At 39.6% G+C, this 121,896-nt stretch overlaps 4 protein-coding genes across 8 annotated transcripts; 3 read left to right on the top strand and 1 right to left on the bottom strand.

The window, feature by feature from the left end:
• The first annotated feature begins 2,278 nt into the window (after nucleotides 1-2,278).
• med14 (mediator complex subunit 14) lies at nucleotides 2,279-16,904 on the top strand. 2 transcript variants are annotated; one of them, XM_026912678.3, is made up of 30 exons: nucleotides 2,279-2,670; nucleotides 3,285-3,311; nucleotides 3,492-3,597; nucleotides 3,998-4,171; nucleotides 4,308-4,437; nucleotides 4,565-4,693; nucleotides 4,782-4,889; nucleotides 5,616-5,748; nucleotides 5,827-5,977; nucleotides 6,086-6,197; nucleotides 6,319-6,444; nucleotides 7,452-7,530; nucleotides 7,649-7,808; nucleotides 7,934-8,128; nucleotides 9,109-9,243; nucleotides 9,357-9,433; nucleotides 9,604-9,764; nucleotides 9,948-10,094; nucleotides 10,378-10,469; nucleotides 10,604-10,756; nucleotides 11,119-11,388; nucleotides 11,756-11,990; nucleotides 12,374-12,499; nucleotides 13,421-13,597; nucleotides 13,750-13,988; nucleotides 14,326-14,505; nucleotides 14,924-15,031; nucleotides 15,114-15,239; nucleotides 15,430-15,619; nucleotides 16,146-16,904. In XM_026912678.3, exons 1-30 carry the CDS (start codon nucleotides 2,501-2,503, stop codon nucleotides 16,217-16,219), a joined length of 4,290 nt encoding a protein of 1,429 aa, XP_026768479.1. In that variant the 5' UTR covers nucleotides 2,279-2,500; the 3' UTR covers nucleotides 16,220-16,904. The 2 variants fall into 2 exon arrangements, with proteins under 2 accessions (XP_026768479.1, XP_026768480.1); XM_026912679.3 differs by lacking the exon at nucleotides 12,374-12,499.
• A 1,630-nt stretch (nucleotides 16,905-18,534) lies between these two features.
• Nucleotides 18,535-21,362, top strand: si:ch211-218d20.15 (uncharacterized). 2 transcript variants are annotated; one of them, XM_026912499.3, is made up of 8 exons: nucleotides 18,535-18,873; nucleotides 19,055-19,173; nucleotides 19,244-19,295; nucleotides 19,392-19,459; nucleotides 19,537-19,639; nucleotides 19,732-19,850; nucleotides 20,045-20,190; nucleotides 20,689-21,362. In XM_026912499.3, exons 1-8 carry the CDS (start codon nucleotides 18,810-18,812, stop codon nucleotides 20,792-20,794), a joined length of 777 nt encoding a protein of 258 aa, XP_026768300.1. In that variant the 5' UTR covers nucleotides 18,535-18,809; the 3' UTR covers nucleotides 20,795-21,362. The 2 variants fall into 2 exon arrangements, with proteins under 2 accessions (XP_026768300.1, XP_026768299.1); XM_026912498.3 differs by having other exon boundaries at nucleotides 18,536-18,873; nucleotides 19,241-19,295.
• A 131-nt stretch (nucleotides 21,363-21,493) lies between these two features.
• On the top strand, nucleotides 21,494-41,301 carry si:ch211-269e2.1 (cohesin subunit SA-2). The gene is made up of 32 exons (XM_026912496.3): nucleotides 21,494-21,680; nucleotides 23,045-23,140; nucleotides 24,360-24,444; nucleotides 24,653-24,817; nucleotides 24,994-25,090; nucleotides 25,828-25,904; nucleotides 26,015-26,086; nucleotides 26,209-26,413; nucleotides 26,583-26,734; nucleotides 26,930-27,003; nucleotides 27,098-27,221; nucleotides 27,508-27,606; nucleotides 27,977-28,056; nucleotides 28,169-28,276; nucleotides 28,804-28,921; nucleotides 29,436-29,553; nucleotides 29,651-29,754; nucleotides 30,177-30,269; nucleotides 30,375-30,461; nucleotides 30,858-31,058; nucleotides 31,238-31,314; nucleotides 31,959-32,046; nucleotides 32,132-32,212; nucleotides 33,543-33,635; nucleotides 34,150-34,327; nucleotides 35,749-35,888; nucleotides 37,373-37,474; nucleotides 38,281-38,435; nucleotides 39,358-39,486; nucleotides 39,658-39,863; nucleotides 40,020-40,077; nucleotides 40,238-41,301. Exons 2-32 carry the CDS (start codon nucleotides 23,100-23,102, stop codon nucleotides 40,365-40,367), a joined length of 3,537 nt encoding a protein of 1,178 aa, XP_026768297.2. The 5' UTR covers nucleotides 21,494-21,680; nucleotides 23,045-23,099; the 3' UTR covers nucleotides 40,368-41,301.
• Nucleotides 41,302-42,050: 749 nt separating this feature from the next.
• On the bottom strand, nucleotides 42,051-63,294 carry ppp2r3b (protein phosphatase 2, regulatory subunit B'', beta). Of its 3 annotated transcripts, XM_034304740.2 has the most exons (15): nucleotides 63,160-63,294; nucleotides 61,091-61,461; nucleotides 48,613-48,798; nucleotides 47,994-48,097; nucleotides 47,542-47,644; nucleotides 46,468-46,542; nucleotides 46,248-46,334; nucleotides 46,005-46,161; nucleotides 45,642-45,690; nucleotides 45,388-45,477; nucleotides 44,980-45,155; nucleotides 44,618-44,736; nucleotides 44,425-44,531; nucleotides 43,866-43,911; nucleotides 42,917-43,038 (listed from the first exon to the last, which is right to left on the bottom strand). In XM_034304740.2, the coding sequence occupies exons 2-14, from the start codon at nucleotides 61,418-61,420 to the stop codon at nucleotides 43,893-43,895; spliced, it is 1,602 nt and encodes a 533-aa protein (XP_034160631.2). In that variant the 5' UTR covers nucleotides 61,421-61,461; nucleotides 63,160-63,294; the 3' UTR covers nucleotides 42,917-43,038; nucleotides 43,866-43,892. The 3 variants fall into 3 exon arrangements, with proteins under 3 accessions (XP_026768701.2, XP_026768703.2, XP_034160631.2); XM_026912900.3 differs by lacking the exon at nucleotides 43,866-43,911 and having other exon boundaries at nucleotides 42,051-43,038; XM_026912902.3 differs by lacking the exons at nucleotides 43,866-43,911; nucleotides 61,091-61,461; nucleotides 63,160-63,294 and adding an exon at nucleotides 50,760-51,666 and having other exon boundaries at nucleotides 42,051-43,038.
• Between the last annotated feature and the right edge of the window lie 58,602 nt (nucleotides 63,295-121,896).

Here is a 121,896-nt window from a genome sequence, read left to right as displayed (position 1 = left end):
CGAGCACCGCTGAGAGAATTTCATTGTACTGTGTATGATGACAATAAAGGAATTCTATTCTATTCTGTTGTGTTGATTCTATTCTGTGTTGATTCTGTGCCCTCTGACCCCAACTTAATAACAAGCTGGAGTATGCGAACGAAATAATTTCACCGTGCTGTAATGTATATGTGACAAATAAAGGCTTCTTGTTGTTCTTCAGATTAGGAAGTATGTTTGGCTCATCATTTTGTTGAAGGATCTATCAATGGTCAAATCTGAATCTCCTGGCAGAGGCAACCAGATTTTACGCTGAAATATCCTGATACTTAATAAAATTCCTGATACCATCAATCTTCAGAAGAGACCCGGGACTACAAGCCACAGGATTCTCCTCATCACTGATTCACTACCATATTTACACTGGGGTTCTTCTTTGCAATGCTTCCCAATGGTTCACATAAAAGTACATGAAAGTGGTTTAAGATTTGATTTTGAACTTTGACAACAACAAGAATCAACTAAACTGTGTAATTCTAAAACTGTGTTTTTTTCTTCCCCCTCCTTTACAATCCTTTTCACTGTGTGGACAGTGTGCTCAAGGGTCTAATTCTTGGCAAATCTGAAACAGTTTCAGATGTGTGAACCTTTTTGTTATGATCCTAATTGTGCTTAAGTGTTTCTTTTAACTGCGTATTTCAGTCAGTTATATTATTACATGATTTCTGCAGATCAATAACCATCTGCCTTTTTTGTGTTTAAAGCTCTTTGGTTTATCCCATGGGTAAGTGTAACCATCTGAGTGATTTTGACAAGGGCCAAACAGCGATGGCTAGACGACTGGGTCAGAGATCTCCAAAACGGCAGGTCTTGTGGGGTGTTCCTGGTATGCAGTGGTTAGTACCTAGCAAACGTGGTCCAAGGAAGGACAACAGGTGAACCAGCGACAGGATCATGGGCATTCATGTGGATGTTACTTTGACATGTACCACCTACCTAAACATTGTTGCAGACCAAGTACACCCCTTCATGGCAACGGTATTCCCTAATGGCAGTGGCCTCTTTCAGCAGGATAATGTGCACTGCTACACTAAAAAAGTTGTTCAGGAATGGTTTGAGGAACATGACAAAGTATTCAAGGCGTTGACTTGGCCTCCAAATTCCCCAGATCTAAATCCGATTGAGCATCTGTGGGATGTGCTGGACAAACAAGGCTGATCCATGGAGGCCCTACCTCGCAACTTACAGGACTTAAAGGATCTGCTGCTAACGTCTTGGTGCCAGATACCACAGCACACCTTCAGAGGTCTTGTGGAGTCCATGCCTCGATGGGTCAGAGCTGTTTTGGTGGCACCTACACAATATTAGGCAGGTGGTTTTAATGTTATGGCTGATCTATAAATATAAATAAGCTATTTAAAATAATAATAATAATAATAATATATATATATATATATATATATATATATATATATATATATATATATATATACACACACACACACACACACACACACACATATAGTTCCACCTTTTCTGAATCATGCACTTTTATATGAGGATTATGTTATATTATCTATTTTATGTTCTGTATAATGTAGTTAATGATATAACAAACATTAACAACTGAATAAGTCATCACTTATTCCAGATTTGAACCTGGTTAGTGATGGGCTGCTGTTTAACATCTGGAAACATCTCTCGAAACTTTTCCTCAGCAGAGTAGAAACAGTGCGACGGGAAATGATTGTTCAGTGTCAAATTTAGGCTAAATCCGAAATGGCTCTATGCTCCCTATAAAGTGCGCTATATGCGGCTGGAAATAAATACTTTTGCAGCCTTTCTAGTGCTCTATATATTGATTCCGGATTAAGCCTTAGTTTTCCTTCTGTACATTGCGACGGTTCCTTGTGCGTTACTGGTGTAAGGATTAGAGGAAAACGGCCATGAGTTTGCATAGTGGACTCTGTGACCGGCAACGAGACGTTTTAGTGCTAATCAGAGAGAAAAAGATGTTTGGAACTGACGGAATCACTTACTAGAAGTGACTCTTGCTCAGGAGGAGCTGAGCAGGTTTTTTTTTTGTAAAATAAAAGTCTTACAATGACGGTATCAGGCGGCTGTTAATTTATCCCTTTCAATGTTAAACACTTTGTACAAATTAATTATTAGTACAACATCTCAGACTTTACATGGTGGGATATTATAAAGTGGCTGCATCATGAGACGCCCAAATACAATAAAACAATAAACTTTTCTTTTAAAAGACTTTTTTGGAAACTTGGCAGAGGGCCGTCCGCTGCAGTGGCTGGCTTCACTCACAGCTTAGCGGTGATGGCGGTCGGGAGCCATGGGGATTTTTCACGGCTAATTCAGCAGCAGGTTTAGAGTGATTTTCCATGGGGTGAAGGCGTGTTTTCCCGCCCAGGAACGTTAGAAACAGTAAAGCAGATCTTTAGTGGTTGCGCGGTGTGCGTTTGGAGGCTGAGCAGCGCGGATCTCCACACACTGGCCGTGTAAAATGGCTCCGGTGCAGATCGGCACAGAGGGCCAGCTGGTGCCCGTCGGGGGGCCGAGCACCGCGCCGCAGCCTGCCCCCGGAGCTCCGGCCACTCAGGGAGTCCGCCTCAGCGTTCTGATCGACTTCCTGCTTCAGCGGACATACCACGAAATAACGCTGCTGGCTGAACTGTGAGTCCTCCAGCGTTTAGCGGCTAACGAGCTAATAATATGTGTGGGTTCTGCAGTGAATAGACTTAGGGTTAGCTCCTGTTAGCGGTTAGCTAAGCTGCCTAGCCTGCGAGCTAGAACACAAACTAACAATTAAACACTCCACACTGGCCGTTTAGTAAATAAATTAACTCAGTTATGTAATGCGACTGACCATAAAATGTACATACAGGCGCTATATTGAACTATAAGTTAGCTAATTTCCAGGGAATGATTTAGCTTCACAGTTAGAAATGTAGCTGCTAGCTTAGCTGCATCAGTGACGTAAGCAGAGACTGACTCAGTGCTCATGTTTTTAACTGGAGTCTCAATAACACCAAGCAAACTGACAACAACTATCACTGTTCTCATGTTCCAGCTTATAACTTTGCTGGCTGGGATAGAAGACTGCTTATAAACCCTCCCTAAATGCATACAGATACAGTGTGTGTATACACACACACAGTGTTCATATATATGATATTCGTTGCTGCTTATTTAATCCTACAGTTTGTAATAGATTGGATTTGGATGTCTGATCTATGATGTGTTTGTGTCATGTATTTGAAACTCTTCATTTCCTATTCTTCTTCTAGACTCCCACGTAAAACTGACATGGAAAGGTGAGTCACTGCAGCTGACAAGAAAAATAAGTAACCGTTTTTTTTTTTTTTAGTGATCACGGTCATGCATTCCTTTAACACGATTTGATATTTTAATTGTGCTTTAATCAATCAGTGCTTTATGATTGATTATAGTTCGTCCTAGTTATGTTGATGTCCTCCTTGTATCCTCCTTTTCAGGAAAATTGAAATTGTCCATTTTGCGAGCCGGACGCGGCAGCTCTTTGTCCGGCTGCTTGCACTTGTAAAGTGGGCCAGTAATGCTGGGAAAGTGGAGAGGTGTGCGGTATGTGTTTCAGACAATACACTTCCCTTCTAGTGTAATGCATTAGTTCACATGCATTACTGAATAAAACTCTTCACCTGTATGATTGGTATATATTTATTGCCCTGAAATCTGTGCAGTGAAAATCTTCCCACTTGTAAGTTTAAGTTAGAATCAGATCTGCATTTACAGTTTGCCTCATATAAAAGTATAATACAATATCAGCATAATGTTTGTATATAAAATCTTGAAACTTAGAGTATTTAAGTGTTTACCAGATTGTATTGGAACTTTTAATAGCTTGTGCAACACTGCTTATTACAACCCTCAGCATTTCTGCTACAACATTATTTACGACCCTCTAAAGCATAGGGAGTCAGAGCTTACAGATGTGAATGCTCACTGATCTTTCTGTTTACAGATGATCTCTGCATTTTTGGACCAGCAAGCTTTCCTATTTGTTGACACAGCGGACAGACTGGCATCGTTAGCCCGGGATGCCTTGGTACATGCCCGCCTGCCCAGCTTTGCGATCCCTTTTGCCATTGATGTTCTGACTACAGGGTCATACCCACGTCTTCCCACATGCATCCGAGTAAGTGTTCAACCACAACCCGTGGATCAGATCTGCAGTCTTGTTTACAAAGCTTCAGTGCCATGCAACTTGTAAGAAAGGAGATGAATTGTTGCTGTAAATTGAGATGTTTGACATTGTGTACATTTCATTTCAGGACAAAATAATCCCTCCAGACCCTATCACCAAAGCAGAGAAGCAGTCAACACTGAACCAACTGAACCAAATCCTGCGCCATCGGCTCGTCACCACTGACTTGCCCCCTCAGCTGGCCAACCTGACTGTGGGTAAGTACCCAGCATCACATTTCCTTTCCACCAACATCGGCTCTTCCACTGAATTATGAAAAAATATCCCATGTGATGCAAAATCTTCAAAGAGCTTGTGCTCTCGTTTGCTGCTGTCTATAATAAGCTAATGGCCGGGTGAAGTTCCGGGTGGAAGGGGAGTTTGAAGCCACGGTAACGGTGATGGGGGACGACCCAGAGATTCCGTGGAGGTTGCTGAAACTGGAGATCCTGGTTGAGGACAAGGAAACAGGCGGTGTGTATATACACATTTTTATAGAAGATAGAGCTGTTGTATATTTTAGAGCTGCTAAGTATACTAATGTATTCCCTTTCTATCTCAGATGGCCGGGCTCTGGTGCACAGCATGCAGGTGAATTTCATCCATGAGCTGGTACAGTCTCGCCTATGTGCAGATGATAAGCCACTCCAGGATATGTATAACTGCCTACGTATCCTTTCAATGTCTTACTTTTTTTTCTTGTCAGTGTATCAGTGTACATTAACGTGAACTATCTTAAGCTCTTAAGCACACAGTCTCTTAAATCACTTAAAAATTGTAACTGTTGGCAAATTGCCCTGGTATAAGAGGAATAAAACCCTTTGGGGTGTGCTGGAAAGTATGGGACAACAATCAGCTTCATTATCATCACATTAACACTCTGTTGTTAATTTACCTATAACAGCATGTCTCGTATGTATTTATTCTCAAATTTCAAGTTCAAATACAGAAATGCATGTGACAATGTGTAATCTAATCACTATGACACTGCACAAACACATTATCATAGTGGGCACAAAGCCAGGTGAGGCTGAAGCTGCTGTGAAAGGTTTTATATTGATAATCTGTAGCTATGCACAAAGCACAGGCATTAACTGCATCCCAGTAAGCACTTTTGCTGTCTGCTTTTTCTCAACGCCCTTTTGACTTACTGCAGCTGTGAAGATGTTTAATAATGGTTTTAAGCTAAAATTAAACTTTGAAACTTGTCTTTGTAAATATAAAATATTAAACCTTGAAGTCTTGTGTGTATATAATCTTAAACTAGTTTCAAGCTCTTTTGCAGGGAATCTACAACGCACAGACATTTATTAAGGCTTTAGATTTATGTCTTCAATTTTGCACTGTATCGTTCGCCCGTGACAGTCATTGTGTAGTCCTTGACTGGGGCCACCAGATTCATTTTGCCTTTCCCTTCAGCTGGAGGTGCTGCACTCTCAGACTCTGATGCTGATCAGAGAGCGCTGGGGAGATTTAGTGCAGGTGGAGCGCTACCTTCCCGCAAAGTGCCTCACCCTGGCTGTCTGGAAGTAAGAAGTCTCATGCTACCACTTCTAAAGGCTCACTGATCTGTAACAGTGGCTCATGCTCATGCTCTGTTCCTCCAGTCAACAGGTGCTGGGTCGCAAGACAGGTACAGCATCGGTGCACAAAGTCAGCATCAAGATCGACGAAACAGATGGATCTAAGCCATTGCAGATTTCCCATGAGCCTCCGCTGCCAGCCTGTGATTCCAAACTAATGGAAAGAGCCATGAAGGTGTGGGGGTTGTCTGGATTTAATTCTCTTAAGATTGTGTGTGTGTTCGAGATTGTGAACTGCATTGGAACTGCGTTTGGGTCACGTATTGATCTTTTTTCACTGCAGATTGACCACCTCTCAGTGGAAAAGCTTTTGATTGATAGTGTTCATGCCCGCTCCCATCAGAAGCTGCAGGAACTCAAAGCCATATTAAAGAGCAGCAATCCCAGTGACAACTGTAAGACTTCCTTAGTTCGTTCAGCAGTGTTACATGTCTAACCAGTACGACCAGTTACATGTGTAACCAATAGCTGTACGAGTGTACGAATGTGTAACCAGTGTGTGTGTTTTCTCTGCAGCATTCATAGAGACTGCTCTTCCTACTCTCGTCATTCCTATTCTGGAGCCGTGTGGACGATCCGAGTGTCTTCACATATTCGTTGACTTGCACTCGGGCATGTTTCAGCCAATGCTATATGGAATTGGTAAGCAAATCTTTCTTAAAAAAACTCATCATAGCTCTGTATGCTTTAAAGGCTTACTTCTTCATTTCCCAAATTGATTTGCAAGCTTTTATTTATTATTATTATTTTCAAAAAAATTCTTCTTCTTTTTATCAATGTATTATGAAGTATCACTGTATCTTTTGATGCATGTCTGTCCTGTACTGATTTACATATCTGATAAAAAGCTTAATGACACTTTTCAGTAGTTTTATTTGAAACATTACTGAACTATACCTGAGTGACGTGAATTGAAAGCTATATCATTTTAGGCTTATATGCTAATAATTATTGTTCCATATACAGAGTACAGTATATTATTCTTTGTTAGATGGGATATGAAAGAATAAGACTGCAGAGATTAAATTTCTTCATTTCTATGGTGTTTTTTGTCATATGAATCTTATACAGGTTCTTTGATTTTGACTTATATTAACAAAAATATTTTTGTATAGTAGAGTGCATTACTAATAATTAACAAAATTATTGGTCCTGCTGCCATTTCAGGCAAGTTGTATTCAACTGGATGTGTGGTACAGATGTAAATTTTTGCAGAGTTTATTGAAAGACTCTAAACAAAGAATCAATTGTTTAGAGAAAAAGATCAATGCACATTCAAATTTTATTGCACAATTCTCTATAAACAAATCTCTGCATGGTGAACAGGAGGGGATGAGTCTGGTACATTATTATCAGGCTTTTTGTCAGTGCAGCAAAATGTCTAAAATAAAAAAAAAAAAGCTAAAAAATTAAAAATACAAATAGCAACAGATTTGAAGCAGTAGAAACAATGTCTAGGTAGACAACAAAGGTGTTTCAGGAATTACAGTCCAACCCTCTGAAATACAAAATAAAATCTTGATTATATATTTGTTGAGACGCCCTCACACTGACAATGAATGTAATACTTCTCTTACATCATAAATTTTTCTGGCTGTATGAGCAGCATACCACAGACTACCAGTCACTAATGTGGTTCTGTTTTGCAGATCAGTCAATGTTGGATGACATTGAGAAAACCATCAATGATGACATGAAGCGTATCACCACATGGTTACAGCAGCTGAAGTAAGCATTATGAGGCAATAATTCATTTCTTTCTCTTAAAGGCAAATTGTTATCCTGCCTCATACAGAAGCTGACTTAAAGCAAAGAGCGATGTTTAATTTATTTTTCTGTTGAATAGGTTCTGGTTGGGTGAGCAGCGGTGCAGACAGTCTGTGAAGCATCTACCCACAGTGTGCATAGATTCTCTCCACTTATCTAACTCCGCCTCTCATCCTGTGGGCAACCTTACAAAACACCGCCTCTTCATCAAACTCACCCGTCTCCCACAATACTACATCGTAAGCCTCCTCTGTGGATTGTTTGTTAGGAAAACAAATCAGTGGAAAGGTTGTTGAAATGTTTGGAAAGGCAATTCTTTCATTGTGTCTTATGGTCTAAACCTTTGCTGCTCTTCTCTTCTCAGGTGGTTGAAATGTTTGACATCCCCAGCAAACCCACAGAACTGCAGTATAAATATTACTTCCTATCAGTCAGTCAGCCAGAGGGGGAGGATGGGCTGCCGTGTGCCCTGCTGCTGCAGCAGTTCAAGCCCGAGCTTGAGAAGCTGGTGCAGGACTTCTCCTCCGGCCGCTTGACCCGGCCTGGTACTAAGAGGAAGGTGGGAAGCACTATTGGTTCTTGGTTACAGAATAAAGCTTTCTGTTATTTACACAGAACACTTATAATCTAACTGTTAACAAAAAGGAATAATTTGGCAAAACTCAGTTTTCCTTAAAGCCCGTTCTGAAGTGGAGTGGAACTTGGAGTAAAGTGGCGTAATTTTGCCTGGAGCAAGGAGCAGCTTTTTAGAAAGTCAGAGAGACAGTGTTATTTCTCATTCTGATATCACTTGAGCATAACATGCTAATGGCCCATATTTCAGTTGCACAATGTGTTGTTTGTTTAAAAGCATGGAGTTTGCCAAGTATTTTTTGCAAAGAGCATGAAAATGATCAAAAATACATGTTTAAATAAAACTACTAATGGTGAGGGTGAACCAGGGTATGTGAGAAGTGTGGAGTGATTAGTACACGCAATAAAAAGAGGAGAGCGGGAATTGCTGCTGCTCCATTTCACCCACATTCTTTGGTTAGAAGTGTGTAAAACTCGAGGCTACGAGTCATGCTGCTTTTTTTTTTTCCTCACTCGTGAACATAAGTGAAGCACAACCTCAATAGAAATAAACTGAAGTCCTACAATCATTCTTTCTATATGCTGTAAACTTTATTTGAAATCATAATAGACGTCATGATTGTGCACCCTGTAGTTTTACTAGCAAAGTGATGATGGTGGTTAACCAGAAAATACTGATTAATCCTTTATTTGAAAATCAAATTGCGTAGCTTAGCGTTCTTGTTTAAAGCTAGTTTATGAAGATTTTGGTATGTGTTTATGGAAGAATGTTTGTTTGTGAGTTTTTATTATGTGTTAGTTACATTACTCTTGTAGCTCCAGTTCAGAATTAAGATCTTGGCTGATTGACTTGGGGTATGGGTGAAAAATTGGATAGATTGTTTTTTTTTTTTTTTTTTTTTTTTTTCCTTCAGAATATATCTTTAATTGTAATCTGAAACATGTGAAATGGATATTATTCTGCAGTTGTCAGCGGAGCAGGGTGCTACAGAGCCTAAAAAGCCCAAGCGCTCAGGGGAGATGTGTGCGTTCAATAAGGAGCTGGCTCACCTGGTAGCCATGTGTGACACCAACATGCCTCTCATTGGCCTGCGCTGTGAGGTACAGTACGGATTTACCTACTAGATTTAGGCTTTTGTTGTTTTGTTTGTTTTTACATTCCAAAATATGTGGGCATGTTTTTATATTCATGATTTATTTGTCCTTTTCCTCAGCTGTCTAATATGGAGATTCCTCATCAAGGGGTCCAGGTTGAAGGAGACGGATGTAGCCATGCTATTCGTCTTCTCAGGTGAGCATCCATGTAAAAGGCTATATACCACTATATTGTGTGTATTTCATGTAGAAGCATTTACAGAATTCCTTTTCAGACTACAGTGTGCTAAGAGACAGGCCAATATTTGTTTATATTTTGTTGGCTTAGTTATTTCACAATGTAGCTTTCTGTTCATCACCTCTCAGGGTGCCGCCTGCTAAAGGTGTGGGTGAGGAGACGAGGAAGGCTCTGGATCGCTCTCTGCTGGACTGCACCTTCAGATTGCAGGGCCGAAATAACCGCACATGGGTGGCAGAGCTGGTCTTTGCCAACTGCCCCCTCAACAGCACCTCAAGTAAAGAACAGGGTGAGATTAAATTATTCCTTGCTGGCTTTTACAGCAGCACTGGACTTGGTCTAATGGGGCTTAATGCATATTAGAAATAAACTTTTATTGATCATTCAAGATGTTCCAAGAGGATATAAATGAACATAAATGGATTTGTTTGCGCTTCAGCAATTATGAGTCTGGCTGTGTGTGTTCATGCAGCTTCGACGCGACATGTCTACCTGACATATGAGAACCCGCTGTCAGAGCCGGTGGGAGGACGGAAGGTGGTGGAAATGTTTCTAAATGACTGGAACAGCATCAGCCAGCTGTATGAATGTGTGCTGGATTTCTCACGTGCTTTCCCTGGTGAGTACAGTCCATCACAGCACACCACACACATACACACGCAGGCACACAGACACTCATTTACACACTCATTTCACAGCTAGGAGTAATTTACCATAGCCAATCCATCTATTGGCATAGTTTTGGAAGGTGGGAGGAAACCAGAGAACCCAGTGGACCAGAGAACCCACGGGGAGAACATGCACATAGACCCCGCACAGCTGGGGACCTTGCTGTGCCACCGTGCCTTTCTCAGTACTCAGTAGAACTAAATTTATGTCTAATTTTTTTTTCCCCCTTGTAGAAATGCCCTCCTACTTGAGCCTCTTCTCTGAAATACGGTTGTATAACTATCGGAAATTAGTCCTGTGTTATGGCAACACAAAAGGCAGCTCTGTAAGTATATGTTTGTGAACTGGATACTCACTTTTTCAGTACATGGCTAATGGATTTAGTATTGTCATTGTTTGCTCTGCATGATAGAGTTGCTTGTATACGATGTAATGCTTGATATGATGTAACCTCTGAAGGTAACGATCCAGTGGAACTCTGTAACTCATCGCTTCCACCTTGCTCTGGGCACGGTCGGGCCAAACTCAGGCTGCAGCAACTGCCACAACATCATCCTCCACCAGCTCCAGGAGATGTTCAACAAGACCCCCAGTGTGGTGCAGCTACTACAGGTCTATTTAAATTTTTTCCGTGGACTTAAATGTTCTAAAACAGACATGCCTATTCTTGAAGCTGTAATGCCTTGCTGATTTTAATTTCAACAAACCTTTCAACAAAATGCCAATATAGACCTAGATTAACTAGAGTATGTGTTCAAAGAGGTTTGAAATTAAAATTTAAATCTCCGGGAGTAGGGTTGGACTGAACAGCTGTGCTTTAGAATATGTACTCTACAATACTTGCTGGCAGTGTTTTTGGGTAAATTGATTATAGCCATCCTGCTCTATCACTTGTAATATTCCAGCCAGTTTCCTGCACCTTAAAGGAAATGTCAAGTCATATTAACGCTAAATGTTTCTTTTTGCCCTCGTAGGTGCTGTCAGACACACAGGCCCCTTTGAATGCTATCAACAAACTGCCAACTGTGCCCATGCTGGGTCTGACCCAGAGGACCAACACAGCCTACCAGTGCTTTTCCATCCTACCACAGTCCCCCACCCACATCCGTCTGGCCTTCCGCAACATGTACTGCATCGACATCTACTGCCGCAGTCGAGGCGTGGTGGCCATTCGCGATGGTGCCTACAGCCTCTTTGATAACACCAAGATCGTAGAAGGCTTCTATCCAGCTCCTGGACTAAAAGTATAAAGGCCTTTGTTTTTTGCCATAATTATTTTCAACTTTCCAACATAACAATGTGGAATAGAAGTTAGCGCTTTCCAGTGCTTAATTCCCCTGTTTTGGTACTAGGCTTTACACCCTCACCAAAACTCAGTTTTTTACTTTGTGGAGTCAAATTTAGGGTGGTCTTAGACAAACAACCATAGAGCTCATGTCTATGGACTGATGAGCAAAGGCTAGACAATGCTATATTTGATGTTCAGTACAGAATTTGAATTCACACATTTTAGTAATGTTGTAAGATAACCACAGTGATGATGATCAAACTAAAAGCTTACCACTTGACGTTGCCTTCTGAATTATTCTTAACTTTCATTTTTCACTGCAGACCTTCTTGAACATGTTTGTGGACAGCAACCAGGATGCACGGCGGCGTTCAGTCAACGAGGACGACAATCCTCCCTCTCCAGTGGGTGTGGACGTCATGGACACACTCATGCCCCACATGCAACCTCAACAGACAATCAGAGGCCAAGGGGCCTACCCACCCCTCACTTCTCCAAACAACCCCTACCACAGCAGTGTGGCCCCATCACCCTCCATGATGCCAACGCATTCACCGGGTAAGTGCCTGGTGCAGTATGTGGTTCTGCCACTTCTCCATCCATGCCATACACGCTTGGTGTTTCATTGTGGTGATTAGGGCATAAAAAGAAAGTAGTCATATGGTTGTTTTGCCACATACTGCAAGTGCCATGCACCCAGCTAGCCTGTCACTATGCAGACATGCATGGTGTTTTTTTTGGGCTCTGTATATTCACATCATCATTGACCATGCACATGAAATTCTGGGTTAGAGCATGCCGACTGCCCTGTGCCTGTCCACTCATCTCAATCGTAAGGCTGTTGCTGCTGTCCTGCTTCAGCTTTAGTGTGTGTATGTGGATTTGTGTGTGAGAGAGCAACAGTGGGAGAGACAGACTTCTCATCAGTTGACTGTGTGCAGGGAACATCCATGCAGCCAATTCCCCTAGTGGAGCTCTGCGGGCGCCCTCGCCCTTCGGGCCCACTCCGTCTCCCTCTTCTTTGGGCATTTCTATGGGCCAGACCTCCAACTTTGCCAGCCCACATGGTAAGTGTCAGAGGGAGCAGCATTCAGAGCTTGGTAATGGCTTCAACTGGCCTTAGCTGTTCCTTCTACTGAGAAGCAGCCTTCAGCAGGCTCTGTGAGGTAGCTGTGTAGGCTCTGGCAGGGATTCTTACGGGGATGACTGTGTGAGCAAGGTTGGTGCAGGGACTAATTTCTTACTAACATTAACAAGTGGGGTTGAATGACACTAATTTGGTGGTGGTTTGGCTGTTGATACTAATTTTTTACTTGTTCCAGTAAAATGAAGGAGTCCTGTGTGCATGCATGTTGTTATGGGACTGGGGCATATTAAATGCTTATTAATAATACATCGTTCGATTGTTTAATTCACTTCCTTTTACTTTAATGAGTTTAAATTAAGCTTTTTTTAAAAAAAATTTTATTGTATGTATTTATGTGGATGAGTCAAATGAAAACCTTAAGAGTGCATTATTAAATTAGCAACCGGAAGTGTTTTTCTAGAGGAAACAGGACATTCAGTAAGGACTGGAACACTTGCATTGAACGAGATGGGGATTATGTAGAGAAATTATACATTTGTGACACCTATTTGCAATAAACAATGCAAAATAAAAAAAATTAAGGTTTTCATTTAATTCACCCTCACAAAACACTCTTTCTTTGAAAATCAATGTATTAAAATATTTCTCAAGACAATTTCCTCAGACTCAATAACAAATCTGACTGTGTCATATGATTTAATGTACGTTTGATGGTAAATAACTTGATTGCAAATCCTAAAGTACATCACCTGCTCAATAACTCTGAGTAGCTGGCCTTTTAACAAATTTCATGTTCTTTTATTTAATTAGTGATTTTGTTAGATTTTGTTGTTAAGTGACACTGAAAATAAAATAAATATTGGGAGGTGTGTGTTCAGGCTGTAATGTGATTGCTCTGCAGGAGCTTTGGACCCCAGTTCCCCATACCCCATGGTGTCGCCCAGTCAGAGGACCGGTACATGGCCTAGCTCTCCACAAGTCTCGGGCCCCTCCCCACGCGTACACGGCATGTCACCGGGTAACCCTTCTCTCCACTCGCCCATTCCAGATGCCTCGCACTCTCCTCGTGCTGGGACCAGTGAGTAAAAGCACAAAATCCAGATGATACATTCAGCTGATACATTCTCTTCAAATGGCTTTTCTTAAGCGTAATGGAAAACGTCACAATGACACTGGCACAAAATTGATCAGACAGCAGAACTGAATAGCATTGATTTCATGTTTGTGTAGGTTCCCAAGTGATGCCTACCAGCATGCCTCCACCTCGTAAGCTACCTCAGCGCTCGTGGGCGGCCTCCATCCCCACCATCCTCACCCACAATGCCTTGCATGTGCTACTGCTGCCCTCTCCCACCATGTGCCTGGTGCCAGGGCTGGCTGGTAGTTACCTGTGTTCGCCACTTGAGCGCTTCCTGGGCTCGGTTATCATGAGAAGGCATCTGCAGAGAATCATCCAGCTGGAACCTAATGTGAGTTTCTCTGCTTTACACTCTTGGTCTCCTGATAATGAAGGAGGGTGTAACCCTATGATTAAATACCCTGTCTAGTGATAGAGCAATTGACTGCAAGTATATTCAGTCCTCACTCCATGTACTGTGCCTTTTTTTTTTCTCCAGTACTTCTACAGGTTTAACTTTTTGGAACTCTTTTCCCACACAATAATAAGCTGATAATAATGATAATTATCATGATAATTCTTTTGAATACCTTACCAGTTTTAATCTGTGTCTGAGAAAAGTGTCTGTGCATGTTCCTATATCTGTACATAGCCGAACTCTAACCACCATCTCTCCCTCCTTTCTGTAGCTCACTATTGTGAACTCCAATGAGCCAGGAGTCATCATGTTTAAGACAGAGGTGCTGAAATGTCGAGTGGCTCTGAACCCAAAGAGCTACCAGACTCTGCAGCTGAAAGTCACACCGGAGAACACTGGTCCTTGGTTACAAGATGAACTGCAAGTTTTGGAGAAGTTCTTTGAGACCAGGGTAAGAGAAGAATCCTCCCCAGCCTTATTCCAGAGGATGTCCTCTGTATATTAAGCAATTAGCTTGACTATTTTAGTGCAGGTGACTGTAGAAATTTAATTAATCTAACGAGTCTGGAACTATTTCCTGTTCAGACCATTTCAGAGGACTAAATTAAAACTGTCTGTTCTGTGATTAACCTCATAAATTATCCAAAAACGTTCTTGGTGATGGGCTTTGGTCTTGGAGGGATAGAGTTCAGCACACTTTGCTAATTTCCCTGCACAACACCAAACCAACATAACCAGAGTTTTAGAAGATGCGTTTTCCAGGGACATTTGCACTGTGCCAAACTCTGGCCCTCCTTGGCCATAAGGAGTGGAAATAAGTAAAATCCAAGTGGAAATAAGTAATTTCTTGTCCCATGTTTATTTTGTAGGTTGCAGGTCCACCCTTTAAGTACAACACTCTAAACGCCTTTACAAAACTGCTGGGGGCTCCCACCAACATCCTCAGAGACTGTGTTCGAATTATGAAGCTTGAGCTGGTAAGACAGTGAGAATCTGAGTGCATCTGCCTGTATGTATTTTATCATTCTCATTAACCTTTAATTATTTTCACTCCTGCAGTTCCCCGACCAAGCGGGCCAACTAAAGTGGAATGTGCAGTTCTGTCTGACTATCCCACCCAGCGCTCCGCCCATCGCTCCTCCAGGAACTATCGCTGTAGTGCTCAAGACCAAAATGCTTTTCTTTGTAAGTATTGTCATGAGTCTACTCACTACTGAAGCTGTGAATATATTTCATCCTTCTGTTTTCCTGAAGCAAAGAGGTACTTAATCAGAATATAATAATGGAGAAAAACATGAATTGCAAGTATAAACAGGAGGAACAGACCTCCCATCAGTCACTAAATCTTCTGAATAACCAAGTTCTTGGTCCTCAGCTCCAGCTGACCCAGAGAGTGCAGGTGCCTCAGGAGCCCATCAGCATCATTGTGCCCATCGTGTACGACATGGCCACAGGGCTGACGCAGCAGGCTGACATCCCGCGACAGCACAGCTCCTCTGGAGCTGCTGCCCTCATGGTTAGCACCATCCTCAGGAGGTTTAATGAGCACCACCCAGCTCGACCAGGTATGCATTCAAGCTTTAGCAGTTTTATGTGACTTGTTTTGCTGTACTTGTTATGTTTTGTTTAACCCTTAGTTGCTGATGCAACTTATAATGATTATAAAGGTGTTAACATATGTGCATGGCTCAAGTTCTCTAATAAATTACTTGCATGTAAAATTTAAGTTAAATTAGATTTATGGAACTGGCATTATGTTAATGGTATTCATGGATAAAAAATTACAATGAATTTTGTGTTAAATGACTGCTTCCCTCCATTTCTTATTCTGTTCACATATCTCATGGAGCTGTGCAATGTGGCTTTGTGTCTGTCAGCATCGATATTGTTTTATTTCTAACCATTTGAATCAAGATGTATTGTTTTTTTTTTTTGTTTGGTTTTTGTTTTTTAATAGTTGTTTTGCTGAAGGTTATGAAGGATAACCTGTTTATTTTAATTCTTTTTAATTGCATAGCCTCCACAGACCAGGATGTGTGCAGTTAATTATATGTAAATCTTGTAATATAATGCATATGTGTTTTCTTTTAGGAGAATGTACAATATTTGCTTCTGTGCATGAACTCATGGCTAATCTGATGCTGAACCCTGGTGCACGCCCCTAAGAGTCCCCAGTCCAGCTTCTCCAGACCAAACTGAGAACACACTGAGTATTGGCATGCTGTATGGAGATCCAGGCTCTCACATACAGCCACAGAAATTTTCTCCAGGTGGACAAAATTCTGTCATAAAGGAAAGAAAAAGTTATGATGGAATGGAATATTCTTTGATTTTGCTTCATATCAAGAGTATATGTAAATGAATGAAGGACAGTGCATCTGTGAATGTGCCATGCATACTTCTATAAATTCAGGACATGATTAAGGAAAAAGGACAATTTATTTTTGTTTGATGCACTTCTTAAATAAAGGTTTGAAATTAGAAAAAAAAGGTTTGTTTACCCTCAAGTGTAAATGCTTTTTATATATTATTTTAATGTCTGCCTTTAAGAAAAATGTGTTTTGCAAAAAAGCTTAATTCATTTTGTTTTATAATGCAAGCTATCAATATTGTGTTGATACTGGGGCTGTATTTTTTTTTTGATGACACTATTTAATGTATGTCTTTTTTTTTTTTTTTTTTTTTTACTGGCAAATCTTTGACCACTCTCATTATAGCGGTCACTCTAAACACTGTATAGACTGTAACAAACTTTCAGAAGAAGCCCTATTTTTGATGACTGCATTTGAATCTTGATGGTAGCCCATACCTCTGTCTTTATTACTGTTTAATAAATATTTGAAAGTGTTATTTGTCATTATTCACCATCTTGCAGGCTGAACAAAATAGCTAAAAAAAAAAAAAAAACATTTAGATTGTGATATGATTATGATGAATGCCTGGTATTACTGTACATGTGTTAGTACTAGTCTACAGTAACTGAAGTAAATTTGAAAACTGTTTTTATGTTTTGGCTATACTAGCTTTTCCAGTCTAATTCCCAAAGGTTGTGTACAAGTCTGAGTAAGGTCTGTGGAGTGTGTAGATTATAGCATCCTGTCTGCCTGGTAGGCAAACTGTAGGGGGGCCATGTCTAAAGCTCAAAGCCAGAGTATTTCTAACAATACTCTAGGTATTACCCTGAAACTCATTTCAGTTTTACTGACTACTCATTCCCACAAATTAGTATTTACAGGCCACCTGAGCCCCTGTTATGAAGTTCTAAGGAGTTAGCAGACTTTGTCTGAAATCTGTTTTAGTAGAAAAGCAGTAATCATCTAAGGACTTAAGTTATCATGTTGATAATCCACGTCTTTCTGAGAGCAGCTACACGAGTAGCTGATAGTAGACGTCATTGAGAATCTATCAGGACCAACTAATTATGGCAGACACACCCTCATTTTAGCACTGATATTACCCTAGTTTGATAGAAAACATATCAGAAATGATCTCTAATCCTCCTCATACCTCATTTCATTTACTGTATATGACAGGTGATTTACACTATATGGCCAAAGGTTTGTGGACACCTGACCGTCACTCCCATATCTGGGTCTTCTCCAAACTGTTGCCACAAAGTTGGAAGCAAATTACATAGAATTACATAGAATGTCTCTGTATGCTGTAGCATGACAATGCCCCTGTGCACAAAGTGTGTTCCTTGAAGACACAGTGTACCAAGGCTGGTGTAGAAGAACTCGAGTGGCCTGCACAGAGCCCTGACCTCAACCCCACTGAACACCTTTGGGATGAACAGAAATGCAGACTGTGCCCCAGGCCTCCCCGCCTGACATCAGTGCCTGACCTCACTAATGCTCTTGTGGCTGAATAAGCACAAATCTCCACAGCCACATACCAAAATCTAGTGGAAAGCCTTCTTAGGAGACTGGAGGTTATTACAACAGCAAAGGGGACTAAATGTGAAATGGGTTTTTCAAAAAGCAAATATGAATGTGATGGTCAGGTGTCTGCAAACTTATAGTGTATCTGTAACATCAGGAACTACAACATTATTACTGTTATTGAACCGTACTCAGGATGATACCTCCGCTAATCAGACAAAAATGGATGATAATGTACACTTTTCCATAAAGCTGTCATCACTGCTAGTTGTTCCATTAGCTGCGATGCAGGGTTGCCAGATCTGATCATTACAAAAACTCGACAGTGAGTCAGTAAAACGAGCCAAGAAGCTGACAGGATGTAAAACACGCAGTTCTCTTCAAGAGCTATTTTAGCAAGGTCCTGAAAAGTTCTTGGATTATCACACACATACTGTCATATACAGTGAGTTATTAGATATGGTCACTGATGCGCAACATAGCCTAATACAATAATATTTGAACTAATGTGCATGAATGCGCATGAGAGAGGAGTTCTCATAGTTTAATATAGAGATATAATTCATTTAAAGTGTGCATAACTCAACACTCTACCGAGTTCAATATGCGCCCACTTCTGCGGGTAATTCATGCACCTGGCAACCCTGCCGCGCTGCCACATACAGGGATTACGTCATCGCTGGCTCTGTTGTTGAATATGATTTTCGTAGAGCCGGAATAAAAATGTGTTTTCCGCTCGGTGCGTTTGAGGTTTAAAAGCAGTAGTATTTAGAAGATGTGTGGAAGGGATGATGCTCACGGGGATGGCTGTGTCTGAGGGATGCAGGGATCATAAAGAGGTTTTAAACGGCAAAATCCTGACAGAGCTGAGAGGATGACAGCTGTCAGTTTATCAGCGCCACTTTGTCAACCATGCGCTTATGATAGCAGATTCAAAGGTGTGTGTGTGTGTGTGTGTGTGTGGCTCTCTCAGCTACTGATCTGTCAGTAGACCTCATAGGTCTGTTGATTTAATAATAGCTTGCAATAAACATGGGGGTTTTAACACTTTACTCACCTTTTCATATTAAAATGTAAGTATTCTTGTTGCCTGTCTCTTCACCATGCCTGTGTGTCCAGTGGAGGTTTATCTCAACAAGCCGCTGAGGCCCATCCACCTGAGCCCAGAGCAGGTAGCACTAGACATGCTGTGTCTTTGCAGCCAGCTGGACCTCCTTGTCAGAGCTCAGGTCCTTCAGGTAAGCCTTCTGATCCTGAAGATTTCTTCAATATTTGCATGTACTGACAAATCCGTGTTATTTTTAGCAGCAGTCCAAACTGGACATGAGTCCCGAGGAATTGGAAGCATTCCAGAATCAAGGTAAGCTTCATATGATTTGTGTTGTGTGGTTTTATAGGACCTGGAAATGCATTCTTTTTAGGACCTGGAAATGCATTCTTCATGTTTTACACACAGGTGCTGAGATTATCGATCAGATGAAGCAGTGCCTTGAACACTTGCCCAAACCTGCGCCGTTGCTGGAGGTAACTCACCAAATCATCTAAACACTGTCTTCTTCATTTATTCTGCTTTAGGATAATGACTTTGTCCTTTCAACTAGGACTACCTAGACATTGCTGGATTGTCTCTCATGTTCCCTCGAGTAGAAGTCTTCATTATCCATGGAAGTCCTGTGGATATGCTGGAGAGACCAGCATTGGATGGTGATTTGCTGCTTCACTTGTAGACAGACAGAGAAGGAAAAACACCTTATGCATTTTTGATACTGTGATATAATTTGATATTCTGGTTACAGGCTATTTCCCTCACCTTGGGAAGCTGAACCAACTGCTGGGGCTCAGTCAGCAGCTAGATAACGATGTGAAGCACCTCGGAAGACACAAATATATCGCCCATCAACTTGCTGTTCTATACGTGAGTTAAATTGTTGCCATATCAATGATTTTATTAGTTTTATCACAATATTAGTGCTTGATTCCACTCAGTCACACTGTAAATACATTAATATTCAGTTAATTGTTCATTTTGTCCAATAAGATCAGGTAGTTGCATTCAGCAGAATCACATGTACTATCATTCCTTATTTGCATATTTGTCTTGTGTTTCAGCAAGCACTTAACTCCTTCAAAGATGTATTTCCACTGTCGGATATAAAGAAAGACATTGAAGCCAATTTTAAGCAGATAAAGATGTCTTTAGTAGCAGAGGAAGGATCCAAGCAAGAACCACAGTTACCAGCCCAGTACATCAGATGGTAAACGTGTCATGTTCCTCATTGTTCTTATGTCGTTTTTAAGGGTCTTTTTGGGTCAAAGCAACACACTCAGCAACGTGGTGGGACAGCCATCTCACAGCTCCAGGGTCCCCAGTTTGATCCTGAGCTTAGCTTAATGTCTGTGTGAAGTTTCTGTGCATGTTCTGCCAGTGTCTGAGGTTCAACTCAGTTTCCCATCACCTCCCAGGAACATGCCAGTACATGGACTGGCTATGATAAATTGCCCATAGGTGTGAAAGTGTGCGTGTATGTGTGCATGTCGTTTGATGGACTAGAATCCTCTTGCCTCATGCCTAGTGGTCCCAGGATATGCTCTGAATCCACTGTGACCCTGAACAGGATAAAGTGCTTACTGAAGATGAATAAACAAATGAATCAAACACACACTCATGATTGACTCATGATTTGCTGATGATGAACTTATACTACTTACCCAAGCTGGAAACCAATATAACCAATGGCTCTTTATTTTTACAGGGTATCACAAGTCACACAGAGCATAATGTCAGCCATCTCTTCGCTTCCAGAAGAGCTCACTGAAGAACTCAGTCCAGTCATGGCATTTGTCTCTGAGTTGTCCTGACAAGAAGAAAAAAAAATTCCATGGTGCAGTAGATAGGGAGGCATAAATGTAGGCAGTCTGTTAGTAACACTTTAAGAATATTGCACTGTTCATTTTGTTTATAAAAGTGCAGCAGTCCATGATGACTGTTGTAGTATAGTCAGTAGTGTAGCATTACGGTGCCTAATTACAGGCAAGTGCAAAAGTTTGCACACCCTTAGCATAAAATGACTTGATTATTTTAAATGTTTTCTTGTGTTTACTCGTACATTTCTTTTAAAACTTCTTAGATTTTTGTAGGTAAATTGTAAAAATAAATGCAAATTCTTCCGCCATTTTAAAGCACACATTTGCACTAAAGTGTATCTTTTTTTTCTCGAGATATCCTCAGCAATTCACCAGTTATCCATCATTATCATGAAAAGAGCTGTTCGAAGAGTCGCACAGAGTCAGCTGAAAGAGAATGAACTGTTTAATATGATTAGTTACTACTGTTAAAAGGCTTGTTCTTTTACAGTACTGTTCTTACTGTCATTACTTATGGTGCTAACAGAATTCACAAGTACAATTAAAGCTCCATATTTCACAACCTGAGCTCTCGCCCTTTATTCCCTGATAACTGCTTTGCAACCTTTTTTAAAATCTAATCACATTATTTATTAACTATTTTTAAAATGATAGGCACAATGTTTCCCATGTAGCTTGAGCATAATAACAGTCTTTCACACAATAATGATAACAGATAATCACCATGGGAGGATGGGGGTTACTACGTGTGACGCACTTCCGCACAGCGCGCGCTGGCATTGTTCAGGCACGAGAGCACTAGGTGGCGCGCTCCGGAGCCGCTGTTCACCTTCTCATGTCTTCAGCACAGAGTGTCTCAGGCCAGTATCACTCAGCACTGGTAAGAACATTTCTATATAGCGCTTTGTGTGTGTATACGCAAGCAGTGTAAACGTGCTGAAATCCTTAAGGGTTGTAAACTGAAAGGTTTACCAGTCAGTCAGTCGCATATAGCAGCAGGATATGCCATGGACAGTCATCTTAATATTTACTGTATTCAATTCACAAAATGAAGGCATCCGAGAAACGGTGCACTCCGTAAACTCTTCTGTTCCTGATTCATGTGTGGCTGGGGAAGACGGAAGAGCTTCTTTATTGTCTGGGGTTTTGTAGTGAACGCTAAAGGAAAGGGAAACATCAGGAAGAAGCTCGGGCTGAGTGACACTTACAGTGACCAATCAGATGTTTACTTTCTTTTTACTGACGCGGCTCTGACCACTGAGGTGTATTCTTCTCTAACAGCCGGTTTTCTGTTTTCACTCGTCGTGTTTACTAATAACAGCGACTACAGCCGATTCACGAGTGTGCCAGTATTCTCGCATTTTATTTACTTCTCACGCCACGGTCCCAGAAAACGCTGAACTTTTCCCGAAAATTAGCAGGGAACGTTTGTTTCCCCTTTGTTTTTGTTTTTTTGTTTTTTGTTTTTTCCCCTGGCGAACCAATTCATAACGTTCTGGGAACATTGTGTTTTGGTTTACAGTGTCAGTGCTGTTCCCATAGCCACTACTTTATATCTGCCATCTTTATCTTTACTTTATTCATTGTTGGTTTTGCAGAATACACAATCCCATATGTATTCATTCAATTTTGATTGGCAAAATACTTATAACTGGCCATTTACATAATTTAAAAACATATTAATCTAAACGGTCCGTCTGTATAAAGAAAATAAAACCCAAAAACAGCCTTTGGCAAACTTTGAAAACTTCCCATAAGAGAATGTTTCTGGAATGTTCCTGGAATGTTAGTTTGTGGTTACAGAAAACAGTACTGAAAAGCAGCCTGCTGTGGTGAACATTCCTCGTCAGTTGTCACATAACCATAAGTGAATGTTGTGTTTAAAGTTCCCAGAATGTTGTTTAATAGTTCCCAAAAAAATAATCAAAGTTATATGAATGCTAGGGGAGCGTTCTCTGAACTATAAGAAGCAACAAAACGCACACTTTATATTTCCGTAAAGAAATTTCCACGAAAGTGTGAACCAAAAAAAGTTCTCAGAATGTTTCAGGAACCAAAAACAAAGTTTTGGTTAACTGGTTACTGCAGTGTAGTCCATTTACACAACATATAATTACCTAATACTACACAGTTACAAAATAGCCCATTACAAATGTTATTAGCACATAGACACCACACTTTCTAATGTTGAAATGGAAGCACTATTTTAGATAACCACTTTGTGGCTCTTGTATTGTTCTACAGTGAATCAAAAGATGTGAAAACAGGAAGTCAATACCGCAAAATGATCTGAGAAGAGATGATAGCAGAACCAACCTTACTCTCGAGAACAGTGCAAAAGTAAGTGAGAAAATCTTTTGATGTATTAGGAACTCTGTTTTTTTAAATATATGTATATATATATATATACACACACACACACACACAGTACTGTGCAAAAGTCTTAGGCACATGTAAAGAAATGCTGTAGAGCAAAGATGCCTTAAAAAATAATGAGATTAAATGTTTCTACATTTAAAACATACTATAAAGAGCAGTAAACAGTAATAAATGAAACAAAGTAAATTTTTGGTTTGACGATCCTTCGCTTTAAAAAAAAAAATAGTAGTCTCAGGTACAATTTGTGAGTTTTATAAGGAAATGAGCTGTAAGTGTTACTGAGCATCTTGCAGAAGCAGCCACAGTTCTTCTGGAGACTTTGACTGTCACACTTGCTTCTTATTTTTGCAGCAAAACCCAGCAGCCTTCATTATGTTTTTTTGTCTGAAAAGTGGTCTCTTATGTAATATACTGCTTTCTTTACTGACATACAAACATTGGTAACATTTAATTTTGTGCTGGAAAACTAATGTTTGGAAATCTAAAATGTTTTTGTACTGAATCGATAATATAGAAGTCATAAAATAAAAATCTATAACAAAGTTTTTACTAAAAATAGAAAGACTTATGCACAGTACTGTGTGCATATATATATATATATATATGTATATATATATATATATATATATATATATATATATATATATATATATATATATATATATATATATGCACACAGTACTGTGCATAAGTTTTATATATTTTAATAAGTGCATATATTTTACAGTTTATAATTCCAAGAAGTTAAAACAAGAAATGTGGCTATAGAAAGACAGCAATCTAAAACATAAACCAAAATCAACAGAAAAATATATATATGTTTTTTTAACCCTCTCTGTCTATAGCCCTTAATTCACATCTGTCATGTTATGACAGATGTCACAGGAAGAATTTACATTACATTCAAAATGGGACAGGCAAACTTTTGAATTGATTTTTTTTTTTTACTGGCATCTGTGAAGCCCAACACACTAAAAAACAAAACAAAACAAAACAAAACAAAAAAAAAACAAAAAAAACCAAACCAAAACAAAAGCAATATAACCCACATTTCTTTGTCTTCTTCATTAAGGGTATGCAAACATTTCACTCAACCGTACATAATAAACACATTGTATTTAACTACTAGCTATGGTGTATTTTGTGAGTAATTAACCATGTGATGAAAACATTTTTAAAGAGAGAACACTAGTGTTGATGTCTCTTCCTGCACATCTGTGAATCATGCCTCTGGTGTGAGAAATGAAAACAGAAAGAAGAATGTGGTAAGTGATACTGTATTTCTAATCTATCATCCAAGTTCTGCATATGTCCAGTTCATGGAAACACTACTTATATTACGATAAAACTTTAAGTAATAACTATGCGGTATTTCACAATCCTTTTCTACCAAAACACACTGATTAATATTTTAAAGCTCTTGCCTAAAAGATATGTGACTGTTGCATTTGTAATGTGGACTTTTTTGTGTAGAGAGGGAAGAGGAAAGCCCGAGATGGCTCAGAGAATGCTAAGCAGAAGCTCTCAAAGACCAGCCATGGTACCCTGGGCAGAGCAGAGAATGAGCAGCTCAAACATGGAGACATGGAAGCCTTCACCTTGTTCGAGGTGGTCACTATGGGCAGGAGCGCCATGCAGGTACATGCTGATGACCTTCATTCAGGAATAAATGCTTGATATTTGGCTATACCAGTTCAAATCCTAGGTTGACTACTTTGGGTTTTTTTTTTTGTATTGTTATTGTCTATTTTAGCTTGAGGTTGTTCGGAGGCATGTTTTGATTATAGTACTTATGTTCTGAATCTCATCCAAAGGCCGTGGTTGATGACTGGATTGAGGCTTATGGTATGGACAGAGAACCAGCCCTGCTTGACCTCATCAGCTTCTTCATTCAGTGTTCAGGATGCAAAGGTAAACATTCACTGAGTTTGTATGAACATTCCTGACATTTCCATAGTCTTCATTCATCAGTTTCCTAAATGTCCTCCACATTGTCTGATGGTCATAGGTGTCAGCTCTGATAAGTTTAAACACATACGCTAAACACTTGGGTAAGGGTGATGTAAATAATTATTTCAGTGATTTTAACTGCCGTAGTATCTATGCACAATTTTGGCCTTCTTTGCTCCAGTGACATTCATTTTTGAGGCGAGCTTAGCTAGGTCCCAAATCACATACTAGCAGACTAAATAGTATAGTAAACTAGTATGCCCTATATGGTATATATGGCCTTGATATAGGTGTAATTTTGCCATTCTATTTAGTGTGCTAATATGTGGTTTGGCACGCAGACTGAGACAGAAGGTGAATTTGAGTGACCAGACAGCTACATAGCTACACAGCCATTTCCCACTAGAAGCAGGAAAACAACTGATTTTTATTGTCAGATGGGTGCTTTTGTATACGTTCTGTAGCTAAATATGTGTGGCTACTGACAATATCACACTAGCCAGGCGATGCTAGGGAAACCATGGTGAGTAGTGCTGTGAGGAGAAATACATTTGCTCTGTCAAAGTAGAGGGTAAACCTCTAGCAATATTATTGTAATACCTGGGTTGTTATGAAATTGTATGACATCACAAATTTGTAAACTATACACACCCTCAAGTTGGTGCCTATGCTGATAGTTTGAATGCTAATTTCTCTAGGGGTAGTAACTGCTGAGATGTTTCAGAGCAAGGAAGATTCAGATGTCATGAGCAAAATGGTGGAGGACCTGGATGAGGTGTGATCTGATTTCCAAAGCCTTCTCCTTCTCTTGGGTTGTATTATGTTCAGTATGTATGTGCTTTTTTTAAAGACAAATGTTACAGCTCTTTGGATTACAAATTGCAGAGCTCAGGTTTGCAGTATAAAAGGTTTCTGGCGTTTCCATGGATACTGACTGTAACATGGCCCATGGACATTGTGAGTGTAAATTTTACTTTGGAGACTATAGCACTTTTTCACTTTTATTTAGCACTATATTATTAGCAAAATAATTATTCTATAGACTTGTCCTGTCTTATCTTTTCCTTTCTCCTTCTCAGGAGAATGGCGAGTATCCTCTTGTTATGTCTGGTCTGTACTGGAAAAAGTTCCGCTCTCACTTTTGTGAGTTTGTCTCAGTGCTGATATCACAGTGTCAATATAGCGTGATCTTTGACAACTACCTCCTGAATACACTCATCTCTCTGCTGACTGAGCTCTCAGCATCACATATGCGTGCCTTCAGACACACGTGCACACTGGCAGGTAAGTCTCCAAACACTGACTCTCATTGTCTGAGCCTGTTTGAGTCTCTCTGCGTCTTGTAGCATATCTACCACCTATCTGCAAGGATAAAGCAGGGGTGGAGTCGAATGTTCATGAGTGAAACGTCTGCTCTCTGATTTTGTCTCTCTATCCTCATGTGGTCCTGTAGCAGTAAAGTTGCTCAGCGCTCTAGTGAATGTGGCACTCAACCTCAGCATTAGTGTGGAGAACAACCAGAAACTCTGTGAGGTTGAGCTGGCCAAGATGTCCAGCAAGCGAGCCTCACCACGCCTGGACAAGATCCAGAAGAAGATTACTGAGGCGAGGCCATGACCCTCTGATTGCTCTATAGTTTGTGTATCATTTTCCTTTGTTTTCATCATTGGTTAATTCTTTTTAACCAATGGGTGGGTAAATGTCACAATATCCAATAGTATATTTTTTAAAAGCTGTGAAGTGAGATATGCTGAACTTGAAATGAAAGTTTCTGAAATTTGAACCTTTATACTGTTTCAGTTGAAGGATAGAAAGCTTGAAATAGAAGATATGATGGATGCTATTTTTAAAGGAGTTTTTCTTAAAAGATACAGGTAATCTAATTATTTATTATTGCCTTCAGATCTTCTTTTCCCGTGCATACACCTTCTGTTTAATGAAAGTGTTTTGCCTGTCCTATTTTGGCAGAGATGTGATACCTGAGATCAGGGCTATCTGTATAGAGGAACTGACTATGTGGATGAAGCTTTACAGTGCAGTGTTTCTTAATGATACCTGTCTGAAATATGTAGGATGGATGATGCATGACAAGGTGAGTCTCTGTTATAATTGAAATTGTTTCTATGTAAAGAATGCTGACTATGCTTTCTTGATTGAACGAAGTGTAACTGTATAGCTTTTAGGCTGATTTAGCAAATCTGCAGTGTCCTGTTTTCTGTGGATGAATACACAGTTGTACTGAATTAAATTCAGCTTAAACAAAGACAGAGGCCTTAACTGCTACATTTTAACAACTTGTAACTGGCTTACATGCATTTGTACAGTCTTTTTGGGGGACTGAGAGGTTTGTTACTTTACTTCATGTGTTATTTTCACAGCAACCTGATGTGCGCTTGAAGTGTGTGTTGGGTCTGCAGGGACTTTATCAGGATGTTAATCTTAGCTCCAAAATGGACCTTTTCACCAGTCGATTTAAGGTACTATCTGTTTCAGCTTCTAGTGTTGTAAAGAATAAAATACACAGGAGGGATGCTGTAGGAAAACATTAATTGGGTGATGGTGTGATGTAGCTCGACGCTAAGCTGAACCGGAAAAAAATCTTAGCAAGTAAAAATATTTCGCATATAGACAGATTTATCTAGGATTTCCTGTTACATATATGATTGCACTAAACTAAATATAAGATTGGCATAGTTCAGCTTTCCTGAGCTACTACATATTTATCTCATCACATCACATCGCTTGAGGTGGTTCTCAGAAAGGATAGATAGTGGATAGTGAAGGATAGTGTTTAGAGAAGGCTGGCTGCTGGTTGCGAGGTTAACTGAGTGTTGTGTTTTTCCACAGGAGAGAATGATCTCCATGACCTTGGATAAGGACCACGAGGTAGCAGTGCAGGCAGTGAGGCTGCTGATGGCCGTTGCCCAGTGAGTCTTTCTTTCTCTATCATTTTACCTTCCTCCAGAACCCTTATTAGCTCAAGCACATACTGGATGTTATAAAGCAGGCTGACCATCCAAACTGTTTTCACTGTGGCAGGTCATGTGATGATGTGCTGAGCCAGGCTGACTACAAGCACATATTTCAGTTTGTATACTCTACTCATCGACCAATTGCAACCATGGCAGGGGAATTTCTCTTCACCAAGTGAGTGCAACTGAATAATGTTTGTAGACAGGAAGAGTCGACTATAGAGATACTGGAAATATGGAAAGCCCATTATGTTAGAGTCATGTATAAATCTTATCTAACCTTAATTAACTTTATTTACAGGATTATTTACAACATTAACAAACTATGTACTTTAAAATTAATACGGCATAAATAATTAAAGCTTATATTATGTATTGATGTTTCAGCATTAACCAATGTCAGAAATTGTCAGTATAACAGTATTAAAAGTCTTAATTAATGTTTGCAGTAGTTAATAACTCATACTTGAGGCTATATGATGGGTGCCAATATGTATATCTGGTTACCAATGCGGACAAAATAATCATTAGTTAATGAAAGTATATTTAGTTAACACTTAAGCAAGCATTAATTGATACAGCCATTAACTTTGCTATTTCTTTGATAGTTCAGTGTTATTCTATAATTGATATATTAAAATGCATTAGCACTACAACTACTGGTGACTACTGGTTATGGAGCATTTTAAGATGTTCTCTCAGGTTACTCAGTAAACCGGCAGTGACAGTGATGAGGGCAGGAGCATCAGAGGAGGACAGACACAGAGAGCTCACCCTGGCCCGGCTCCGAGCCCTTATTCAGTTTCACACTGAGAACCAGGTAGTTATGGTCAATAGATCTTTACGGTACTTTTGCATATTGTTGCAAGTCTGAATCTCACCAAAGCACTGCCTTCTGTGGATGAAAGTCCATCAGAGCTTAATTGGCCCTGCTCTGTAAGTGGAAAGGATGGAGTTGACTTCCCTGCTCACGTAGATTAGAGTGATATTAGAGTAACACTACATGTCGAAACATGGACATATGTTAGCTGTTGTATACAGAACAGCGCAATTAGAGTCTCCTCCAAGTACATTTAGCTGCCATGTGATGCTACATAAGCAGCACCTCCAAAAGATGTGGTGGCTTAACATGTGTTTACAGGAAGCTTGGGTTAGCCCTCACCTTCCTTAACCTTCCCAGTCTGGTAGCTATCAGGTGATAAGGGTGACTATAGTAGGCAAGAATTGGCCATGATTTTTGGAGGAAAACTGGGGTGAAGCCATTAGCATGGTGCAAGAAAATCTGTTGTTTTATCAGTGTTTAATATTTTTATGGTTCCTATTGTGTGATGCAGTTGCACCAGCACGTGCTGTATCTGGTGGACAGTCTGTGGGATAGTGGTGGGTCTCTGCTGAAGGACTGGGCCTTTTTCACCTCTCTGCTCACAGCTCAACCTTCCTCATTGGAGCAAGGCTAGTACTTTCCCCTGTAGTGAGTCCAGCCTTGGTAACACTATTTTTCTCATATTTTAACCTATTGTGTGATTGTATATGTCTGTTTGTTACACAGCTTTGAGCAGCACTGAGGAAGCTCTGGTGATTGAGATTCTTTCGGCGTCAGTGAGGCAGGCTGCTGAGGGACCTCCACTAGCAGGGAGAAGCACTGGGAAGAAAGTTAGTTCTGCTTTCCTTCATCTTCACTTAGCTCACTTCACTCATTTAGCTGTAAGGACATTTAACTTGGATAGGGGAACACACCTGAGATTCCTTTTTAAAGTCTCGTCATTGCTGTGAGCTTATGATTATTACGTTTTTGCATGCTTAGTGACACTGATTATGATATTTTTATGGCAGTGACAACAGCTCCAGTTCAAGATTAGCATTAACACATAAAGGAATACTTTTATTCAATACTTTTAATTTTTCTTGGATTTTACTTAATTTTGCTGCAATCAGTTTCTTCCTCATGGATATCTGCTTTAGATGTTCACATTATCATTTTGCTAATAAGTTATTGAGATGTACCTCTATATGTGTAAGTGTGTATGTAGAGTGTGAAGTAGACTGATTATGAACATGCTGTTATTGTGCTTTAGGTGATCAGTACAAAAGAGAAGAGGTTACAGACAGATGACTGTGCAAAACTTACAGAACACTTCTTAAAGGTGCTACCTGATCTGTTATCCAAGGTGAGAAACGGGCCCAAGGATTTGTTATACTCTCTCTCTGTACGCAGTAAATTGTGTTCATTTAATTTCAGCTGTGATCATCTTCATCTGCCTATGTATTTCTAGTACTCAGAAGATGCTGAAAAACTTACATCTTTCCTCAAAATACCTCAGTACTTTCAAATGGACGCTTGTGGCGATGAATACACAGAGGTTAGTCATTTTTGTTAGTATATTTTTGTAAGTACTACTTACATGTTAAAGGATTCAGGAAGGTTAACATTATTGATCCAGTCTTAGCAGCAACATATAGGAAGATATTCTACATAATGAAATGTTTGATCAGTACATGTCTGCATGTTGTAGACTTCTATTTAATACCTTTCAGTGTGCATTTGGTCAAATTTTGGACAAGTCTATTAAAATATGTTAAAAACTGAAAATACTCAAAAAGGAAGCTTTCATTATACCTAGTTCTAATGATGTAAAAGTCAAAACACTAATCCCTGTTTCAGCACTCTTATAGAAATATGTTTAATAAATATGGTAGTGTGCCCTATAGAGTGTCCTCTGCTGGTCAGCATGTGTCACTGTTTTGTGTGGTTGTAGTCTGTGCAGGCACTACTCACTGGTTTGGAGGCTGCAGTGGATTCACACACAGAGGCAGCACTACTAGAAGCAGCTGTTCGCTCATACCATAACCTCTGTGCAAATGATTCACACTGGCAGCACCTGGCAGCTTCTGCCATAGGCCAACTCAACCAGCGCTGGACACACACACTGGAGTCATGCTTAGGAGAGGCAGTCATTGTGAGTATTGTACAGCACATGCACAGTAGATGGCATATGTCTATTTCATAAATCAGCCAAAGCCTGTGCACTCAAATCTGCACTGGTATCTCCATTACCTTGATGAATAAAGGCCATAGAGTTGTTCAGTAGGACTGGGAAAGTGATACCAACTACAATATCACTCTTTTGTTTTTTAGGATGGAACTTTCATTGGAGATGGAGACAAAAAGGAAGAAATTCTGTCCACTTTGAAAAAATTAACTGCTTTCAACAAGTAAGAATGAACTTTTTTCAGCCTAAGCTCTCTTCTGAGAAAATAACAGAAGAGCTGTTTATTCCAAACTCAATTGAAAATGAAATGAATGAATAAAAACCTAAGTGCTAACTTAGGTTTTTAACTTCAATCTAACCTAACTTGTTAAGTTCTTTTAACTTTCAGAAATTTGCGATATATAACACAAATTCAGCTTCATTCATCTTCAGTAACTGCTTTATCCTGGTCAGGGTTGCTGTATTTTCATAACATATAACCAGAAATGTGTCCCTCAAAAAGGTTAGTCCTGTTTCTGGAAGAATGAGTAATACAGATTTGGAGCTTAATTTGTAAATACACTGAACTGAAGAATTCATGAAAGCTTTCAACAAAAAAATATATTTTGCATAAATGTTAATTGACTTCCTCAACACCTGCACTATGAGTGAGTTTTAAGTAAACAGGTTTTCTATTCTGTTGCTGTACAATTAAATATGTCCATTATTGGCCACACTGATGCAGTAGATAGAGATTAGGTTGAAAAAACAATGAGGTGTTTTATTAAGGTTAGATATTATCTACTACATGTCCAACCTTAAAGAACCTCACAACATTTTTCTCTCATGTGGAGTCTGGCTCATACTCTTGGTATCATTGTTTCTCAGTGCTCAGGACCTGACTAAATGGGGCACATATGAGCTGGTCTCAAAGCTCCTTGTAGTTGAGTTAGAGCACGGAGGTGTGCCAGTAGAGGTAAGATCACTTATTACAACGGTCTCTTACTGTGAGCAGCCTGTTTCCAGTGAACACTCAACTTTCTTCTGTGTGCTGCTTTCAGATGATCACTGAGGCTCTGCGTTGTGTCTGCTGCTGCATCCTGTGGAACCTGAACAACTTTGGAGAAGGAGTGACCTCCAGGGTTAGTCATCAGCTGCTCTGACATTCTTCCTTAAGCTCAACCTCACCATGCTGTGACTCTCTCCTCTTTGTCATTGGCATCAGATCTAGAGACGTGAATGCTAATATTTACACTCGGGCAAAGTTTGGAGTGATAAATTAACCAAGCCTTTCAGGTGTGTATGACTTAGTGTCTACACAATTCCCATATGATCCATCACAAGCAACATGTCCTTTAATTCTGCTACATTCCATTTGAAATATCAGCCGTGATGCCCTCAAAGGCCCTGGGTTGTGTCCACCGGATTTTAATAACCAAGAGAAGCCTGCAATTGATCATGAGGCATTAGGAAAAAGAGTAGGTTCAGGTGATGGATTATAGGGGGTGTAATGGCTACCTTCTTGTGTGAAGGCTCCTCTGCTAATCTCTAATGTGACGTCGTTATTAAGCCCATGTTTCCATGCGGTGCACAAGGTAATCATATTTCCCGACCCCTAACCTTTCCACACAGAGATATTGATGGCCATTAAGAATGCTGTAGGTAAGAGAGCAACATTAAAATCCTTCACTTGGGGGACTCGCACCCGAACGAGTGCTTTCACTCTCCGACCCCCTCATCAATAACTGCCAGTGTGGGCTGTAATTTGAGACCCAGGCGGTGACTTTGGCCCAATCTGCAATTCTAATGTCAGTGGCATTTGACTTGGGAACGAGGGCGAATTTGAGTGAGAGGAGCTGCTGGGGGAAAACAAGATGAGTTCAGCAGAAAATTGGGATATTGTCCGATTAAAATGAGTCATTTGGCTGAAATGAGATTTGAACGGCAGTTCCTCCCTGGAGCCAGGCACATGTGTATAATTATGAAAGAATGGTTTACATGAGGGACCAGCAGTGCTGCTACTAACAATGCTTTTGTCAAGTCCACATTCAGTAAGGGCTCCTCCATCAGCTTCTATTATTTAGCTTAATTGTGCTCTCACCTTCCCTGTCTCCACCTCACTCCTATGATGCACACTGTTCTCTTATGCCACAAAAAAGCAAAAATATATACAAATACAAAAAATATATCACTTTTTTTATATCAGCTTGTCAAATGAGGCAGGAAGGGCAGAGAAGATGGAGGCAGGATGGATAAGGCCACCTGTGTTGCTGTGGTTGGGAAGCTCAGGGCAGATGAAAAACTGAAGCACCATTTGAAAACACATTCAACACAATTAAAATATTGTCAAACCTATTAGGAATGTGTAATAGGTAAAACCCAATTACTAAAGTTCTGTAAATGGAATGTATAATGAATAACCTGTGTTATGATTCCAAATATCTGCTTGTGTGCTTGTGTGTGTGTTTGTAGGAGTCAGCTCTCCGTCAGAGAAGTCAGCTACGAGCTTTTTGTGAAAAATGCCACCGATATCTTTCACACATGGAGCAGGTGGTGAGAGAGCAGGTACAGTCATCCTTCACACCAACGTATTCCTTTCTCCTCTTTTACCTGTGTGCTTACATTTAACCCTGTGGGTCTTACTTTGAGATGTGATATGTTAAATGCCTCATGTCCTTCAGAGCAGCATATACGAAATGTGGATACATAATTTATAATAACATGTTTAAAAAATTTCCTGTTGAATGAGCATTGCTCTTACTTTCAGTATATTATTTGTTATGCATGTCTGTAATAAGCCAAGGATCTGTCATAAGTGCCACAAAAGAGACTAAAGCAAATAACAGGCTGTGCTATAAATAAAGTTGTATATAAAGATTGAGGATCTTAATAGTGTACAGTTTTGTAAAATAAAACTAACATCTTGAATTTGAAACTAACCCAATCCTATCCCTTAACCACTATTATTAAATGAATCTTTACTGTTATATTTGACAACTGAATAGTTGGTATTCAGTGCTTCTTGCTGTACTCTATAGTAAGTCTAACATATGTTTCTGTGTCACTATTCCTCATATAGGCATTTATGTGTTTGAGTGATGTCCTCGTAGCCCACAGTTACCAGCTACAGATGTGGGATTCATCAGCAGGTGCTCCTCTGCTCTACACTCCTGAACCCAGACTGCAGAAAGCGCTGCTTAGCTTCATCCTAGAGCATGTCTTCACCAGCCCAGAGCCACACGGCCACAGCAGCACTGGTAGCCCTGTCCTCCCTCTGTCCTCCCTCTGTCCTCTCTATTTAACAATGCGTATTTGTGAGACACTGTTATGATTTACGCTCAGATAATAAATGCTAGAAACTCTTACTGCTTTGTTTCCAGTAGATGGCAGTCTGCCTCCAAGTTACATTACACAGAGTGACAGTAGAGTACGGACTGGTGCTTACACACATTCATAGTCATTCTCACCCGGTTAAAGACAACAGATTGTTTAGATATGGAAATAAATGGCTTATACACACCCAACACAAGCCAAATCAGTCAGCACAAATTCATGGACCTGAATTAAGGATGAAATATTTTATATCTCACTAGTGGGCCAAAGCTTGGAAGAACGCTTTTTTACATACAGTGATCTGTTTACTTACAAATGTTTTTTAACTGAGTGTCTGCAGAAGTAGCAGACATTCATCTGTATTTTGCAATGAAAATTAATTTACTGTTCACTGCAACCATATACACCTGATTTTCACATTCATATGCATTTGAACACCCAATAACCTGAATCGGGGTGTTAAATAAGGAGTTTGTAAATCATTAATTAGCAGGTCAATGTAAGAGACATTAGAGTCAGAGTACACTACTGCAAACCAGTTGAGCATTGAAAAACGTATTAAAATGTATTCACAAAATGACTAGATGTTTTGTGAAGTACATTTGAAAGCCTAAAAATCATTCATATAAATGTCTTAAAAGCTGTGCTTGACTTGATGGAGTAAGCCTTACTAATTTAATATGTGTATTAAGGTTTCCTGAAGCAGATGAATAGACTTCAGCGCACCGCTATGTGAAGACCACATCTTCATGAATGTGATCTAAACGAGTGAAAAAAACCCACAAATGATGACATGCCTTCTATCAGTCATCAGTTAATTTACTTTATAAATCATCATATCATCTTGCGTATACAGTATAAGCTATTCATCTATACTATGCATTATTCTGTAAATGTTATTCAGTGCTTATACTTAAGACTAGATGTATACAGAAATATTGGCTACAACACAGCATGATGAAAGGCATATTATTTTTGTTTTTTTTTTTAGGAAATAACATTCATTGGTTATTTGATTACCAACCACAAGAGACTTGAGCAAACTCGGTTGGTTCCTGACCTGACTGGAATTAATAACCCTTTGAAAATATGATATGGGTTTTGGATTGTGACATAATCAAAAGCAATTTAGCAATTTGATTTTCATACATATCTTTTCACTAGAGTGATGATTCAGGACTGACCAGGTTTAAGCCTGACACATGTTTTTCTGTAGGAAAATGTGTTTAACTGCCCCTCACCCCTCACTTATAAGGTTTTGGAGCTGAGTAGCTGAGTAGAATGGTTATACTCATCGTTATCCCACCAGCATTATTTGACCTCTTTGTGTGTGTCTGTGTTTCAGGCAGTGAGACTAAGGGTGGGGTGACCTGGCTGGAGGACTTGCACAAGCGGAGGAATCTGTTGGCTGCCTACTGTAAACTGATAGTGCACAGTGTGCTTGAGATGAGTATGGCTGCTGAGATCTTCAAGCACTACATGAGGGTATGGCCCATTCACTGCTGTGGCATAGCACCTGTCCAATTCTCCTTTAAAGCCATCAAGTATGATTATTGAATAGCTGCAAATAAAATGTGAATTAAATATTATCAAATGCTAAGATTAAGGAAATCTGTTGTATAGTTTTGGAAAATCTATTAAAAGTAATTCAATGACAAGATTAAAAATAGGTTTTCACATTTTTCTGCACTGGTTCCAGCAGCTGTTCCTGATTATTTAGGATCTATGTTTGGAAGGATATACAGCAAGTTTATAAATTACTGTCAAATGGCAGTGAGCACATTATTGTATTAGTTTAAAAAAATGACACTTTTTCTCATAAGTACACCAGTTTACAATTTAGAATTTATGAGTTGACCAGGATGAATGTACAGCACTCTGAGTGTGTGTGTGTGTGTGTGTGTGTGTGCATAAAAGTGTAAGAGTGTATGACATGCTGACATGTTTGGAATGCCCATCCGCCCTGGCTGTGGCAGAGCCAGCAGTCTATCATCAACATTCTTCTTGATCTTCTTGATTTACACACACGTGTATACACACACATACACACACACACACACAGCTGCCATAATGAACGATGCCTTTCAAAGTCAAGCAAATGACAGAAAGTTGGCACCCAGCTGCAACCCTGTATTTGCTCTACTTCCTGTTTTTGGAAGGCTCTCCAACAACTGTTCACTTCTTTGAGCTATAAAATGTTTGCCAGTTTCATGATCACTTCCTTCCGCTCAAATAGGTTTTTAAAGGCAAATGCTGCAGTGCTAAAAGGCGGCTGTTGTGTGGGATGGAATGTTGTGTGGGATAGTTATATGTCTGGGTGGGTTAAGGATAAGCCACTAGTCTAGACCTTCTCAAACTACATGCTGATACAGTGTTAATTCAGTGCACTAGTCTGCAGCAGCCACTGAGGTCATTTTATAGAGGATTTGTCAGGTCAGGAGCATCTTTTCATAACAGAGACACGGGCTCATAATTTCTCTGGCCGAGAGGGCAGGAGGGCCAGACTTCTTGATCTAATGCTGATAGGTCCTAGTCCATGTCAGACAGCAGGGCAGCACAGATCTACTCTAGCACTGCAGGTATTATTTATGTCAGTGAAGGCTTGTGATGTAGCTTGTAGAGGAGGGATGGACAGCTTAAGATCTTACTGATGGCTTCTTGACAGGTGTGGGGCAGGTGAGAGAATAAGGGTGATTTTGTGCTACCAGTTGACTAGTGAAAGGTTTCACAAACTTTTTGCCATCAGGAACCACTTCTAGTGCAATTCCAGTTATATTATCTCTGCAATTTTAGGTGCTTTTGTTGCAAAAGTTCCATCTCTATGCTCACACATTATAATACTGGTGATACACTTTGTACCTGTTGCAGATCTATTATCTGGGGATAATATTTTGTTGATTCACTGTACTGGCTTGAGATTTAGGAGCCTCGATGCAGCAACACTCACTACTATTCTCTTTTCTCCACAGTACTACAATGACTTTGGCGATATTATCAAAGAAACTCTGAACCGCACCCGACAAATGGACAAGATTGAAAGCGCACGCACCCTGGTTCTGTGCCTTCAGCAGGTATCATATGCAACTCTCTTTCCATCTTCTGTTCCAGTAATCTCAGGTCCTTAGAGTCCCTTGTGCATTGATGGGCCTCTGCAGCTGTCAGCATCTCACAGACACAAAGCCCCTCCACCAGTATGCCCTCTGTGGAATGCTCTAGCAGCTCCTTCATTCTCTGAATTGCTTCATGGTAGATCTGTGTACAAAGTGAAACTGATAAGGGGAAGTAGTAATCAGTCACATTATTTACACCAGCTCTTGCCCCTGAAGCCCAGTTCATCGCAAAACTGCCTGACATGTCTATCTCACACATGCTACTAAACAGAAATTATTCCATTTTACTCGTTTCAATTCATACCACCTCTGTGTGTCAAGAGACACCATAAAATGTTATACTTATGTAGCTTGTAGCAAAGAATACAGTAATGATGTTCATTATACCAGCACGGGATCACAAACAAACACAAATATGCTGTTTGTTCACTGTTCCACTGCCTCATATGATGTTCCCACACTCACAGTTCCACTGATGTTGGTCATTGTGTTTCTTGCTAAAAACAAAGCACTGTTGCTCTTTTCCTGTTGGTAGCACTTAAAAGTTACACTTACATTAAGCACACATTACATTACGTCATTTTTGTATGTTATATCTGATGTAAATTTTTGGTGAGACCCAAGACAGTATGAATTTCTACAATACAATCAGTTCATTACTGTCTGCATTAGGAATTCAGCACAGACACAAAATTAGGAGCAGTTATTGCATCTACATTAATGTGAATGGGGAGGGGTCATACTGACACACATCTCACTGTGTGCAGCTGTACCTGCGGTTGAAGCAGGAGCAGGACACAGGGAGCGTGTGCAGTTCAGAAGTGCAGACCTACAGCAGCATCAAAGAGCTGGCCAGACGCTTCTCGCTCACCTTCGGCTGGGATCAGATCAAATCCCGCGAGTCTCTGGCCATGATCCACAGGTACCACAGTTCAGTCTCTACAGCAGCACAGGCTGGCTTGCTGATCGGTTGGGTTAATGATGAATTAATTCATCATTATCGTACATACTTTTATTCTGGCAATATTTTGTATGTAGTTTTAAGTAGGCATGTAAGAGTTAACAGCCAGCCACATGTCCTGCTATGGTGGAATGATATTTCCTCCACCAAGTCTGCTATATTTTTAATAATGGGACATTGTAGCTGGCATTACCTTGCTTACATGACCAGAACAAAGATGTTTTATGAACTCATAACTGAATGACTGTTAATAACTTAGTCTTATCTTTTATTTCATTATTGCTTGCAGGGAGCTCAAGCTAAACAGATTGCTCATAAAAATTAAATTCATTGCTTTCCACTGAGATTGAAACTCAGTAGTGCTTTTAAATCGAAACTGATGTTAAAATCCATGTCATTCTTTTATTCAGTGCTGCTTAGCAGTGTGATAGAAAAGAGATTATGTATTCAGTTCGAATCAGTTCAGTCTTATTTGTATGCCACTTTAACAGCAGACATTGAACAAAGCAGCTTTACAGAAATCTGGATGTAGAGTTACAACCCTGAGCCAGAGGTCATAGCAATTAAAAATTCCCTGAGATGGCATGAGGAAGAAAACCTTCGAGGAACCAGATTCAAAATGGAACCCATCCTCTTCTGGATGATAGATAGTGGGATTATAAATCATTATAGTACACAAGTGTAGAAGAGTAAAGACAAACAGTACTATGTGATATACAGCATACAGGTCATGCTGTTATTTAGGGTCTTTCGTGGGCTACACTGATTTCACAACATGGAATTTTGAATGACAATAAACAAGTCAAGCTGGACACTAACATGGCTATGGCATCATGTACAATTTCTCTCCAAGCCATGGTGCTGTGTTTTTGTTTCTTTGCAGGGATGGCATTGAGTTTGTTTTCCAGGGTTTTGTTCAGCAGTCAGAGAAGCACTCGCCGCCGTACCTCTCTTACCTCACCATCCTCAGCGAGTTCTCCAGTAAGCTGCTCAAACCTGACAAGAAGACCATGTGAGTGAATCAACTCTGCAGAGAAAGAGCAAGCAGCGCTATGTACAGTGTGGGATTTGACTCAGGGAGCATAGCTGTATTTGTATAATTCATTTTTGGTAAAGATAGCCTATATTTAGCAAATATTTAAATTCTAACTAAACAGGCTGTTGTCTCCGTTTCCCTTGTCAGATATAGCTATCTGCAACGGTACACTGGTGAGCAGAGCATCAGTAACAGGGAGGAGTGCTGGATGCCTCTCATCTATTACAGAGCGTCTCTCCAGGGCACAGCTGAGGGAGAAGACGCCGTGTCCTTCATCAGCTCTGACACTAATAAACAGCTCTCACTCAGTAATCGTTCCAGATCGCCCTCCACCAAACCGGCTGCATCTGAAGGTACGACAAGTCACAAAGTCAATACTGAGTCAGCAGTTTTACTGCAGACACTGACATACTACTACATTATGTCCTGACTTTAAGGTACAGAAAGTGCGAAACGTCCTCAGTAAATCATCTTTGACCACAATTACAAACTCCTCTCTGTATTTACAGGAGAGCTGCGAATCTCACAAGCGTGTACAGAAAATAAAGGGAGCAAACAGCTGAAAAGGTGAGAGGTGATGCGTACTGAGAGCATGAAATCCAGTCATCACACAAGTGTATGATGTGATAATCAGTTAATGCGCTTAATGAATAAAAATATTAACATCTTTAACACACATGATTAATAAGAGACATTTCTGACGCCAGTTCTGTTTTCCTCTGAGCAGCCAGGAGCTGAGAGTTGCAGAACAGTTCGCTGTACTCAGAGAGCAGCCTGAAAGCAGGGGAACAGTTGATATCCAGCCAGGGGTCACTGCTGAGGAAGTGGACGTGGACACAATAGAAATAGACATTTGATGTCCTCATGAAAGTCTGTTCGAAGATGTTCATTGACGGTAATGCGAATGACAGAGTGTTCAATGTGCCTAAGATGTTTCCTCTTCATACTCCATATGACCTCATTCAATATATTAATAATTACTGTAAACAGTGATGTAATGCCTTGGTGCTAAAGACATTAATTATTGGTTTTACATTGCATAATTTCTTTTTGTTCTCATCTAAACCAGATCTAAGCTAAAGATGATAGAATGTGCATTTTGTCTTCTTTGCTGTTATAATACATTGGGCACGTTTTTTTTCCTCTGAAATACATGAAGCTAGCCACTGTATCTTTTCAAACTGCTGCTCATGCTACATCACAGTACATCGTAAAACACTCGGGGGGAAAGTGCTATCTGCCCTCTTTCACGCACGCACGCACACAAGCACGCAAGCACACAGAGCTGTTTAAATGACAATTTTTTATGTATGAGTGTACATTAGCTAGATGTGCTGTCTTAGCACTGACTTAATTACTTTAATGAGCTGAACTTTAAAACCTTTGACCCATCTTTGGCATATATGATTCCATATAAAACCCACTGTATATTTTTTATGATTCTAAAACAGTGAGAGAGAATTAGGAAATCAGGACGGTTACATTCCTACATTGCAGGTAAGCTATACCCAGTGTCCATATAATCCACTATACTGTTCTCCATCATTTTGTCTGTTCTTTGAAATGTTTGAAATGATATTAGGAAATGTTTAATATTTGGGTATGACCCAAACCAAACTTTATTTCTTTTCAGTTTCAGATTAATGTTCACATATTTGTTTGCATTGTATAGATATACAGCTTGTATTTAATATTCACTTTCCACTGTCATTTCTTTTATTAAAAAAAAAAAAACAGTTGTTTTTTCTGTCCAAATCTCTACAATAAGCACTTAACTAGAGAGAATAGTCATGCACAATCATTGTTCAGCTCAATCTCACCCAATATGTAATATTAGAATCTAATCTAAATACACACAACTGACCAGGTTCAACCTACAGTAGTATACTATGATTTTAAGCCAATAATGGCACCCCCTCCTCCACTGAATAGATATTTCAATACTGCAATTAAATGCACAATTCTGGACACTTACTGTATAGAAAAATACCTTAACATACCGGTCTTCTCACACAGGTTCAAATAATCTGCTAAAGTTATGTTTAGGTAAAGGTAAAGGTAAAGGTTTTCACAGCTGTCATTGCAAATTGTAACAGTAAAGACAGAGCATCTTTCCAATACGTTAAAAAATGTAAATTAAGATGAACTGTTTAAAAAATACAAATCACTAATTAATATACATGTATGTTTTTAAAACTAGTTATTATATTTTGGATAAATAGTACTAACAGTTAAAAATAAAATATCTATTTGTTTTCAGTCAGTTGCTGGGAGAAAAATATAAAATGTGGCTAACAGCTCTTACTTAATGAAGCTTAAATTTCTGCTGAACAGGTATGCAAAATAAGTTTGAAATGCCTTCATGAGTAAATTGTTTGCTTCACTCACTCACTCACTCACCCAACTCACCCACCCACTCACTCACTCACTCTCACTCACTCATCCACCCACTCACTCACTCACTCACTCACCCAACTCACTCACTCCACCCACCCACTCACTCACTCATCCACCCACCCACTCACTCACTCACGACAGGATGAATGAAGGTATAATACTTTATTAAACTCATAAAAAATGGCTTACTTTTTCATTCTGAAAGTACATTGTTCAAGGTACTTTTATAGAAAAAGAACAAGATTTATTTAAAATTCAGATATATCTTAACACTTTTTCAACAAAACACAGCAAACACCAAATAAATATGTACAAATATTTATAAATAAATCTATAATTTAAAACAATGTTCATATCTGTGAAACAGCAAAGTAGAGGCTGACAGCAGGCACAGTATTTGTAAAAACAGTTTTTCCCCTCAAGGAGCTCTGAGTGTGAGGCATTTCAGACACCTACACACAGCGTTATTAGAAATACACCATCCATAAAATCAAGCTCAAGTCTGAAGTCACTTTGGTTAATTTGTGGAATGTAACACTTGCCAATTGTGTGTTAAATATTCTACACTTGGAGCACATTGAGCATTTCAAATGTTCTTCGATAACCTGTCGTTTGGTTCCTGTGCAGTCAGACGAGCCTGACAGGCCTAGTGCTCATCCAGTGCTGATCAGGCACAGAGCTCAGTAGGAGCTGTCAGGCTCTGTACAGCTGATTCTACACTGCTGGTGTTCTGGGCGAGCACAAGCGTACCTCTTCATGTTTTTCACCAGGATATTGGTGTATCGTCTTAACTAGAACCTGGGACACACTCTTTGGCCAGTCAGAACACAGACATGAACTTGTAAGCTCATGCATATGGCTGTGTTGATGTGTTTTATACAGAATGGCTACGGGCATGGTGTTAGTCGCACGAGGCCTGTTTTGCTGTGCTCTGCTAGGTGTTGTGTGTCTGTGGATAGTTATGACGTTTATATCACTGCAAGTGGCTGTCATTCAAAATCGTCTGCGTATTTGTACTCATCCAGGTCCAGGTTACAGTGAGGATTAGCAAACTCAAACAAGTGCCTCTTCTCACTGCACAGGTCAAACTCACTGGAGATGCAGTCAATTGGCACCAGGGGGTTCTCATAGCTGGAAAAGGGAACAGCAAGTGATTACTCTCTCATTAATCCCGAACATGACTAGTGCTGACTGACAAGTGCAGCTTTCACAACACTAGATAATGCCATTACAGAGCATATATTTCACACTGTCCTTACACTTAATCGGTCACTTTTATCTGCTGCTGAGCAAAGAAACAGATAAAACATGGCTATATTTAAAAAGTTAAGCTGAAACTATTTAGGCCAGTATGTGGAAAGAAGATCACTGGAGGTTTGGGAACACAAGGAGCACCAGGGTGAAGAGAGCGGACAGATGAACTGTTAAAGTCCCAGGGAACGTGTAGCATATTAAAATGTTCGTAAGGTACCAAACATGAGTGTGATATTACACACAAAATCTCAGAAGTCCTAATATTCTGGTTAGCATACTTGATTGACACCAATCTATCTGAGTCTCACAGCCTGCTACTTCACTCATTCAGACACAGCAGGGAGAACTGTGATGTACCAACAGTAGGATTTGATTGCTGGATTAGCTTTCATGGGCTAGTTAGCTTTTGCTTACATGGTTGCTCAGACTTTAAGTGCAAATATAGTTTTGAAAAAAAAAATATATATATATGTGGGCAGCCTTGCCATGTGATTGGAGGAGCTAATGTCTATTCAAGCTTTACCCCACATTAGACTCATCCACTTTATATCGAAAAGGGAGACATTCTGCCAAAGTGAATGTGAATATTCAAAGTCAGCATGATTAAATCAATAAAAAACTAATTGAGGACTTGGGTTCCCTGGGACTTGAGTGAGTGGCCCCATGTGAACAAGGACCAACACCCTGCACTTAAACTATCTTACCTATAGACCTCAACACAGAAGCTGCCTTCAGAAATCAGTGGTGCTCCTAAAACCAGTACATAACACACAGCACATCAAAATAGTCCTAGACCCTCAAACCAGCTCCAGTCTAATGTAAAGTAGAACAGTATTTAAAAAAAGATGCCATTAGTTTACTGATGGAAAAATATCACCCTTTTAAGTTATAATCATTGGTCCTTATTTTAACCAAATGATGAATTTCAAATTCATTGTAGAACGTATGGCACTACAGTTAATACTGGCCATTTGTTGCCATGAACAATGCCAAATGTCTTCTAAATACTGTAAATCCAACTGTCCTGCATACAGCTGTTTTTGCATCTTCCAGTGTATAATTAATACAAGTTTCTAAATTAAAATAAGTCACTCAGTGCAGATGAAATCCTAAGTGGTTCTAAGTTTGTCTTTAGTGAAACCTTACCCAGGCTGGAATATGGACATGTTCTAAGGTGAATGGCAGCACTCTGATATATGATGCATGAGCTGAGATGTGACAAGGTAACGATATGAAATAGATGATGAAATTCTGATGCTTTACCCATCATTGTACTGCTCATTGGCGGCCTCCTCAGCCACCAAAATATCATACTCCTCTGCAGCATATCTTTCCCAGTCTGAAATGTCCTGTCCCAAACTCTCAGCATCCTGGAAGGAGTGTTTATAATAGTTATTGCACAAATAATTATAACAGTTTGTCCAAAGATAAGAAATTTGTAAACACTAGTCATTACCTTTGCCACCATGAATGGATCTCTTTGCTCATGATCCAGATATTTCTCAATATTGAAGAAAGTGTCGAAGAATATATGAGCTAGCTTGCATCTCTTCAAGTCCCGGAGGGTGATCTTTCCTAAATAGAATATAATCAAATATCAATATTAACTCATTTTTTCTACAAGCTACAGTCAACAATCAATATTCAGTGCATTCACCACCATCTGTACTTATTTTAGTAAGCAATACCAAGTCATTTTTTTTAGTTCAGGTTAATCTAAGGCTACATAGGTATCTAATAAAATATACTTTACAATACACAAATACTTGCATAACAACACACAAGCTTGCTCTCTTTATTCAAACAACCAAAGCCTACCTGGCGTCTCAGGCCTGACCAGATCCAGCATTTGGCAGAGACAGTCCTCAAATGGCAGTGGTTCAATGGCCATGGTCTCCAGCTTCTGACACTGCTCCTGATAGAAGTACTGCAGCTCGTACATGGACAGAACTCCGTCGCCATCCAGGTCCATACACCGGAACCAGTACTCTATGCTACAGAGCCAAGAGTCACACTTATCATTCAGACCATTTACAGTGAAGCTCTTATTTCAGTCCAGAATAACATTTACAAAGCACAAATGAACTACTCTATTTATTCGTTGTCTTGTTTAGTTTAGATGTAATATAATAGACATTTATTTAACAAGTCAGCAAAATGTCAGCAGTCAGTCCAAATGCAGTACTTTAGGAGCATAAAGATAAGAGGCAGTTAACTGGCTGGTACCTGGTTTCAGTCTTCTTGTCTTCCTCTGAGATAAGAAACCACACAAAGTCAGCATAACTCAACCGGCCTTCTTTATGAACCTTCCTGTCTCTGTTCATCACAAATAAACAGACATGAACAACCATACAAGACACTACTAGGGCCCTATGGATTCATTTTTACTTTGTATTTAAAAGTAAATGGAAAAGATTGCATTATGTACATTATTTTTTTAAGTTAATGAAACTGTAATTATCAAAGGCATATGGCTGTACCTTGTTACAGTTCCTGAGAATATTCTTTCAATCATTCTATGGGAGATGGCTAAGATGAAAAAATGGGAATTAAGAAAAAAACACATTACACACACATATGAAACAGTTAAACTTTCGTCAGTATAGTGCCATTTAGTTATGTTACATGACATCATGCTGCAGGAAATTCACAGTGCGAGGGAATTAATGTCCTATTGATCTTATTCCTCTTCACTAAACACAGACCTCTGTGATGTGGTGAGGGATGGAAAAGACATTTGACTTCATGAAGCAACATGAAGGCAGTTATGAAACACCAATAACTCTTTTTTTTTTTTTTTTTTTTTTTTTTTTTTTTTTTTTAAAAGAAGACTGGATTGCTACCTTGATCATTGTGCCGTGCCATGTCACTCTGGTCTATGTACAGATCGTGGTCAGTGTCCAGCTCCCAGAATTTACAGTAGATAACATAGAAATGCTCATAGGAAAAGTACTCAGTCAGCTGGTTAACATCCTCCTCCTCTTCCAGTAGTGCCACATTCTGTGAAAATACAGGGTGACTTGGAAAAGGTTTTATGTACCAGTTAATAATGCACTCATCACACTACGCTACAAAAGCGTCCCAACCTGAAGAAAACTGCTTCTCCGAAGCTCCGAACACGTTATTTTTCCTGTCCATGATCGGTTGACGTTATAAAATATCCTCTGAATTACCTGTTGGTAGGAAAATATGCTTGGCTCACTGAAAAATTTCATATAAAATGAATCTACAATCCAATAGTACATCAAAAAGTATTTAAAATTGAACATAACTGTTCAAAAAACAGCTATGCTGTATTTCCCTTACTGTGGTAATGTAGCGTGAGTGAAAGTCTGAGGCCTCCTTCAGAAAAGCAAGGCCTGCATGCGAATCCACCACATCCTTAAACAAAAGAGATGAGGGTTTCACAATACTTCTCGGATACCAATATCACATCAAAGTCACCAGTACAAATGGCAGTCATATGAGGAAAAACGCTGTGCTGAAGCAATTTGTGCTCTGCTAATGGTCTCTGATTTAGATTAGTGATGAAGAGAAAAAAAAAACTTTCGGTATGCATATTGGCAAAGAACGTCACGGTGACCAATGATGTGCAGACATTTTAAAGGGTTTTGATCTAGTGCAGTTTTGATCTAGTGCAGTGCAGGGCAAAACCAAATTCAAATGGCCGTGACTTATTTGCAGGGGGTTCTGCACTCCTTCCCCATATGAAATTAAATAATAGGAAAACACATAAATCACCTCTTTTTGGGTGCAGGCACGTACAGTCAAATGTACTCCACCACAATACTTTTTTCATTCATCAAAACAGTCAAAACAATTGCTGAAGCCACACAACACAAATTAAAGTGTGAATGCCAAAGTGTATTTCCTCTGCATGAGAAGGGCTGCTGACCCCCAGTGGCTGCTCCTGCCATCCTGAATATCAGTGAGGCGTCCATCATGGGCTAACAGTATAATGGCTAGAGAAATAGCCAGAATGGCAAATAATGCTCGTTACCACTCTGCCCTCGAGAGAGAGGATGCAGAGACCTTCTGCATTTCAATGTGACTGCAATTCCGGCTGCAATAATCACCCGATGCACAGCCTTAATATTCGACATAAACAAAACAACATTTACTAAATGTATTTTTTGGCTGAATGTCAAGAGTTATTAATGACCCTCTGTACACGAGTAAACGTCTCAGTCTACTACTCAGCTCTTTACACCTAAACCGAATCAAGACCTGCTGCATAATGGACCTCTTTCAGATAATCAATAGGCAGTGCGTAATGACTTTCTGTTTTTTTTTTTTTTTTTTTTTTGGCTACAGCAAGCAAGATAGACAGCACATGTGTTGGACGCTCTCTAGACTCCTCTCTAAGCTAAAACTCCATACCTGCAGGAATGGAATAAAGTCCTCTTGCTCCAAATAAGGGCAGCCAGGCTTGGCCAGAAGGTGAAGAAATTTGGATGCATCATCATGACAGGTCTGCAGCACTCTGAACAGGAAACAGATGCTTTCAGACACTTTTGCCTCTCAATGAACATGGATTTGAAAAGTGTTCACTTCAAAAGCATGACCCCAGACATGTGTATCCTGAAAACAAGACTCCAGTATTCATGCTTGGTCATTTCTGACCTACAGCAAGACAGGAATACTGATTTAATGAAGTGCATAAATGCTTCCATCAGTGCTGAGCTACTATGGGAATCCTAAATTACACGGCACATTCAAAATAATTCTGAACAAGTCTCTGGTACTTCACATTAACATGCAAGTCATTGTTAACTACAAGTGCTGCTCACATTACTGTGAGAGACTCAAATAAAAAAGCCCCATTGTCTTACTTTCTCCACATTGCCACAAATTTGTGAACGGACACATATCCCCTCCTGTCTCCCCCAGAAGCGAAGAATAATGGAGCCTTCCAGTAGAGTGGGCATTCACAGGCCTGAGGAAACATGAATTATACAAAGAGCCCTACTGTTGAAGAAAGACATGAAAATCAGCATTTAAATATTCTTTCAACAGAAAATAAAATTCCACATTAAGCATAATCAAATGTTAACTGCTTTCTTTAAAATACTCCTCTGAAAGCTTCTTTTGACGCCCTGCCAAAATTAGCCTGCCAACAGCAGCGATTCCTCATTGGGACATTAAATGTAAGCTTTGATATAAATAAACAAAGCAAAATGAGCAATAATTATGTTGATAAATTATTTTGTTTTAAGGACTGAAGGTTTTCCATAAATTGTTGGCCATTTTTAAGTAAATGACAATTGATATTAAGCGAATCCTCCATCAGGTTTTCCTTAGGATGTGCGTTACCTACTTTTGAAAATGCGAGAATATTGATTATGGAACAGAAAAATATTTAAACCTGCAAATATTTGTCGACGTCTGTTAATTATACAAACAAACAATTTGCTGGGTGGCTGGAGGCTGCACATTACAAATCACACTTACCTTGGCAACCTTCCCCATATCCTCAATAGTGACTCTTTCACTGGGAAACTGAGAAAATATTTTCTCTATCTTGGAAATGAGATTGTCAATGTTGATATTGGCTTTGGGCCGGCCTCGAGGGAAATAGAACTTCGGAATGCTTTCGCTTAAAGCTGGTGAAACGGCCTCCTCTTTCTTAAGCTGAGCCTGCCAAAACAGACAGAAATAAACAGTGAGCCACGAGGCTTGCTGAGTTCACACCCTGTCCCACTGGAGCGACAGCCATGCTGCTCGACATGGTACAGCCTAATGAACTTTTCTGGCTTTAAATTAGGATAGGTCAAGTGACGATGGCATAAAACATAGGATTCCAAGTTAGAATACTTGTAGAAGTCATGCTGAGGATCTGTTAGTGTTTCATCCTAGATGGTACATGCCTTGAGGGTAACATTAAAAACAATTAGTTAGAAAAATCAGTGTTTTAAAGTTAATAATCATAATCCCTAATTGGTCCAACAGAGCCGAGTACAAACAGGACTATAAACTCCACACATAACTTGTTGAAACTCCAAAGAATACTGGAGTAACATCAAAATTATATAAGTCTGCAACACAGTAATTGCCTAGGAAACATGTCTGAATTATTCTGCTGAAAGTACCTTCTAAACAGAGATGCAGTAGACCATAAATACTTGCTGTGACACTAATGTAAAATACTCAGAGTGATGCAAACTGACTAAAATATTCTGTAGTGGGAAAGGGCATGCACTGTACATATTGCAAATGTAAGCCAAAATCCCACTCACACCTGTATCACTAAAAACTCAGCAGCGCAAATTTCATATTTGAAACTGCTAATAAAACCTTCAGTGCACAATCTATTAAGTACAAGGGATGTGTACATGTGCAATAAAACAGGCTGAAGGTTTCCAAATCCAGACCTGCATATTTAAAATGTTATATCTTATCATCAAAACTGAACATGCACAGGCATGAGGAAATCCTGCCCAGGAGAGCAGCCTATAATGGAGCTAAAACACATTTAGCCTAGTTTATCATTTCGGTCATCACAGCAGATGAAGTGTTATCACACTGAATTCTATGTGCAATGAAGTGGTGGAATGGGACCAACAGACTTGTTGAGAGCTCAAAGACCACAAACAAGTGAGCATGCTGTCCACAAGCCAAACATAGCCCTGTACGTCTTTACAGGCCTGCTGCGAAAAAGGCACGGACTAGCAGCTAGAGTTTCCACTATGTTTTTAATAGCTTGGAATCAGCAGGTATCAACAACAAGTCTTTGTGAGTGCTCCCTTCTAAAAATCAACCTGATCACAATCAACTGGAGAAACCGTAGCACTAATAAACTTGTATCTGTTTAGGAAAAAAAATAATTAGTGTTTGCTGGTATGTTTGCTAGTGAAAAGGTTATGGATAATAAATGTTATTATAAGCCTAAAATAGAACAGTGAGTATGTTCTCAAGCCAAACACTACAAACATTCCACAAATTTCAGCCTAATAATAACAACCTCCTATCACCCAGGCACATCGTATCCGTGCAAACACAACATTAAACCTGCACCCTCTGTACCTATTTATGACTCAAGAGTCTAGTGCACTGTTTGTGTGTCATGTAATAAGCTGTGTCCATGGTGTTTACTCCGGCTGACTTCCTCCTTCATGGTAAGACTAAAGACCACGTCATACTTCTGTCTTTATTTTGGCTTTTAGTAACCTCTAACCCTACCACCAGTAAACAGCCTGTTGCATGTACTTCTATCACCAACAATGCTGCACACTCTTAGACTTCATCAGCCCTTAGATGACATTCCACCATTGGGAACAATCTGCTCTGATGTGCCAGGCAAGGATTCTGTGTAACAGCAGGAGCGATGAATGCTTTTAATCTTCCCTGCTACAGCAGTGTCAGCCATGTCTATAAAAGGAAATGGCCATCTCCTACACCAAACAGCAGAGTCTCCTGCTTAGTGTTAGCATCAGAAACTTCAACGGCATTAATTTCTTACACATTCAGCAATACGCAAAAGAATCACGCTGACATGCTTGCATCCATCAAGAACTTAACAGATTGCTGTTTTCTCAATGCACACAGAAAGAAGGCTCAGCCTTTTGGGCAACAGTTAACAGCGAATTAAGATGACCTGCCTGTCCTTGCTGAAAAGCTCTCAGCCTCTTCTTGAAGCGTGAAGGCAGGACAAAGTCACAGCCACGGGCCAGCAGTGCCAGCTCCTTCCTCAGGTCAGGATCCTGGCGCAGGGACAGCTCCTTCATCCTCATGCTGCCAGCAGCCAACACAGTACGGCCGCTGATGGTCTTCCTCACTGACTGTCTCACCACAGGACACCTCTCTGTCCTCCTTCAGCAGAGCACAAACTCACTTAATGACCAGCAGCAGCTGCTTCGCTCAGCCCTGCTCCCCACACTGCCCGCTGTCCCATACATCCAGCACAGCACTCTGAGGTTCCACAGCCTTGTCCTGCAAAGCCACTGCTCAGACGACAGGGTGATGGTGTTTGTGTCCATGCACAAGAGAGAGAGAGAGAGAGAGAGAGAGAGACAGAGAGAGAGAGAGAGAGAGTGTAGGGAGATAGTAGGCAAGGGGTGGATCTGCCCTTTCCAGTGTGCATTCCACAACTATCATAGAAGGTTATGCAAGAAGACAAACCTGTATCAGAGTACCATAATAACAGGACACACTTTTGATGGACTGCAACATGATAATTCATGGCTACAAGCTTATTTGCTACACTGCTTCTTCCATTACACAAACACAAACCTGCCCCTGTGGTCTGAGTGTTGGCACTTCAAGTTTAAATCACCCATTGCCAATTTCCATGTTATATATGATGTGTAAGGCTTTAACATCATTCACAGTAACACAGTACAGCTATGTACTAGCACCAATACCAATACAATGTCATTTTAAAGCATGGCCAGGGGATTTAAATGTCTGACATAGAGATTAAAAAAACATGCATGTATAAACTAGCTCCTATAGAGCTTGTTTAATTTGCTTTCCAAGGCTATGGCTTCCACTAATTCCATACCTTATTATACAGGGTGTCCCAAAAGTCTCCATACACAGGGGAAATTAACACTTTTTAGCAAAATGTAACTTAATTTATAAAACATCCTTTACATTCTGTTACCATCCTTTACCATTTCTTTGTAAACACACACAGAGCCATCTCTCCCACTCATGATGAACGTGTTAACACATCTGGTGTTATGCATGTAATTGCATGTCCATCGCAACCTTGCGCCAGCTTCCCGATTCAGCCATTCAGCCAAAACTAAGTATGAAAAATTTTGAAAGACATTTTGCTAAAAAGTGTTAATTTCCCCTATGTATGGAGACTTTTACCCTTTACCCCTGAAGGACATGTTTTAGTCAGTGTTACGGGGGTGGGGGGAGTGCTGAATGATGATGGCTCAAGAAGTCTAAGATATAAAGCCTAAAGAAGCAGTAGTTTCTTAAGACTTTAAACAGACTAACAGCCATTCTGTCAATGCTCTATAACCAGCCACCAAAATTAGCTGTTTATTACTGTGTTCAAAACATCTAATAAACAGGTATGTGCCTCAGTAAGAAGACAGCAGCCTTAAAAGTGTCTTACTGTGAACACAAGGCTTGATGTCGTGGCTCTTGCTAAACTGGGACTAAAATAAAGTCCTGGCTGGCTTAAATGATAAGTATTTTTAGATGCCAGATTGCAGAGTGCACATTCTTCCACTCAATACAGCAGGATTCCAGTTCCTGTTGCGTCCAATGGAAGGGCACTGCACACATTTGATAAACGCAACATGGTATCTGACTTTATTATCCAAATCCATCTGTCAACTACATCAGAATGGAAAAATAAGGCAAAATAAACTAGCCAGTGAAAGTGCTTTCCTGCGTTTTGCTTGTTATGAACATTCTGTTGTAACACTTTTCCATCTGCTAGCTCTGCATGGTATGTAAAAACAACTCTCCTCTGTTTAAGTAAGCTGGCACTAACAGAACAAGTCAAGGATCTGCCTGTATAAGAGGAGGCAGCTGTCCATGCCAATAGTGCCATTTTCCAAACAAAGCCTTGTGTCCAATCAGAGGGACAACTGCACAAAGACACTAATCAGCGCAGCAGAAAAGAAGGTGCTAGCAATGAGGAGCAGTTGCCACAGTTCCAGTTTTATGCCTAAACCTGAATGTCCACACGTCATTTACACACACAAAGTAGATGTAGTTGACCAGCTTCAGATGACCATGCTGTTTATTTAAAAAAAAAAAAAAAAAAAAAAAAAAAAAGTGCCGTTCTGTTCCACTGTTCCACCGGGCAAGAGAGTCTATCAGCCCCTCAATAACACTACAGTTAAACACCTCGCTCAAGGACAACAGGCTAGGGAAGGACTCTAGAAATCACTTAATATCACTCACTCACTCACTCGGTTCAAACCAAAAATCCGACACTATCTGTGTAGCTGCATGTTGGGCTTCTTTTCTCACGCTCAAAGTCTAATCTTTTAGTCATCACAAGCATTCAGAGTGAAGAGCAAGGTACACATGGGAAAGGTTTACTGCTGCAGTGTACAATAGGTATAGACTGAGCACTTTTTTAAAAAAAATTTTGGTCAAAGTGGTTGCCAAATTACGTTTTGAATAGTGAGCAGTCACAAAAAGAAAAAATAGAAAAAATAAGGAAGCAAAATAGGGAGCAAAAAGTGGAAAAAACCAACTGTCTGATGGCATTTCTGAGACTTCGGTTAATTGCAAAAATCATGAACCTACATGCAAAACTTTTCAAGTGCTAGGCTGAAGATAATAAATAAAACAACTGGTGATCTTGGGCTTTAAAAGTTCAAGTGTTCAGAGCAACCTCTACATGCAACAGCAGCAGAGTGTCCCACTAAATGAGCTAAATATAACTCAATATATAGTTTAAGATGAATACTAGAGTTGTGCAAGATGATACGGTACATCTTCATACGTGTTCAACAATCCAGTGTAGGAAATATTCAGTTATGGCAGTGACAAATTCAAAGCCGTTTTGTCAGCAGTATGATTCAGTGCGGTATACAGTATAACGACACAACAGTATAATGATTCAATACTGCTCTGTCAGTTTTATTTTCGGAAAAAGAGGTGTATTGATGAGTGGGGAAAGCTGATGATCTGATGACTGGGACATGCCTCTTTCACTTACAAACAGAAAAGCATGTAATTGTTTTGTAATAACAGTGTAAAATTATTTACAAAAAAAGAGAGAGATGTGTGTGTTATTGGACTTTACTAAACAGAGACACCTGCAATGATACAGTTATGATTGTTTACCAGTTTTTGCCCAATGCATGCTGTTTTGAATCTGTAAATACTCAAACCACTACAACTATTTAAATCCGTGAATTCTTATGGATTTAAAGGAAGCTTTTAAGAAAAGCTCTATTATCACACACACAGTTTATACATCAACTCCAGTCTCAGAGAGTCTCAACCCTGCAGCTCTGCACTGTTTTAATACACCTTATTCCATTACTGAAGCTAATGAGTTGAACCAAGTGCTGAGAGTGGAAAAACCAGAGCTGCTTAGTGCTGTGGCCCTCCAGGACTAGAAGTGTAGAGTCGTGGCCTGATAACAATGCAATTTTACTTCATTTAACAGCAGCTTAATGACTAACTGCTGAATGCCTTTAGCCTGTTGGCTCACATGTTTAACTGGAACTTTAATTAAACTGTCTGCCTACTTGATAACTAGGTACTATTTGCACATTTGTAACATGCTGCATGGAGGAGAGCTTAAGCAGCATTTGATAAAACACAATAGTCAACATTATATAGCACATGCACCCACGGGCTGTACTCCTACTGTATGGAGTTGTATTAGCCAGTGATATAGCTACATTTACTTAATTAACTATAAAATTCAGTGCTTCTGGTAAATATTGTGAAAAATATTATGTGGATATACAAGTAACAACTTTGTAATTCATGTAATACTCTGTCTCTTCCTTAAAACATTTTATTTGTCATTTTCTGTGTCTACAACACACAGTCCCCTCCAAAAGTATTGGAACAGCAAGGCCAGGTGTTTATTTATTTATTTATTGCTATACACTGAAGACCTTTGGGTTTGAGATCAAAAGAAGAATATGAAACGATAGACCAGAATTTCAGCTTTCATTTCCTGATATTTACATCTAGATGTGTTAATCAACTTAGAACATAGCACCTTCAGTGCCAAATGACCCAATTTTTAGACGAGAAAAAGTATTGGAACAGATAGTCTTAAAGTAAATAACACTTAATATTTGCACATCCCTTGCTTGCAATAACTGCATCAAGCCGGCAACACACTGACATCACCAAACTGTTGCATTCTTCTTTTGTGTTGCTTTTCCAGGCTTGTACTGCAGTGTCTTTCAGTTGTTATTTGTTTTGGGGGTTTCTCCATCTAGTCTCCTCTTTAGGAGGTGAAATGCATGCTCAATTGGATTAAGGCCTGGTGATTGACTTGGCCACTCAAAAACCTTCCAATTTTTTCCCCCCAATGAAGTCCTTTGTTGTGTTGGCAGGGTGTTTTGGTTCATTGTCTTGGTGAATGATGAAGTTCCTTCCAATTAGATTGGATGCATTCCTCTGTAAACTGGCTGACAGAATGCTTCTGTAGACTTCTGAATTCATTCTGCTGCTACCATAATGAGTTACACCATCAATAAAGATTAGTGAGCCCGTTCCAGAAGCAGCCATTCAAGCCCAAGCCATGAGACTACCTCCACTGTACTTGACAGATGAGCTTGTATGTTTTGGATCATGAGTAGATTCTTTCTCCACACTTTGGCCTTTCCATCATTTTGGTAGAGATTAATCTTGGGTCCAGAACTTTTCAGGCTCATCTCTGTATTTCTTTGTGAACTCCAATCTGGCCTTCTTATTCTTACTGCTGATGAGTGTTGTTTTTGGGTTTTTCTTCACAGCTCTCACAATGTTTCTGTCATCAATCGCTGTTGTTTTCCTTGACCGACCTGTTTGATGTCTGGTTGCTGGTACACCAGTGGATTCATTCTTTTTCACAACGTTCCAAATTGTTGTATTGGCCATGTCCATTGCTTGTGGAATGGCTCTGATTGATCTTTGCTCTTTTCTCAGCTTCAAAATGGCTTTCTTTTCTCCTATACACAGCTCTCTGGTCTTCATGTTGGTTTATCATTTTTAACAACAAATGCAGTCTTCACAGGTGAAACCCAGGGCTCAAACCAAGAGTAGACATTCAGAGCTGTTAATTGTTTAAACAAATAATCTAACAGGGCACACCTGGGCAACAAGAAACATCTGTCAGTCACATGTTCCGATATTTTTGATCACTTGAACAAATGGGTGGGTTCAAACAAAAGGTACCATGTTTCAAGTTATTTACATCTATATGTTTTAAACATCAGGAAATGAAAGCTGAAATTCTAATCTATCACCTCATCTTTTGATCTCAAATCCAACTGTCTTCAGTGAAAAAAAGAAAAGAAAAAAAAAAAAAAACCAAAAGAACTGGCCTTGCCGTTCCAATACTTTCAGAGGGGACTGTATCCATAAGTGTTGTAGAGTGTATTTATGCAAAATGCAAAAATACATCAGTTCATGATACATGTAGGTATAAGCATAACTTATGCTGGAGATGTGTCCCAGCCACTCTTGGATATGGTCACTTTTTGAAATATATAAGCTTAAACTGACCCAAATGCTTTCTAAAAAGCACACTTAATCTGTGACATACTGCTCATTTATTTAAAAAATAAAATTATGATTTTGTGACATATGCGATAAAGCCAATTTACTCAGCACTCTTTTGGTCCACTTTCTTTGCCCTTCTAATGGCAGCATGTAGTCAACAAAAACATAATCACCCAAAATTTCAAATTCCCAAAGCATCCCTTATTCTGTGAATGTTTTAAAAAGCCGGTGTGAGCGGATATATATATGTAAAAAGTAGGTGTAAGTTCAAAGATGTTTGTCTCGGCTTCCTTTACTCCCATCAAACACATTGTCTTTTCTGTCCAGAATATGTATGGTATTCTTACGGTAGGAGTTGGCCATCCATCACCTACTTACAGTGCAGCCCTGACATGTTTACCCCAATAATTTCACCCTACTTCAGCTCCAGACCACAACATCAATCTCAAGTCACGAGTATCACAGGTGGTGTGTAAATAGTAGTTACTGTCCACAAAGTGCATTGTGAACAACCTCATAAAGGGTCATTCAGCATCAGTTCTGATAGGGTTGTTGTTCCACATCTCGGATTTCGTTCATTCTTCTTATCTTGTAAATATATTTGTCAATATATTGAATTCTATTGGTTGATTAGACCTCAGATTTTGACACAAAAAGTCAATGAAATATAGGAATTGGGACTCACATTTGGAAATTTTGCACTTTTCCTCATTTTGAGTACCCCATAAGAAAAATAAACTGGCCTTCTGTGGTGACTTCTGAGCATTTAGACAGCCAGAAAACAAGTTAGTCTTCATGTCTGCCAAATTTCATGTGGCTGAGAATAATATTTCTGGAGACATTAAATCCTAAAATGGCTTCTCAGATAAGACATTATTTAATTAGAAAATATTACATACTTCAGTGCAGCAACCCTATCTGAAATGACACAGAATGACTCTTAATGAAACCCAAGTCTAAACATAAGACTTACTCCAACAAGATACTGGACACAACCTGGATCACTGAAAACATTCACAGACACAAACACATCAATACTGATCCTTGTGTTGAGTTCATGTAACAGTCCTTTAGACCAGTTATCACCAAAAACATCTAATATCTATATCTACAGAGACCTGTTTACAGAACTCACTTCCAGACCTAACTGTACAAAGCTGCTCAAGCCAATCAGAAGTGACCAGGATCTCGAGCAGTTCTGCTGGTTTAGGGCTAAAAGTGAATTCTTCACGAATTCACTCATGTAGTTTCACTTCTCCTTTGTATAGAGTTAAACTCTGATCATTTATTTTGCATCCCTCTCCCCACTCACTGCACATCCCTCCTCCTGTTGCTGTAGATCAGGTAAAGAATGTTGAAACGAGGGCCAAGATGCTTTCATTGACCAGTATTGGGTGTGAGACGACAGAAAGTGAGCTTGATAACAGACTTATAGCTAAAATGAAGTACAATCATATAGATTCAATAAATCAATGAATCTTGCTTTAGACTTGCTTCAGGCAGTGTCTGTAAAGTAGTTTATCTGCGATGCTCAATTTTTGTTTGATAATTTGTTACATTTTATCAGGTATTTAATCTAAATATGCCACGCAAAAGAATGTGTGTCCAGTCAGGATTTTGTGCAATTCTTCCTTTTTATTCAGGTTTAGGAAACTGACCATTATATCAATAAAGCACTATTTTAATTCCAGTTTAGGAAATGTTTCACTTCATGACCTTTTAGCTCATTTAAATCATGCCCTAAATATAATGCCATAAACCCTGATCAAATGTTACACAATTATAGTGAGAGACAAATTTATATTAGCCCATGCCTACTTACTTTTATCTCATGACCCATACTGCAATCATATTCATATTCATGTCCATATGAATGCTGTACAAAATGGGGTCTCGTGCTGTACTAGCTGGCCACTTACATTTGATCTGTTTTGGTCCTTCACTTCCAAAATAAATACCCTTCAGGAAAATCGCTTTTTGGCAACAGAATGAGGGCACACAGAAATACATACCCAAAACCTACAGATAATCCATTCACTGAAACTCATTAGTAAACTTGTTCATTTGGTTAAACTAGAAGCCAATAACATAATAATGTATTGACTTATGACCTACAAGAGACTACTTTAGTGCTGGTTTTAACCGCTTACTTATACAGGATGTTTAAACCACTAATTTGATTGGACAAGCAGCGTTCCAGGAGTGCTGATAACACTGGTACGATTCATGCATCACTCCGCTTGTCTGTGTTTCCTATATAAAATTACAATTCTAGCAAGAGTTTGTTAAGACACTCACTATGGGCTGTCAGTCAGTTGGCATAGCAAAACGCAACACTCTACCCCCGCTGATGGAGCAAGGAGAAAAAAAAAACAAAAAAAAAAACATTTGGCCGTACTGTGTCTGAAAAGTCAGTTACTCAATATTAATTTTTTTGTTTACAGAACTGTTGTATAAAAGCAATATCACACTCGCGATTACCTGCAGCCTTGGTTATTGTGCCTGCAACTGAATCACAGCCGTACTGATATTCAGTATAACAGCACTCTTGCTCATGTAATATGGCTTAATGGAGAGAAACTTACTTATTTCCCTTTTAGCTGCAGATAAACCCACCTAAATGACCTGAAAGAAATAAGCTCACCAGTTTTTTTCTTTTTTTTGCACAGACTGTACAGGTTTCATACAATATTAAGAACATAGAATAGAAGAAACAATAACTCAATAATGTCATATTAAAAGGTACACTGCGCTAATCTGACAGGCAGTTTTGACTCGAAAATAACCCATCCATACACTTTTATGCTTTTGGATTGAGTAGAATCAACAAGGATGACCGTGACCACTCTGGTGTGGTAATGGCCCTCTGCTTTGTGGTGGGCTGCATCGCCCCACCCTGTCACTGATTATTTTCTATAACAGCATGCCCCACCGTGTATTATTCCTTACATAAAGGTGTACGTTAAGACAGTGTTGAGTTGAGAACAACTCCACAAACTATACACAAAACACTAGTCAATTTTGAAGTAATTACTTCTTGCACAAGGGTAAGGAGTCTATCTTTGTCGGAACCTTGTGTCAAGTTGGACCAGCTGTTCCAAGCAGCCTCACCATGACGTTAATTGAATTTCCAGCTAATCCTTTGAAGAATGCATTTGTATTCTGGAATTCCTTTGGCCTTCCTGAAATAGAGCATTACTCGATGTGGGATCAGGCTAACTTTAATACAACGTGACAAGCTTTGAGCACATGCTGCCTATGTCACAGCAGAAAATGGGGAATGCACAACAGTTGTTGCATAGCCAGAAAAGCACCTGGGATCACTAAAGTAGCAGAGAATAACTGGTCATGGACATCAAAGCTGTCAAAATCTGTATTGTCTACCAAACGAAGAAGTGCACTAAGAACTGGAGAGAAAATAGCATTGACATAGGTCTTATTGCAAGCAGATGTCTTCTTAAAAAAAAAAAAATAATTCTGAAACCTTCATAAGCAATGACAAAAGCTGTGTTACAGCACATTCCCTTTCATTTTCATGATTCTGTTCCCTCAGTTTTTTTTTATTGCACTGGAGTTCTAGGGGCATAAAAATACCATATCATCTAGAAGAAAATTGTAGAGCTCTAATGTCAAGAATGATGCAAGAAGCTGGAGATTTTCTCTGCCTGCCCCTGCCCAACTGTAATATGCCCAAACCTTTGTTCTCAAGTGTGCGCATAGCAAGTGACACAAGCCCGACCTGCCACTGCCTAAAATTACTCTACTTATTATTGTGAGTGCCGAGGCTGCTGTGTTCTTGTCATATCAGGAGTCTTGCCATTCAGGGGAACAGATCTTGACTGGCCATGACTGACCGACCACCAAAAGAGCCTCAACTTACTGGCAAGCTGTGTGAAAGGAATTTGCACTTTTGTCACACCCCCAACACAGATTTACACAGTTACATCTACCAAGTGTCCTCACAGTAAGAATCATGCATTATTTTAAGAACAAAATGAATCACAATATTATTCAAATGAATGACTTTTTCTTCAAGTCCACTAACACAGCAGTAGGAAAAGGGCAGGCAGGCAGGCTCTCTACATGACCTCTAACATGTCAGCATGCTACAGTGCTACTCATAGCTGCAGCTGTCTATCCGACTCACTGACCCCACATTGCAGGCATTCACATTCAGGAATGTCTTTTTCTTTTCCTGGGTTATCAGTACAAATAAGGACTTTTCCAATATACAATTTTAGCCACAGAGTAATGTACGACTCTGCAATTAGACAAATTCTGCACACCCATCTGAGAGTCTACTAAATATGGGGCATTACAAGATTCATCTCTTGAGACCTCAACAATCATGCCAATCATTAGCACTAATCAGCACAGTGGAAGATCCATCAATCCAGTAATCTGTGGATTTAAAATACTTTAACAATTCATTCCATGGGCTAGACTTAGTCTAAGGTAACATACGGAAAGTATTTCTTTCCACATTGCAAAAGATTCCACATATCTTGTCCTACCACACACCCTAAAGCCAGAAGCCAGAGGCAGCCAGTTCTTCAGCAGCCTCTTGTGGCAAAACAGAGGAACACAAAGTTCTCCAAGTTCACTGTCATGTACTGAAGGCAGATGATCATTACGAAAAAACTGACTACTATGTAACACTCTAGTAAATTATATTCTTAGATTTTATTGGCGAACAAAATAAACTCTCTTTCAACATATTTTTCCAATAATATTACACAATCAAGTCAGTGAAAAGCACATGTTTTTTTTTAATTACCTTTTTAACGCTGATGGAGCGTCTCAGCACCCTGCTGTTTGGTCCTGCTCTGTTACTGCTGCCACTCCCGGATGGCAGTGTGGCAGAGGGGGGGCTACAGGGAGCGCTGAGAGATGCAGAAGTCCTCTCTGTCACATTATAGTTTGAGGCAATGTTGTTGTTTTCAGTAAAATTACCATTGCCCTTTCCAAACTCAAGCTCGTCTCCATTCTTGATCTTCCTGAGGTAGTCTTTTAGCATCGCCTGGATGTTTGGCTCACTCAACCAATTCAGGAAGAGCTCGTCCACCTTCATCTTCAGGACTGGCTGCAGTCCTTGAGGTGATGGCATTTTTTCCTTGAATTTTCCCTTGCAAAAGTCACCTAAAGCATCTAGAAACAGAGAGGGAAATTTCACTGGTACTTCACATTAGTTTAGTTTACATACAATGTGCTGCCAAAGAAACATTCATGCCATGCTCTGTAATATGGACATTTAGCCATACATGCACAGAGATCTTTTTTATTTATTTATTTATTTATGAAGTACTATTATTAGTCATAATTAAAAGCAATAAATCTATAACATTATTAAAGTCCCCATGAAATGGCATGAAAGCCGAGATTAGATTCTGTATGTTGAGGTGCTTCCTTTTGAAACAGGAAGTCGGAGTGACAGCATGTTGCAGCGCTTGCCTGATTTTCATAACACCCAGGAGCTTTTGAGGTATGCTTTGCCACGCCCCAGCCGAATCTAAACAAATCTGACAGTAACTTAGTGCACGAGCTAAATATAAAGAACAGCAAAGAGTTTATCAAGAGCCTTTGTCGAGAATTTCTCTGTGGAGGATTTCTCACCACCACCTTCACCTACGTCTGTCAGCTTTAACGAGGATGAAATACTAAACAAGATGCCATGGGTTTTTTGGAGTCATGTCATACATGTTTGAGCCACAGGCAACCATAAGCAGTGCAGAAGCGTAGGGTCATCACCAGGAGTCATCTGACGCGTCTGAATGGTACTCTCACTGATGGAAAAGCCCTGACGTTGTATAAAGATGGAATCACATCCTTGATCAGTATGAGGTATCAAGACACTGAGTAGCCTCAAATTGATAAAACTTTTCCTGTGAAGAGTGCCTGTCACATAACTGCTAACTCTCACAAACTCCACCCTCTTCAGAATCAATAAACGCCAACTATTTTTACTTAACCAGTAGATAGTCAGAAAAGGGAATAGTGTGCAGGAAGACGCACAGCCGAAAATGAATGGATGATGCTTGTGTTTGCTACTACTGTGGGAGGGGCATCCAGATTCTAGAAACCATTTAATTGGATGAACACAAGACTTGTACAGTATGAGTCATTAAAAAATGTTAATCATTTTCCCTGAAGTGAGCAGCTATAGAATTAAAACAAGAATATCTCAAAACCTTTTTTTTTTTTTTTTGTATTTTCCCCTTACATATACTACTGTACTGATGTCCATAACACCAAGAGAAATGTACAAGAAGCTCTGAAACACCAGTTTTGATTCCAGGGACATTTTAATGCTTCATTGCACGTGTAATCATTGCACTGCGCATGCTCGAGCGTTAGCAGCTACCCTTTTACAGTGATACCTGGCTATAAATCTAATCACATCAGTCCTTTGCATGTTCACAGATATTCACTGGATACTCTGATGTGCACAAAGGTGAAAGTGTGTGTAAATATGAACATTCGCTAGCTAGCAAACTAGCTACATAACACAAGCAGAAATAAAGTGTAGCCCCACGGGTGCCATCTAGTTCAGCTTTCCTGATACACAAACGGAGCATTAAAAGGTAACTAATGAACACAGCAGTGTGTTGTTGTAGTGAGGCAGTGAGATGTTAAATAGCGCTAGTTCAGCAGGTCACCAAAGCTTTAACGGCACTGCGGGCAGCTAGCTAGCGGGTTAGCTAGGGCCTTGCCTTGATACAAAGTTTGATATCTCCCACCAAGCTTATCTACCAAACCGAACACTGCTTCCGAGTTATAATCCGCATAATCTGTAAAAAAGACCCCACTTGTGTAAATGCATACAAAAGAAGGTTTGCGTTAACTCACCCGCATTGTAAATTCTTACAGAAGACGCCGTACACTCTTCACCGGGGTTTACTTTGAATCAAACTCTCGTTTCCCCGGGTAACCGGAAAACCTTTTCTCGCGAGACTTTTCGTGAACGGACGGCAAAGAGGAAGCAATACATGAAAATTAATCAGCTGCGTGTTTGCTGTGCTACATAACACGACTTCACTGAAATAATTGATGATGATGATGATGATGATGATGATGATAATAATGTACATTGTACAGACCATTTAAAATAAATTGCATATATTAAAAATGGAAAAAGTGTAAAGATGGACTGAAAAGAAAAAAGTAAAAGTGAATCATGTCATTTGGAATGAGTAGTAGTTCATGAAATATAAAGATATAGTTACATCCTGTGTACTTTCTTCTCTCTCTCTCTCTCTCTCTCTCTCTATATATATATATATATAGAGAGAGAGAGATATACACACATATATGTACACACACACACACACGTATATATATATATATATATATATATATATATATATATATATAATTTTAGCTAACTGAATTTCATATATATATATATATATATATATATATATATATATATATATATATATATATATATATATATATATACTACTTACATGTTAATCTTTGTCATCATATTAGCGATTGAAATGTTCCCCCTGATGGCATGTTTGCTAAAACACTTTAACAGTGGTGAAATATTTGCATGCATTCTGTTGATCATTGCAAAAACCACCCACACCACCTCTGATTGTTAATAAAAGTACAAGTACAGAATCAAATTCAGTTCAGAAAACATGTAAATTCTCATTTTACAGAGCTAAAGGGAGCCGCAGTGCAGAGAGTCTTTCACAAGACTTCAATTGCTCTCAGATGTTTGCACTCTCCTTTTGAAATTACAGTTGGGAGGGCATACAAGTCTGTTGCCACTGGGAATTTTGTATGATATCAATGTTAAACGTGGAGTATAGAACTAACATGAAAACTGCATTACCCAAACGCAGTGGTTTCAAACAGCAAGTATGATCACGTTCAGTTTGATTGTGCTGTGTGCTGTGTAACAATGGCAGTGATGACTCCTGATAGTCTTCTCATCTGCAAAACAGCGGGGGGAAGCACTGACCTGCAGGGGTCATACTTTACCAGGGTTACATAAACACACACACACACACACACACACACACACACACACACACACACACACAAGGGGGGTAACCCTTGTTCTCTTCATAATTATGCAGGTGAATTTAAGAGATTTTTTTTTTTAATTCAGAATTAGACAGGGCCCATCTCTGCACTGGATAAAGCAGAGAGAGCATAGAAGAAGGACTGTGAGTTATTCACTGTGAGTTCCATTTGCACCATTGCATTCAGTAGCAAAAAAAAAAAAAAGAATTCTAATATGTAAATCCTTCTTCACTCACTAATACCGTTCAGATATCTGTGTTTGAAATGATACAGAGGTCTGTTGCTATAGTAGTGCTGTTACAAAATATTTCCCTGTTTAGCTCACAAAGGCAATTGATTTTGTCTTGCAACAAGACAGAAAACATATGCACATCATTATGTGCATATTCCTTTTATTGTTTTATTTAGTCACATTGAATTATTGAGGTCAGGCAGCATGTCTTCAATATTAACCAAAGAACGTTTAGGCTTTTTTTTAACGATGTGTTATTAGCTGCATTTAAGAGCAGATAAACTTGTTTGCTCTTAAGATTAAAAGCAATGGCCATTACATCACAGCACAAATTATTTCATGCATCAACTAAATTGCCTCTTAAATTGTTTCCCTACAAAAATGAGTAACCAAAAATGTGTTTCATCTATTAACTGACTTGAGATTTCAATCTTGTCTAGAATGGCTTGTACATGGGAACAAAAATTTGCTTTCAGTGTTCCTTTAAATTGGCAGATGTCTGACTGGACAAAGGCAATCTTCTCTCCCATATGCACATGTTTGTGCACATGTGAACATAAAAATGAAAAATTTTCCAAGCCGTTTCAGTGTTTCCATTCTCCGTCTTTGGTTAAAAGAGGTAAAAAAGGGTTATTTGTTATCACCCCAGACCTCACCTTTGAAAACACATTGCAGCGTTGTTTCATTTTAGCTAACTGAATTTCATCATTCATTTTACATTACATTATCTAAAGCTCTCGCACAGGGAGCTTTGCTTGCTGTCGAGACGCCGCCGTTGCTTCAAGAACTGTTTGAATAATTCAGAAAAAAGCAGGAGAAGATTAGAAGGCATTAGACTTGACTGGATGAGGAACCAGTCCTACAAGTCCCATCTCAGTTATGTGAGAATGTCTGCACAGACGGAGGATGATGCTTCTGTGTGTAATGCCATTGTTGTGCTCAGTGATATTAGGATGATGATAGAGCTTAAACACGCTTCCATAAAATGAGACCCCTATCAAATTGCATAAAAAATACAGTTTTATCAAATGAGATTCCTGAAACAAAATGACATAATAGTTCACTAATATAAGTCCAAAATATATAATAAACAAGTTAAGTTAATAAAGATACATAAACCACACCTTCAAAGTAACTGAGTCAATATTGAATGTTAATCTTTAAGAAATAACAGTATTTTAGTCTTTGGAATGTCACGACTATTAAAAAGGATTTGGTTTGCAGACATAATTTTCATATTAACTTTATACTTTAACTTAAATTCCTGAAAGATATTAGGACTAGGATTTGTGAATCAAAATTCATCTTAGTTTTAAATAATGCATTCTTGAACAATAAGTATAAATAAATAATGGCATATTTGTAGTTTCTAGTGGAACTTTAGTTATTAGGTTTTCACTCACACGGCATTTAAGGAGTGCCAGTCAGATTATGGAGTGTAGTTCAGTTTAACAGAAATACAAGTAGAAGCAAGGCAGTGGGAGATTTAAGGATGCTGATGTAACGTATTGCAGTCCTAATTCGGCAATATTCCTGAGAGGTGAACTGGAAAGAGTTCATAATGCTCTGTTAACAGTCACTCTTTAGGTTTGATTGATATGCTTGGTCTAAAATATACCAGCATAATTTTTCTGTAGTACTAAAATAAACAGTTTTCTTTTTTATAATACTAGACTTCATATTGCTGTCATTAATTCAGGCATGTGGCCAGTAAACTGAAGTAAAAATCTGATGTAAAAATTGACCATTGGAATTTGGACACAATCAAAGAACAGGAAATGAGTACAGTTAAAGTGGCCATTAAAAACACTAATTGTCAAACCACATTGTAGTTCAAAGAAAGCATGAGACAAATTACCATCAGCAATATTTACACATTAGCTGTATGGCCAATTCCTGATAAAAATCCTTTCATTTTAGCCAATTATGCTATTATTTTCAACATAAGGCTCTAATGGACCTGGAAAATAAATTGCACATTAAAAATATTTTTCTTTGTTTATATATATATATATATATATATATATATATATATATATATATATTAAAGAGCATGACAAGACATTAGTGTCTTATCAAACACAGCTCTGATGTTCCAAACAAGAGAAACATTATCTTTTTCTGTTCCAAAGAATGTCTCTTTAGAGCCATGGAACAGTCTGATCTAATCTGAAAGAGTCTCCACTCATCTAATAACAAGAGCAAATTCATCCGAACATGGTTCTGTGTACAGTGTAGCACTCGTGCATTCTGCTCAGCTATTCCACACATGGCTAAAGTTCTGTAGAGAGATCTACACTGTGGTAAGGATGAGCAATAATTACCAGAAGTCTACACTTGCCAACATATTCAACCAGATGAAAAGTGAGTTTGCTGGCTGTATGTTTGGCATCGACATAACATGGTCTAAGAGAGATGACCTGTGTGTCCAGCCTGTGTGTTTTACCTTGGTTAAGAAACACAGTAATGAGGCAGTGTGCTGGTTCTTTCAAACTTGTAAAGTGTTTTCATGTATAAACATAACAAACATGGCAACGAGCATGGGTAACCATGTGGTCAAGCTAAACATAGCAATTACTGAACACACACACACAAGCCATCTTTTCATCAAAGCCTACGAGATTCTCCCACTACTCCATCAAAACATCTCAGGCAAAGTTTTGTTTGAGGTTTTTAGGCGTCCAGCTAAATCTCCTCTGTGCCCATGCCATCTCGTCATGTGAGGAAGCTTCTGCTTTATATGCGCTGAAAAGGACACACACTTTTCACATCAAGGGGAGGCCCGTGCCTTGGCACAGGCTCCTGGAAAACAGATGAAAACGAGCCACCTAGTCAGACAGAATCAATGAAAAGCAATTACATTAGCAGGCTGGGGAGCACTGTGGACTATCTGTGCAGCATGGACACGTGCAGCACTGATCCCCCTCCTCTCCACTATCTCTGCTGCCAACGGCCTCCACAGCAGACATGCTACTGAAGGAGCCACACACAAACACACACACTCACACCAGCACGGAAAATATCTAAAGCATTGCATACCTTCATGATCGAGAGACCTGCAGACACATGTGTGTCCTGAAATCTTTTGTTATTATTAATCACTGTCAAAGCATGATGTTTCCACTACGCTAAGCGGCTGCAGAGATTAAGCAGTTCTTATTGCATCTGAGTGTAAACTGAGGGAGAGGGCTGTGCGAATAAATATTTTGAATTGCAATGTGTTTACTCATTTTTGTCTGCTTTCTTCACTGAAGCAAATAAAATCCTGTTTACACTGAGATGAAAATATGCACCGTGCGATATGACTGGTGTGAGGCTAAGCTGTAATAATACTGTGAGATGTTAAACAAGCCAACAGCGACTGGTAACCTTTGCTGCAGTGTCTAAGACAAATGGACTCTTATATGCTCATTGTTTACTGAAGCAGCTTGCTGTAAGCACTAACGCAGGAAATAGCAAAAATCACAGCACAGCTTCAATTCAGTGAGAATCTGCAAATGCATGGTTTGCCTGATAGATGGCAGCACATCATGCTTGGAATGATGCACGCTCCATTATAAGCAGGCCTTTTCAATGGGAGTCAGACCAAAAGATTTTAGTCAATAATGCTATGAGACACCAAGGTTATGAAAGCAAAGCAACAAAGAAATTGCACCTGACAAAATGTTTTGATGTTTGAAATAGCCGGCTAGCCTTTAAATATTTCTGTGAACACGGAATGAAAATGCCTATTGTCAAAGGAGTCACGTACTCTCACAAATATGTGAAAGTGCATCAAAATAATTTAAAAAATAAATGTATGTTAAAGGATAATTCCAATAAAAACCATACAAATTATTCAAACTTTTTCTTTTGGGTTCAGTAACAGGATGACAGCATAGTTTCAGATGACTATAGTTACAGCAAATCCACCTCAAACAATAAGGGGATGCGCGTCTTCTTGCTCGTTATACAAGACCAGGTTACTAGCTGTCTGCAGGTGCTGAAATGAAAACATGGAGATTGCAGTACTGTCTCGCTCGACCACAATGCTGAAACCTTTCTCCAGTGCAGATCAGAAAATATGTGTTATGCCTTTAGGGCTTAATTATTTTTTCAGTTCCAAAATATTTTGATCATTACATTAATTTGTTTAGATCATATGTCACAAAGAAGGTCACACAAACTGTGACATCACAAAGTCACAGATTTCATGTAAATTAACTGTACATGTTTTGTGTTAAAATGTATGTTTTAATCTGATTCAGGTAACTCTCTAGTTCATTATTATTTCTGTTTTTTTTTACATGTCTGAAAATGTGAGTGTAAGATCATCTCTCTCTCTCTCTCTCTGGGTATGTGTGTGTGTATCTTACATTCAGGAGTCCACTGACCATGTAGGCTTTTATTATGATGTCAGCACACCACTTAAACAGCATTCAATATCTCAAGGGCAGCAGTTAGTGGGACGTCAATAAAATAATACGCTACAACACTAAACGCCCATTGCTCATACTCACGCAGTTCATTTGCTCATTGATTTATTGATACGCTGCTGCTTAATTCAATTAAAGAGCAGTGATTAAGGGTGCTGAAAAACAGGTTGTTTGTGTGTTGCTGGGTTGCCCTGAGGAGCATCTATTTGCCTGATCAGCCAAGCCTTCAGCAAGGACCCGCTCCCCTCCTGCTCTTCTCCTCAGTCATTCTTCAGCATGATTACGATGTGATGGACCAAACCATGTTGTTATAGCAGCCTGTCACACACAGCAGGCTGGCTCTTCATACAGTCAGTTTCACACTGTGGACAAGTTCAGAGAATAATGTATTATAGCTACACTCACACACACTATGTAATAGTAATTTGTATTTGTAATATTTTTTTGCTGTCATTAATAAACAGTGACGTAACCTGACACACTTGAACAGCACAGAGTGGGAGGTTTGTGCTCCGAACAGTTCAGGAGAAGGACAGCTACACAAATAAGAATAATATACTTCGAAGGTTCAGTAAGGCCAATACCTGTAAGGCTTTTTGGAAATGTAGACAACCACACAGACCTTTTATTATTTACATTAAAACAGTGTTGTGAGAGCTAACCTTGAACATTAGTCTTACAAAAATAGGCCCAGTCTAATAAGTTTCAAATGTGAATTAAAAACAGAAATACAATGTCCTACATGGAACTGGTGTTGAAGTGGTGAAAAAATAAAGTAGTTATGTATCTATAGAGGTTTCAATGTGATATATTTGAAAGATTTTTGAGCTGTGTAATCGGATGTACTTCCTCAGCACCACAACACAACCCCTCCTGCTTTTTAATTCATGCAAAATGGAAGGAAAACCTTCTTAGCAATATGCAGATTCTTATGCAAAGCACTGTTACCTATGGTGCACGGACGGCAGCATTCAGCTTTGATCTGTGTTTCTGACACTCCAACTCTAAAGAAGAAAAGAACTTACCAACTGTAAAGGCCCTTAATTGAAGTTAACATAAAAGAAGCTACATGGTGTTAATTGGTCTACGCTAAGAATAATTCAGGCCTTAGAGACTACTGTCCCTTTCTGGCCCCCCTGCCAAAGTGTCAAGATTTACATCTTTAATTCAAGATTTCCCTGTATTATTTACCCCTCAGACAGATACGAATCACTTCATTTTAAAGTCTAATAAATACCATTTTTTTTCTAGCCAATGAATATCAATTTCCTTCAGTGAGTAGAGCACATCATGCTTATTCTTTTATATGTCTATAAACAAAACCTTAATTTCAGATTCAGTCCTGTTATATGTGAGAAACCTTTAATACAAGATGCAGATAAACAATAACTTGTATTTAAAAATACCCTTAGATTAAAGATGAAAATGAATACACACATCCTTGAAAAATAAATCGTCATGCGTTTTAACATGAGTCAGTTTTTAAAACATTTTATTAGATCTGTAGCAATTCTATATATATCCAAACAATACTTAAGGCTAAGGGTAAAATCAATGCAAATCTTTTAATAAATACACTTTGCAAAACACAAAAAGTGGCCTCATAATGTGAAGAGCCGAATGACTAACTATATAATGGGCTTTTAGTGTGTTTTCCATTTTAGTGCTGCACTGAAAAAAAAATTTCTCTGGTAAGTATGTAAGACATTTAAATTCTACTTCAGCAGACCAGAGAGGCCGCTAAGGAAAGGTAAGGCACCAGTTGGGCCGAAATGTGTCTCAGTCAGAAGTAAAGCAATTTCAAGCCTGCACCTCTTGTGTGACCTTTCATTATCCCGGGCTGCTTGCTGGCTCCTCGAGCACAGAACACGTGGCTCTGCACTGAACATGATAGATGGGACAGTGGGGACCGCTGGACAACACAAGCATTTAGGGAGGCAGTGAAACACATATTACCACTAATACCCTACAACACAAGTGCTTATCTCACATGGATAACCGAGCACAAAACACGTCGACCAACCCCCCCTTCACCCTTCCCCTTCACACACCCCAAACAGAATCCAGCGAAAGTAAGCGCGCCCCAGCCTCAGCTGAGCTCCTCTCCGCCTCTGAGGATTTCTCTGTGGAGATTAAAACATCAGCTCTGATTTGGTGGTGCTTCGTTGAGGCAGCATTACAACATGGATTCAGTAGCTTAAGCAACCATAAGCTGTTTATGTAAACACAGATCAAATGTCCTCTTCTGCTTTATTCCTGTTTTTGTTGTTTTATATTTAAGTGATTTTATGTTATTTTATTTTGAGTTTGCAATGATTGTTTGGCTTAAAGTACACAGTTCAGTGTTAGAAATGACTGGATATGAAAACCTGCAGGGACAAATTAATTAAAAAAGAGAGAATCTAATTAACATTCTGCCATGGCTTAAAAGTTGAATGTTATTAGAGCTGCAATCATCAGCCTGATGAAAAGAGCAACATGACAGCGAAATCAGAATTCAAAGAGCTGTGGATAATGTACACACAGATCAAAAGAATAAACAGCGGGGAAAAAAATAATGGCAAAGAAGTTTAATTTCCTAGCAAGAGTGAAAACAAAAGCTTTAGGAGAATGTGCTCTCACAGACAACAAAGTCGTCGACAACAAGCTCTAATACTGCCAATTAAGAGATGTCACAGTCTGCCACAAGAGAACTTGCTCTCCCATGGCCTACATTCACCATATCACCTGCTTGTCTGCCTGGAACACAAAAACAAACTGCACACAAATATGCTCACAATTTACTCAAATGGAAACGTGCACTTGAAGAACAGAAGCCTTTTTCCCCTCTTGCTTTCATTTTAAGTTTGCAGTTCCTCCACAGCTAATCTGCTACGTGTTGTGCGTGCTCGTCAACCCTAGCGGTGTGTATTTAAAGAATATTAGCATTTGTCCTCACTGTACATCTGTGTGCCAAAGACGCTGTAATTATTATTCATTAGTATTCATTAGTTTCAGGTCCTGGCCGGTGTGTAGCTCATGTTAAATCAACATGCAGTACTGATCTGTGATGAGGCCCGAATGTTCAGGTCATAGACAAGGCCTATAACCACCAAGGTTCGAGAACTTCTTGAGCAGTTATGGAAAGTAACTAAATGTACTCTCATTACAGTAATTAAATCGTAGTAATCGCAGTGGAAATGTTCAGCCTCCTTAGTTTTATTTTTGATCATTTTTACAGAGTAAAAAAATAATAATGCATTTGACCCAGGATGACTGTAAGCCAGCTGAAAGACAGTAGCAGTTTCTTTGTGAAAGTCTGCACTTCAGGCGCCAAATTAGTCAGCAGCAGCAGCAATGTCTGAGACAGCGGAGACAGATGAAGCATCCCTGGCACAATTTATCAAGCACGTTCAATTTTAAATAATTTTATCATTTGACATCACTTCAATGATTGATAAAGATTGCCTGTTATGTTAAATATATGAAGGTGCTGCTACAGCCTATAGGTAACACTCAGGATAATGTTTAAGGGTCGTGTTTGATAGATATGTAGCTAGAAACATATATGAATTAACATGAACAAACCCAGCAAGCTACTAAAACTCCAACAGCATTTAATTTTACCCTTCTGTTAATAATTGAGGTGTTGTTCACTTCAACATAGCTCACATAATTGTTCAAAAATACATTTCTCCGATATAAAACATTCTTAGATTAAGTCTGTCTACTGTAGACATATAAAAAAGTAATTACTCAAGTAGGTTTTCACCAGATGGCTTATTTACTCTTACACAAGTCATTTTCTTGATGACTACATTTAATTTACTCAAGTGAATTATTACTACAGTAGCTTTACTACAGTACTTTTAAGCCAGTGTGTTTTGCACTCTTTCCATCACTGCTCTTGAGGACCTAAAGAGTTCCAAAACTATTCTAAATAATAACTACACAGTTCCAAGATGGGTTCCAGTTTCATGTTACCAAGCACTGCACAAACAGTGATCATTAAGAAAAATAACAAAACTGACATAAGATGTGCAACTATTATTCCATTTCAGCAAACATGGAAGACATTCAGATCAGTCACAGCTCAGTCAATGAAAGATGTTTTTCTTACATCAGACCTAAACTCTGGTATAGCACTCCACAGAACAACAGGGACACTATTTTAATAACTGTTTTTTTTTAAAATGAGATTAAAAATATACAGTACTGTGCAAAAGTCTTAGGCACCCTATTTTTTTTAGTACAAACTTTGTTATAGATAGATTTTATGACTTGTACCTTATTGATTCAGTACAGTACATTTTAGATTTCCAAACATTAGTTTTCCAGCACAAAATTAAATGTTACAGAAAAATGTTTGTATGTCAGTAAAGAAAGCAGCATAACATAACTTTTCAGACAAAAAAAAAAAATAAATAAATAAATAATGAAGGCTGCTGGGTTTTGCTGCAAAAATAAGAAGCAAGTGTGACAGTCAAAGTCTCCAGAAGAACTGTGGCTGCTTCTGCAAGATGCTCAGTAACACTTACAGCTCATTTCCTTATAAAACTCACAAATTGTACTTGTGGCAACTATTTTATTTAAAGCAAAGAATCGTCACAACAAAAATTGACTTTGTTTCATTTATTACTGTTTACTGCTCTTTATTGTATTTTTTTAAAATGTAGAAACATTTAATTTCACTATTTTTTAAAGGCATCTTTGCTCTACAGCATTTCTTTGCATGTGCCTAAGACTTTTGCACAGTAATGTATATATATTTTAAAGTGGCTTATTCTTAGTCTTAGGACTTATCATCTTCATGATTTGTACATACTAGAGGTATAGCTAATTCACTAGTGATTTACATATGTTCTTTAATGCGCCACATAATAATAATAATAATAATAATAATAATAATAATAATAATAATATAATAATAATACAAAAATGTAAAAAAAAAAACAAAAAAAAAAACATCATGCACCATCATTTCTATACCACAAGCTTTGGGTATTTGTTGTTAACTAAATGTATCTTTAAAAAAAAAAAAAAAGGTAGGCAAGTAAAAAAAAGAAAAGTATGCAAGAGGGTTGGTCAATCTGTGAAGCCTGTATTTGAAAGGCAACATTTGGTACTGAAAGCTCCACTGAATTCTGCTGAAAATATTCCTCGGGCGGACTTGCACATAATTAGGCCTACTAGTCAAAGGTTATTTTCCAGTGTATGTATAGAAGGTTAAAAGTCACCCCAGTCCTCCAACAAGGCCAGGGAAACGCAAGGGAGATTAAAAAATGCCCTCATTCACTTCCCCAGCCAGTCTCTCATGCTATTCAAAATAAAGAAACTTTGGGCTGAAGGGTGAACCTGGGCTACATGTCTCAAAAAAATCACAGCTCAAAGATTATCATCACAGTGAGCATTCTTTCCCCAAGTAAAGATGATCTTAACTTTACAATGCTTTTGGCAAACTGTGGCCCTGATTTGTAGAGAAGCATGTTAGCTCTGTGGGCTATATGTATTATGTTTATTTATAATTTATACACAATTACATATAAGACAGTTAGTTTAAGGCAGTCTGGTAAAATCAAATGAAACTGTGACTGGGTGCCACTCAGCGTTCTGGCTTGACTGTAGGGAAGATCTGCTCATGTCAGTGATCCGTTCAAGCCAGAACTGGTTGGAGCAATTGCTTTGGCTTTGGAGGTTATCTGCAAATACTGCTGCATTATTTATGATATGGATAGATGAAGTAGCACTTCACCAGCAAGTCTTCAGCTGAATAGTCTGAACAGGAACAGTCAGCAAAATTTCACTTGAATAAGAATAAGCAGTTTTACACTTACCATTAAAAAGTAGTTTACGTTTTCTTTTCTCTCTTGTTTTCTTTTCTTTTAAAAGGCATTTAAAGGCATAACCATTAAAGAAAAAAACATTTTATTTTCTCAGTACTGGTAATCAGCTATCATTTGGGATTAAACATTAGGTTGTTAGAGAAAATGTTGTAAACGCAACTACTTCTGGTTTTGTCAGTTACTAAACAGCTGTTTTCAGTACTACAGGGCTAATCAGACCCATCACGTAGCTCTCAATACGTCTTTACATTAAGTCATTCCAGTATAATGAGCACAACTGGAAAACATCTTGTTGCATTTGAGCAGCTGGACAGCGTGTTCCTGTAGACAGGCAACGAACAAAAACTACAAAGATATTTAAAATAGGTTTTCTGAATTAAAATACTGTGCCTCTAATGGAAATGATTGTTGCTTAGTTTCAGTTGCGGTTATTGTGATGCTCATGGCATTCAGAAGGAAGCAGAAATAAGGAAGGAGGAGTGGGGTGGGTTAAATATCAGGCTGCATTTTTCCAACCCATCACAAGAATGCAACCAGAAAATTCTACAAATGATTATTATGGTGTGTGTGTCTGTGTGCGTCTGTGTGTGTGTGTGTGTGTGTGTGTGTGTGTGTGTGTTTGTGTAGGAGGGGGGAGATTGTTAACAAAAGCAGAATCTCCCAGCTTGCTTTGTGCTGCTCAACTAATTGTGTAATCGTTAGCATGACTGAGCGAGCTTCTCTCAGGCACGCCAGTGGCTCTGGAGAAGACCAAAGTATAACTGAATTAATCTAATCAGAAAATAATTATGCTCACCCCGACAAGAGCTGGCTTCAATTTATCAAGGTCTCCCAGCCAAGTAGGCAGCACAGAGGGCTCCTTGAGCTGGTGCAGGTCCCAGGCAATCCTGAATGGCAGACCAGGCCTGCATGCTGCTGTCTGAGCAATTCTGTTATGTAAAAGTGGGGGGAAAATGGTTCTGTCATCAATCGAGTGTGAACACAGAGTCATGCTCTTTTGCTCATAATCCCACACGTGTGACGCACTTTCAGATTCCCCTCAGACAAAAGGCTGCACAGACATTGCATGGCTCTCAGGTTGTCACTTTACCTAATTAGAGTCAGATATATGGACAACAGTATGGAACTTAGGGAGCACGGTGTCTCCCTCATCTGAACAGCGATCCTTCTGCCCGCGAGCCTGCTGAATCGTGACACGAGTCCCCTGTTAGGAGCTTCCCAAAGTGCATGTGAATGGATGACATCCCCCCTGTGTCTTGGGTGCACACATTGCGCTTTGGATCTGTGACACCACCATATAGGTACACTTGACAGCTTTCAGATTGGAGCAAAGGAGAAAGAACTTTTTAAGTGAGATGGGTTAGCTGGGTAAATCTATCAAGCAGTCCATCGTGAGAGAGAGGAGGGAGTGGGGGCTTTTGAGGAGCCCTGCTGAGCAGCAAGCTTCCATGCTGTGCACATCCTCAGCTCCCTGACAGTTGTGCTCTGCCTTCACTGTAATAATGAATAAAAAGAAACTCCCTGTAGATTACATATCTTCCATGTTTTGACATTGACCTTAATACATAATTTAACCACAAAGCTTGAATAGTGGGTAACAAGATGAGAAAAGACCAGAGGAAAAGCGGCAAACAGGGGTGATGCTAAGTCACAAATCAGATCCCTGCGATCCACAGCGATCCATGCGGATGCCACTAGTCAAGAAAAGAGGTGGGAGGAAGTGAGAGGTAGAAAAAGTGTGTGAGTGAGAGAGCAGAAAGATGCTCCAGAGGGCCAGTGGAAAATACGTCTTGAGCCCCTTAAAGAGCTTGGGGAGCTGTTGAACAGCAGGAGCAGTGCTCTCATTGTCACCTAGTTAATAATAGCTGAGATTTTCTGCTCTGAGCACTGATCTGCTGCTGGCTCCTCTGTTCCCGCTGAACGACAGAAAGAGACTCCATCGTCTCACTGGTTAGAGAATTCCCTGTGGTCCCTCAGTGGTTAGTCTTAATGGTTACATGTTTGTACTGTATATAAACACAATCAAGTGGTGTGTTATTCTTTTTTTACTGTAGCATGTGTGTGTATGTGTGCATCTTTGTGTCTGTGTGGTAAGTGATAGCTTTGTCTGAGTCCTGGCTGATGGCCAGTATCTGCTGTGCCTGCATTATATGACAGGAATGGCGTTAGTGTAAGGGGCCTTCGTGTCAAATGGGTGTCATGATGTGGCAATGCACTTAGACATTTGTTTCCTTGCACAGAAAAAAAAACACACTGTCTACTGACGTGGCATTTATGGTCATACAGTTTCTGCACAAAACATATGAGCTAACAATTATTAATATTTCATATTTCCTAGTGTGGTAAATAAATAACACAGATATATTCCAGGGCTGGTATTAATTATAAAATCATGGTACTAATTTGACTTTATTTTTTAATTAAAATAATTTGTTATTTTAAAAAACACCTATTGGTCTCATGAGCAACATTACGGTTCCAATTACTAATTGTAACTGTTCAGATCTGTATTATTGTTCTTTGCTAAATTATATGTAATGCACATACAAATACAGTAAATGAGTGCTCCATAGAAAGGTATCCTGACCTGTATTGTGGCACAATGGTGCATATTTTTGCATTTTGCAGGTTCGCCACACAGGATATCACAACGTGTTCTCAGACTAATGATAAGGAAACCAGCAATCACCGGAATAGATTTGAAAGACGAACTGAAAGCAGCAGGAACAACAGTTACACAGAGAACAATAAGCAATGAACTGCACCGCAATCATCTCCATTCCTACATCCTATGCAAAACAGAGATCTAAAAGCATTTAGACAACAGATCTTTCAGAACAATATACTCTAGTTAGATGTAATAAAAATATAACTCTTTGGCGATAATTCAGTTCATCATGTTTGAAGTTGTGCACATAGTCCCAAGAACACCATATTCAAAGTGAAGTACAGAGGGGGGAATCATGATATGGGGCTGCTTCTTTGCCAGTGGTACTGGGGCACTGCACGCCATCAGAAGAAACATGAATGGAGCGACGTACTGGGACATATTAGAGAAGAATCTCATTGGGCAAGAAATTTAATCTCATTGGGCAAGAAACTGAATCTGAGGAGAAGATTGTTGACCCCAAACATACAGCCAAAATAACTTAAGAAGGCATTGCAAGGTCTAGCCATCTCCTGACTTGAATCCCATTGAAAATTTATGGAGGATTTTAAAATTGGACCCTCATAACCTTGATGAATTGAAGATGATTTTCTGAGAGGAATGGGTCAACCACAATGCTGCAAACAGCGAATTACTTCTTACTCCAAATATTTTGAAACTGTAAGTGCCAACAACAGCTTTGCAATAATGTACTAATGATGTTCATTTTTAATGTCTTTCTCTATCAAATTTCATTTTTTATACAGTTAAACATTTTCAAACATTTGTTTATAATTACACATTTTACTTATATGTATTTATAAGTAAAAAGTCAAAAGATATTGTGTGTGTAAAACTGAGAGCATGTACTTCTTTATTAAGTAACAGAAACAAAAGTGTCTTTTGGTTATTTCCCCTCTCCGTAGGAAAATAGCTACACCCATACAGTTCAATCTCAGACATACTTTATGTGATATTTGACAGTAATGTGCATACCATATAAAGAATTTTCTAAAAACAGCTCAAATCTATGAAATCTTAGGCTGACCTTTATCAGACTTGGCATCTGTCTTACACACAATATTCACACACCATAAACTATCACATGCAGCTATATCTCATGCATCTTGGTCTGACTTTTCCCAAGCTTGGAAAGCATGTAGCCACAAATCTGCTGAAATGGCCTCTGGATTTATTTAGAATAATAAACCCAATAAAACAAGTGTCAGTCGAAATGGGGCCTTATACACTACAATACACATTTACACTAGCAATGAAAATAGTACAGCAAAAATGATCAGATAAGGTTCATTCAGTTATTCCTAATTACATCATATGACTACAGAATAAAGCCTTTTTGCAGTACCATCTTCAATACAGAAAGGTGTAGTGTATTTAATTGGACTTATTAATAACAATAACTTTAGCAGTTGTGTTAAAGTATGACAGTGCCCACTGGAACTGATCAGTGAAAATTTATTTTACATACCTTAAGCCAGAAATATTTCTGCCATAATAAGGAGTGGTTTCTCACATTATGAAATATCAAAGTTTAAATGTAGCATGTATTGGACATGCATTACACTAAGCACAGGGTACGCCATCATTGATGACACACTCAAGAACATTGTTCATAAATGACTTCAGTGGAATTTTTACTTTTATTTCTTCAGCATCAGACAGTCCTGTCCTGCTTCCTACGGACAAAAACAGATTGCTCAAAACTTTCCCTTGAGGGCAGTGCAAGCATCATCAATCGTGATGCAAGAAATGGTTTTGAGGATTATTGCTCTTTGCTCAACCCCAAGCTCATGAACAGGGGTCCTCATTATGATCAACAAGCTGTTGAATATGAAGATGGACAACCCCAAACATACAGCCAAAATAACTTAAGAAGGCAGTGCAAGGCCTAGCCATCTCTGACTTGAATCCCACTGAAAATTTATGGAGGATTTTGAAATTATGACTCCATCAGAGGGATCCTCATAACCTTATGAAAATATGAAATGGCAGAGGGCAAAAGGCACAGATCTCTCAGCTAGATGGTCACTTCCTCCATCTTCCAGCTCTTAGCAGGGAGGCTTTCTGGGTACATTCCTCCTGTGCACTCCAGCCAGCATTTCACCACACTTCTATCTGAAGTGCCCAAAGCCTGCTTTGAATATTAACTAACTAGAGCAAATCTGAGATGAGCTGGCCAATAAATAAAAGATTTGTGGAGCCTGGTAAAGTGGGCAGGTTTGCTCTCTCTCTCTCTCTCTCTCTCTCTCTCTCTGTCAGACAAGAACCTGAACCTGGCCTGCCACACCAGATGGGAGACCCAAGAGACCTCCAAATCTTGGCTGCCATACAACTGGCTCTGATGTGGCTCAAAAATGTCCCAGCTGTGTGCTGCACTAGTGTGTATGTTTGTGTGCTTGTGTGTATGTGCGTGTGAGGGGGGCCTGAGGGGCTTTAGGTTGGTGTATTGATGCCCGTGACTCTGTGCAGCAGGACACAGCGGGACCCTCAGCAGAGGGGAGGGGCACTGCCGCTGCAGTAGTCATCTAATCAGCCTGTAAACACACTCATTTGACACCCGTAATTGGAGGGAGATCAGAAGGCTTCAGCCAAGAGAGGGGGTGATCCCGTCAGAAAATGTTCTCCTAGATCAAAGATTTATGCTCTAAAATCTTTCATTATGCGACAGGAAGACACATTAGACACATTTTTGCATACTGCTGCCGAGGAGAGTCGAGCTGCATGGTCAGAGCCAGTGAAATCCAGCTGATCAGCCACATTCACTGGCATAATGCCGTGCATAACTGAGGAGGAGAATGAGAAATTGCACAAACAGCACTACAGAGGGCAAATACCTAACATTTTGTCAGCAGTCACGTTAAGGCATCAGCTCAGAAGAAAGAAGATTCTTCCCCCTATTCTGATAATTTAAAATAGTTTAGAGCATGCAGGCATGCAACTTCAGAAGTGGGGTTTATCATTTCCATCCTAACTTCATATTTGTCAGGTAGTTCCTAAGTTAAAGAGTTGATCTTAGCACTGAGCATAGCTCCATGCATCTGACTGCATTTCTAGCCTACTCCTAATGATGAACCACCTGTACAATGGAATACAGCGCTCCTATTAGCTTTCATGTTTCAACCTCCAGACTCAACTTCTCAGGCTCCTTTGTTCTTCATGGAGACACTCATCTTCATGTTTTTGGAGTTGAATGGGAGCTAGTTTGGGGAAAACTTTTTTTTTAGTGGAGAGAGGCACACGTTATGAAGATTTAACTTTTTCCCTTTGATTCTCTTTTGACACTCATCCTTCAGCCACTCTTTAAAGTCCCACTTTCAAACATTAATGGCTGTCATGTCATTTTGTTCTCTGGACTCTTACTCAAAGTGTCATTGGCATAATGGTCGGCTGCCGTTCGCCTCTTTTGATCATCCATGCCGTGTGCGAGGAGTTCTGGTGTGGAGACAGGGGGTGAAAGGGGGAGGGCTAGAGTAGGGCACTAGACAATCGCTGCTCCCCTCTGCTCCTCGTGCCCATTTTCGGACGAAAGCGCCTCGACCGGAAATCTAAAATTCACTTTCAAATATGTTCCCTTTTTCCTCTGGATTCATTTAATCGGCTCACAGTGGAAGCGGTACACTCATTAAAGTATGGGGAGGGAGCGGTGTGTCAAATTCCCCCTGTATCAGCATCTCACGCTCATCAGCAATGCAAGCTGGAGCAGGGAGCAGGCCATGAGCCCAGGCTGTTCTGCCACATTCAAACACAGCCCTCTCGTCTCCTTGGCCTCATCCAGATCTGCTGCTCTCATGTGCTGCCCGACACACCTGGACGCCCAGGTCCTGTAAAGGACCCTCCAGATGTTGCCAGAGTTGACTGATGCTCAGTCCCCCTGAGCGAGCTGCATCAGGAGCCCACTGAGACTGCAAATGAGCTTGGCTTTAATACAGCAAAACACACCTGGTTTTCCTTTTCCTCAGAAGCAGCTATGCTGCAGGGTTTGGCCTGTCTTCTGCAGGCCCAAATAATGGGAACAAGTGGACTTTGTATTAGTGATGTCATGTGGTAATAATCAGGGTTCCAGTCATAAAGCAATATTATTCTGGCTGGATAGTTCACGGAACTCTCAAGAGGCTATTGCTAGCTGCACAATATAAAACAATGACAAAGTAGCATTTGACTCAATAGGTCATCTTCAAAGATAAAAGCGAAACACACATTTGGCTCACAAAAACTGACAAAGATGGAAAAAGGCATGAAGCTGCATTCACACCACACTTATAAATCATGCATGATAAAACACACTGTATGATTCATAACAGAGGTTGGATATCATTGTTAGCTTGGAACAAAAGAACTGAACTTTTCTGCAAAAAGTAAACTTCAGGGCACATTCTTCAATCAATCGATTTGCCTGTTTGTTTATTTATTTAACAGCTCGATGCCCTCTCGCTAGTGAGAGCAGTGATCAGAGCATGTGGCCAAGTGAATGTGATGTAAAGACTACAGAATAAAAGATGTCTCTTCCAATAGCATACATTCTGTATGCATTGATAGACATGTCAATTTCATTTAGCTTGAGTGCTAGATTTAGAAAGAGTTTTTCCTTTGTAAAAGTGCTGCATGCAAGTCATGTCCATTGTGCATTCTTGAACCTATATGGCTGCTACATAATACAAGGGAAAACAGTGAGGCATGAGGAAGGATTAGTCTTTAAATAAGGCAATCCCATCAACATCTACTGGAAACAAATTCAAAGATCCACCTATATAGGAAAATGATGCTAAAATAACTTCCATGTTCTTCTCACTCTGTGAATTAAAAAAAAAAAAAAACAATCAATTTCACAATTAAATGCAGAAAAAAACTTGAAATGTTGGTGGTCAGCAATTTTTCCATATCTGCAATTGGTAAAGAAGATAAAAATGTTGGAAAAAAGATGTTCAAGACCTTTTGTCAAGCTTTTCAAGTGCTCATATGTTACCCTGCAGAATCGAAACGTACAACTTCCATGAATACCTGACAGACCTGCCATAGTCTTGCACTGTTGCACAAAATTAACTCAGGCATGTGATAGGATAACTTAGTCAGACCTGAAACCGTGTGAGGGCAAACTCCGTAGAGAGCGACTTGCCTTTGTTCACTGTTGGACACATTCTTCCTCCCATTTGGGAATGTGACATGGGGCTTGTTCTAAGCTCTGTCTGCTCCCAGGAACTCATCATCAGCCTCTTTTTCAGTTCCACCCTGGTGAGCTACTTTTTCACAAGGCCACTGTGAATTTCCTGTATCCACAGCTATAGGCACTCGAGAGAGACTCACTCAATGAAGCACCAGAGAACCAAAGCAACAGCTTGCCTTTGATTTTGCAGGAAGAGTTTAACAGTACATTTTCTTTGGTCATCTTTCCTGTCCTGGCCACCAGTGATATTACTTGGTGGTGTCTTTTTAACTATCAGCAATCAGAAGACCACTGTGAATTGCAGGTTTGAGTCTGATAAGAGGCAAGGTCGACCCATACTGATCATAGAATATAGTGCTGTGCTCAGATAGCAAGTCAGTTTCTCAGGCTGGCAGCTTGTGTCACTTGTGCAAATTTAAAATCACCTGTGTTCTCATAATTGATTTTTTTCAGTGATAAACCTGAATATTCTTCACTAATTTAAAGCAACTGTATACTGTACGTCCTAGTGGCTGAATACAAGCTCTGACTCATACTTTAGCATTCAACATAATAATAATATAATAATAATAATAATAATAGCATTCAGTAATAATAATAATAATAATAATAATAATAATAATAATATTTTGATGATTGGGACAAATAGTTTTCTCTTTCCAAGATTGGAAAAACATGTAATCCAGCTCTGTCTTAAACATTAGGTTGTGATGCAGTCTTATTCAGTTCTGTTTCAGTTTTTATCTACGTGCTTAGAAAATGGAAAGAATAAAAAACATAAAGCATGAAATAATGATTATTTAAGAAAATCAATTAAAATTCCACACATACTTAGTAAAGGGAATTACCTCTCAAAATATAGCATCAAATATTTATCAGCTTTTAATTAAATCACACATACTTATTTATGTAAAATGACCCTTAGCTATTTTCATATTAATAAGAATTGGATTACACAAGCTGAGAGGAACAAAATACTTATATAATATGCATCAAGTTATATACATCAAGGATCATTTCTACATAAGATGATGGCATTTCAAGGTAAGGTTGATTATAAACGTGATGAATGATGAATCGTGAGTTGTAACCAGGAATTGTTTTGGAGTATAGTGATGCCAGTTGTGGCGTGGAGCTGTCCATGCAGTTGGACTTGTTGGCTAGTCAACCTTAATGCCAGAGCATGTCAAGAGAGAAGCCGTCAGCCATCAGGCCGACAGCTGGGTAAACACTGCCAGACTGACCCTCTGTGTGGAGCTATGCTCTGGACACTTTGTGCTGAGAAGTGTCCAAACAAACATAAAAATACAAGTGCATAACCTGAAAATAAACTTTCCGGCCAGCCGTGGCTTGAATACCATTAGACATAATAAACCGGTGGGAGACAGTATCAAAATGGCGTCATGTCAGCGACACCGACATGTATCTTGGTGCTCATTATTATCCTTGAACAGCACCAATTTACATCTAATGCAATGACTAATTCTGATCCAGTGTTGTCAAGAGGCATAGGAAATGCCCTGGCAGAGATGACAGTATTCCTGTCAAGAGGTGCAGGATGGAGGATTCCTTGGGGCAATGATTTAATGCCCATGTCAAGTATTGCTGTCAGGCTTTCTTAGCCGACCATTAGAATTCAGTATACGCTGCAATGGACTTGGACCTTGGCTAGTTGAGATTCATACTTGCATGGAATGCACACCCTATTCTGAAGTGATTACCCCTTGGCTGTAAACTAGAATTAAGGTGTGTGTGAGAGAGAGAGAGAGAGAGAGGGAGAGAGAGAGAGAGAGAGAGAGAGAGAGAAGACAAAAGTATATTGCCTGGCAGAAGAACAAACAAACCCAAGTTTTTCATCATTGTCTACACAAACATTTTGATGATTAATGCACAGTATGCCAACTTCAACTTAAAGTAAATGTTCTACATCCTGGAAATGGTCAACCAGACAAATTAATTCAGAATATGTGAGTAAGACTGGTGGAAGGGCATTTTTATGAATTTTCAGTGTTACAAAAGACAAAAGAACCTGAGCTAAAATAAGACATGATTTAAAAGAGTGACAACAATGAACAATAGTGACCTCTATCCCAAATATATGCTTTTTTGTCAATCTACATAAGACTCTTCATATGAACATGGCTGCAGTCCACTTGTTCATGTTCTGAATAGACCAAAACCTGTACCTGCTTTTCCCTGTGGATGAATTTGAGCTAACATGTGGCAGAACATAATTCATCGCAGCAGTATGTCTCCGTAATCCTCGGCCTCCTCTTGAAGCTCCAGGCGGGCCAGCAGCCTCTGGAATGGTCATCAGCGAGTGGCGCCTGTGGCTTGTTGGAGCTCCTTTATTCCTTCATTAACCTCTGAGGCTCCATCTGCTTCCCTCTGCAGCTTTGGCCAACGGTGTGAAGGCCCTTCCTACAGGCCTGTGATGAATGACCACTGCTAGTGCTGCTTAATGAGTTTGTAGTACATGTGCATTGCTGTGTTTTCATGTGGTTTTCACTAACACCAGAGTGTTCCAGGGCATCTGCAGCACCGGCACCAGGTCCAGTTTAACCCCAGGAGTTTGTCACAGCACCGTGGCTACTTCACTTCAGCAATTATTGTTCATATTTTGGCATCACCATGTGTACAACACTTCACAGTAACTCCAAAACCATGTGTTCTGAAGAGTATCACCCTTTAAATCCTGTCAGTGTTTAAACACAGAGCTCATTATAGCACTGCAACATAAATACTTACACTTTACTGTGTCTCTTATACCCTGTCGCTTTCCTCACCATTGCCTCTGTTGGAAAATTGAAAATCCCTTTGTTAAATGAAAGAAAAATCAGCAAAAGTGTAAAAATTGTAATATTCAATGATAATTTACATATGGAATGAAAAATCCTATCAGTGATTAATCTATAAACAGTTGTTGCTAATGCTGGTTCATATGCAGCTTGATTAACACCAAACTACTTGCAGTCAGGACCAGAAATACTGCATAAAGCCAGCTGAATGGGTTTCCTGCTTAAGGTCTTAATGAACTGCAATTAGCAGTGGAATGTGTTCTGCATGTTTTGGCTCTGCTCGTATCCTTTCTGCCCATATTAACTTGAGCCGAGCGCAGCTGATTACAGCATTTGAAATGCTTGAGCTGCAGAAGAAAGGACACATTCAATTTATTGCACTGCATGTATACAGGAACTGGAAACCAATTAGGACTTGGGAATGATAAATGGGCATTTTTATAAGCAGTTTGCTTGATATCCCTATTAAACAGGCCTCAGTAAATTTTCCACTTCATCCCTGGTGACAGGGGATTCACTTAAATAGCTAACTAGAGGCAGAGCCCCATGCAGATCTGCACCAGGGAAAATGACTTTCACCACTTTAAACACCCTGCCTTGCCAAAACACACCAGTACAGACTAGCTCATCTTTAGCGCCTTTAGAGGTTTTATGATCGGCATTCATTTTAGCTAGCTGGAACTTTAAAGAGTAGTCACACAGTGAGTATTCTAAAGCTCTTGCTTATTTTAACTTGATCCGGAAAACTGAGAAGGACTAGGAGTCCGTGAGAGGAATGGTGTTTAGTCTCATACTACTAAAATAATACTATTAAAATACAAATTATGTGCATATAAATGGAACAAGCTCTGTAGTAGAAATGCTGTACATTAAAGCATTAACATTCTGACAGAATTATTAGCATAATATTATCTGAGCTTGTTATACCAGACAACTTAGGTACAATTTTTTTAAAGTGTTTTTTTTTTTTATTGTGTAGTTGTCAAACTAAATTCAAGAATAAATATTCTGTTAAGGTTTGCTTAACAGTTAGAACAGTTAACATGGAAGTTGAAAATCAGCATCACTTCACTATACCAATATAATACGTCTCACATCACACTGCTCTGTCAGCTATCAACAGTCTCCACCTATGGCAGGTAAGACTACATGCTTCAGTACTCGCTTCATCTTTGAGGCATGGCAATGAGGAGGAGTGAGGGGAACGTAGGAACTGACAGCCACAGCCACAACAAAACTACATTTCTGACAGTGTGAAAAATATAAATTAATAGAAACTATTTAAGAACATTCTTGTTGCCATAATTATTTCCAAGAACTGACAAAGTAAAAAAAAATGTTTATATTTCTTTACAGAGCAGGAACATTTAATGTGACAATTCATATGTTTTTTTCTGTCATATTGCACTTTTGGTATCTGGTCTTTAAGTATACATTTATTTTTTTACTGTACATAATAAAAATGATTTAAATGTTGTGGAAACTTCAGTATAATAAGGGGGACTTAGAGGCAGAATGAGGATCCATGTGCAAGAGGATTAATGGAAGTTGTGGCAGAAACACAATCCAAAATCCAAAACCTAAAGGCATGCAAAAGTTCACAGCATAATCGGTCATAAACATTAATATCTAAGGGGAATCCAAAAATAAGGAAAAGGGTCAAATAGAAGAGAAGCCCTCTGAACAAAGGCAAGGCTTCGCAATGAGTAAATGTCCATGAACCGTTTATATATGTAAAACCAGGAAGTGATCCAGAAATGACTGTTAACAGTGGTGCTAGTATTCAGGTGAGCATGACCTCTGCTGTTAGGCGAGGTGTGGTCTGGGTCCTTGTTACATTCAGAAGCATCCACTGGGCTTGTGTCTGAATTTCTAATTTATCTAATGTTGTCTAATGACACCATCACTTCAGAGGTCAGAGGTCCTCACAGAACAATGGAATAAAAACAAATATTAAATAAAAAAATCTCATATCTTATTATATCATTGTTTGCAAACATACTACTGTTATTTAACTCAAGGACATTAGGGAAACATGCCATGATTCAGACACCTCTAAACCCAGAAACAGGTTCAGCTTACCTCTGTGTTCCACTAAGCTCAGACTTTCCTCCACATTCTCTCTGGCCCAATAGCTGACTGGCCTCTCAGTCAAATCCGACATGCTGCTCATAACAGCCCTGATCAACAAATGGGGGCTGAATACAGAGCCAACACCAATCAATACGTTCCTTTGTGAAGGACTAGTACATTCTACAGAGCCATCAATCTGCAGTGAGGCATTGACTAATCCACAATCATCTAGTGCCCTTGGAGAACAGGCTGTATCATAGTCTCACAATGAAATACAACACAATACTGTATACATTAATCTCTGGTTAATTCAGTTTGGGCCTATTTGTTGACTGCTGTTTCGTATTGTCGGCTAGTGAAGATTCACATGCTGAATATACACACAAACACATACACACACAGACATATTTTCACATATACACATACCAGAGGCGATGTGGTCTGTGTGCTGTGTGCTTGGCGTTCTGGAAAAGCTGCCTGCTGTAGCCTCATGGGAGGTAATTATAAAAATAAATACAGAGGAGGCTGTAGCTGTTAATAAATGCGTGATTGTTGACAGTCAGTGTATTGTTTAACATGCATGGTGAGGTGCTGTGGACACTAATGCTAGAGCACTCAGGCTGGCAGCAATCACCAGCACTCATACCAGATCCTATATAATAGATTGTGTTGCTGATCAGACAGTTGACTCACTGGATTTTCTGTGCAAGGATTTATCTATTCACCCATAGTGCTTTTACTTTCTTTATTCATTTGTAAATCCTAGGATCGAAACAGTCAATTTTGAATATCAATGATTTGTACTGAGTTTGGTTGCAATGCAGTGAGAATGACTTTTTCCCCCTATCTTGGTATCTTGATAAGGGATATTTTGCCTCTTGAAAAGCCTAACAACAAACATCCTTGAACTGAGTGGAAAAGCTTTGCTGTCGTGATGCACAACCTTCTGAGAATCCAACCGACAAGAGGAACGTTGGGGCACTAAAATGTTTATCACTTTCCAGGAAAAATGAAGCTGTACAGTATATATATCCAATCTAGATCCAACAGCTCTGTGGCCAGTGTAAAAGCAATTATCGTCAAACTACCTCTCCATTATTGACTTTGTTAGCTACTTATTAACCACAAGACTGTTATCAGATCATGGCAAGTCTCGCTGTGGTCCAGGACACAAACCTCAAGAACCAAAATACTTTAGGATGTCAAATTGTGGGCTTTTAGTTCATATAAAGACCCATAAATGAGAAAGTGCTTTGAATGTGCATTATGTCAGATTCAGACTGAGGTCTAGAGTCAAACAAGTAGCCATAGAGCGGCATCACATAGTTATTTTAAAGATTGTACTTACTCGGGGCACAAGAAATGACTGAAATGAGTCTTGAAAACAAAGTGTATATCCCAGTTCCTCATATTTGAGGGGAATACAACTGCAGTGTTAAAGTAAGTTTTTTTTACACTGCTAGCAAAATACTGCTGCTCACTCAGTGGAGACTAAGGGAATCATTTGGATATGTTACAGCCAATCACATATAAATCTTCAGATGGTAATAAAGAGCCTAGACTAAATAAAGTTATTCATGGGCCTCAAACTTTCAGTGGACTTCTGGGTCCAATTAGGACATTAATAATGTATCTATCAGAACTAATAAGAGGCACCCTTATCACTCTAGGAAATGGGCCACACGAGTTCTCAGAGAAATACCTTTGAGGTTTTTCTTTAGCAGCATACTTTAGATGGCTTTGTATTAGATCAAATTAAACCTGCCTGCTCCCATTGTGCCTTCTTTATAATGGTGGTCCTGTACAGTAGGGGCCGCTTGATCAATTTGTTTAATTGAATGTAAATAATGAATTCCCAGGGATAAAATTTAGCCCAGTTGGTAATTGCCTGAGATCACAGCCCCCAATTCCCAACTTCAAATGCAAACATGAGGTGTGAGGGCAAGTAATGACAATTTTAAAGCAACAGAAAAGGAGAAGGAGGACTGAGAAAAAGACGGCGAGGGAGGGAGAAAACCGAACTAATGAGGTACAAAGACCTAACGAGTTTGGCGAAGAAAAAAAAAATCAAGTGTTTCCAAAGTCATCTTTAAACTTAGTGAGATGAAACGGAGGCAAGGCAGTTGTTTTTGACAGCTCAGGACGAGTGGGGCCACAGCTCTGAGAGAGTGGTAATTCCCTATTCCTTTTTTATTATCCCCCACTCCCTCTCTGCTGGGAGCCCCCTCGTCTTACTCCCCAATCCCAACATTGATTCTTGAATTAGACTGTTTTATTGAATAATTAATACACTGCTCCTTGTGATTGATGATTTGCATGGCTTGAATATTAGCTTTTCAATCAAACGCTGCTTGTTCTAATGTAATCATATTGAAAACATGTCAAGAAGTGTTTACCCACTTTGTGTGTGATGTCATCCTAAGTAGCACCACTGCTGCTGTTCAATGCTCTTCAGTGGGGAATAGCCTCGTTGAGCATGCATGCACTGCTGATTACACGGCTCTTGAGCTCCGACAGCTTCGAAAAAAGGCCTGATAGATTTTTTTTCTCCACTCCACTGAGCCATCATTTCCTCTCTGAGTACCTCTTGCTGACTTCGAGAGGGTGGGCTCCTACTGACTGACAGGCCTGCAAGACAGGGACTAGAGTGGTTGTCAGAGATGTAGCTAGTATCTTTCTGAGCCTGTGCAATGGTAACATAAACTTAAAACATACGTATAAATAAGCACAGAGACCGATATTAAGATTCTGTTTTAATCTGAGAATGATTGAAGTGGATTTGCAAATTCCTCCGTCAGTAGGAGTCAGTGTTTATTTGCTTGTTTGGAGTTCATTTCAGGGAGCGTGTCAGCGTGTGACTGGTGTTTGAAAACTCTTTGCCTCATTGAATGTCTGCTGTGTTCAGACTTCTCCATACATGCATAGCTAAATAATTTACGCCAATCACACTAATGACAGGGAGGGATCGCATTGAGCGGAGGAAGACTGGATGAATGATGATCAGGAACCAGGGCCGTCTGTTTGACTAACACTCACAGCCCAGCCTCCCACCACTCACCAACCTATCACACACATTGGGTCTTGTCAGTACACAATTTTCATTTGTAACTTGCCCTGAAATGGCATAGTCAGTCAATATAGTCAGCTTGCCAATTAATCATAACGTAAGCTTTGACTTATTGTCAACAGTATCCTAATGTTATTATGATGTTATTTATGCTAAGATTATATACAGCATAATTAACTGACTGCTTCTTGTCTGTCTAAATTTAGTATCTGGAATTGGTACTACACCACAAAATGATTTACTCAGTAAAAGCATGGTATAACATTGCACAGGTGAGTTCTGCTATGGAGTTCAGTTTAAAAAATGCTTTTAGTGCTAGAAGTGAACAGTGAATGCAGCATTTCGACTGGGACAGCAAGACAAGATCACCTCATTCTCCCACATTAATATGCACCCTCATCTGCTTTTTGGCTATCTGCACTGAACTGTCATATAAGTGTATGATTGCTTTTCTCCTTCAGAAGCGTCGAAGTGCTCTGCAAAGCCGTATAGTCAACTTCATCATTGGAAAGAGAGGCCTGTTTGCTGTAACTGTCTAAAAGAATATGTGTCACACTTGGATGACCTTCATATGGTGCCCAAAGAGCATGATCCATAAGGTATTATGCTGGTGTGATGAAATTCTGAAATGACTAAGACAAGAACAAAAACAGGCACACACAAAAAACTGAAAGCTTATTCACATTAAAGGCACCTTGAAGAAAGCGGCCTTTCCCCGGGGCTTACTACATATCTGATATATTATTCAAAAAATCATTAGGCTAAATTAAAAAGCTGTTTGAGGGTAACCATATCCTTTAATGAGACCAAGAAGGGAAGAGCAACATTAAAACAGAACTCTAGAACAGAAACACAATACAAGCAGAGCCAGCAGCCATCGATTATCAATCAGCCAGGTCACTATCTTTCTTTTGCTGGACACTGCTGTAGAGCTTCTACAGGGAGGAAAGAAATTTACTCAAAAGCTTTTCATTACTGGCTAACATTTAACTATTGTCAAGTTAAAGAAGAGTTAGACCATTTGCCAATTAATTTCCTGAGAATGAATTTCTGTAACCGTAGTATATAACAAATAAAAAATGAACTCAGCTGAGCAGATGAACTGTGCTGTTATAATCGCCAACCTTTTGTACACAGGTTTTGTGTACTTTTCTGTAAGAGTGAATCATAAAATCTTTTACAACTTGCATTTGGCAGCATTATGATTTACTTATGAAATGGTGATATGATATTTGAGGCTCCCTGTGCACTGCTGTGATCTGTTCCAGTTCCAAGCCCAGTAAACTAGAGCTGTAGATCAATTATTGCTTTGGAGCTGGAATAAAAAAAGTAGGCTGGCTTGAGGTAGTTCTGGCAAAGACTTCAACTGAAAGCAAAGAAGACCTCAGTGTGTGCAGCTATTTACACTAGAACACCTGATTTTCTTCAAGTGATTCCCTTATTTCTTAATGTGGGGGAATGGGCAGTGAAATGGTCGTGAATGCCTGCCAGAACAATAGGTTGCATTGTATGGCGGTCAATTCTAGCAAAATAGCTTTAGGCTAATCGTATACATTATATATGTGTCACCAGTGTAAGCTGCAGTTCAGTAACAGATGCAGCCAGCAGAGATGTGTCTGTGAAGCGTGGGACATGCTATGCTTTCTCCTGGCAGTCCTGCCTACACCTGCAGCTGACAGAGTAATGGGGAGACAGAAAGAGAGAGAGAGAGAGAGAGAGAGAGAGAGAGAGTTGTGGGGCAGGAGATCTTACATGGGCATTGTATGACACTCAGGTTAAGTTAACCTTGGTTGGAGGTGAATAAGGGTTTACCATATGAGAAAGCGGTGTGGTTGTCTCTTGTCTCCGGCTATCCTGTCCTGTCAGACATCTCTTATCTCATTTCTGTCTCTCTCTCTATCTCTCTCTCTGGGGTGTCTATATCAGAGTGTGTATATGATAGACACCCCAAGAAACTTAACCTTGTGTCTGTCAAATAAACATGAAGAAGAGAGCAAAATCAACCAGCAAATGAAATACATGAAAGGTAGATAGCTTACCAAAACTACTGGCTCTGCTCAGTGAGACATATTCTTGACAGTTTACACACAAGTTTTTACTGTTTTTGCTCAAGAACCTTATCATTTTAAGCCGTCCCTACTGTTTAAGTATAGTATTGCATTTCAGGCAGCCAGCAGATCTAAAAATATGATGATCTGGATACATTTAATAACGAATCTTATGTCCTCATGCATGTGGTGTTTGTAATAGTCATAATGTCTTTAAATTCAGTGAAGCAAATGGTAACAGCACATGCGTTCACAGTCACAATCGGAATGATCAAAGTTGCAAATGATAAAAAAAATGCAAACCTGCTCCTAGCTGCATGACACAATTTAAATTTTATTATAAATCCATTAAACTTTCCTATGAAAGACATTTTAACTGTCTATTATATGCTTGTCACATGGAAAAGGTGTTTCAGTTGTGAGACAAGAGCCTTCAGCAGAAGTTAATTTAAGCCTAGTGTCATCCCTCATTACTGCCCTGTTAGTCTTGTTTAAAGTCTCCCTCACAGGGCCACCATGGGTAGCGGGTAGAGGAACTAGCACTGAAAATAACCCCACACTCTGTCTCTCAGCTGCCCACCTTTAGACTTTTTAGACTGGCGGTGCTGTGGTCACCTGGTCCTGCTTAGGAAGGAAAAGACACATGCTTCTGGAGCTGAACTCTGACCTCCAGCCTGAGTGAGAGCTCTCTGTCTGGGGTGCTATCAAACGGGACAGTCGGCGCTGTTCAATCAGATGTAATTACAGGCCTGCATCGCACTTCTGTCATCTGGAGAAGGAGGCAGGGAGCAGAGCACTGAATTATGGAGAAGCTGCTTTTCACCAGAGACGTGACTCAAAGTCATCTTTCAGGTACCGTACCTTTCAGCTTTGTATGCGTAACCGAGGCAGGCATATTTTCACGAGAGGTTTTTTTTAGTGCTGATGGGCTGATATTGAACAAGTGCATTTAGCAGCATAATCAACATCTTCATCATGGCAAAGTAATGTCTTTTGAAAGCAACTATTTCCAGATGATCTAATGGCAGTGATTTCAGCACATGGAGAAGCAGGGTTAAGGGCCTTATACAACAAACGCACATATCTACCATCTGTATCTGGTCTGCGTCTTAACCACCATGGGGGGATCTTTTTGGCTTCTTCGAGATGATCTGTTTGGTCTTTTTCAGTTGGAGAGAATGGGCGACTCGGGCCAATTAAACTCTGTTCTTGACACAGTTACCAAGGCGACAGGGAAAACACATCTCACCAGTCATATTTCTATTCTCAAAATAGCAATATCAAGGAGCAATTTGACAGGTGTATGATGGTGCGGTGTGACGTGAAGAATTTAAGAGGAGCTGATGGATGGACCACACAGGCTGGTTGACTGGCTGCTGTGGGCGCATATACTGGGCCGAGTGAGATGGGGAGCAGGCTTCCTGTTTAATCCCCTGGCCTGTGATTGTTAAGTGAACAAGACTGTCTATTTTTACCCTGCTCTACCTTCAGGAGGTAAATTAGAGAAGTAGCAGATCTTTGGTTTGTGTGAACGGCAAGAAGAGCTAAGCCCCAGTACTTTAAATTTTATCAAATTGATGATACTAATGATGATGTATTGCAGTTTTCCCACTGTGTTTCACTTCAAAACTGTAAAATGTATTTCTTCAGTCAAGGTATACATTTAATCCTTTATGCAAAGGTGTTCTTGATATCACATGATATCAATATTGAGAACTCATCATAACACAAATATTTGTTGTGGATGGTCTCACATGGATACCCTAAATATCAACCAGTTTATGCCCAACACTTGCTTCTGTGGATAATCTCACTTGAATACTATAGATTTGTACCTAAGAAATGCTGCTGTATATATAAAAACTCCTCTGTGTTTATCCCAGGACTCCTATTCAAAAGATGCTCACACTGAACACCCTTTCAACATTCTTAGTACTGTCTGACTTATCATCCCACTATCAGGTGTTACTCAGAAGACGATGGGTTCCCTTTTCAGTCTGGTTTCTCTCAAGGTTTTTTTTTCTCAGGTAGTTTTTCATTGTCACTGTCACCTCTGGTTTGCTTATTAGGGATCTACATCTACCCCCATTGTCCTCTATGTCCATTGTAAAATGTAAATTGAATTGAACTGAATTGAATGGTATTCTCCCCACACTGTTGGCATCCATGAAAGAAATCGAGCTCTTCCACTTTCTAAATCTCAAATTAAACCCCTTCTTTTCCTGCAACTGTGGCAACTAAGGACCAACTCAGCTCCTATGAAAAGTTACAAATGGTTATGGTGGGAGCTGGTGACTGTAGCTCTTAAACTCATTCATATAAAAGCCAACAAAAATCTCTTAATTGTTAGACTTGCTACACATGTTGGCAGAGGAAGAGCTGAAAGGTCTGAGGCCATGTCTAAGTGATGAGAACACAATCCAGCCAATCAGTGACATCTCAGAGTCAGGGGGAGGCCAGGAGTGGTCGCTATCCTGGGAGCTCATTAATGATGCATGTTACACATAGTCCAGTGCTAAGCTAATTTTTCCTCAAGCTCCTCTGGCTGCACTTCACAGACACACACAAACACTCACACACACACAGACACACACATTCCCTACCATCTGGAAAACACAGCTTTCAAACATCTAGAGTGGAAACCCAGTGCTGACAAGCACTACAGCATTTGTTTGTATGTGTGAGAGCGTGTGTGTATGTTTCCCAATGACAACATGACACTACAGCTAATGATTTACAAAGTGGTGAGATTCAGTATTGGTGCCAGCACTACACTCCAGCTCTAGCAGTTTCTTTAGATGCTCTTAATACAGCACAAGGGGAAGCAACCTTGGCTCTGTCTGATCCTTCTACCAAGCAACCATGTAAAAAAAATGTTTCACAGCATAATGTTCATGGCATAAGCAGTTTAGATGCTGTCAAACACTGGAAAGGCAACTTGGCCTTTAGTGCAGTGTCACTGAGTATGTCAGCAACGCTGTAATTAGCCAAAAGGGCTAATTGAGTTGTTATAAATAAAACAATTTGTGTGCTGAGAAATTATGTAGCATGATGACAACCAAAAACAGTATCCGTATGCAAAAGAGCATTTTTTTAAACATCTGACTGCCAAATATATTGGCTTCTGAAATTGCAGGAGGTCAGTGTGCCAGTTTTCTTGACAAGGATAGATGTGGTAGACTGTGTTTTTGACAGTAAAGATAATTGCTCTAATAATTTTAAATGGGTAAGATGAGAGGTTGTTAGTGTCTTGTGTGGAAGATGAAGCAGACAGCTTGCACAGAGAGATCCACTGAAAACTAGCTCTTGCTCCATTTCCTTCATCAGTCTTCTGCACCTGCACACCCACACCCCAGCTTTACGATACAGCTCACTCGCATGTCTGCATCACAGTTTGAAAAATAATGATAATAATAAAGCTATTAAAAAAAATTATTACAACAGGAACAGGAAACAATTTAGCTTCAGAACCCCTTCTCCAGCTGTCTCACACACATTTCCTTTGTTTTGCAATGAGATATCAAAAGATTCTGGTCTTATTTTTATTGCCCTAAAGCACTGAGCAACTACATTGGTATTAGACTGCAGAGGCATAAACTTGCACTTGTTTTGTAGAGTGTTGCACATCTTTTATAAAGTAAAGGTGCCCCATAGATGTGCGTAAAAAGAGCAGAGGTTTAATCTGAACTTGACTGCAGATCACCAGCTCTCAGTGAAGTGCTTTATTCAGCTCATCTCTTGCAACACAAATATTTGCAGAGCTGTGATCTTTATAAAGTGCATGTCATCACCAAGGCATGCTCTCCACCAAAAAGATGATGTTTTCCACACTTAATCAACTGCTCTGGTTAGATCAAAGCACACACACTGATAGTGAAGTTAAACATCAGAGCAGTGTTTTTCAAGTGTCACGTTTTCAGAGAACTGCACAAGCACTTGAGAATTACAAAGGCAAATTTGCTCTAAAGGTAGCATTAGTGAATGATGTCTAGCTCTTTTAAAAGTCATTTTCAGTAGGCACAAATTTGAACCCAAACTTCACACACACCTATACTATTTATTCCACACTGTAATAAACTTCCTCATCATTAAATATGGTATTGCAGTGAATGAATTTGTCAGTATCTTAAGTGTGAGGGCATCATTCATCTTAATTTATTAATAATTGAAAGAATTAACCACAGTGTACAATTTGCACATTAAATACAGTATATATTTCACCATTAATAACAGATTAAACAGTCTACAAGAGGTTTATCAGTTTATAGTCAATTCACTGTAAAGCACTTTCATCACCTTCACTGTTTTCTCATCAGGTCAGCTTTTGACTTTCTATCAGTTGTTTCTGTGATCAACGGTACTATGTATTATTTAGCATATACATTTTATATTTAAATGACACATACCAATAACAATTAGCAAGGCAGCCTATATAGTTAAACTAATGTGAAATCCTTAAAACAAAACAGAACATAACAAAAAAAAACCAACCAAACAAACAAAAAAAACCCACGACAACAACAAATACACAGAGGCAGAGAGAGGAGCGAATGGCAGTGGTCTGTGCTCCAGACCTCTATCACAGATCCCTTTCTCATTTTAAGCAAGTTGAAAGGATCATGTAATTGAAAAAGAAGACAATCCTGGCAGCTTGCTCTCTGCAGATGCTGATGAAAAGGAAGGTACCAGAGGTATTAAAGCATTACACTTTGGGGCCATTTCTTTATATTTCTTTCACTTGGGACATGGGTGTGTGGGGGAAAAATGGGTTTTTAATGACAACACCTGAAAAGTGTTTTCCATCCAGCCCATGCATCATTGTCAGCTATGAAGATTAAACCATATTGTTTCCTTTTGGAGGGCTGACAGAGAGGCGGAGAGGAGAGAGTCGGCCAAATGCAAAGCGCAGCTCAAGATTAAATAATCCCACCTCCCCCCACCCCAAACCAAAAAAAAAAAATCATAATAAAAAACAAAAAAATACTCACAAAAAACATAAAATGAAGAAAGTCTTTCCCATATTGAACCCCATCACAGACCTATACCACAGCTGATATGATTTTCTGTTTTTGAAGTTATCTGCAAAAAAGTTAGTTCCTCTTATCACTTATGTTATAGCAGCTGTAAACAATCATTCACTCATCAGCTGCTCCCGTATTCTCTCTTTCGAATGAGACAAAAAAACAAACAAAAAAAAAAAAAAAAACCTGCAGCTTGTCAAGTGACTGTGAAACCAGAAAACACAAACGCCTCTGTCCTAAAGACTCTACTGTGTTGGGAAACATACTGACTGTTACCAAAAAAAAAACCTGACACCTGTGACTCCTCTCATAAATATTACCTACACTTACAGTAAGTTTCACCATATCAATGATTCAATGATATATTTTGCTTTCTTATATAACAATATGTTTTTAAAATATCCTGTTTATTATTAGCATCAAATTATGTGACCTGCGATTTGAATTACAGCCAGCACTACTGTCAGAGCTGTGCTGTTATAGAAAATTAATAAACACCTTCTGACCAATCAGAATTGAGAATTCAACAGTGCTGTGGTATAAAGTACAGATCTGCACATCTGGCCAATCCTAGTACATTGTATTGCACATCTGGCCAGCTCTTGTATGTAGTGTTGGACATAGTATGACATTTGGAGTGTATCAGGCATCACATCTGTGTTTTGTATTCAATCTTTCTGTTCTTTAACAAAATTATTCAAATTGTAAAATGCTGAAGTGGATATTTTTTAACTGTGATCTGATGTAAAAAATGAAAACAAATTATATTACCCATCATTTATACATCTTCCACCTTTTTGCTTTCGATCTCAAGCTACATCATCTCTTTGTATCCCACACCTGTCCATTATTAATAGTTTTATGATTTATAGGCAGAAGTTCCATAGCCTCAGAACAGTCAGATACACAATTATCCAAAGCCAACCCTATATGAATGCCATTTTTCCTGCTGATCTCTCCCTATAAACGACAAGGCCATTTGTCTCCTTTTTCCACCGGTGTGAGCAGTAATAAGCCATCTGGTGCATCTAAACATGAAGGATTAAAATGATATACAGTATGAAAGCTTTCTATTCAATTGCTAATGTCCAAGATTTGGGATCCAGAGGCCAAAACTGTCATTTTTTTTTTTCAAAGAAACAGAGAGAGAAAAAGACACAGAGTGCGAGTGAGATGGAGGAGAGAGAGAGAGAAAGAGAAAGGGAGACAGAGGAGAGAAAGGGATAATTATAAGATTTCCTTGCTGAGATGTTCCATTTCTGGTCCATGCTGCATACAACTGGAGAAACTCATTTAGAGAGATAGAACAAGGTCTACCGAATGTCTTATTGTCTAATCCCCCTCAGTCCTTTGTATTCATTGTTGACTGCTTGCATGAGCCTTGGGAGTGGGCAGACTCTGGGCCATGGTGGGTCAACATCAAGCCCCTGTGCCATGAGCTACTTGGGTTCCCTGTGTAATTATTTCACTTTCCAGCACTAAATCGTAATGTGGGCTTCTGAGGGAGAGGGTATAAATAAATGGGGGCATTTGAAAGACCCAAAAGACAGGGAGAGAGTGAGAGCAGGACACACTAGAGTTTGATCTCTATCTAAGCTGTGGATAATGGTGGGGCTAAATTGGCCGACTATGCTTTCTGACTGGCTATCATTGCAGTAAGCACAGTGATTATACCATCTCTTGCTGAGGGACAGTTAACTAGGCGTGGGCCACAAGCATGAATAATGTCACCATAGGAAAAGGATAAATGTAAATGTACATACAGTATTTTGACAAAATATTTGGCAAGAACTTTCAAATTCAGTGGCAAGCAGAACTAAGCGTCAGAACTAAGTATAATGAATGCAGAGTGTCAAAATATCTTTAAATAATTGCCATCTTTTGTCGGTTTCAAATTTAAAACTAGAGCTCAATCATTGTTGGTACAGTCCTATGAAAACAGTCATTCACAGATAATACATAAGAGTATACGGCTTAAATGGTGCTAGGGGCAGGATGTCCATTCTGTAGGTTCCTAGGTTTCATTCACAGACTGTACTGTACTGTAAAATACTCACTTCAGTCTTACTAATGCCATACTGATTTAACAAAGGTGACAATAGTGTTTTGAAACCTGTCTAATGTAATTAATCTGCTTTGCTTCATGCTCCACATGTTCAAATCGAATGAGCCAAGCTCTGGAACTGAATCAAAGAGACTCTTGGTACTCCCTAATAATTTCAAAGAAAAACTACAGAGTGAACCAGTGCCTCCTGGTGGACCCAAAGTGTATGGTGTTAGTGCGGCAGCTCACATTTCCTATTACATGGCTAAATCAGCTGATATAAGCACTCCTAGAAGGATAAGCCCTTTAAAAATTCATCCAAAGGTTTGTTATATTTGCTCACAAATTCAACATTATATTATTTTTCTTTTTTCACAACAATTACAAAGTGTAGTGTAACTCTAAAATGTACCGTTTAGACGTCATAACTTAAACGTGAAGCACTGAGGGTGGGTAAATTAAGAGAATTTATATTAATACATTGCCAATATTCTAATATGCTAATAATAGTGGCATGTTCAGTGATTTCAGATAGATCAAATTTCTCATTTTTTCCACCAGCTGAATATTTTTTCATGTTTAATTCAGAAAAATATGCACTGATAAAATTTGTAAATAATTTTTAAGTTTGTCTTTACTTGTTTTTGTATATTAGGCCCTTGTTTTGATTGGGAACTTAGGATTTTTTTTCCTGCAAAATTTGTTTGCTCCTCACAGCCACACCACAAGCAAACATATTATGTTCTGCTCCTTTCCTCTACAGTGGAGTGTGTTTGTGTAAAGTGCTCTTCTCAGGGAGAATGGATAAGATGTGGGATGTGATTACCTTTATCACTGACCCTATAAAGCTGGTTAACTGCAGAACCCCTTGACCTCTCACCTGCCAATGTGCGTGTTAAATCAGTGTTTGTCACAGGCATAATGAACGCACATGAGGAAGGGAAAAAGCTAAATTTGTTAGAAGGAAAGTAATGAATTCTGGAAGTTTCCATTTTTTTATTTTCATTGAGATCAAAGCCTTGTTTCAGCTCTAATTAACAAAACTAATGCAGATTCCAGGCCTTCTGGCACTGGATAAGGCCTTGGAGGAATAGAGCTGGAAATTTTCGGGAGATTTAAATAATTAATATGACACCTTGAGCTCCACAAAGACAGAAGAGCCCCGTGTTCAAGTTTAGAACAATGTCATTGCCAAGTGTAATGCCATTTGTTCTGATGAAAATGAGCTGGGTGGACTGCCGCAAGTTCATTGTCTGCCATTCTGGCGGATCAGCGAATTGTTGAGACCTTTGTTATGTTAAGAAGGGCCTTTCAGGGGAACTTTGTAAACCAGCCTCAGGTCCATCCCTGCACGGGGGAGCTGGGAAAAGCTAGGCTACTTAGGGAGTTTGCGCTTGGTCATTTTATGGTTTCTAATCTCCTTAATCCCCGTTAGAAGGGGGCTTGTGAGAGACAAATCTGCTCCCCAAGGTCCTTAGGATTCAAACGCTGTGCTTGAGAAACTGTGTCATTTGATAACAACAATAGCAGAGGATAGGGAGAAGGAGAAAGAAGTCAAAGCTGCTCAATAACCACTCATTTTTCTCATTCGTATCTATTATTTTGACCATGATATTTTTATCTATGTTTCACAACAAGCCATAAATTTGAGAAAGTATAGGAGGGATAAACTGATATGTGCACAGACCCATACATATGGTCTGCCCTTTATGCTAATGGCCCTTATGTTCATCTGTGGCCAGTTGAGCCCTGATACATTTTCTCCCAGTGCAGACGGCATGGGTGCTAAGACTGGGCCTAATCCACCCGCTCCCATTGAAGTGAATGCACCTCCAGTCACAATCTTCAGTGCCTCACTTTATTATCACTCAATTAATACTGAATATGAAAAAGCAGACCAGACATGTCTGAAACCTTGAGTTTACCGTCCAAAGACCAAAGCCAACAGGGAATAAGAGGTCACTCTAAAACAGGCAAATACAGAATGATCTGGGCTAAATGAGATTTTAATTGTCTCATTTCTCAAGCTTAATATAAAAATTTTGGCTTTTAATGCACAAATTATTTTAATGCACAAATTATAGTAAATCTATAAAACATTTAGAAACAGATAAACATAAAAAAAAGTAGGCCTGCTTGCTTTATAAGTTGTTTTGGGGAAAATACAGTATAATTTAAACTAATGGCAAATGTCTGTCCTGTTCACTTGAGAGACTACGACATGTAGAGGCTAGCTGAGAAAGAAGCATAGCTGTTTGAGGCACAGCCTGGAAGACAAACATAATTTCAGAGCCCCTTTCTTTAGTTAGAGATGACATGAGAATGTCCAAAATGAAACATAAGGGAAAAGATTCAGCAGCAGTAAATATGCCAAAATCTTCACTTCCACATGATGCAATGGGGGATTCATGGGACTGGGGAAAAGTTTATAAGATGTCTTCCTCTACTCTTGTCTGATGTGCATATAGCATCCAGCAAACAACTTTGAAGGTTAAAAACAACAAGCACCAGTATAGTCAGTGGCAGGGATAGTGGTTTGATGTTTGAGGAAGAGTGGTTTTAAGGGTAAATCTCTGCTATTCATAGGAAAGATTAGAAAAAGACTGAGACTCAACAGCAGACAGAACTAAATAAAATTTAAAAAGTGACAGATAATAATTGTTAAAGTCTGCTTGCCATACACAAAATATGTGCTGTGCTAAGTGCTGCCGTTTAATGGTTCATCCAGTCAACCTTACAGCAGTAGGAGACAGCCAGTTATAATAAACCTATAATTTCCTTTTGTCAAAAAAAGAAAAAAAAACATCATAATTTCAGAGGAAAGCTTATCTGTGCCTTATGATTGAAAGTAGCAATTTTTAATGGACCATAGAAACAATCAAAGGACTATAAAAGTAAAGACTATGAAAATTAATAGACTATGTACACAAGTCTTTGTTTCGAGAGCTCAACCTTTGCCGCAGTTGAGAGTGATCTTTGTTTTGACAGCCGCTTACTTCAGTAAAATGCTTAGGTCACAAAACTATCATCTTTTTGTGTGCCCGATGTCACCCTTTCAGGAGCTAAAGGTAATTTTGGAAGATGTTTTGACTCACTTTGGGAAAAATGAGGGGTGAAAAGAACAACCTTGAAGCATATAATCACATAATTCCACAGAATGGTTAAGCGCACCAAAAAAACAAGATGTACTGTAAAGATCTGGTGGAAAGATATTTTAGGATGGTGAGGCAACAAATGAACAAATGGGCTTGCTTTGAAAACCAACCTTACAAATCCAGTTCATTCCTCCTGTGGTCCCCCCCTTTCTCCAGTCTGTCAGGCCTGTGTGTCCTCCAGGGTGAGGCTGTAATCATGGCTGTGCCTGTAAGCTCCCAGCACATTCTCATTCAGGCCCCTGCAGCAGGGGGTCAGGCCCAGTGATCCTCTGGGCGATGAATTTATTCACTTAATCTGGGGTACACCTGTAGGTCACGCCAGGGGAATGCTAATCACTCTGAAGGGAGGGCTGTCCTGCCCTAATCGTGGTGATCTGCATCTGAGTCCCATTCCCCAGGGTCTGGAGGAGGCTGGGGGGACCTGCCAGTGACAATGCTGTCAACAGGGAGGCCAGGTAACTGGTGGCTGCTGCCACGTGTCTTTGGTGTCTAATGGGAGATAAGGTCCAGCCATTTCTTGATCGTTTTAGCACCGGAGAGTGCTCAGATCTCAGACAGAATAATTTGTTCCCAATTTTCATGGTCAGATGTTTGGGGGACGGCTTTATGGAGCAGGTGGCTCTCAGACCCGTTGCCAGATGCAGATCTGCCTGGCTGGGGGACTTGTTCTCTGTCTTCTGCCCTAGTGCCACTGCTGTTGCATCCTCTGCTGCTTTTTAAAGCAAGCTAATTCTAACATATTTCTCTCTTTTCTCTAAAATAAGAATTCAAATTACCACTGTTTAGGACTTTGGCAAACACCCTGAGATCTCTCACTGCTAAATATGCATGAGAGTCTCAAGATGAAGACTAAGAAGATTCTCTTGCGTTTTATTTGCAAAAGTGATTCATATTACACAGATCCTTTACTCTCAGTCTGTCTGGATAATCTAATTACAAATGTACTCTCTGATGGTTTAATGATGGAAAAATTTTATCCTGTCACAATTTTATCATGAGGATGGCCCAGGAAACTCCATAAAAGAATGAATTATTGTGACAGCCAGACTCCATGCTAACAAAGTATTTTATTCCCTGAGTATTTGAAATAAATCTAAAGAGTACCTCATATTTTGATCAGACCTCCGATCTCCGACAGGCACAAATGGTTTTAGCGCAACACATATGACAGCAAGCCCAAAAAACCTCAACAAGGTGCCTAATAACTTGAGAACCAAAACCAAATGACTACAGTATATGGCAGAAGAACAAACATTCTCTCTTGAGCCTGAGGTCCCACGTTTCATCTGTCAAACATGTTTTAATAATTAATCTGTTTAATATACATTCAGCATCTGCTGGAGACAACTTGGAGCCTTTCACTCAAATTGACTCCCACAGAGGCCATAATGCTTTAAAGTGTTCAGGTTGAATCCCACAAACCAGGTTCCATTTCCTGATATGTTTTTCACTAGCCTGATGAATCTCTACTCTGAAAGACACAAATATGAAATTTTCCCCAGTGTGCATTGTGTGAACCAAATGGAGCGAGTGTAAATTAAATACGTTTCTTTCCCTGCAGCACAGAAATGATGTGAGATTAAGCCCATGAATATATACATGGGCCAGTGGTGACCTGTCTGGAGATGGCTGATTTCCCAGTGGGCCTGCTTGACATGGTGGGGCTTAGGGCCTGACGGAGGTGAGGAAATCCTACTGCAGGCCCAAATTGAACTTAATCTCATCCCTCATTGTGCTACAGATGACATGAAATTGCACAATAACCTTAATCGACAAGGAGCCACACTTCTTTGGCAGCACTTTTCCATGAATAACAGGGGCTTTCCGAGTCTCGCATCTCCTCCATGCATGCTAGGAGCCGGATGATTAGGACTGTAATTTTTCACTCTGGAAACCTTTAATAATGTCTTCTTGAACAATCAGTGGGTTAATGTGGTCAGGCTCAGACCAATCATAAACCAATAAGGCTCATCCGGTTGTTGGTCCCAGGCTAATCCACGCAGATCCATTTCCAGCAGTCATGAGCGGAGGCAGCCTTTCACTGGAGCGCGTCTCCACCGTCAGGAGGAAAGATTCAATCAGTCCCCCGGGGTTGATTACAACCCTCTACATGTTTGGGCTCCCTGCTAACAGGTGCTTCTTATTACACTGATAGGAAGCCGTCACTGAAGTGGTCATTAGCCATGTGACTGACACAGGCCTCGCTGAGCTGGCAGGGCTGGAGAACCTCTGTGATTGGATGCCCACAGGCGTCCGTCATGGACATCAGTTTCACTGTGTGTCCTGCCTCTCAAAAGCATGGCCAGAATCAAACCAGCCACGCTCACCAAAAGAAGCTATTTTCATCACAAGCAAAGAATCTCTGCTGGGCTAGGCTAGCTCATCTTGGAAAATAACATGGTACATACTATACTGTATTAATCTTACTGTGAATTATGATACTAATATTTCTTTTTAAAAAGCTGTGGAACTGGAAATTTAAAAAAACCTTTAAAAATAACAAAACAAAGGGTTTCCAGTGAGCATGACTGTCTACATACTTTACTTTATGTAAAATACCCTTACATTCCTCACTCTGGTCTTCGTGTCAGAGATCAAAATATTCACTTTGGAAGTCATTTTCACCAAACACAAGAATAAACACATTTAGATCTCTCTGTTGGTATTCGTGAGTTTAAAAGTTCATATTGAGTGTGTTATGTAAGAAAACAATGTTGTTAAAATGCCACAGCGAACAATATCTGGGGCGTGACAGTCTCAAAGCATTGCTGATATTCTTGGAATCTAGGCACAATTACACTAGCTGTTCTACAGCCGAGTGTGTAGAGGGAATGTTGTCATTATGGGTGGTAATTATGGGTTCACTTACCGCTGTGCATCTTTTTGGGAAAGCAATAAGTCTATTGTTACCAACAATGAGCTGGCCGCTACAAGGTTGTCAAGTCTAAAAAATAATTAGGCATCAAAATGAGGCTCTTTTTTAATTCATGTCATGAAACTCCAGAGTTAATATGCTCGCATCATGAATTTTCATTGCATCATTACATGGGCACATGAAGACGAAGGCAAACAGGCCAACATGGCTATATAGCTCACGTCGTCATCTGCATGTGGTGTGCTGCAGCACCATATACCTTAATGCCACCTACCACTCAGCTGGAGGCCCATTTCCTGTTTAGCTAGGTATTTTGAAAGGCCTGTTTTTTTTATGTTGAACATGCTTGTAATTTTACATCACAGAATATCTGTGTCTGGAGAAGGATGCTATTTTTCAGTTTTTCTATGCTGTTTGCACCTTTCTCTCCAAGGCTATGGCAGACAGAAGCAACTCCTGCTAGAAGTTCTGCTGAACTTCTGATAAAGAACTAACTTCTCTGGTATTAATGTTAAGCATAACTAGAGGAAGAAAAAGCTAAATCTGCCCACAAACCAAAGCTTACAGGCAATACTGAATAATACTGCATGGCCCCTACAGCTTATTATACACACACTTGATTTTCATTGCCATTTCATGGTGCATTTGTAGCAATTTACCACAAACTTTAATGTGCAGTAGTAAGAAACTGGCATTGGTGTTAATACTTTATAGCCTTTTTTCTTCAACCAGTCAGGGCCTCACCTCTGCTGACCTTAGCATTCTTTGCAGCAAAGTGTTTGATATTAAAGCAGATTGCTTTCATACCTACCTAAGTAATATCATATGCTTCACATCAGAGTATGCTCGGGCTAGCTGAATTAAACTGTACAGCAACTCCTGACTTAATATGGCACGCATGCCTGTGGGACACACACATACACTACTCACTCCCTCTGTCTTTCCCAACACTACTGGCACACAAAGAGCTGTGTTTAGAGTAAGAATTTGAAGAAAGTACTATTTGCAAATTAGCAAATAAGATGGTGAAGAAGAATTAATACATTAAATATTCTTGGTAGCTCTATCCTACTCCACTCAAGAGTGGCTCTGTGAGAACATTTCCCACAGTCATAGCCATACTGCAATTTTTATCACTCTGTTAAAGGGTTTTAAAGGGGCAGTGAACATGCTCAATTACCCAGGGCTCCTGTGGGCATAGTGGGGAGGGCAGACATCGGCTGGCCCTGATTTATTTCACTGTCCCAGTGAAACCCCAGTGAAATTAACAGCACCCCTTTGCCCACACTCCTGGGTCATTGGCTAATGCTACTTACGGCATGGATGGGTGCCCTTAATTTTACTGTGCAGTGACATTGTTATAGTACTAATGCGTGTGATTTTTTTCCCTCTAATGAGATGCATCAATCATTTTTCAATCAGTTACAACCAGCGTGGTGTTCCTGTAGTGTATATACATATATGTTTATATATTCAAATCGACTTTATACTATACTATATTTTATTCATATTTACAGAGTAGTGTTTAGTATAAAGTCAGTTTGAATCCTTGTATTTTCCTTGTTGTCCTTCCTGATCTGTGCTACTTAATTTGGTGTGAGATTATAACAATTCTGCATGCCTACACCCACAATAGGACAACCACTAAAAATAATGATTGCTACCTCACTTTAAACCATGCTGGAAAAGCTTATTAATGCATAGAGAATTACACAAAATATACAAAGCATTGTGTCACAAAATGCTCCAAAAATACTGTCCAGACGTTGCACTGGGCCTATAAAACCAGAAAGAAAAGGCCCCCACATACAGGAGCTCTGTTCCTTCATATTAGGCCAACAGTCGTACAGAGGAACACACTGCCGCACACACACACACACACACACACAAATCCTTGTGACAGAGAACACATTTCCCAGCATGGTTTTACCTCACTGGGTCTCTACAGCTCTGAGCCCAACCTCCTTTGGTCACAATGCTCTGGTGTCTGCTGTCATCTTCTGCATCTCTTATGGCGTATTTATTGATTCTTATTAATAGACTCTTGACTTAAAGTGTGACCCCATTAGATCGTTCTATCTAGAGCCAGTCATGAGACCTGGTCTGGTTCCCAGGAGAGATGCCAGGGCCCGTCAGTGCTAATCAGCAGAGCCTACGGTAAGGGAAGGAGGGGGAGATCATGGAGGCTTCGCTGAGCACTGAGTCCCATTCTGAGGACAGGGGAAGATTTTTCCTTGGCTTCACGACAATTCCGAAATGCAACGTAGCCAGCTTTCAAAAGTCTGATCTCTTAATGCTTGAAAAAGTCACTGGCTTGTCAGTCTATTATTTTGGACTGAAGACATGTAGAAAAGGTTATGGGGTGATTTATATTCTGTTGCTAGATCTAATTTACTAAGTCGATCATGTCCAAAAAGTGCCTAAGCTCTATGAAAGAATGTATTAAGAGAATTGGTCACTAATCTCAGCAGTAACTGAAAACATAGCAATGAACACAAACCCATGCAAAAAATACAATGGACCTCTCTTTTCTTCCATTCTGTGTTTGTGGTTGTGTGTGTGTCAGTGTGAGACACACTGCTTCACTATAAGTAGTGAGTAATGTTTCTTATGTTTGTCATTATGTACAGTGGTAATGCCTTGCATGCTTTGCTGTGATTTCTCCATCAGTTAGAATAAACATAGCCCAGCATTAGTTCACATCTGTCACTCAATCCTACATGCCTGTTTTACTGCTGGGGGTTGCTTATTAGTCCTGTTTCCAGAGACAGCCTGTGGTCTGTAATGTAGATGCATGCCCACTCACACACACAGACACAGAGACACACACAAACACACAGACACAGACACACACACTCCATGTCAGAGAGGTTCACACTTCTTGTTCTATATAAACAAGCAGAACACTAATGATATTAGGAAAGAAATCAACACAAAAGCTATATATCCATGCATATTTTCCGATTTCACCCAGACACTCTGAAGATAGGAGTTGTACACAGCTATCGTTCTACTTTAACATCATTAAGCCTGGTAGAAAGCTCTGTCTTCTGTGTCTGTGTGGAAGAAAGTGTGTTGTAAACTGACCTGTAATGTGGTTGCTTAGCGAGGTTGACTTCCTTTGTAACATCTCCCCAGTGAACATGTCACATCAAACGCTCTCATTATCTCCTTCTGTCATTTGAATTCAATGTGGGTATTTTAGAACTCGGTACACGCCACTGAATGCGAATTCCTCCCTGCTTGTTCCTCTTCAAAACTTGATTTAAATAACATATGTTTCATCTTGACAAGGACAAAAAGAAAGCTGCTCCTCCACACTAATGAATGCTTACATAATTGGTAAGGTCACCTCAAACACTTTAAAATTATTAATCATTTTTAAAGTGATTTGAAGCTGCTAACACTGTTTACTAACCCTAAACAATTTGAGGTGGGCATGCACAAAAGGCAATTTGGCATCTTTTAAGATGCTACATGATTATACAACCAAAGTATTCAGTCCTGGGGGCTTTTTGTTTGGTGATGAGTCTTACTACTTTCACTCACAGATCCTGTGAACACTGGGTGTGATCCAGGAATACACCTTGATCAGGGCACCCCAATTCACTCTAGCCAATCCACCTACTGGAATGATTTTGGAAGATGAGTGGAAACCAGAGAACCCAGAAGAAGCCCAAGCAGACATGGGGAGAACATGCACTGAAATTTCACACAGACAGTCACCTGAGCTCAGGATTGAACTAGGGACCCTGATGCTGTGAGGTGGCAATGCTAGCCAGTGCACCACCCTGGGTCTTACAAACATTCCTTAATTCCATTGTGTCATGGAAAGTACTCAATACAGACAATATACTGCACATTCTCAGACCATTTCTGCGGTAGGATTGAAGGTTGGAAGAATGGCCTAGCTCTTCACCTCTGAGCTGGAATCCAGGTGCTTGTGCTTCATGCAGGGGATAAGAACGTAAGTTGCTAGACAGCCATCTCATAATACACTATCTCTGCATGGGCTCTTCCTCCTAGAACTGAAGAAGTAGGGAAGAGTTTCAGAATTGTGTTCTCCCTTTACCGATGCATTCTCTCTGTCAGGGGGGAGTGCGATGTGTTCTCCTCCCCTAGCTCTCTGAAAGGATAGAAATGTTGGTGGTGAAGGTGATAACCCTTTTGTTTTGTCTGTAATCCATCACACAGGCTGTCAAGCTCAACAGCCACGGCATGCTCCTGAGCAGCCCTTAATCTGACAGCTCCATGCATCAGAAAGCAAAGAGTGGAATTAGATCAAAGTGGCAGGAGGCAGTGGCGGATTGATGCGCTTTGCCATCTTGTTTGTATCTTCATACTGGCTGTGACGTGCGGCGCCGCTGCACCTTTAAAAGTGGGGTGGCTATGGGGAGCCCTGCTTCTGGGACTCCCCCTGACTGACATTAATGCATGTAACCTTTGTAAAGGTAGAGGCTGAGTGACACCAGATTACAGTACAGAATATTTAACTGCGTGTTTATGTGTTTGTGGACTGGGTGCAGGGAGGAGACAGCTGCTCCCTGTGTGTTCATCACGGCTGATTCATAAGAAGGCAGTGGGACCATAGCGGGTGTTAGGGGCAGACAAACTTTTAGGCTCTTAGCTTTATAAAGGAATTGTGTGGGGAATTTATATTCAGAGAAAGAGGAATTGTAGACAATCCCCCTAACTAGACCATGTGACAAGTGCCATGCGCAGCCAGAGGTAAGTGCCTAGTGCTGTATAGAAAGTCGTGAAGCATTCTGCTTTGCATTAAGTAGTTAGAAGAAGTTGAGGAATTTACTTAAAAACTAACCCTGAGAGGCTGTAAATCTCTAAACAGATTTATGTTAAAATTACCCTAAAATTATGTTAAGAGTTTCCTAATTTAGTTAGATTGCCATGTGTTTAAAGACCATATCAAGTAATATGTCATATCATGTTATGGTAGAGAAACTACATAATATTAATGATGCCACACACACTTTCTTTCTCAGCCTAACCTCTCGTCAATCCATATGTGCTGTATGACTGGTTAAAAATATTCAGGAAATATTAATCTTAATCACAAGTTTTGCCATGTGTGGTTTAGCATAACCTTCTCATTAGCGTGTGTGGATGGCGGCTACCTGCCTTCCCTCAGACACAATGTTCCCAGCTCACTTGCAAAGTGAAACACAGGAGCTAAATTCATAATAAAGCGCAAACCTGTTATTTCAATTGACCTTCGCCACGTCAAGCTGTCAATGATCTCAACCGAGAACTCAAAGTTTCACTCGCTGAGGCAGACTTCATGATAATGGGCATTTGTTTTAGAATATGGCCTTTAGGAAATGGTAGCCGTATTTGGTGAAAACGCAAATGATGTGACAGGGCATTTAGCCCAAGTGCATTTAAAAATAGTAATAGCAAGACAGCCGCGAGCATTTATGGAAATGGCCAAATGCTGATGCACCCAGTTATGCTGCAATTCCCCCCTATTCAAAACCACAGCAACGACTGATGGTCCACCTTGTTTAGTTTGCATGCCATTTGACCTTTAATTGCAATGAATGTTGTTCAAGCTGTCAAAAACTTTGACATAACTGCACATTTATCCCATAAAAAAATGAAGCAAAAACTGGTCAACTGAGGCATAATCTCCAAACCATACCCAACATGCATAAACAGACAAGAAACACAAAAGGGAACAAAATGCTTGGGAACTGAGTTTTTTCACTTACAAGACATCTCTTCATCCTGTCAGAATGCACTTGCTAATGTTGATGCTCTATGGTGTTGTAGTAACTCCTGCAGTTATTTAATTATGTTTATGTCTTATGTTCATGAGATGCCTTATGAGACATATGATTGATTTAGCCATCTGCTGATGCTGTAACCTTGCATTACTCTAGCTCCTGTAGCAAGCATGGGTTATTGGGCTCAAGTTGCTTTCCAATGCGGACTGAAAGCAATGTAACAAATGCAATTTTAGCTTATTAGGGTATATCGAGAGCAGAAGGTATCCCCAAAAGCTATGCTGTCAGATTTGAATTGATACAGTATAGTCTATTTAATGAAGACATATACTTGTTTTAAAGTGATTTTGCTTTGGATGTCAGCCACACTTTGAATTCTACAGTCTATACTTAGTCTATAGTCAATTAATGATCATAAATAAACACGCTAATTGTTGTGGTGAAGTTGCATATATGCTGAAATATAAACAAAATAGCCACGGCATTGACATTGCAAAAGTCAACTTATAGTCAAAATTCATATAGGCAAGCAATTAAATGCAGCTGTATACGGGATTTTTAAGCTCCCATGCAATAGGAGAGAAGGAACGTGTTGTGTGTGTGTGTGTGTGTGTGTGTGTGTGTATGCACACATGTATGTAGCGAAGCGCACTGAGCCACATGCTCCCTGTTCCCCTATAAGGGCAGAGTTGTTTGTGTTGGCTTTTACAGGATTGAAGCATTTCATTAGCTCTTGTTAACAGTGTGCTAATGCCCCAGTGTGTTTTAAAAGCGTGCCTCCCTCCTCTTGGTAAAAACAGGAGAACTCAGGAGAACTTTACTTGGAGCCACAGCCAGTGCCAATAAATAAACCATAAAGCAAAGTGGATGGGGAAAACCAGAGTTGAAAATGTAAAGCCTGCTCCCAATATTGTGATTGCGCAACAGCTTTCCTGCTTCATTTATTTTTTTCCCCATATCAGCATACAGGTCCTTCAGCATTGAAATATCACTGCACATTCAGGATTCAACTTAAAGTCAGAAAGTGTTACAGCAAGAGGTTAACACCTTTGTGCTACAGAATGCTGGCACTCTACAACCCTTCCTGCCTCCTTCCCTCTTGGAGCCACTCTCGCATGAATTTGCCTTGATCCTGCTAAGAGGACGTAAGCGGAGGAGAAAGAAGATAGACAGGCGCAAAGAGCAAGTGTCAGAGTTAAAGGAAAATAGACATTACGCTTGCCAGTGGTACCGTGGCATGGAGGGGCTCATGGCGTTGGAATCTTTATGAAATTTAGATGATGCATCAGAAGGCCACAAGAGTTTCTTTGATTGTGGAACTATGGCTGAAATATACATCAGTCATGTCCTAGTCTTAGAGGTTTGAGAGGCAGGAAGACACACGCACAGAAACACACACACACACACAGCCTGTTTTCACCCCATGTGTTTGGAGACAGGAGGATAGAGCTCCTCAGTGTCAGTCCCAATTTCTGTGATCTAAATGTATAAGAATTGATGGTGCCTTCCACCAAATGCTGTTATGGAGAACCTGGTTTGTTTATTTAATGAAGACCGTGTCAGTGTGAATCTGCGTCCTTGCGCTTGAAACAGTGGCAGGTGTTGGTGGCAGATTTTCCTGAGACAGGGGCACTGAATTAACAAATTTAATTTACATAATACTTGTGAGGGAGGACTGGCCTCTCCCTGGCTAAGTGTTCCTGCTGGTGTGTGTGTGTGTGTGCTCTTGTCTCTTACTGCATCCAGATGTCCAGACACTAAGCACTAACCCTATAGACTGAGGAGAGTATTAGGCCATAGGGCCTCCTGTTCCCTTTAGAGAAAGCCGAGCAGTGGCAACAGATCATTAAAACCTGTAAGAAGGGAAGAAGATGCTCTCAGCAATGAGCACTCTAACACACATCAGGTGGTATTTATGTACTTCGTTTATAACTGTTAATTTACAGTTACAGTTTTCTGTTTGTCTTTCATTTACACTGGAGCTACTGTATATAGTTCATTAGAATTGGTTGCAATGAGATCACATATCAGATGGTGAAATTAATTGACAGTACACACACTGCTGAGCCCTCACCTGCACAACTGGCAGCTCCCAAACCCTACTGTGTACATTTCAAATTATTCAATTGGACGAATGAACATATGCTCACCCCTACACCATAAAGTTAAATTATGCATGTCCTAATTTGATTCTGCCTTGTCTATTGAGTTCGAGCAAAATGCAATATGAAACAGACTTTTAATTTGCTTCCTTTCCTTCGTTTGCCCCGGCCAATTTGGATGACTCATCTGCTCTAGTCAGAGGTTCCAGGTGATGCAGGGGAGCTTTTCCACATGTCACATGGCACCAAGACTACAAAATAACCCATGCTTCTCCTCATGACTCATTTGTCTTCATACTGTCTGAGCGAATGGTCAGTACTCACTGGATAAATCAATTTGTGGTCACGGTTAACTTCAGTAAAAGCTGCTTTATAAATCCATTAGACATTTAAGTGATAACATTCATAAGCATTTGAAACACTGTGGAATTCATAACAGTCTGAGTTATGTACTGTATGTCTAATCTATGAGCCGGAATTTCCATTGCAGCCATATACGCTGTATTAGTGAAGTGTTGCCAGATTTTTGTCCATAACAATTACTATGCCACACACCCAGTTGCCACATTGTGAAGCACGCTTGTGATGTTTACTACTAAATATTGATAGACATCTGGTGTTTCATTCACCCCCAATCAAAACCACGCCACCCAGTGAAGTCAGTCCAGCCCTCCTCTCTCTCTCTTCCTCTCTCTCTCTCTGTCTCTCTCTCCATAGCACACACTGATTTTCCAGGAAAATAAATGCCTCTAAGGCATGGTAGTTTGGCAAGCCAGTGGACACATATTTGCCAAACTGCTTGCCCAAGAAATGTGTAAATGTAGAATTTGCTAATGCAGAAATGTGCAGAAGATTCTGGACATTGAATTCCTCCTCAAACAGCATAATAAAGCCATTGTTTGTACTTCGGAGGGAATTAGCTTGCACTCAGCACCTCCTATTTTTTAGAAGAAGGAACATATGGAAAGAATGGCAAGACCAGAGTCAAGAGATGATGTCACATAATATTGAGGAAAATAAATGGAACCATTATTTTCATGATTTTACAATAAAAATGATGGAGAAATTACAAAATAATAAAAAATAATATGAGAGAGATGTACTTCAAGTATGTGTAAAAATATGAAAGAGTAAGAAAAATTAATGTACTAGGTAAAATGATGTATGTAATTTTTCCATCAAAATCCTTATTTCACCAACTGCATTTTATGTTGTTCAAAATGAGCAAGTTTTAGATACTTCACTGGGTCAAAGAAAAGACCCTTTGATCACTGAAGAAAGAGGCACTTTTCTGGATTATTAGCAGCTGAACCTGAAAGTGGAAAATTGAATTCGTTGGGCACGATTGATAAGAAAGAATAAATAATAAAGTTATTTTGTCTTAATTACTCATAGCTGCGAGGCACCCTGTCCTCTCTTCACTTCTTGGCTGTCACATTTAGAGGCGACTCATGCAGCAATGCATACAATCCATGTGTGAGTCATTTTCTGTGTACTTTTGGATATGTGTGTCTAGTAGGAAGAAACAAGCTTTCTTGCTGGATGGTAATCAAAGTGACAAAGAGTACAATAACCCACAGGTTTGAAATGTAGAGGGTCTTTACGTTAGGAAAAAAACAGCAGCAAAACAGCGACCCTGAACATGTCTCTAATCGTTTCAAATGAAATAATGAAGGAGATGTTGGTGAAGCCTGATCTCCTCTCCTGTTCCACAAGGTGCAGCACTTGTTTGTGTGAATGTCTGGCAATTAAAAATAATTGGGAAGCAGGTTTGCCTCTAAATCTTCCAAGAGTGCCAGTTATGATCTAATGAAGCTTCATTAGCCATGCTGAAAGCTGAGAGCTCTGTATGACAACGGCAATTAGACAGGATCATAGACAAAATCATTAAAAAATGCCCTGACTAAGATTAGCTTTTCACTTAATGACCAATTCATTAGCTAATTGATTTCTTATTAGTTACAGGCAGAAAAGCCTGCTTGGGTTTCTGCACGGCTAATTAACAGCATTTACACCATTAGTCAATTGCCTAATTTTCAGGAAAACAACTTTTGAATAGAATATGGCTCCAGTGCTTCAGGCCACTCATGTTTCTTTATGTTTTTTTCTCTCCAGTATCGCAGGGCTATTTTTGTGTGAGATCTCTAATGCGGCCAATATTTTGTGATTATGCATGCCAGCTTTGTGAAAGATATTGCATGCATGGGAGAGATTAAGGCCTTGTTTAGTGAGAGCCCTATTGTTTAGGTGTTCTGTGGAAGATTTGTTATGTTTTACATTTTATATGACAGCACCTCCAGTTCGCTTCAAATTCATGCTCACCTCAAGTATATCAAAGAAATGGAGAGGGAATCAATTGTTGTTTATAGTCACCAAATTTATCTTTTTTTTGCTTCCATCTTCGAGTCTTTATCCTCAACTGTCTCTTCATATCAGCCTTAAATGCTTCTCAGAAATATAGGCCTGATATACAATCCTATAGATATTCAGGAAGCAAATTACTGATGATTTCATTATAACTGTTAGTAAAATTAAGGTAAGAAAAACATTGATTTTATACTTCTGTATGTGAACTAATTAAAAAATGACCAATTTCAATGTCACAATATAAGACCTTGGTCTGAAATCAAAGCAATTTATCTGAGCATGTGCAATGTTGTGACAATAAAGAAATAAATTTTTTCTTTGCCTATGTTTTTTTTTTTTGTTGTTGTTATTTTCACACACTTTCCTAAATGAAGCCATGTCATGTGACACATCAAGTGCTGCTACAGATACACAAATGCATGTGCAATGACAGGTGGTCTGATTGGAAGGCAGTACATAATTTCCTTTAAGGCTTAACGTGATTGTGTGGTCCATCTCTTGTTTTGGGGCCTTCTGGCAGTCAGTGGCCATGTACAGGTCTCAGTGGGGCTTTGCCTGGAACTAAAGGAGACGTGTAGGAGATGAGAGCCAGCTTTTTGGATTTTCAGAGCCTGAACTCAACAACAGGCAATGCCTGGGGGTGCTTTCTGATTGTTTTTATTGTTGCAACCAGGTACACACACTCACACTCAGGCACACATACACACACACACATTACTATGTTATTAAAGCAGTGTTTTTCCTGCATTTTAGGAAAATATTTAATTATATGATAATAAAAATTCTTTAGTCATATAAAGGATGTAGTTGTCTACACATCAATGCATATAGGTTTGTTCATGTGAACTTATCCTAATCTATAGCACTCTACCTCAGGGGTCAGCGAGGCTTCTACCCTGTGTCCACTACTGGTTCTAGCAGCGGCTGAATGGCTAAGCCCAGGGGGACAGGAGAACACAGCATGACAGATGGGGTGACTGGTGACGATACTCAGGAGCTCGTCTACAGATGGTGGTCTCTTCAGTCCCCCCACCATTCAAACTTGCAGGCCTCAGGGAGAGAGAGAGAGAGAGAGAAAGAGAGAGAGAGGGAGGGAGGGGAAGAGAGAGAGGGGAAGAGAGGAGCCCCTCGCCCTCACCTCAGCAGTGTTAGCCATCTCCAGTGGCTCTTAATCAGGCCTGCCACTCCGCATCCCTGCACTAATTAATCTTAATGAGCCTGCCGATCGGTGACTTCTGCTTCTTAAGATGACTGCATAAATCACCCTCAACAAATGGATGTGCCACATATCTCTAACCAATGCTGGGTAACAAAAAACGTGGCTTAAAAAATCATTTAATTGCATGATCGAGCAAGTGTTGGGCAGCTCCATAAAAGCTTGTCTTAATATAAAATGGGTGCACCATCTTCCAGTGACACAAGAAACCGTTTGCTTGTAATAATGGCGTACATGGCATATACTTAACCACCCACTTACAGTAAGCCAAAAGTCTTTGGTTTATTTAACAATGCCTGCCGAGGCAACCATGAAACATATCTACCCCAACCAAATCAATGTATGCTGGAGGCAAGGGCTAGTGTGTCTGTCTCCAGTTTTGACCGCAGGATGCAATGATCACAAGCTTTTATTGATCATATTCTCTAGCCATGCAATAACTGAGTGTTTTATGTAAGACTAGGGGAGGAGAGGATAACCTCATAATCAACCAATAGAGCCATGACCAAATGTGTGATTTTATTTATCTGTTTCATCAGAGCTGATGCAGCGTAACTTGTACATCCCCAATAAGAGAATTCACAGGAATGATATGCACCAAGACGTCTAGTCTGCATACGATTTTCCTTCTGTATTTAAGGTGGTAGAAATAACTCCAAATCCTCTGGCACCTTTCGAGTGTGAAGTAATTGACATCATAATTCATGGTTCATCGATGCTCCTATAATCATGTTTAATCTACAAGTTTAATTGGCTTTCTGCATACAGAACCCAGCAGGCTCTTCACATGCCTTGACCAGCATCAGCACTCATGCGTGTCCTTTTGACCCCCCCAGACATACACACTGAACACTTCTGAGAGCACAAGAAGCATAAAGCTTATTTGTGAATGAGGAGCTAAAACACTATGTTGTGCATCTTTTATAAACTTGTTCTTATAGTATTGATTTGAGCTTATTGTGCTGAGCCATTTTATTTCCCTAGGGTCCCAGGCTATTAACTCTGATATCATCAGGAAAGATCCTCTTACTGAAATTCCCCTGTCACGTCTCATCTAGCAAGCTACACGGGCCTTTGACCTGTGACAGATAAAACATTGTTGCTGCTATGTGAGTCATACTTTATCAGATCTGAATCTTTGCTGTAGATCCTCTTATGTCTTGGGCAGCCTGGCCAAACAGTATCCACAAAATGATATACCAAAATTTTCAGGCTATAAAAATAACAATGGCTTTAAAGGGGAGTTCCACAAAACAATTAAATTTGTCTAATCCTAAACCTACCAATTCAAAAACACATTTTATATTATGACATTTTCCAGGCAAGAGCAAGTTTAATTTGAGCTTCAATTTGCCAATTCTGATAGAGTACATCATCAAGTGACTGTAAATAAAACAGACCCTATTAGGCCCTACTTTATTTTACATCAGGACGAAGGCACTGTCTTTCTATAAAATTATGCAATTGTTCAAACACTAATTTTATCAGAAATATATAAATGTATTAATTATATAATAAATTTTATTAACTATTTAATAAAGGTTTAAATAGAAATTCACTTTGAGCACTGAGTGGAATTTATGCAGAATGTGTTTTTAATTTTAATTAATGTTTGAAGAATTATTATGCACTAAGTTGGATATTATGCTGCTTTGCTGCTTAACAGTGGCATATAAAGACTAGAAGTAAAGGCCTGTGACATTGCAAAATCCATTTTATGTTGTTTCCTTCGATTTTGCAAATTAACTTGGCCTATTTTTTTTTTATTTGATAGAATGTCATGTAATGTATTCGCTGGGAAATAAAATCACTTGCATGGAAGAAAAATCTATAACAGAATCTATAAAAGAAACATGGGTTACCAGTAATGTCTTCATATGTCTCTGTCTGCTGACTTGGATGATCTCTAGATAAACCAAGTGTTTGTTGTACACCTCCTTAAATGCCTACAGGATTTATTGTGAATTATTTTTTGTTTTTAGCATACAGTAAATACTCATTTATGAAAGACATTGATGTAAAAAACTGTGTTTGATTATATTCATAATATTTTTCCACAAAAGCACAACACCACAACATGTGAAAGAAGAAATCAAACCCTATTCATATGGCTAGCCAGCACCAGTTCGAAATGAATGGTGTGGAACACAGCTACAAAGTAGTAAGAATGGTGAAGAGGAAGGAGACCATAGGAGAGCTCACGAGTGGAACAGCCTTTGGATTATTATGTTTTTCCAGCAAATCGCCTCAACATTTTTGGGTGTAAAGTCAATTTCATGCCTCTTTTTAGTTGGAAACGTTACCCTGTGGGCAGATAGTGTTAGAGGGGGGAAAAATACATTTAAAACAAACACATCCTCTAGGGGTCTCCTGCTGTCTCTCTCTCTCTCTCTCTCTCTCTCTGTCTCTGCTCTGGTGTGTCAGACAACAAGCAAAATTATTTTTGATTAATTTTAATACAAATAACTAATTAAAATAATAAAATAAAAACGAATATGATTGGGACTGAGAGTAGCCTATAAATATCCAGCTATATAAAGCATTTATTCTAAAGTTACAAAGGCTCCTCTATAGAGACACTGCTAATTCAGCATCAGATTACACACTCAACAACCACTATAATCTGTGAAACATTTTAAGTAATTATTTCCTAGCCTATGATAGTAGCTATTTGTTGACTGTTAACAAAAGTGCGATTGTAACATGACGCAGAATGAAAACTATTAATTCTGGGGCAAAGCTGTTAGAGTAAACTGCTGATGATTATCTCAGATGCATGCATGCTCGTGCATAACACTCAGACGGGTCTGCATTTCTGGAAGCCCCCTTTTGCACTGTGGCACTTGAAATCTTGGACAGGTGAACAAAAAAGATTTTGCCAAAAAGACAGGCCAAAGAAACAAATTTGAATCTGAGCGTAGAAGCATTCGTGTTGCACACATACGGGATTCATCTAAAGAAACCATCAAGTTCAAACAGTGTTCTTGCCATTTGGTCAGAGTTAGCATTAAGTTGCTGCATAAAAAAACTCTGACTCTCCCATTTTTTTCGCCACTAACAAGATCCCAAAGCCGAGCAGGAATGAAGGCTGCTTGAAGCTCCACCGCACTCATCCAGCTAAAGACAGGCTTGATGCAACAGGGACTGATCACTAGCTTACAGATTACATGGCCATCAGCCAGCACGCGCCTCCTCCACCCGTCCAGTCCAAACCCACCCACCGCTTACACAGGACCTTCCTGCGCTCCAAACACACCGCATTTCCGCGTCCTGCTAACGTCGTGCAACTTAATACACTGTGCTCTGTTTGCTGAGAGGCTAAAGTGCCAAAAGCTAATCAAAGCTACGAGCTAACGGGCCGTGTTATAATGCAAGTGTTTGGAGACATTTATACTTCACAAAACTGGAAAAGACGCGTACAAGTCTTTAGCATGGTCAGCTACTGAACACGCATTGAGTACTCAGTATTTCAAACAAAAACAAACACGCTGGCACGTGCAGGCTGTTCAGGGACACTGGCTGACACATGAGCTGACAAATAAATCCAGTCTGCAATAGTTTTGAAATGAATCAAACCAGCCTGAAACAGGCAGGTAGCTATACCTCTGAGATCAGCTAGGATGATCAGGCATGCAAAAAAGTTTTTTTTTCTTCTGTAATGCCATTGCCGCAAAGCAACAAACACTGGAACAAGGATTAACAAACGATACACCTTCACTGCGCATCCCTATTGCACAACAGTATCGGCTTCACAAAGGACCGGAGGAGTCGATGTTTTATTGAGACTAACTCAGAGAAAATGTGAATCCTATTCACCAAAGGAATGCCATAATGAGCATATAAAACCTGGGGAATTAGTGTCCGCGAGCGCTTCCTCCACCCGCGTGCGCGGCGCAGAGACGCGGGGAAACACTGCGCTACCTGCACTGCACTGCGCTGCAAAACACTCCTGATCGGTTAAAACATACAGGATTGTTCTTGATTTGGTAAGTATATAAAATACAACTGATGGCTGGTGTGACATTAAAATAGCACACGGATACATAAAAAATGATCTGATCCCTCCTTTTCGCACGAAACGCGCCAATATGACACGAGATTCATGTTCACATTCACGTCCACTGTGGGTTCAGATTTAAACCTGCTATCCATATTTTTATCTGACGATTTATTTATTTCCAGTCAGGACACGGTAGCCATCTATCAGCCTGTCCACCCTCAAACCTTTCACAACTTAATTATCATTTCATTATGTGAGCAATGCATTCTCCAGACTGAACTGAAATTACAGAACTGAAATGCTAGAAAACAAGGAGACGAATATCACATTATCAGACAGACTAGACATATATTTAGCTACTGATCTATATACGCATACATGTTCTTTCCTCTCCAGTTTGCATGGGCCTTCCCTCTCATCTCATTATCATCTAATACACTCATTGAAACTACAGTGCAATCGTCTGTTTGTTATTAGCTCTCCGACAACAGCTTACAGATATATATCTATGCATAGCCTATAAATCATTAAGCGGGCTCACACACACTGCACCTAGGAGTGTGTTTGTCAGGAACTGAGAGAGGAAGACAGGGCAGGCTCGGTTCCTATAGCCAGTCTGCCGATAACTGATAGTTTAAAATATGGATCGTACGTCTTTAAGGATGGTCACTTAGTGTAGAATGCGCTATAAGAAACTATTCTGCTGCACACACACCAGAGGAAGCTGCTGACTGGGAGCCA

This window comes from Pangasianodon hypophthalmus, chromosome 5 (genome assembly GCF_027358585.1).
Source record: "Pangasianodon hypophthalmus isolate fPanHyp1 chromosome 5, fPanHyp1.pri, whole genome shotgun sequence".
In the NCBI taxonomy this organism is placed as follows: domain Eukaryota; kingdom Metazoa; phylum Chordata; class Actinopteri; order Siluriformes; family Pangasiidae; genus Pangasianodon; species Pangasianodon hypophthalmus.
This window is presented reverse-complemented; position numbering and strand designations above follow the sequence as displayed.

Coding starts and splice junctions, on each gene's coding strand:
- si:ch211-269e2.1 (XM_026912496.3), top strand. CDS start 23,100: ATGATAGCAGAACCAACCTTACTCTCGAGAACAGTGCAAAA. Junction 33,636..34,149: donor AGCAGGTGGTGAGAGAGCAG/GTACAGTCATCC, acceptor TTCCTCATATAG/GCATTTATGTGTTTGAGTGA. Junction 37,475..38,280: donor TGGTTCTGTGCCTTCAGCAG/GTATCATATGCA, acceptor CACTGTGTGCAG/CTGTACCTGCGGTTGAAGCA.
- si:ch211-218d20.15 (XM_026912498.3), top strand. CDS start 18,810: ATGACAGCTGTCAGTTTATCAGCGCCACTTTGTCAACCATGCGCTTAT. Junction 19,460..19,536: donor AACCTGCGCCGTTGCTGGAG/GTAACTCACCAA, acceptor CCTTTCAACTAG/GACTACCTAGACATTGCTGG. Junction 19,851..20,044: donor ATCAACTTGCTGTTCTATAC/GTGAGTTAAATT, acceptor CTTGTGTTTCAG/CAAGCACTTAACTCCTTCAA.
- med14 (XM_026912678.3), top strand. CDS start 2,501: ATGGCTCCGGTGCAGATCGGCACAGAGGGCCAGCTGGTGCCCGTCGGG. Junction 9,244..9,356: donor TCATTGGCCTGCGCTGTGAG/GTACAGTACGGA, acceptor CCTTTTCCTCAG/CTGTCTAATATGGAGATTCC. Junction 13,989..14,325: donor TCATCCAGCTGGAACCTAAT/GTGAGTTTCTCT, acceptor TCCTTTCTGTAG/CTCACTATTGTGAACTCCAA.
- ppp2r3b (XM_026912900.3), bottom strand. CDS start 61,420: ATGCCATCACCTCAAGGACTGCAGCCAGTCCTGAAGATGAAGGTGGAC. Junction 46,335..46,467: donor ACTCACGCTACATTACCACA/GTAAGGGAAATA, acceptor TCCTACCAACAG/GTAATTCAGAGGATATTTTA. Junction 44,532..44,617: donor ATCCATTCATGGTGGCAAAG/GTAATGACTAGT, acceptor CACTCCTTCCAG/GATGCTGAGAGTTTGGGACA.